The following is a 111,868-nucleotide window of genomic DNA, read 5'->3' on the forward strand; positions in this document are numbered from 1 at the left end:
GGCACTATACCTGTGTTAATATGTTTTGAATTGGTTTCAAAGGTCTCTTTTTTCCACCTGGGAATTCTTTATACTCCACAAGGTCTTTAATGTTGTCATGAGGCACATCCCAGTATGAAAGAACCCTGCAAAAAAGCACTATTGAAATCAGCAATTATTCCTCTGACAACCCTTGTACCTGACTCTGTGAGGTTTATGATTAGTAATATAAAATTATTGTAGCGGCGTCTCACCTATTATCTTGTGTCCTCCCTGATACTCTGAGGTGCAGGCTATCTTGCTGTTCTGCACAATCTTGTTGCACACGTAAACTCAATATGGGGTAGCTGAGGGCGACAGATCTGAGGACCCATCTGAGGCCCTTCAGTATTGCCCAATCATGTTCAGAGCAGAAATCAGCTGCCGCAGAGCAAGGTTCCTTAGGGATAAAAGCCATACAAAATGACACAGACAAATAAACAGAGCTATATGTTAAATGATATGGCAGAACTAAGAGGATAAGGAAAGAGGGTACAGTAATATCATATAATTTGTGGGTTTTGCACATAATGGGTCTTCTACTGTATACCCATGTGCAATTCTGTTGGATAAAAGACAATTTATAATGTTGCTCACATAAGAAACCTGAACATTGAAGTATGACTGGTAATGTATGAAGAAGAAAAAAAGAAAATAGTGGATGACAAATTATTTAGTTTATTCACCTGCCTTATCTCCCCCTGTCTCATAACCCTAAACTTCTCTTCAATGCCTTCAATTCCCTGATTCGCCCTATCATAACTACCCTTCCACTAACCCTACTGCCTCTGACTTTGCCACACACTTTGTGAGAAGAACTTACATGTAAACAAATGATACTGAACAATGATTAAGATACCTAACAATAAACTTAGAACGATAACTAAATGAAATAAGGAGAAATATTTCACTAGCTAGCTTTACTTCAGTAGGATGTATATGTTATTTTACCACAAATTAAAATGTGTGGAGATTGCTTTGATTGGTACAGTGTGCAACTCATTACCTCTTCCCCATTAAATAGATACCACCGTCACCATGGGAATTGCCAATCACACTGGATGAAGCTTAAGGTAAGCCCAGCATGACCAGCAATTGCCTTAATGAGCTGCTGAATTGTTTTATTCTGTTCTGCTCTTTACTTTATTCTCCACCCAGCACAGGGTTTAGTGGGGGATTGCTAATTTGTGTTGTTGGCTTCTAATTTTTGTTATGTGTGGGTGTACAGAATAGTGGTGAAAGAGAAAACAGAACAGATGAGAAAGCAAGAGAGAGTGGGGAGGGTTTATAGAAGAAGGAAACAGAGGGAGAGGAAGACAGGAGAAAAAAGATGGAGAGAATAAAGAAAGGGAATAGGAATAGAGGGGGGTAGAGTGTATGCATGTCAAGAGTTATTGCAACTGAGTTATCTTTAGTCAATTTGAAAGCTGAAGATTTGTCCAAATTGTACAAGCTTGCTGCTTTTAACTTTCACATTCGCTTATGGTTTACTATATAGACACCATTAAATTGTTACCCCTACAATGAAAGGAAGTACTGATCAAATTTCTAACACTTTACTGTTACTTTAGGTGACAAAGACATGGGAAACTGGACTGAAAGACGCTTCCTTTGGGGTATAATTGGAAATTATTCTAGCCTTGGTGCATGAATAATTACAATTTTAATAAAGACAGGAGGCAAGTATTTTGCATATCTTCCTTTACTTCCACCAGTAGCAGCAAAGAAAGAGTTAACAATATAAGTGGAAACAACCAATAGAAAAACAATACATAGGTGGTATATAAACCCCTAAACCATCCTCCTCTTCCTCTTTCGTCGCTGTGAACCGGACTGAAGAAACGTCCTCCAAACCGACTGGCAGCATAGAACCAACAAGAACGCCTCCAGAATCCTCCGTGAGCAGGTAACGCCGCACCGTATTCAGCTAACAGAGCCCAAACAGGTAGCCGAGTCGCTAATACGCGGAGTTAACATCACGCTGAAACAAAGAGAAAAACAAAACAGGACCAGATCCTTCCAAACACGGTAAATGACATCGAAACACAGTAAACGGGTACACCCGTATCAGAGTGAAAAGCGAGTAGACAAGCATTAAGCAAACATATCAGAAGCAAACCCAATCAACTTACCCAAAGATTCGGGAGGGACGGGAGGGAAAATACTCGCCTCCTGTCTTTATTAAAATTATAATTATTCATGCACCAAGGCTAGAAAAATTTCCAATTTTAAGGCAAGACAGGAGGCTTCCTATTTTGCATTTTTAACGCCTGAAATCAATGCCACTGCCGCGGAAGATACAGGGCAAAAATAAAACGCCCGGAAAGTGGAGGCCCGGGACCAATCCGCCGCCTTCAGAATGTCCTCCAAAGCTGCCCCGGCCCGAAGGGCGCACGATGTTGCTGCCCCTCGAACCGAATGGGCCCTAAAACCAGAATCCACACCAGCAAGAGAGAGAAGCCACCGAACCCAACGGGATAACGTAGGGGAAGAGACGGCCTTGAAAGGCTTAACGTAAGAGATGAGAAGATCTTCGGGTCCTCGAGGAAATAAGGGTAGGATATAGATGAAGAGAAAGTCTTAGTCCAGACCAGACCCTCCGGGGAAAAAGAGATGGCGTGAGCATCAAGAGCCTTAACGTCTGACACCTTGCGGAAGGATAAAAGACACAAAAGAAGGGTAAGTTTCGCCGATAATTGACGGAGAGAAAGGGAATCGTTGTCTGGCCAGGACCGCAGGAAATCCAGCACCATAGCAACATCCCACAGAGAACTATAGCGAGGTGCCGGAGGACGGGATAAACGAATGGCGCAGAGAAGGCGGCAGACCAAGGGAGCCCTACCGATTGGTTCACCCGAGACACCAACATGACTGCATGAAATGGCAGACCGGAAAACATTAATCGTGCGGTAAGATTTTCCCGAGGAAAACAAATCTGCCAAAAAATTGAGTACGTAGTCTAGAGGGGCTGAATGGGGATCCACTTGCCGTCCCAAACACCAAGCAGCCCAGACTCGCCAAGCTGGAGCCCAAGATTCGCGCAGCAGGGATTGATCTGCGTCCGATAGGCCCGAGCCTGATTGGAGTCCCCCGAAATCGCCCACGCTACCAGGAGGAGACGTCCTTCCTGAATGAGAGGGTGGACTTGGCCCTCCGGGCCCGACAGCAGAGTAGGAAAGGACGGGAGAGCCAGAGGGTCCCGGACAGATAACTGTAACAGGGCTGGAAACCACGGCTGCGCATGCCAGAGGAGGGTCACCAGAACCAGAGAGCCCCCGCTGCGGCACAGGTGATGGAGAACCCTCGGAATGAGGGCGAAAGGAAGAAACGCGTAAGCGTCCTGGACGTAAACAAGTCCAGTTGAAAAGGGCCTCTCCGATGTTGGAGATCCAGGAAGACCTGACTGTGGAGCCTCCAGTCGCTCGCGTCCCGCCAGTGCCTGGAGAACCAGTCCGCTAGGAGATTCTCGACGCCCGGGAGGTATTCCGCCTGCAGAGTGATATTTCGTGCAAGGCAGAAATCGAAGATGTCCTTCGTTACTTCCGTGAGGCGTTTGGATCGAGTGCCCCCCAAACGGTTGATATATCGCACTGCTGAAATGATGTCCATGTGCAGAAGGAGACAACAATCCGAACGGTCTTTGGCCAGGCTCCTGATCGCGAACGAACCCGCAATCAACTCCAGACAGTTGATATGGAGCGAGCGTTCCTCCGGAGACCAGCGACCTCCGGTCGCCTCTGAGCCAGAGGCTGCGCCCCAACCTAGTAAACTGGCGTTGGATTCGAGGATGAAATCCGGCTGAGAGCCGAAGATCGCTCGTCCGTTCCAAGCCTCCATGTGGCGTAGCCACCAAGAAGCTCCTGACGTACCTCTAGGGTTAGCTGGACCACCTGGTCATAAGAAGGAGTCTTCCTCAAGTGGTGAGCCTTGAGGCGCTGAAGAGCCTGATAGTGGAGAGGAGCGGGGAAGATCGCCTGAATGGAGGACGAGAGGAGACCTACCACCCGAGCTAGGAGACGGAGGGAGCAAGAATCCTGGCGAAGAAGAGCCCGAATTTCTTTCCAAATGGAGACTATTTTGGACCTCGGGAGTCGAAGCATGGCCGTCTGAGAGTCTATTTCGAAGCCCAAGAAGAGGATGCGTTGGCTCGGGACGAGTTCGGATTTGAGAGTATTGACGATGAAACTGAGATGGTGAAGGGTTTGAACTACAAAATCCGTCTGGGTGATCAGGGTCTCTCGGCAGCCTGAAAACCGCAAGATGTCGTCCAGGTAGACTATACACCTGACACCCCTGGATCAGAAAAAAACCATGACCGGCTTCAGGAGCTTTGTAAAGCACCAAGGGGCTGAACTGAGGCCGAAGGGAAGAGCCCTGAACTGCCAAACCTGCCTGCCCCAGCGAAATTGAAGATAACGCCTGTGATCTGGGTGTATCGGGACGGAGAGGTATGCGTCCGTGAAGTCCAACCTGGTGAACCAATCGCCTTCCGACATAAGGTCCCGAAGGAGATGGATGCCCTCCATCTTGAAATGGCGATAAACTACGAAGGCGTTGAGAGCCCGGAGATTGATCATGGGGCGGAAGTCTCCGGTGCGCTTGCGTACTAGGAAAATAGAACTGAGGAAACCAATGGGGCCTGAAGCCCGTTGAATGGCCCCTTTGTTGCGTAAGGCACGAAGCTCTGTTTCTATCAAAGCCTGGTCGGTCGAAGACCTGTTTGAGGGGCGAGGTCTGCGAAGCTGAAAGTGGGGGAGAGATGAGGTCTATCTGGAAACCCTGTACCGTTTGTAGGATCCACAGGTCTGACGAAATCCACACCCAGTTGTGGAAAAAAACAAGATTTACGACCCCCAACCCGTAGAGGGAAAAAAGGATAGGAAGCAATTGGACTTACCAAAACTGAAACGTCCTCTGGGGAATCCTTGAGCGCCTCTGCCTCTACTTCCTCCACGTGGGTTGAAGGTCCTCTGTTGGTATGGTGGTCTGTACGAGGACTGGGTCTGAGGGAAATTCCGGGAGCCTTGGGATGATGAACGGCTGGCGGCCCGGTCCCGCGGTCGTCCAGCCCTCCCAGAAAAACGGAGTATGCACAGTAAATAAAGAAGGTACTGTAGGACGGAAGGTAGCCGAAAGGATGAAAACCGAAAATTGGAGCAAGGAAGGGTACCAGGGACCAGGGAAAGGGCGAAGGGAGGGGGGGTAAAAGGGAGACCCGGGGAACGGGGAGAGACGAGGGAAACCCCCCCCAATGGACCGATAGGGTCCGGGGAGAAAACCCTATACAAACAGTACCAGAAAATATATATATGTATATAATAGAATTAATGCCAAACAATGTACAGTAGGATAAAATATTTTAATAAGAAACCATGAAAAATGAAGAGGACTGACCTGCAGCTACGGTGAGCAGCAAAGAAAGAGGAAGAGGAGGATGGTTTAGGGGTTTATTTACCACCTATGTATTGTTTTTCTATTGGTTGTTTCCACTTATATTGTTAACTCTTTCTTTGCTGCTACTGGTGGGAGTAAAGGAAGATATGCAAAAAAGGAAGCCTCCTGTCTTGCCTTAAAATTTCCTCCGGCAAATAAACCCTTCCTATACCACATGAGGGAAGGACAGAAAAATAGTTTTCATGTTTCCCATTTGGTCTTTCAAGAGCGCCTTAAAGCTTTGTTAAATGAATAACACCAACAAAGGGGTGATAATGAATATATATCTAGAAAAATCCAATTAGATATCCTGATTATGTCTCAAAAAGTGTGGATAATACACATCAGCTAGAAAAATCCAAAATAACAGTGAGAAAGAGAGATGAATATCTAGAGTTTACAAATCCATGCTATAATACAATTATGAAAAACGTAACCCCTTCATGACTAATAAGGTACCAGATACATCATTAGAAGGTGTCCCTATAGGATCAGTGACTTACCTGGTAAATCATGGGTAAAAATGTTCCCACGTCGCTACACTCATCGCAATCGTGGATGCACTGTACTGCTGTTTGTCCAGGAGTCTGGGCAGACCAGCAACAAAAAGACAAGAGTCCCCCAGGCATTGATCGCTCCTAGCGGAGTTATCATGCAGGCTTAACCATACCATAGGCAGGTTCATGGACAAAACCTTAGGTTCTCATAGGGACCAGCCCCAGCTCTCTCCTGTTGCATGATCGCTCGATGCCATAATCGCGTCATAGATGCAACAGAGGCATTTTAGAGGTTAATGCTTGTGTCTTTAGTCCTTACATGCTTTTTAGGACCAAATCACAGTTAATGTTCTCCTGTGGAGCACCACCCTTGAAAGAGCCAGTTCTTTCAGGTCAGTTGCAGTCAGTTAAGTCTCTGCAGCAATTCAAACTGCTGCAGAGCCAGTCAAGATCAGACTGAAGATGATCAGTTTACTCCTAACCAATAGTTGGTTCCCAGACACTAAAAACATATGCCCAAAAACCCAGGGAAGGAACTATGATGTGATATTTAAAAAATTCAATATCCTTAGGTGGGTGAGTGGGGTGTCCTTGAGGTCCTTGGGTGATGTGCTTTTGGGCATTATTTACTTCATGGGCATTATTTTGGTTTTTAAGTTTTTTTATTTTCCATAATTATTTTACTGCTTTGTGCCTTCCTGGTTCAACCGTTAAAACAAAAAGTTAAAACGCCTTTGCACTCTCATAATTTGGAGGTCTCTTGTGACAGTGTACCACTGCCACATCAGGAGATTTATTTCTGTGTTTTATTTCTTATTCCAGGCAGCCCAGTTTGAACCAGGTTGCAGTAAACCACCTACAAAGGTAAATAGGATGCCTTCAAGGAGTGCTTTTAAGGAATATATAGTCTTATGGGGATCCATTAAAATATAGGCCTCAAATGAGACATGGTCCATTTCTGAAAAACATGACTTACCCATGCATTTGGCATATTGCTGTACTCGGGAGGTGTTGCTGAATACAAATAACATAGGCGCTCAGAAAAAAAAAACATTTGAAACTGCAGTTTTGTGGATGTGGGAAATGCTGTCTTTTTATTAAGGTGTTGATATGGAATCAGCTGCTTTGGACACACTAATATGCCCCGAATCAAATGCTTTTTTTAAAAAAATATATAGTTTTGTGTGGTTAAATTGACATAGGCAGCATCTAACGTGCCTTAAAATGAGATATGGGCATAGCAAAATGATCCGTCAAAATTCCAAGTTGGAAACATGTAATGAGTATGTTCTAATTTTGACCCAGCAGCAACCGGAAAAATGCTATACCAATCCATGTGGTGAATTGCAGTGCTCAGGGGGTATTGCTAAATACAAGTTGGTTATGTATGGTTAAAGCAACCTACTGAAATACTTTGGTGCTCAAATGCCACTAGTAAAATACCTTGGATTCTCAACCTTCAAAAAACATAGACTTTTGTTAAGCAGTTTTTATTTTCTACCCCCAACTTCCAGCATTTCTCATTTTTAAAAAATCTACTTTGTAAACAGTGATGCGCATTATTCATATTTAACCATGTCACTTGATGAATGAGGTACAGTCATGTTAAAAACAAAGTACACCCTCTTTGAATTCTATGGTTTTATATATCAGGGCATAATATCAATCATCTGTTCCTTAGCAGGTCTAAAAATCAGGTAAATACAACCCCAGAGTCAACCATGAACTCCTCTGTATACCAAAGTATTCTAGAGTTAAATGCGAGGCCATTTGTCTGACATCTAGAGCTTGGCTGAAATTGGGTCATGCAACCGAACAATGATCCTAAGCACACCAGCAAAACAGAATGGCTGGAAAAGAATCAAGAATCAATGACCCAGTCAAAGTCCAGACCTCAACTTAATTGAAATGCCGTGGCAGACCTTAACAGAGCTGTGCTTAAACAAATGCCTACAAACCTCAATGAACTGAAGCAAAGTTGTAAAAAGGAGTGGGACAAAATTCCTCCACAATGAAGTAGTGATGGGAAGTTCGGATCATTAAAGTGAATGGGATCATTTCGACTCGTTCACTGAAATGATCCGATTCATGATCCGAATCTTCGGATCACTCAGTGTGACTCACAGGAGTTACTGTTTCCCAGTCCCTCTGTGCAGGCACACTAACGATTGGCCCCGCCCCTTTCATTAGTCGATGAACCCTCCTGCCTGCCTACTCGAGTGATGTCAATGAAGGCAGAGAGTAGTTCAAAGATTCGGATCTTACAGGGATCCGAATCCTACAGTGATCCGGATCTTACAGTAATCCGGATCACTGTAAGATCCGAATCTTTGAACGACACACTGCCTTCATTGGGATTCGAAACATTCAGAGAATATCACCATACTTTTATAAATAAATACATTAATAATCACTGCCCCCAGCATTTACATTCCCCTTTACCTCCAACTGCACCTTAAAGTTAACTTTATTAAATTAATTAAATTAACCCTTACCATTAAATTAACCCTTAATACCCCATCAACCATGACTGCCCCTAAAATTAACCCTTAACACCCCGTTAAGCATAACTGCCCCTAAATTAACCCTAAACACCCCGTTTAGCATAACTGCCCCTAAATTAACCCTAAACACCCCATTAAGCATAACTGCCCCTAAATTAACCCTAAACACCCCATCAACCATAATAAAGTTGGCAACAAATATATAAACATAATATAAATGAGAGGTTTTGGTTATATGAATTGGCCAAAGCATAATTAAGCTCACCCGCCACGTCAAGGCACACTCTCAATAGGGTGAGAACCTACTCTCACCTCCTACATAGTGGGCACACAAAGCAGTTTATACTGCTACCAAAACCTTATTAATGTGTTGGGGGAGGTACAATTAAACCTCCTCCCTATTAACCCCTGGACAGCAAGCTGCAACCAGACTAATGAGGAGCCAACAACCTCAAATATGTGCAAACAGGGAAAAGAAAAAAAGTCGGTGCGCTAAGCTAGTCACAGGCTCAAATAATACAAATGTATAATACGAGACCTACCAAACAGGTGTAAGCATGCTGCAAAAACTGTGTATTGGCTGTACAATGTATACAAAAAACAAAAACTGTCTGCTGCAGGTTAGGGAAGATGTGAATTCCTGGTAAATGCCCCTCCTCTGCCTTATTTGTCACCATTATATTATTGCTCTATCCACAAAATGTCTCCCTCATTTTAATTGAGATGCACATTACAATATTTGTGTTATAAATCATTAGGAAATAATCTGTAAGGACGTACCTGCCTCTCCGGCCCCGCTCCATGGCTGCTCCCACGACGCTTCCTCAGGCGGCTTCCCGGGCAGCAAGTACCACCGCTACCCGGTCGGCGTCTTCACCGCATGGCCGACCACGCGGTAAACGGGTACCACAGCGCCACCGTGTGGTCAAAAGTTAATATTGCACGTTACATTTGTAACATGCTTTTATAACCTTGGCTGACCTCTTAATGCAGGACACGCCTCCTCCTCTCCCTATTTAAACCCGGAATTCCTCTTCTGGATCACCCTTGGTTGGTGTATTTTGCTATTTGCTTGTGCATTGCTTGTGACTACTGCTCCGGTTTGACTTGGCTTGTTGACCTCGTTCCTGTCTCCTGATTCGGCTCCTGATTCCTGCTCACCTGGTATTGATTCGGCTTGTTGACCTCGTCTCTGGATTCTGATTTGGCTTATCCTGATTACCTGTCTGACCCGGTTGGTTCTCTGACTTTCTGGTTCCTGTTTGGCCTGGCTACCTCCGCCATCTGGGGTCCTGCCTCATCATACCATTACATAATCCTTCTTTTTTAGTGCTCCCTTCTTTTTAGTCCTTTTTATTTAACGTTTTATTACATTTGTTGTATTTATAGTGTTAATTTTAGTAAGCATAAAGGCTAAAGCTGTGGTTATGTTTTAGAGACATTGGTAGCAACTTAATGTGTATGTATTGAAAATGTCTCCCCTGTTAAGCACAAGATTAGTACCAACATATCCAGAGTACATCAAACATCAGATAATGCATATTAAGGGGGAATTGATACACATGAAATATATAACTGAAGCCAGCACCAAAAACCATCAAGAAGTTAAATGTTTATTTACTATTCCATTTTTAGCTATTCAGATTTCTTGCAAACCTTCCCTTCGATACATATTTTATTGAAATGTTTTTTAATTTTATGTAGGAAATTGGATTGTGTGCCAAGTAGGAAATTGTAATAGTATTTCTATGCTATAGCTGCATTGTGTTAGAAGACTACTTATGCATTCCTAATGCTAGAGATTATTTGCAACCAGGCCTGGACTGACCATTTGGCCTGATGGGCCTGTGGTTTATATAGCTGCATACTTACTCATACTTCTGCTCAATCTGAATATGCAATATGCATGGCTGCATGTTGTGAGAGCGTTATGAAGCCATACGATGACAGTTTTGATATACAGCACAATAGATTTTTTTTTTAATACTAATACTTAAGTGAAAAATCGAAAGAAAACATAACTTATATGTTGCATATTGTAAGGATTAGGATCAGCGGTGGTCTAGAATGTAACAGCCTCCTTTAAATTTAAATAATTTGAATACTTGTCCCTCCCATGTAAACAGACAAAAATATAAGCAGACATACAATTCTGCAGAGAGTCTTGTTCTCATTCACTAGAGGTTCCAGAGACAGCAACTCTATGATCTCACTGGGAACAAGTGAAGATGGTTTATCCTGTTTGTTAGCCAGTCTGAAACACAGAATCACATTAATTAGAATGTCGTATCATCAGAATAAAGAATAATAGTTTTATCATCTATAAAATAGTTCACAGCCAGTTTAAACACAAATGCTTTAGGTCAATCAGCCAAGTGTCACCGCTATATAAAAATGTTGTTTACTGTGTGAAGAAATACTCACTTGCATAATTTATAGCAAATTTCAAGATGCTGTTTTGTTATAACACAATGATATGTTTGCCACCTAGATGGGACAAGGTTCTCTACATATCATTTAATTTATATAATCTCTGTTTCACCTTGTGCACTGCAACTGACGAACAGTTTTATTTTGCAAAAAGGATGCAGAAAGACAAGGAGTGACTTGGTGAGGCATTTAAAGGCTGATAAAATAAAATATAACATAAGCAAGTATTATCAATAGGGTATTTTCTAGACTTGTGCCTTTGGATTTGTACAAATTGCATATTTACCAAAGTTTGGTAAATTCTGCAAATTCAGACAAAGCCCCCAAAACACGCCCAGACCCCTAAAACTCGGACGAAAACAAAGCACAAAGCTCAGAATTTTTGTGGGTCCACATTCACTCGCACTCTCACTCTCTCTCACGTTGTCTAAACATTTCCCTTTCTTTTCTGCTGACCACTTCTGCTTCATCTTCCGCATCTTTTCCCTTTTCTTCTCTATTCTATCTTCAATATTCAATGCTTAATCTGCTTGTTTCCACATCTTCAATCGTCAACGCTTAATCTTTTTTCCACATCTGCATTTCTGTGGACATAACCTGACTGCAACTTCCGCTAAAATGGTGGCCCTGTGGTGACGTCCTCCCCAATGCTCCAGTAAGGGAGCCATATTGCCCTCAGCTCACCTGTAGGCAAAATAAGGGTCCTTGCATTGATGCCCTCTCCCCCTATTGGGGGGACCCCGGGTCATGGGGTCTTGAGAAACTTCGCTCCCTGTCCATTTCCCCTTTAAATGTTTTTTTTTTTCCTGCGGGAATGCTTCCTGAGCAGCCTTGGCCGCATCCCGCAAAGGCAGGCTCCTGTTATGGCCATTCGGCCCATCTAGTCTGTCCATTTTTCCTGATCTAAGGGGTTTAAACCACTTTCAGTCTTTGGTCAGGTCCTATAGTTAGGAAAGCTGTAAGTTTATCCAATGTCTGTTTAAATTCCCTCACTGTTTTAGCCTCCACCATTTCTGCTGGGAGACTGTTCCATTTATCTACTCCCCCCTGGACTTCCTTACGTTACATCTAAGCCTTTGACCCTCTAGTTTTAGTCCATGACCTCTATAACATTGTTCATCCTTTCAAATAAGTTTGCCTCCTGTAACCTATGTTAAATCCCTTTAAGTATTTAAGTGTTTCTATTGCATCCCCCCATTCTCTTCTTAAGGACAAAAGTATTGGGATACCTGACGATTTTACCACCAGGGACCTTTAGAAATTAAATATGTAGTTGGCCCCCTTCTTTGCTGCTATAACAGATTCCATCCTTCTGGAATGGCTTTCCACAAGATTTTGGAGTGTTTCTGTGGGAATTTTTGCCCTTTGATCCAGTAGAGCATTTGTGAGGTCAGACACTGATATTCGACAAGAAGAATTAAGATTTCCCTTCACTGGAAGTAAGGAGCCTAGTCCAATCTCTCAAAAACAGCCATGATCCCTCAACTTTTCAATTGGCACAATGCAGTCAGAACACGTTTCCACTGCTCTAGCGGCGGCATGCTGTACACCACTTAATCTGACGCTTGGCATTGTACTTTGTGATGTAAGGCTTACATACAGCTTCTCGGCCATGGAAACCCATTCCATGAAGCTCCCGCTGCACGATTTTTGTGCTGATATTATTGCCATTAGAAGTTTGGAACTTTTTAGCTATGGAATCAGCAGAGCATTGGTTACACCATCCACCTCAGCACTCTGTGACTCTGTGACTTTATGTGGTCTTCCTCTTCGTGGCTGAGTTGCTGCTGTTCCTAAACACTTCCAGTTTCCAATAATACCACTTATAATTGACTGTGAGTAATCTAGTTTGCAATAAACTAATTGTAAAGGTGGCATCCTATCACGGTACCATGCTTGAATTCACTGTGCTTTTCAGAATGACCCATTTTTTCATACATGTTTGTAAATGCAGAATGCATGGCTAGGTGATTGATTTTATACCCCTATAGCAATGGGTTTGATTGAAACATCTAAATTCAACAATTAATAGGTGTATCCCAATACTTTTGTCCATATTGTGTACCTCAATTCTGTCAGATAATACAAAAAGAAAACGTGTAGTTTTTGGACATATGCAAAGAAAATATACCAGTAATGCAAATTAGAGAGGAGTAGAGGTAGCCAAAAAAGTACACAAAAAAGATGTGTGCAGAGGAAGAAATGTGTTAATAATTACAGTATATGTTAATACTACCATTGGCAGAGAGACATTAAAGAACAGAATGAGATGGATTAAAGTGGGGGTGCTAAAAGTTAGCAGAGTAGGTTGTCAAGGGTGCACATTTATCCAGGGGACATTAAATAACGTGAATTAATGCTAGTCGGGGAACAATGAGTACAGTGTGAGATTTTAATAGTGTAGGATAAATTGATTACAAAGCAAAAAGTTTATAGGTTTCATTCAGGGTCTTACATTAAAAGTGGTTTCCCAGCCACTTGAGGATGTCTTAGGACACTGGCAAGCACACTTTCCACTTCACGCATGTGTACAGTATCACTTGAATCCACCACAAAAACTAGTGCATGGGCCTGAGAGTAATGCAGCCTCCAGTATGCCCTAGTTTTTGGTCCGCCCGGAAGCTCAAGAAGAGTAAGGTTGAAACGATCCAGGCGTAGTTCAGTTCGGAGTGGATTGGTTGAAGAGGAAGAGGAAACTCGGCATGGAGGGACTTAGGAGAGAAGAACAGATTTAATGAAGAATAAAGAGTAAAAATACTGTGCTTTAAAGAAGGAAGAACTGAATACACTTTGGGCCCCATTTGGACATTTCCACTTGTGTTGAGTTATTTTGAGGGGACAGCAAATTTACACTGTTATACAGGCTGTAGACTCATTACTTTACATTGTAGCACATGAAAAGATATAATAAAATATTTACAAAAATGTGAGGGGTGTACTCACTTTTGTGAGATACTGTATGGTATCCTAGGCTGATCTGCTAGACAAACTCTTTATAGCATTATCATGCAGGCTTGTGGCAAACAACAGAAATACTAAATTGTGCCATAATAAGAATTTTAAAAACTAACTGACATCATCATAGCTTTTTACAAACAAACCTTTAAAAAAAAAAATTTCTTTAGTTAAACATCGCATTGCAGGATACACTTTTATATTTAATGCCCTATGGAAAATTCCATGGGAGCTTCCTGTTTATTTTTTTGCCCATTCCCTCATATGACAACACCCCAGTATGTGATTACAAGGTTACGTTTCTATTGAAATAAATGGTTGCAACAAAGGTTGGCACAGTTTCGGTTTGTTGACCATTTAGGAAGGCTGTATGAATACATGTGATCGAGAACTAAGCCCAAAGCAGAGGTTCATAAAATAGCATGTGTTTAGATTTCCGAAATCTTATCTACACTAAGTGATAACTGGGCAATTATAATTATGTGTGCCAACAAAGCAACTTCTTTTCTATTCACCACTACATTATCTGTCAACCATTATTCCAATTCTACATTTTTAAATAATACTTTATGGAAACATGACACAAATTATATTAAATTTGCACTGACTGTATATGTAATTTTAAGTGATGTTGACTTAGTTGCTGAATGTAGGCCTCATCTTAGATGCATCTTTCATCGAAATTAATAGAGTAATTTGTGCCTGTTTATTAAATTTAACATATACAGATCCATCCCAGTCAACTTGTTTTGAAATTGTCTTTTTAAAATAGATATTGTAATTAATCTCATGTTTACCTTTTGGTGCCTCATAAATCTGTAATCACATATTAATGTCCTTACCTCTCTGAATGACTCTAATGACTGAGCTTTTTCCAGTATTCTCCAGCCCTAAGAACAGAATGGTTACCTGCCTACCAGCAAAAGAAAGGTACATTTTAGAAATATTTAAATAAATGTCTGCATGCTCAGTTAGCTAAATAGAAAGACAGCAATAGATAACAGTGTCACATTGTGATATGTATCACACAATTAATTTGTGAAAGAGCAAGAACAACCTAAACCCCCCTAGATGTAAATCATGCAAACATAGAATGTGTTGTCTGATAAGGACCAGTTGGGCCATCTAGTCCAAATTCCGAGTGCTTTCATTAGTCCCTAGCCTTATTTAATCTAGGATATAGATACAGATCAATATGAGTATCATTGCTTATGGTTGAAGGAACTTGGCTGGGTATTTTTATACAGTTTGTAGAAGTTTTGTGTAGAAACAAAATGGAGGAAATGGTAGCACAAGGCAGCACAAAAGGACAGACACTGAGATGCCCTCAGATTGTCCATAGGCAGGGAGGTGAACGGGCCCACCATGTGGGAATTTCTTGCCTCCTGTATGCCAAGTTAGACACCTTAACTGTATCTTTTTCATTGTTACCCTTATCTGCCTCTGTAGCTGCCTGGTCAACTGCACCATCTGCTACCTTTTCTTCGGTCTCCTTATTACTTTTCCCGGCCACCCCATCACCTGTGCAGGGCTTACCTTTACTACTAACTTTTCACTGTGAAGCTGCTGACCTGCAGCTGTCTCAAACTGGTGCTGGCCTTGTCTGTGACCCACTAGGCCCAGCTAATGAAGCTTCACATGTTTGCCATAGCTCATGAAAACTGGCAAACTAAGCAAAAGAAATGTGTATGACTGTAACCCCTACCCCTCTTTACATCCTGTCATGAATGAGCGCTGTTCTGGCGTGTCCTCATGGCATCAGTATTCCCCAGCACATTCCCCTAGCTCACAAATAAGGTGGACTACTGGCATTACCAGTTTGATTTTCACATCGACTTCACACTAATCAGATCAGACTGGCTGCTATATCAAACAGTAGGCGGATTGTTGTAACCATGCACCAGACAAAATGGCAAGCAAAATGCGTAGTGCATGCTGACGACATTGGAGGAGTTAGGATAGCGGAAGTGTACCAGAGAACCGATACAGTGTTTCTTCGTGGTAGCGCTGATGTGAAACAAACAGCCAGGACATAAAAACAAAGGTGTTAGACATTAATGGCTGTGTGTTGAGTTATTTTGAGGGGACAGCAAATTTACACTGTTATACAGGCTGTACACTCACTGCTTTACATTGTAGCAGAGTGACATTTCTTCAGTGTTATCACATGAAAAGATATAATAAAATATTTACAAAAGTGTGAGGGGTGTACTCACTTTTGTTAGATACTGTATATTTATTATTAATTTCTTGGGTACGCAGACATGTTTTTGTTTGTGATTATTTTTATGACATTTGGGGAGTTTGTTCTTGTGTTTTTTGCAGCTCTAATCCACTAGAATATATTGATTATAGAAAATTTTGCTGTACTTATTGTGATTTTGGATTGTTGCATTCCCCTAGCTGCCGATCCCCCTGTGGGGCAGCCTTGGGCATTCTGCCCCGGCTCCTGTGGCTCCCAGCTACTGAGCTCTGGGTAAATGACATCCACTGTGCACCTCATCTTCAGAGCTGATGCAGCCACCATCACTCCTTTTCTCTGCACCACATCTTCCTACAAGTCTCATATCTTCCTCCAGTAATGACGGCCTCTTCTGCGAACCATTTGCTTCTTCTCCATGCACCCGTGTGACCACCTCAGGGCTCAAACAGACTGGCGGCCTGGTCCTCTGTGCTCTGGGTAGTGGCAGGAGGATTATCCACAGTTTGTTGTTAATTATCCACAGTGGCTGTTAATTGCACAATTGATTCCTAATCCATAGGGTTCCATGTTCCATGCCTGAGGCCCTAATCTAGGAGATCAGGCTCTCTAGCCCTTCATCTGCCATGAATGTTAAAAGATGGCCCAAAGCTGTCACCTCACTGCAGTTTTCTGTGAAAAAGGGAGCACAGACAGCCATGCTCTCCTTTTCAATAGCCCTGTTGGACCACCCCTTAAGGTTCATCCCCTCCCTGTCTCCACTACATGGAGTGAACTGTCATGCTGCACCTTCGCTTACTCATGGCCCTTGGGGCTCTCTGCACTGCAATATTTTGATCCTGCAAATGAGGTTACTATAAGACTTGGTTGCCGGCCAACTCTTCATGTTCATCTTCGTGGGGGAAAAAATCCTCGTATTCCATACGAGCAACTCTATCGGTCGCCTGCAGGGGCCACTTCTGCCATCAACCAATGAAATGCACCTGTACTTCACTGGTTTATGGCAGACGAGCCCCCTGCTGGCGACCAATAGAATCGCTCATACAGACTTTTAAAATCCTGGTGCCGCAACTTGCCCACTGGTCTCCCCGCTCCAAGAGTTAAAGGTCTGTACTAACGACCAATAGAGCCACTCGCACAAACCTTTAACTCTTGGAGCGGGGAGACCATGGTCTCCCTAGACCAAGTTCCGCCATCAGGAGTTAAAGGGCCGTGCGAGTGAGTCTATTGGTTGCCTGCAGGGGCCTCCTCTGGCAGCAACCAATCGTATGTTCGGTATTCAGGCTGAACAACGAAAACACACGCTTCGTGTTCCTTTTCATGTTCGCCTGAATATGAATGCACAAGTTTAGTTACTATTCACGTTGATGCTTGTATAAAATGACAAACCTGTTTCATATAGATCCAGGTAAATGACTCCTACACAACACAGGCTATGTCATAGCCTTGTCGTAGGCTATGACAAGTTCCATCAATACATCTTTGGTAGATCTGCAACAATTGAGACAGATCACAATCCACAATAAAAAAGCTGAAACAATATACAGGTTGTTTATGTACCTGGAAAGACATTCCAGTGGCTTTCTAGAACACTCCAATCAGGTCAAAATGGAAAGAAATCAGTAAGTGATGCAAAGGTTTAGTGAAATAAGACCAGCAACAGAAAGGGATACTCCATGCATAAGGCAAGGATGACTATGTAGAAAAAGTAGCACACTCTAGTTATTTGAAGCTATTTTGGAACGTACAAAGAGAGCCATCTCTAATGAATAAAATGTTGTTTATAAAAACATTATAATTGCATTAGAAATCAAAAAAGGATATACTAGGGAAAACAGATATTAGTAATTTTTGGAATAGCTTTGTGTAAGAGGCATGCTTGAGATCGTCTACATTTGCCAGGAATTATTTCTCATGTTGAAGATGTGGTGAACGATTGTGAGCCCTGTTAATAAAATCAAAGGGCAAATCAAAAAAGAGCAGATGAGCACCTTGAAAGGGCATGGCAAAGAATTGCATCAGATTTGTTTAAATGGAATCAACACAGCTTCCTCATAGTTGTTGATCCCTATAGCCAGTATTTTGTAATTGTTCAGCTCAGAGATGCAAAAGTCATTCCTGTATTGAAGTCTATACTAGCCAGTCATGGCATATATGATGAATTTATCTCAAGTGGGCCACAGTGTGGATTAGTGAAATTCAACCATTGTTCAAAAGAGTGGTCTTTGATAGACAAAGTGGGTACTGGGTTGGTGGTAGTGTCTGTGTAGGGATACAAGCTGACACCTTAGGCTGTTCATGGATGACTGCTACAGCCTTAGCTCTGTGCTTGGGCACCTTCTGCCTTAAAGGTTCAACAGATAGACTAGGGCTGGCAAGACAGACAAGGGCAGAATTTGAGATGGGAACTGGAGACTGCATAGAAATCAGGGTCAGGCTAGACCAGCCAAGGCCATACATGGATCACAGCACTGAACAGAATGATAAAGCAAGGGATATTCCAAGTCCATGCCAAGGCTGAATACCAAGTAAACAGGAGCAAAGCAGAGTCAAGGTGCAAGCCGGGGTAAATATCCAAAAGGATGCAATGCGGTACCAAAAGGAACAGGACAAAACACAAAAAGTCAGATCCAAGTAAAGGGTCAAGAACCAGTTAAATAATATGAAAACTGTAACCAGCAATTCAGGGCAAGATCAATGCTTCAGCAAGGGAAACTGGGAGGAAGACGGGTATAAAAAAGGCCCATTGGCTAGAGGTGTGCCCTTAAAAAGGATGACAGAAGACATGGGGAGACAGGAATGACGTGATCACAGAGCCCTCTAGTAGAAACATAGGCAGGAGAATAATCTCCCATGTTCAGGGAAGCTAGTTCTCATCCAGAGGTCCCTGACAGTAGCCCCTATTATTCACAAGCAAATGGTCTTGTATGTACAGATTGCAAAAATACATACTAAAAAGTATATTATTGAGATTTTTAATCTACTATAATACACCAATACATGGAATGGTATCACTAGCACAGGCGTTAATCGGCTGTTATTTGAAATTGGTTTTGGCTTTAATTTATGTACAAATTGCCACCAAAGTGCAGAATTCCATTGTAATGTGTCAGAATATGATTTCTTTTAAAACCAAACAGGAATTCTTCTATGGTCATGAAGCTAAACCAGTAAGGCCACTTGCAGCTGGAGATAATGCAAGGATGCAAAATCCAGATGGAAGTTGGGAAGATGCTGTAGTTGATAAGTGATGCTCAATGCTCCATGCTCAATATCTAGTGCATAAAGTGAATTGCAAAGAAAAATAAACAAACACATGAAACAAATGTCTTGAAAAACAACTATTACCCCCCTGAATCATGCTTAAACGTGTAAAGAAAGATGCCCCTTTTCCTCCCGAGGAAGCCACAAGGTACTTGACAGCTGTTGTCTTCTATGGAACTCAAAATAGGATATATCAAGTTCAGTGACATGAAAAGGTCTGTACACTTAATGATCAAAAGTACTGTATAAGGACACTTGAACATCACAACTATAAGAGACAATGTTGGACATGCCATTCCAAAACCATGAGCAGTAGCAATAAAAGCCTCCCCTCTTCTGGGATGTTTTTTTTGTGTCTGTGGTAATATTTGCTCATTCAGCCAAAAGAGCATTTGTGAGGTCCGGCAATGATGTTGGAAGAGAAGGTTTGGGTCTCAATCCTCATTCCATTTCATCCCAATGTTGTTTAATAGAGTTAAGGTCAGGGCTCTGGGCAGGCCACTTAAGTTCCTTGACATCAAACCATGTCTTTATGAACTTTGCTATGTGTGTAGAGACACAGTCACGCTGGAAAAGGAAAGGGCCTTTTCTTAAACCCGTGCCACAAAGTCGGAAGCATATAATTCTCTAAAATGTGTTTCTATGCTGTAACATTAACAATATATTTTACCAGAACTATGTCGCTTAGCCCCAGACCCCAAACAGCCTCAGACCATTGTCCCTTCTGAAATACATTTTACAGTAGGCATTATGCATTCCTGTTGCTAGTGTTCTCTGGCATCTGCCAAATCCAAGTTCGCCCATCAGACTTCCAGTGTAAAGTGTGATTCATCGCAACAGAAAACACATTTCCACTTCTCCAAATGACGCTTGGCATTGCGCATAGTGATCTTTAGTTTGTGTGCAGCTGCTCAACCATGGAGACACGTTTCATAAAGCTCTTGGCGGACAGTGCTTTTGCAGATGTTGCTTCCTGCGGCAGTTGCAAACTCTGTAGTAAGTGAATTTTACGTCCTACGCTGACATTAATTGAACTGCTTTGTGGCAAAGGTGGCATCCTATGACAGTGCCATGTTTAAAGTCACTGAGCTCTTTACTACAACCCATTCTACTGCCTAAAATTGTCTATTGAGATGGCTATGGCTGCCTTGATATTATACACCACTTAGCAATTGGTGTGGCTGAACCTAAACCCAATATTAGGAGTGTATATGTACTTTTGGTCATATAGTGTATGATTTAGAGCAGAGGCTTTCTAAGGGAGAATTTAGCTCTGGAAACACATGCTTGTGGCACATTGCTGTTAATCCTGTTCCTATTACAGACCATATATGTGTATGAAAACAAATTATATGATTGTTTGTTAACTTAAATAAAAATAAAAATACATGTTTCAACTTGTACAGTTAAAATCACTCTCACCTGATTGTGGGGGTACCTTTGTTGCTAAAAGCTCGATGACCCGAGAGGTCATTCTACAGCCAATTTACCTGATTTCTGTGGATGTGATCACTTTTACAGCCAATCACATGTACAGTTAATGATGAGAAAGGCAATACTTGTAAGCACTGCCTTTGTCTCTGTTCTCTGCCTCTTCTGGCAGCAACTAATCTAACTACATTGCGGGGGTTAAATTCCATTCAAAACAACAACAAAAAAACTATTTACCATATATTAATCTACACATTTAGTTATTTTTTTAAAATAGTTCATATATGTATTGTCTAAAAATAGAAAAATATTGATGATTACAGTTTATATTTTATAAGCTTGTTTACTTGAGTTCAGCCGCTGTGTCTTACCTTATGGGTTCTTGGTTTATCTTTACCCAGCGCCAGCAGTGTGATAAGAGATGGAACATTGCCCTGTATCTGCTGAAAGATGGATTTTTCCTGTAGGTATATCTTTGAGATTGATATTAAAGTAACTACAGAGTTGTGTATTTTTGGGGTTACAGCGCTAAGAGAGAAACAAAATTAAATGTGGAATAGAAGGGGCAAAATTAGAAGTTGTAGACTTGGAGACTAAATAGTGATGTGAGATTACAAAACACACACACACACACACATATATATATATATATATATATACATATATATATATATATATATATATATATATATATATACACACATAAAGTCACAGAATAGGCAAAGAATAGTCCTATTATATTTTGAAGCATGCAGAAAGTACAACACACACACATATATACTGTATGTATTTGTATATAGTAACAAAACATTGATATATATTTAAGGCTAAAATGTACTTTTTACATTTAGTGGTTAACAATTACATGCAAACAGGTAATACATAAACACAAGTAATCATAAAAGATTCTGTCAATCAAATACTGTATCTCATTAAATGGATAGTTTAATATGAAGACAAACATTAAACATATAACTCACAGTGAGTTAGTTCCTGTTGTCGACACTGCTCTCTCCATGGCATCATCTGCTAATCCAAAATCCAGACTAATTGCCTTTGAGAGAAACTAATCCCAGGCAAGGAGGAGGAGAAGGGTCTTTAGTAGATTGGAAGATCTGTTTGTGGCTTTATTACCCAAGAACCTAAAGACTGACCTAATTATCTGAACAGATAAAGTCTAGAATGTCTATAAAGATGCACATTGACATAAAGAAGACACATGTGTGTTCATATATACCAGTTCATATTTAAGTTAATCAGCGATATTAGGAAACTGCTGATACATAGGAAATATCCAAGTAATAGATAGTGAATTCAGCCCAGACAGCTACTTCACCATCCATTCCAGAAATGTGCTGAATGCTATAAAAAACATGGAGCAACCAATGAGCAGGCAAAATCAATATATAAACACATTTAAAAAAATGAACAAAGTGATTAAAATAGCAACACAAAATAAACACACCTTTTATGGTATACATAACTAACCACACTCCTTTACTTCTGGGTGTCTTGAACCAAAAATCACTTTTAAGAGGGCACATTCAAAAGCCAATACATATTAACCCCTTAATGACAAAGCCCGTATATGTACGGGCTCATAATACATTGTTTTCAATGGGTTTAGGGACCGCCCATTGTCCTTAAGGGGTTAAACTAACATACTGTAATACTGTGTATTTACAAAAATGGGTTTAAAGTAATAAATGTACTCACAAACACCAAGAGTAAGAAAGTCAAATGCTCAGTCTTTTTTGCCCACAAAAAAGAGCACAATATGGTATGGCTTTTTTGAGTGCCTTTATCTCTTAATGCAACACCTATTCATTGTTGTTTATACAATAACACACTATGGCATTTTAATATTAAAGTGCTTTTTTTTAACTGGATGCACCCTATTAAAAATGAAAATCAATGTTACTGTTTCTGTGACCCATTCCCAACAGGTGAATGGGAAGCAAGCAAATTGAAAAGAGGATGCCTGGGCCCAAGGACTGCACTCACCCTATGGTTGATCCTCACTAAGGAGTATCATAAGTTTTAGTTTATTTGTACCATTACAGAGAAATAACTCTTCATAAACATATCAGTCTGGCAAATTTACTCTGCACAAAGGAAACAACAACCCCAGATTTACATTTTATGGGCTTTGTCAGTGGGGTACAGATGGTATACCTCTAGGGGCAAGTAAGTACTAGTAAGTACCTTGTGTTTTAAGCTTCTGCTTAGGACACAAAGTTTCAAGGGCTTGCAGCTCTTCTCAACCCTACCCATTATGTGATTGAGCACAAGGTCTATATCTCGTTTAGCAATGATCTTCCTCATCATATGATGATGTTTTGTCCATCATCTGCTTTGTATACCAGAGAATGGCAGTAGTACAGATGATCTGTGGAACCCGGGATGATGAGGCGCTACATGGAACGTCTCAGCAGAAGTCAGTAGTTCAAATCCCAGGGGTTTTTGGTACCTCAAAGCCCGGAGCAATTTTGCCATTTTTGAGGTATGTCGGTTTAGCGATTATTCTCCTTTCCTGTGAATAGTGTACCTGATGACCTTCCGGGTTACGTCAGCAGTGACACAACCCGGAAGGCAATGCCCGATCGCGCGTTTGAAACTGCGCGATCGGGCAGTTTACAGTGTAACAGCTTACCGGCTTTCATGCCGGAAGCTGTTACAGGAGATCGGACAGCAGAAAGCCGGCAATGCCGGCTTCTGCTGTCAGTGGGGAGTCCAGGCTGTCAAGCCTGCACGGGAGAGACAGCCTGGTCTCCCGTGCAGCGGCAGGGATGTGTCCCTGACGCTGCATGAAGGGCTGGACGTACCAGGACGTCCATAGGGGATTCTTAATAGGCGTTTTTTGGACGTCCCGGTACGTCTATAGGGGAATGAAGGGGTTAACCTAATAACCCATAAACAATGTTAATGTCTAGACTTGTGCATTCGTATTCGGGCGAACATGAAAACGAACAAGAAAGGGTGCGTTTTCGTTGTTCAGCCCGAAAACCAATCATACGGACCTTTAACTCTTTGAGCCAAGTAGCGGCACCAGGATTTTAAAAGTCTATTGGTCGCCTGCAGGGGCCTCCTCTGGCATTAACTGCGTTAACCCTGTATTAACCCCTTATACAAAAAATGGCAAAAAAACAAAGAAAAAAAATGAACACGAAGAATGTACGTGAATACCGAACGGGCGAATATTCGTGGAATACGAAGATTTTTTCCCTCACGAACACAAAGACAAACACGAAAAGTTGGCCGGCGCACAAATCTATTGATCTCTCATGTCTTTATTAAACGCGCATTAAACATCTACAGTGCTGCTGGAACAAGTAAGCAAACCCTTATTTTTAATAAATGGAGATAAAACATTTTTTAGATATATAAATGAGAAAATGAAAGTTAAACAAGGATTAGTTAGACTAAAAACAAAAGGCATATATGTAGAAGAGGATAAAGGTTTAGCTGACTGCCTCAACGAATATTTCTGTTCAGTTTTTACAGATGAGAATGATGGAATGGGACCTCAGTTGGGAAAAAAGACTGAATCATTTGAAATATGTGAGTTTATCGAGGCGGAGGTTTTACTTCAGTTGTCTAAGGTAAAGACAAATAAGTCGATGGGGCCTGATGGGATACACCCCAAGTTATTAAAAGAGCTTGGGGGTGTACTAGCAAAACCGTTAACTGATATATTTAACGAATCATTGGTAACGGGAGTTGTCCCTGGGGATTGGAAAGTAGCGAATGTTGTGCCTATACACAAAAAAGGCAGTAGGGAGGAGTCGGGCAACTACAGGCCAGTTAGTCTTACATCTGTAGTGGGAAAATTAATGGAAACAATGTTAAAGGAAAGGATTGTTGAACATCTGAAGTCACATGGCTTTCAAGATCAAAAACAACATGGGTTTTCCTCAGGAAGATCTTGCCAAACAAATCTTATTGATTTTTTTGATTGGGTGACTAAAGTAATTGATCAAGGTGGTGCAGTAGACATTGCGTATCTGGATTTCAGTAAGGCCTTTGACACTGTCCCACATAGAAGACTTATAAATAAACTGCAATCTCTGGGTTTAGATCCCAATGTTGTTGAATGGATTAAGGAGTGGCTGAGTGACAGAAAACAGAGGGTTGTAGTCAATGGCGTATATTCAGAACAAGGTCTTGTTACCAGTGGGATACCTCAGGGATCTGTACTTGGACCCATTCTCTTTAATATTTTCATTAGTGATATTGCAGATGGTGTTGATGGAAAGGTATGTTTATTTGCCGACGACACAAAAATTTGCAACAGGGTTGATGTTCCTGGAGGAAGAAGCCAAATGGCAAACGATCTAGGTAAGCTGGAAAAATGGTCAGAGCTGTGGCAATTGGCATTTAACGTGGATAAATGCAAAGTAATGCACCTGGGGCATAAAAACCCAAGGGCAGAGTATAGACTATTTGGTACTGTCCTAACCTCAACGTGTGAGGAAAGGGATTTAGGGGTAATTATTTCTGAGGATTTAAAGGTAGGTAGACAATGCAGTAGAGCAGCAGGTAATGCTAGCAGAATGCTTGGTTGTATAGCGAGAGGTATTAGCAGTAGAAAGAGGGAAGTGCTCATGCCGCTGTACAGATCACTGGTGAGACCTCACTTGGAGTATTGTGTACAGTACTGGAGACCATATCTCCAGAAGGATATAGATATGTTGGAGAAAGTGCAGAGAAGGGCTACTAAAATGGTTTATGAATTACAAAATAAACCTTACCCGGACAGGTTAAAGGATCTTAACCTATATAGCCTGGAAAAAAGACGGGACAGGGGAGATATGATAGAAACATTTAAATACTTAAAGGGAATCAACAAAGTAAAGGAAGAAAGTTTATTTAAAAGAAGAAATAAAACCACAACAAGAGGACACAAGCATAAACTAGAGGGGCAAAGGTTTAATGGTAACATCAGAAAATATTACTTTACGGAAAGGGTAGTGGACGCATGGAATGGCCTCCCAGTGGAAGTGGTAGATGTTAATACAGTAAAGTCATTTAAGCAAGCATGGGATAGGCATAATGCCAAGCTAGATATAGGATAAGGGCAAGTACTAAAGGAGAGTACTCAGAGGTTGGGCAGACTGGATGGGCCTTCTGGCTCTTATCTGCCGTCACTTTCTATGTTTCTATGTTTCTATGTTTCTAACTGGTCAAACCTCCTTTGGCAGCTATCTAGTAGCTGCAGATCAGACCTGCACAAGAATTTTGTTTCTTTCTTACAGAACTGCTTAAGCTCTGCAGTATTCTTAGGATGTTTGGTTTGAATGGGACAAAGATGGCAGGTAGCATGTTTATGGGACAAAGATGGTATACGCTCGGCTGTTTGGGGACAATGTTGACTTATGCTGGGCTGTTTGGGGAGAAAGATGGCACGTCCTATGTGTAATTTGGGTGCTGGTCAGGTTCTATGTGGGCAGTGTGGACACCAGGGCTGGCTTTGGTGTGAGACCTGTGATCTATGCCTGTAATTTGGGGGTTTTATCTATACCTTTAATGCTGAGTTTTTAATGTGAATTCCAATTGATCTGTACCTGCAAAGCTGGGTTTTTGTGTTATTCTGTAGATCCATATCTGGTATGCTACGTTTTTATACATTATTTATATAAACCTGGGTTTGTATTTTTCAGATGATCAATACTTGGAGTGCTGTTTCCATGTGTTGTTTATTTGATATATACCTTCAGTGCTGAGTTTACATGTGATTTCCAGTTGATCTATACCTGCAATGCTGGGTTTGTGTGTTCTGTTGATCTATACCTGCTATGTTTCCATACATTATTTATGTATACCTGCATGTACAGAGTTTTATGTCTTATTCAATTGCACGTGTTGTTTCCATGTGTTTTTTATTTGATCTTTACCTGAACTACAGGGAGTAAGTAAGAGAAAGGTGTGGTTTAGTGGATGAGGGGACAAATGGACTCTGGAATGTTTACGGGGAGAGGACCTCTCAATGTCATGTTGCAGTCAGAAGGAGGGAAGACTGTACTGACTCTCACAGTCTTCCCCTGCAGTCAGTGTGGCAATTTTTTATTTTGTTTTTCAAGTAAATGCTTGGGTAGGGTCCAATTTTTTCACTATAAAATATATTTGCAGCATGGTCTAATATATATATATATATATATATATATATATATATATATATATATATATATTGGGTGCAGGGGCTAATATTTTATATATATGTATATTGACTGCAGAGGCTAATATTAATATATATTGTCAGCAGGGACTTATATTAAAATACACCAGCTGCAAGGGCTAATATCAATATATATTGGCTGCAGGGGCTAATATCAATATATATTGGCTGGGAACCCCCTCAGAACAATCCTTTGCGAAAAGCCACTTGTCTCGGACACAAGGATCCATGGATCTGTCCCGGGCTGCCCGTGCACCTTCTTGCAAACACTGTAGGCAAGGCTTCAAATTTTGTGGTCGCGGCCATGGGTTTTTATAGCCATTGGGGGAACTTTCCAAAATCTTCCATGGGCGTCATGGTGTTATCTCTAGGTGGCTTCTGTTCTGTGACCCCGGATGGCCCTCTATTCCATGATGCTGGCCAGGCACCTTAAACAGAAGTCGTTCGCCATGTTGTTCTTATGTGCTTGTGAGTTTCCTTATATATTTGACACAGCGATCTATATGTGTTACATGATTTGTAACTTAGGCATCAGACATTAACTATAATTAGCTAATTAAACCTGTCGTGACCGGACCCAGGAGTCATGTAATTAAAATGTATTACACACCTTCTTACCCCAGCGACACACTGTATTTCACTGCAAGGCCATGTAACCTTGCATTATATGACCCTGCTACGTTTCTGCCTCCTCATATTGGTTCAAAATTGTTCATAGCTAGGCTGCCCCTGAGTGTCCTTCTGAGACCGCCCCTGGCACAACCCTTCTGCAGGAAGACCTTGGATGGCCTCCTGCAGGATTTAAACTATGCTCCCTATAATACCAAAATGTATAACTCTCCTCTTACAAGAAAAATCCCTTGACTCTTTGGCAGTTACAATATAGTATTAAGAGTAAAAGACAAAAAGGTAAAGTTTCAAATTACATTTCGCTTGCATACCTGAGTAGTGTCATTACAGGACCACCAACAAACACTGGGTGCTATGGTTGACTATTTACAATTAACCTATTATAAGTACCACCGCACCTGTGTATGGATGGACAGTGGACTAACCAAGCCTACCCCATGCACCCTTTTGGACTCTTGGCATACCCTCAACTCAGCTGGCAGATTACTCTAGCCTTCAGAATTCACACTGGCTGACCTGGCTTTTTACTCAACTCTTTTTGTCCCTTCCATGACATGATCTCTTACTGATGTGCTCTGATGCCACCCATGACAGAACTGCCAAAGATCTTACCTACCACCCAAACTTACTTGCCCGCAGAGGAGTTAGATGTAAACCTGATGCGACTTAGAAGGTACAATGAGTGTATTTTTTTAACTTTAAACATGAGATTAACAGAGGTAAACTTTTGTTGCCAACAAATAGTTGGTAACTATTAATGCCAACAATTATAGAAAACTTGGGTGTTGGTTGGATAGGCTTTATCACTGAACAAACTAATCAAAGTTCAATCATTCTTGGGCTTACTAAACTTCATTTGCAAGGTTATTACCAGTGTATGGTAGGTGCATAAAAAAAAGCATTTCAAGATCCTGTGAACTACTGTACTTAGTTTAAGAAAGATTAACTGGTTGTCAGGGTCCATCCAGGCTGCGGAGCTGCATATCTCTGTTTTTCCCTGCCTTGCCTCAGTTCCCATGTTTTGCTGTGATCCATTCCTGTTCTGTACCTCTGATTCCTTGATTCCAGTCTGCTCTTAGCTTCAGCTCTGTTTCCTTTATAAGGTGTGTCCCACCCATTTGTTCTGTTTGTCTCAGTCTGCAGTCTAAAGGTATGTCCTTCTCGGTTCTGTGTTTGGATTCAATGTTTAGTTTATCAGTACTTTCGTATGCAGGGCTTAGCATTAGGACCCACCATCATTGGAGTACTTTGGCGTAGTGGTGGGCTAAACATACTATGGCCATATGATGTGATGGAATCTCCAATTGTTATCTCATAGTCCTAGGCTAGTTCCTGTATTCATGTTTGTCTGTCTCTTATGTACTTTTGCCCTCCTTCCCTGAATCATCTGAGGATTTCGGTTCCTCTCTCCTCTCCCCATGTCCCAGTTAAGATGTCCTATCCTTGCTTAAAGGAGAAGCACCTGAGGATTCTGGCTCCTCACTCCTTCCCCTGTGTTCCTTGCATTGTTCCCTGTCCTTTGTTGTGCCCTGTATCATGTATTTCTTGTCTGGTTATGTTCCTTGCTTGGTCTCCCTGTTCCATGCTCTGTCCTTGCTTGCTACATTTCTGTTGATACTCTGCTTAGCTTCCTTACTCCCAGCCTGCAGCATCCTGCACATGATTCCAGTGCTATGTCTCATGCCTGTTCCAGGGTGCCTGCAGGATATCTCCAAGTTTTGATGCTTTGTCAGATCCAAGTTTAGTTTGGATTTCCACATCCAGCCAAGTTTGGCTCTGCTCTGTTCTGGACTACATCTGCTGCTATGTCAGGGCGCTGGTATGTGGCTGCACAACCCTAGGTGCTCAACACCCGGGTGAGTGTGGTCGCCCTGCACCAGGTCCTGTCCAACTTCACTACTGCGCAATACCTCCTGAACTCCATCTTTGGGCGCTCTGGGTCTTTACAGTCGTTTGTATTGACCCAGTCTGTGACACTGGTTTGGGATATACCGGTATATACCGTATTGGCCCGAATATAGGCCGCACTTTTTTCCCCCACTTTAAGTCTTTAAAGTGGGGGTGCGGCCTATATTCGGGGTCTAGCGCCCGACGCCCGGGACATGCGGTCCCGGGCGCCGGGCAGGCAGCGGGGTTAGGATACAGGCAGCGGTGCAGGGGACCTGTATCCTACTGTCTGATACGCTCAGACAGCCTCCCGTGCCTGCTCTTCCCACGGGGGGAGTGCCGGCACGGGAGGTTGTCTAAGCGCATCGTCCGAACGTCCGCACGATGCATTTTACACCCCCCCCCAACTTACCAGAGCAGACTCCCAGGTGTCTTGCGGCACCGGGAGTTGTATACACGATGTGCATAGATGTCCCCCTCCGGCCCCGCAAGACACCCGGGAGTCTGCTCTGGTAAGTTGGGGGGGGGGACAGAGTGGCAGCATATCTCGGGGGGGGGGGAGAGGACAGAGTGGCAGCATATCTCGGGGGGGGGGAGGACAGAGTGGCAGCATATCTCGGGGGGGGAGAGGACAGAGTGGCAGCATATCTCGGGGGGGGGGGGAGAGGACAGAGTGGCAGCATATCTCGGGGGGGGGGGGGAGAGGACAGAGTGGCAGCATATCTCGGGGGGGGAGGACAGAGTGGCAGCATATCTCGGGGGGGGGAGAGGACAGACTGGCAGCATGTTTTTTGGTGCTTTTTTAAAGAAAAAAACTTTTTCTTTAAAAAAGCACCAAACCTTTAGGGTGCGGCCTATATACGGGGGCGGCCTATATCCGAGCCAATACGGTATATTTATTTACATTACATTTTGTCCATGGAAGGCATATAAGGGTTACCTCCTTATTGATTCCCATAAGGTTTTCTAGCATAAGATGAGCGCTCCGCTACACACTAGTGAATTTGGATAGATGGTGGCAATGTTTATAATTTTTCCAAAGACAGCTGGTTTGATAATAGATCACTCATTTCTAAATTGGACATTTAAAAGCGAAATGGTCAGGGTAGCAACTCAGGAACTGGGATTGGTAAAACAGGAATAGAAGCAGAAGATCTATAAAGCATATTAGACTTTGCTAAAAAGATATGCGTAAAGGATGGTGATGGGTCTCCGTCAAAGAAGCTGTCAACAGTGTATTGAGTCGTTTCATTTTATTACATAAATAACAGTAGGGCAGTGGTGGGGACTGTCATACACACATACATGTTAGAATGGAGGGAAATTGTATTCACAGATGTGGGAGTCTGAATTCCACTTAATAGTTTTGGTTGTCACTGCTAGTTTAAAATCTCCCTTGATACCAAAGACATAAAGTTGTATTGATATGCTCACTACAGAAATAACATACTGACTTGGGTTCATTCACTACAGAAATAAAGTACATTTTAATGTGCACTACACAAATGTATGTGTATGTGAGTATTTCAATGAACAAGAGAAACCTTAGCACATGTAATCCCATTGGATGTCTGCCAAATGCCTGAAATTGAATTCCCATACCAATGTAATGCAAGGCCTTAAGAAAGAAGCTACAGAAGCCTCGTTTTTATTAGTAAGACAAAACAATGGGTACATTCATTCATAAAATGTATCAAGTATCATCTGCTTCCAATCCTCTTCCATTCATACACTGACTTTAATCATTGAATTAGTCAAATCCATATTTATATATATATATATATATATATATATATATATATATATATAATCCAGGGGATTTCTGGATTATTTCGCAGTAAATTGTGAAAATGTGTGCACACAAACACGGTTACAGTCTGATATACATACAATGTGGCCCCAGGATAATTAAATGGACAACAAACAAGTTCACCTGCCTTATAAAAACACGAATGAATTAATACTACTTGGTCAGAAGGACAAGGATTAAAGTGAGATATAAAACATATTCCTTAATATTAATGATAAGGATATAAACAATGAAGAATAAATACAGTATGGATTCTATAGCTCTGGACAATTGAGTATATTTTTAACATTTACCACATGCCTTATTGTAAGGATATTTATATTATACAATATACCGTAAGCACTCAATTGACCCTATGCGAAATAATAATGAGAACAGAAACGACAAGACAAGTGATAAAATAAAAAAGAGAGTAGTGAGTAAGGACAGGGACTGCAGAAAATGTCTTGTGGCATGTTGTCGCCTATTTATACAAGTCTTACCTTGCAACCGCCTTAATTTGCCTGGGCAGGGTTCTAAATACTTTGCTTTGCTTGCTTTCAAGTCAGCTGTTGCCAGAAGCAAGCAATGCAAACAGGAAGTCAAAGAGTTAACCGACAAGCAATGTCTATAGTCGGTCTGTGGCTATATTAGGCAATGGGTTATGCCTGAAGAGAGGACGGGGTCATGGTTACTCCGCAAAATAATCCCTGGGGGAGAAGAAATATACCTGAAAATTAGAAATAAGCAGAGAGGGATACAGCAGCTAGCTGAAGACGAAAGCGTGAGAGGAACGCAGGTAAGGAGGCGCCGCATCTGTGTACACGAACGCGAGCCATCGCCCTGTTAAAGGAGCCGTGTCACTGCGATCGCTCGTGTGGAAAATACACATATTAATGGTAAATTGCTTTAAATGCACGCGCGCAAGACCAAGGGGTTTTCGCCTTATATTTAATCCCTAATGGGAAACAAAGTGTTTGTACAAGGAGCTGGGAAAGGTTTCTTTTAACTTGCGTCTACTCGGTTAAATACAGAATATGCATGTCCGCGATCGCCCTGATGGCACAAAACACATTTACATAGAAAGTGTTACCAAGTAACTATTTTAATATAATGTTTTCTTCGCTCATACAAATTTCCTAATGCTATTTCACACAGGCGCAGACTAACCAATGGGTGGGATCTGTCACCCAGCAGAGAAGTGCACACACCTGCTGCTAGCGATCAGCCAGACGCCGGCTGCGAAGGGATCCCGGACCGAACTCTAGCACGAAAACTACAGCCCTGGTTTCACTGGTCTCCACCCTAAAGTGCGTAAAAAGGAAATCAAAGACGGTAAAACAAGGCAGTTTATCTGCTTCTTGATGAACATGTCTCTGGAGAAGTTGCTGATTGTGTCAATACAACCAGCTGTTGCTTGAGCTTTTTGCCAATTCCCGCGCCTTCTTTCTGGCCCCGTATACTCTGCATATTTTTTTTGAGGTCCCTTTGCCCCAGCAGGCTCACTTTGACGCGGTGTTAAGTCTGTCGCAGGATGGACGCTGTGTACGAGACTCCACACACCGACAAGTCTGTACAGAACGGAGATTATGTGGCTGTTCGATCCAAGACCCATCCTCCTTTAAGTATCCTGACATCTACGGTCCTGTTTTGTGCGGAAAGTGTGGCTGCTGCAGTAGTAGCTGCGGAGTACAGCCGAACGGAAGATGTGGTTTGGATGTCTTTGACCATTGTCTTCCTGCTGGTTCCTTCAGTCATGGTGCAGCTTACGTTGACATTCATCCACCGGGACCTCGGGAGAGATCGTCCCCTTATTCTGTTTATGCACCTATTGCAACTTGGGCCGCTCGTCAGGTATGTATATATATAATGACATACATGAAGCAATAATGCGTGCAGCTATGTGATGAGTGATATGTCTGTGTTTTTATTGCGGACACATGAATAGATACAACAACAAAAAAATCTCCCCATTCTCCCAAAACACGACTGGTATCACAATACACGATGTACACGCGTGTCTGTCATCGAGAGTACAGTAAACAAATGCAAACGCTTCCCACGTCAGTGTAACGCTGGATGTAAATACGTATGGATTAACCCCCTCATGACCATGTTTATTTTTAAAACTATATATGATGTCAGGAAATATGTGACTGTATGCATATGTCTCAGATATTTTACCAGATACGTTAATAATGCAAGTCCATTCCCTATACTTATTTTTTTTAAACACATTTCTATTGAAGTTCATTTTTAAAACTTACGCAAATTGGTACGTGTTGTTCTGTCTTGTTTTCCTTCTCCCCATGCCTCTCTCTAGCAAAATCATGCAGTGTTCCTATGTTTACTGCCAGTGGCGACTCTAGAAACAATATAAAGGGGGGGCACACAAGATACCACAGTCAAACTGGGGGGGCATTCATAATTTCCAAAAGTAATGCGCTATGGAATTATACTTTTGTTATTGGGCTAAAATAATACTTGATCATGGGAAGCCTGAAGCTGCAATTGAGTGCGACTAATCCTTGAAATAAATATTATAACACCATAAATAACTTTTCCACTAAATGATTTCAGCAATCACACTCCTATCATACCCAGGCAACCAGTAAATGCTGGTACCTAGGCATGATGGGACTGTGCTTGCTGTGATTGCTATTAGCAATCACACTCCTATCATGCCAGTTCAGCCAGTACATGCTGGTACAAGGTGGCTGTAAGTGATGTGTAGACCCCATACTGCTGGCAGCATCAATACACAAGGGGGGCAACTAGCTAGGTTTCAGCATGTACTGGCTGACTTGGCATGATAGGAGTGTGATTGCTAACAGCAATCACAGTCCCATCATGCCTAGGTTCCAGCACTTACACACCCATGCTATCACACACACACACTCATTCATTCATATACTCATTCATTCACAGATTAATTCCCTCAATCACGCATACTCATTCAAACACCCTCCCCACCCCCTTACCTGCACTGCAGCTCCTCGATGCCGCTCACAGACTTCAGCAGAGGGCGCGGCCTCCCTCTGCGTTCTCTGGTACTGCACAGAGGAAGCAAGACTGGAGCAGAGTCATGTGATGTCACGTGAACTCCGCTAGGTTCCGCTTCCTCTATGCAGTACAGAAGAACCTCCCACAGGTAAGTAGCCTGGCCTCGAGGTGCGGCCCACGTAAGATCGGTTGCCCTGGCTGCCGATCCTTCGCGGGCTGCACCCTCTCTCCTCCACATAAAAAATAAAATAAAATAAATAAATAAATAAAAAGACGGGATTTAAAGTCGCATTGCGACTTTATTCCAAATTCGGCAGGGGGGCAACAGAGGGGGCAAGGATTAACCTAGGGGGGGCAATTGCCCCCCTGTAGCTACGCCACTGTTTACTGCACATGAGCTGAAGTGGTTCCTGAGAGAGTGCATGGTTGGTGAATGCCAGACTTAAAACTGCTTCTACACCAATCAGCCATAAAATTATGACCACCTGCCTAATATTGTGTAGGTCCCCCTTTAGCCACCAAAACAGCCCTGACCCGCCAAGGCATGGACCCCACTAGACAACCAAAGGTGTTCTGTAGAATCTGGCACTAAGACGTTAGCAGCAGATCCTTTTTGTTTTGCAAGGTGTGGCCTCCATGGATCGGACTTGTTTGTCCAGCATATCCCACAGATGCTCCAGCTAAGGGACCCACACGCACCCAGCCATCCACGTGATGTAAAAGAAAACGTGATTCATCAGACCTGGCTGGCTTCTTACATTGCGCCGTAGTCCAGTGCTTATGCTCACTGGCCCATTGTAGGTGCTTTCAGCAGTGGACAGGGGTCAGCAACAAACTGTGATGCACTGTTTGTTCTTGCAGCTTTCAATCAGTACCAGCATTAACTTTTTCAGCAATTTGGGCTACAGTAGCTCATCTGTTGAATCTGACCACACGGGCCAGCCTTCGCCGTCAGTCCATCAGTGAGCCTTGGCCGCCCATGACCCTGTCGCCGATTCTAGCAGGAAAAATGGACAAGCGTAAGCATCTGAACTTGTTGGATGCAGCTGTCAGCACTAATCAAAAGTAGCCCAAGGAAGGGTCGAGACCTAAATCCTCTGGGTCGCGGGAGCGAGGTCTTGACGCAACCTGCTACCCACCCATTTTCCCTTTAAATGGGGGTGTTTCCCACTGACGTCAATGGGCAGTCCTGGCCGCGTCCTGCCAGGGAAGGCTCCAGGAAGCCTACTGGTTGCAACATGGAATTGTAGTGGCATTCAACGTATTTACATATATATTGGCATATTTTATGTTTTTATATGTGCAAAAAAAAAAATCCCAGTGGCAACGTCGCCTACTGTTGACTACAGTTATCATCATGCTCTGCGTAAGCATGAAGAGAGCTGTAAGAAGTTTCTTGTATTACAGACCCAAAGTACCATCAATGTCCGTGAGTGCTGACTAGAGATGGTGATAGTTTGTGAAGGAGCATCAGCTTAATTGTTTTGCAAGGTTAACATGTTTTATGTTGCTTAAAATGTACAAACTACAAACACTGTTTGAATGAAAGAGTACATGTGTTGGCTGGCATCTACATATAGTACTAAAATACTCTAATTGCAAGTATAATAACTATTGATGGCCTATAGTAGGCATTAAAAATGCAACTGCTAAATTTCTCCATTTTGTTACTACATTTTAAATGGATGATAAGTCATATCTTCTGTAGAATTAACAAAGAATCATTTGAATTAGGGTTTCCACATGTGCCAACACCTATTCACTCTCTAGCCATACTCTTGATGAATATGTGTAATACTTTTTTATCGCATGATTATATAACCCAAAAGGTCAAAATGATGAAATCACATACAGGCTTGCTCAGTGTTCTATGCATTAAAAAAAGGCCAAGGTCAAAGGGCTTCACTTGCCAGTTTTTTGGGTTTGCCTCTTAGCAAAACACCATTTCTGAAAGTAATTGTGTCCTAATTTTGCCGAACCCGTATCTTTTTTTGTTTTTGTTTTGTTTTTTAATCTAAAGAATGGTTTTATAAAAATATTCTTCTCTTGTCATCTAGATGTGTGGAAGCCTTAGTAGTTTACTTTCAGATGGGTCGTGAGGAGGAGCCCTACGTGAGTATCTCTCGGAAAAAACATTTGCATCGTTCAGGTATAATAGAAGAAGAAGAGCGTGAAGTGGGGCATTCTTTGAGGAGGATGGCTACTCATCGCAATGCCTTCAAACGTACAGCTGTTGTGCAGGCGTTCCTGGGTTCCACTCCACAGCTTACCCTCCAGTTGTATGTCAGTGTGTTGGAGAGGTACATTCCTCCAGCACGAGGTGAGCCATTAACGGGCAGCATGCAAACCTTTAAAAATAAAAGCAAGTGGGGCTTAAAATTATACTATATTGAAAAAAAATAAACGTGTCCAAGTTTGATATAAGTCTTGAGTTGATTTGACCGGTGTACATAACCCCCCACCACCACAAAACTACAGCATAGTGTGCTCTGTTAAGTACTTTGTGACCCTAAGACATATCCTTGGTCATCTATGGCTTGTTTTATAGGACATAATAATATAATAGTGTATCATTCTTCTTGCACCACTGAGGAAACATGGGAGATCAGAGGGTCTTTTGCTAGATTCTTGCTTAGTGATCCCATGGAACAGTGCTTGACACAAGAATACACCAAAATAACTGCAGTGTCAGTCCAGTCCTCACCAGAAACACTGAAAATAAAAAGGTCCCCAGAGGGTCTGTCCGTTTTCATCTTTGAAAAATAAAAATGGTTAAAAAATATAAATTATATTAAAAATACATCTCCAGTAATGTCACAATGACCATCCAGTTCAAAGTGGAAACTCTGAGGTCTTTAAAGACCTCAAAAGGTTTTCAATTTAAAAAAAAAAAAAAAAAACAACGAAAAAAAAAAAAACAGGTTCCCAACAACTAACTTTTACCCCTCCAACTAGATAAATACATTAAAAATAATGACCCAATCCAAAATTCAAATTTAAGTAAAAAGATGTATTATAAAATTAAAAATGAATAAAAATAAAACCATGAGCATTAATCTAAGAATGATACATTGTATTGTAATACTAAATTTTACATTTCTTTTACTTCTCAGCTGTTCTTATGGCCATGTCTCTGGCCTCTACGACGTATGGTGCTTCAGTCCTTAATGTTTTAGCTATCCAGATAAAGTATGATGACTACAAGTTCCATTTGAGTGTGCCAGCCATTCTGTGCGTTTTGCTGTGGAGATGCCTGGAGATAGCCACCCGTGTCACTGTGCTAGTGCTTTTTTGCTCAGCCCTAAAAGCTTGGGTCACTGCTGTGGTACTGACCAATTTAGTAGTGCTCTTCTTTATGCCATGGATACGCTTCTGGAGAACTGGGGCACGTTTACCTGAAAACGTTGAAAAGAACTTTAGCTGGATTGGCACGTTGACCGTACTGGGGACAGTAACCTTGCTCTATTCGGCAATCAATATGTTCTGCTGGTCTGCTGTTCAGCTCAATTTAGCGGAAAGGGACCTTATTGACCAGGCCCAAAATTGGGGGAGATTAAGTCTCCACTATTCCCTACGGTTGATGGAGAATGCAGCCCTCATCTTACTATGGTACTTTTACAAAGAGGATGGGTTTGAATATTTTTGCTCCCCTTTCCTGGTAGTACAACTTGTAGTGGGATATTTGACTGCCATTGCCTTCATGCTCCTCTTCTATCAGTACTTTCACCCCTGTCGCTCGCTTTTCAGCCACAATGTGTCCGATTTCCTTATGTGTGTTTGTTGCAGAAAGAACAGAGGATTTAAATATGGAAAGAATGGCAACAAGGAGAGTATTGTGTAAGCACAAACGTATCATGTGAAAAAGTGCTACTTTTCCAACTCTGTACTCATGGATGCCCCCGCTGTATTTGGTGCCTGAGTTTTGGAATTGTGTTTGTTCACCACATTGTGACATGCACCGATATTTTGGAAATATATTTCAGAAAGATGGATGTGTGGTATGCTCCAAAGCCTAAAATTTGAAACTGTTGCTGAATGCGTTTCAAATTAAGCGTTGGTCCTGAATATCAACTTTGTACGAGGAAGAAGTGACTGCATAGCCTGCCAATTACATTTATGGGACATTCTTTAGGACCCTCCTGCACATCCCACCCGCACCATGCTCTTCCCTCTGCCCTGCTAGGGCAGGGCTCTCAACAGTGGCCTGTGACACATCATGGAAGCCGGGTCCCCCTGCATGCCTAGGCCGCATACGATGGTACCATCTAAATAATTGAAAACATTAATGTAATTCAAATGCAAACTTGAATAGAATGCATAAATAGAAAGTTTGTACTGTTTGTCTAAAAGGCCTAGAAGGAACACTGTTTAAAATTTTCTTAAAATTAACATTTAAATGTTAAATGCATATGGCCCTTTCCGCACTCTCCCACTATTTTCTGTGCAGAAGATCATGCATGTGATATGCTTACTTCCAGTCGGCTCAAGAACTGGCTAGGTGAAAGTTGCGGGCAGAGGTTTGTTCAGACCCAGTGCCCATGTGTAGAAACCCACTGATTGGTAGCTTTAAGGTAAATCTTTGATTTCTATGCTGAGAAACTATTGACAACAGAGACTGTGAAATTGATGTACATAACTACAAGCCACAGGAGCATGCTTCACTGCTGCGGTTAGCCATATCAAGTATGTGTTTTAATGGACACTAACCCCTGCATATGTTATATTTAACAAATGGCTGTTACCCTTGCCAGTATTATCTTGCTTTGGTATTTTCACATGTGATTTTAAAGAGACAATTTAGTAGGGTTTTCTTATTTTTATTACGCAAACTTGATTTTTTTTTTTTTTCGTTAAATTATTGAAGATTTTTTTTCTGTAAAGCTTTGTATAAAAGGTTTTCATTGTGCTTAAAAAATGTTAAAATGCCTGTTCATAATAATTTGAATAGCGGTATCAGATTGATTAATTACAATTTTAAATAAAAGCACAAATGATGAATTTGGATGGTTTTACACAGTGAGGAGCCTGATGTGATATTGTGGTATGCTTAAACACAGGCTTAGATATCACTGCTCATGGGCACCAAACGTGATTTTCCCATATTGGTCAAACATTCTAGCCAGTCTTCTATTTTTTTTTTGGTTTAATCATGCTTTATATCCAGTTGTACATATTGCAAAATACAGAAATCATTTAACCTACAATAATATACAGGCAGATACATTGTACTATAGAAAATATACAATAAATCACTGTTTGAAGAAAGGTACATCAACGTGGTTGATATTGATTGGAGGAATGGAGAAAAGGCTGTCCACACTTGTTGCTCTGCCCTTTGGTGGAAGTACTCTGGGGGGGGTCTGGCCAACAGAGCTGAAACCAGTGACAAGCGGACTAAGAATCCAGAAGAAGCAGTACTGTGGGAATGGAGAGAGGGAAGAGGTCAGAAGACCTAGAGTTCTTTTTTTTTTTTTTTTTTTTTTTTTTTTTTTTTTTAAATAAAAAAAAACAACTTTTCTTGTCCTGAGAAAGAACTATAAAACTAAATGGGAGAGATGAAAATTGCAGCTGAACACTAGCACCACAAATGTGTTACAACTTGGTCACAAAAGGGGAAAAAAATGCTTATTTGAAGACTAGACATTTACTAGGTATTGCAAATGCTGGTATTTTAACCCTTTCCATGCACTCATTTTACAACCAGCCTTTGTCAAAAATGTATTTTTTTTTTCTTCAGGTATAAATTTACCACTCCTGGTATATGTCCCTGTCAAACAGCCCGATATGTGTTCAGCAACATCTCTTGAGTACAGCAGTACCATTATGGTGTTCGTTAAAATGCTTTATGAGGGGCTATTTTATTAAAAAGGGAACTTAAATAAATAAATAAATAAAATAGAGGTAAATCATTAAATGACCTATGTTTGGCTTTGGCCAAATTAGGAAATCAAAACAAAATAAACCCCTCTAATACCTTAAGTGAGGAAATAAAAATAATACAAAAAGATATAAAATTGAAATTAGATGACGAAACAAAAAGTCTTTAAAAAGACTACAATATAGACAGTTCTATAGCAACAATCAGGTAGGTAGAGATGTTTCAAATAATGTAAAACTTAGAAATAAAATGAATATCATATACCAGGGGTGTCCAAGTTTTTTCTGCAGTGGGCCACTTCATCAGAATTGTATACGTGTGTGGGCCGCACTGTGTGAAAATATGGCCTTTAATAAAATATGCAGATTAAAGTAAATTACACAAAACCTTTACTTTTCCTCTCACTGATTTCTGGGCCTAGAAAGTTTTGTGACTACAAATTCAGGATTCTGGATAAGTTAAAAATTGAAAATGACCCCCCACATACTTTTAATAAAAGTAAGTTGCACACCAAAATTGTACAAAAAAATGATATATTATGATTGTTAACAGCAATATCAGGCATACCCAAATTCCAGCATGTACTGGTTGGCTGGGCATTGTACCAGTAATTTTTGTCCAATTTTAGTGTGTAACCATGCTTTTATTAAAAGTAACACACCACAATTGGACAAAAAAAATCAACAATATGACTTGGCATGATAGGAGTGTGATTGCTAACAGCAAACACACTCTTTTTATACCCAGGCAACCAATAAATGCTGGAACCTGATGATGGGACTGTGATTGCTGTTAGCAGATTGCTGTTAGCAATCACACTCCTATCATGCCAAGTCAGCCAGTACATGCTGGTACAGGGTGGCTGTAAGTGCAGACCCCATACTGCTGGCAGCATCAATACACAAGGGGGCAGCTAGCCAGGTTTCAGCATGTACTGGCTGACTTAGCATGATAGGAGTGTGATTGCTAACAGCAATCACAGTCCCATCATGCCTAGGTTCCAGCACTTACGCATCCATGCTATCACACACACATTCATTCATTAATATACTCATTCATTCACACATCCATTCCCTCACAGGCACACTCATTCAAACAACCTCCACCACCCCCTTACCTACTACAGCTCTCGATGCCGCTCACAGACTTCAGCAGGGGGCGCGGCCTCCCTCGTTCTCCCCACAGAGGAGACAGGACTGGAGCAGAGAATAGACCCTCCCACAAGTAAGCGGCATAGCTTGTGATCCTGGCTGCCGATCTCACGCGGGCCGCACCTCGGGGGTCACGCGGGCCGCATTTGGCCCGCGGGCCCCATGTTGGATGCCCCTGTCATATACAATGGATGAATTTATTTGTCTACACAGGAAATGCTTCTTATTTTAAAGTATTATAGAATTTACCCAAAACTAAACCTATCTGCTGAAGAATATAGGAATTTTTTTTACTAAGCTAAATTTGCTATCTATGTCCTCAGACACGTTGGAAATACTAAATGCGCTGTTCACACGAGATTGGCAAAGTTATAAGCGTAATGAAAAAAAGATAAAGCTCCCGGCCCGACGGATTTTCAGCTTTGTTTTTTTAAAATTGCAGCACCTCTAATTACACCTATATTGGAAAGAATCTTTAATGAAATGAGAAGGGAATGCGATAATATACTTTTCTAAAAATTTGGCAATGAGATTAAAAAAATGATGGATAACTTCACCCAGATCAAACAGGTTTTATACTACGGAGATCTGGAGAAGATAACGTTAGAAAACGTATTAATATTATAGAAATTATTAACCAACATTTTGTTGGGAAGATCCGTGACTCACAAACGGCAGTTGGCAAGAAACATAGATCATTCATTCTATAGTTTCTAAATGCCCTTGAGTGCCTGGAGCCTTTTTCTATAGTTTCTAAATGCGTCATGATCACCTGTAAGAGATGGTTCGCTTTCATTCTCTGACTGTTCCAGTTTTACTGGTTCTAAAACATACAGAATTGGGTATTCCAGTGTAACGTAATTTTGCTTGCAGTACTACACAAACAAATGGGGAATTCATTAGGAGTGACTGTTCATGAAACTGGAACATGCCAGCTACTTAATATTAGTGTGCATTACCGCAGACCGACCCTAGTGAGCCCTAGTGTCCTTTATGATGTATAGGTAAATCAGTGTTTTGGATCAAGTTGTCTTCTGTATTTATATCATTGTTAATTTTATATTCTCCTCTCTTGAATAGCGATACAGAATCTGCTGACACTCAATAAAATGTAATAATGATAAAGTGAGAATTAACTCAGCCCAGCTGGGCACAAGCCAATATCTGGATGGCTAGAAGGTACCTCTTTATTTTACTATTTTGTACACCTTTTCCCCATAATTGGCTTTAAATTGTCATTTAGTTGGAAATTCTAAAAGAAAACAAACTGCTTTTGCAAGTTTGTGTTTGTGTTTGCGTAATGTATACTGTGTTTATTCAATCTGTGCTGTTAAATAAGATAATATTATAGTTTATGCAAGTTCTGACATTTGAATTTCCCAAAATGAAGTCATGCCGTGGAATATGTGCTATATCTGTTCTCTAGTTGTTAAACCAGTCCCAGTAGATTAAGTGGATGTGTCACATCTCAGACTTTGATATAACAAGTTCAGAGGAAGTACACTGGAATAAAATGTTCAGGTTATTTCCTCATAGAGAAGTGAAGGGAATTTACCAGGGAGCGACCTTAAATGCAGGTAATGACGGAATACAGGGAGTTACACAGAAAGCAACTCGTACACATCAAGTGACGCTGGAAATTAGAAGAGACAAGGCACATATATTGTGTGTGTGTGTGTATATATATATATATATATATATACATTTTTATATATAAACAAGAAATCAATATATTAATTAAGAAAAGGAGAATATTTAACAAGGAGCAGAATGGGAAACTGGATTGCTAATCATTGGTTTTCTGTTGTGGTTCTGGTAAGACATTTTATATTACTATATGAATATATGAATGAATATATATATATATTATATCTATATTGACATTGAGTACTTCAGTATATTAAGAATGAATCTTAATTAGATCTGTAGTTTTATTGTATCCTGAAAAAAGTTTAATCACATGAAACTTTAAACACACCACCAAACTTTCAGGTAACACTTGTTCATAGGGCAACAACTCGCCAGTGCCCTTTACTTTTTGTTTTTATCGTTTCTGGCGTAGATTATGCATTGACTGATAAATAATGAATGAATGGGCTAAGATTGGAAGCCAGATCATTACATTTGAGCAGTTTCTACCTGTTTTTGTTTAACCCTAATTTCACCCTTTCTGATTTGGTGTATCTGCACAAATTATATTGTGGAGGTTTTTTTGCGTGACACATGACACTCAGTGCTTCTGTTTTTAACCACGTTGTTACACACAATATTTAGAAATATTACCATACATATTTCTAAATATTGTGTGTAACAACCATACATTTTTTCTAAGGTTCATAAATCTTATTCGCGTATAGATTTTTTTTTATGTTAAGTCATGATTTAGATTCTTGTATTAGCTCATCTATTGGAAATATTGTACGGTCTGATCACGCCACAGTTTATATCTCTTTAAAAAATAATCCCCACTATAAGTTGAGAAATAAATGGATTCTTAATGAAGCTCTTTTACAAAGCGAGGTTGATAAGACTGATTTGCTAGAACAGACAAAATCTTTTTTAGATCATAACGATAATAAAGAAACTTCAGACTTGAATTTGTGGTGTACCCTTAAATGCGTTCTGAGAGGCTACTTAATAAAGAAAGGGGCCTGGGTACAAAACAAAAGAGGCAAGAAACTGGAAGATCTTTATATAGAACTTGCTTTACTTGAGAGACAAAATAAATATAATCCTTCCATAGAACTCTATAGGCAGATTGAGAATATCCAGAAACTAATAATTATTAAACTGAAATACAAATCTGAATCAACGATGGAGAAATTGAAAGCACGTTGGTATATTAATAACAACAGAGTGTGTAAAGACCTTTCTAACAGACTTAAAGTGCAAAATCAGCAATTTAGAATAGATTTATAAATTTATAAAGGGGTACCTTGTATATCTCCTAGACAGATAGGTAATGCCTTTAAGGATTATTACGATACATTATATAATATACCTGAACCTACGATTTCTACTTTGGATATGACCCGTTTTTTGGAGTCACTTTCTCTTCCAAGAATTACAGAACAAAAAAGGTTAGAGCTGAATCAACCGTTTACGTTACAAGAGATCTCTAAAGTAATTCAAGAGCTTAAACAGGGGAAAGCTCCGGGCCCTGATGGCTTCTCAGCCTTATTTTACCAGATTTTGGACCCGGAGATCTCCCCTATACTAACGAGATCATTTAACGCAATTGCATCAGGCAAAGAATTTCCTAGAGAAATGTTAGAAGCCAGTATTTCACCCATTCCTAAGCCAGGCAAGGACCCTACAATGGTCACCAATTATAGACCAATTTCTCTTATTAATATTGATGTCAAGATTTATTCTAAAATATTAGCCCTAAGACTAGCTCGAGTGATCAGAGATCTTATTCACACTGATCAAGCAGGTTTTATGCCAGGTAGGGCTGGGGATGAAAATACCCATAGAATCTTTAATATAATTGAATGGATTCATCAAAATAAAATCCCATCAGTGATAATGGCTTTAGATGCCCAAAAAGCTTTTGATAGGGTAAATTGGAGATTCATGGCTGAGACCCTTCGTGTCTTTGGTATCTACGGGTCCTTTTACCACCTAACGATGGCTTTATATACAAGTCCAACGGCCAAAATAAAGGGCCCTGCGTTAGATTCTGACTATTTTTCTATTAAGAACGGCACGCGGCAAGGTTGCCCACTGGCTCCCTTGCTTTATGCCTTGTCAATTGAACCCCTCGCACAGTATATTAGACAATCTATGAGTATTCAAGGTATTAGAATTGGTGACTTTGATTACCGGATTACTCTATACGCTGACGATATTCTTTTAACTCTGTCTAATCCGTTGGTCTCTGTCCCTGCTCTGCTAAAGGGAGTGAGAGTATTTGGCTCTTACTCTAACTATAAGTTAAACCTTTCTAAGACTCAACTGGTCTCATTTTATTTGTCAGATGTTCAAAAAGACTCAATTCAAACACAAGTTCAAATTGATTCTTGTTTGACGCAGTTCGACTACTTAGGGATTAAAATTGGTTCAGTTTTAGAAGATACACCTTCTATTAATCATAATATACTTTATTCCGATGTAAAATCTTCGTTACAGAATTGGGGAAAATTAGAGACTTCATGGATGGGGCGCATAAACATCCTTAAGGCCTATATTGTCCCTAAAATTTTATATCTTTTTAGATTAATTCCATACCAAGTTCCTAAGCAAATAATAACAGACTGGGACAACTTATTTTCGCGATTCGTGTGGGCGGCTAAGATGACTAGAATCCCAACTGTTCTTCTTAAAAGAAATATAGATTTTGGTGGCCTTGGTTACCCGGACATAAATGCGTTATATGAAGCCTCTCAAATATCTTTTATGCTGGCTTGGAATTTGACAGTTGAGAAAAATTTGCCAGGCTGGTATAATATAGAGTATCATAGGTGTAAAAATGTTGATCCTTTTCTTTTCTTTTGGATGCCCAAAACCCAATTTATAAAGAAAAAAATTTCTAGTCTTCTTATTAATAATATAATTTCTACTTTCTTTAAAATGAAAAAACGTATGGAAGATGGGATCAAATTTACTAAATGCTGTCCGATAGACGTCCTGTCATTTTTTATTCCTGAACTTCTCTATAGCCCCACACACTTGGAATAGAGCCTGGTTGATTACCCGGAAGGCATCTCATTGTTTAAACCTCCACGAACAATTCTATAAACTCATATATAGGTGGCATATGGTTCCGGCTCGTATTGTTAAATTCCAACCAGTTAAAGGAGCTTTATGTTGGAGATGCTATATGGAAATAGGCACCCACAAACATATATGGTGGGATTGTATGTGTCTAGATCAGATTAAAATTTTATTATCTAATCTTTTTCGTAAGTTATTTGGATTTAATATATTATTTAATATAACTCTTTCCCCTCAGGCAGTTCTTCTTCATTTAGAACTACCTGATATTAATAATAATGACCTGATCCTCTGGTTAAACATCTTACTCCCATTTAAAATCTGCCTAGCCAGGAACTGGAGAAACACGACTCTTCCTACATGGCCTGAGATTAAAACTCAGATCAATCAGCAATGCTCTGCTGAAAAATATTTTTATACGAGGGTCAACGCAGTAGAGAAATATAAGTCAATTTGGCATAAGTGGCTTATACTTACATGACTCTTGTGCATTGAAATCGTCTATTAATTTTGTGATCTCCGTGGTCCCTACTCCATAAAGAAAAATCTCTACTCTGCTCTCTCTTCCTTTTAGAAATCTCCTCTCAGAAGTCTGTATGGTTGTGACTGATAAGATTGAATGGAATGAGTTGGGTATTTTTTTTTTTTTTCTCTTATGTTATTATCATTATGTGATACTTGGCCTACTTATTTTATACCCACTCCTGAATGTTATATATATACATTTGTTTATGTTTACTTTTTGCTTATACTATTTATAAAATAATAAAGAAAGATATATTAAAAAAGAAATATTACCATACAGTAGCAGGCATTTTAAGGCCACTGTTAATCAACACCAACAATATATACTAATCAAACGGTAAACTGTAAATAACCACATGATTTTTTTTATTTATATGGTTGATTTTTGGAAACTTTCTATACTTAGAAAACAATATTTTTTTTTATTACACTTTTCTTTTTTTTCTACTTTAGTGTTTTGTGTTGCTCTTTATCAAACACTTTGTAATAGTCATAGTGAGTGACATAACTGGGGTCCATGTTTACACTACTAGGGGTGCTCTTTGTCCATAATGGATGATCTAGCTGGGATTGCACATTCTATTCTTGCTTCTATTGTGGTTAAAATGACTAAAATGAGTGAATCTCACAAACAAGGTTGGCTCAATGATTACAGAAAAATATATATTTAGATTTCACATAATTTTATTTCCCTTTCTACACTCCATAGCAGCACCACTAATAGGTAGCACTTACCATGCACCTAAACATAAACACCCTTAGCACTAATCCTTAGCTCTCCTATAATACAAGTACAAGAGACTGAACCCAATTCTGCCATAGAATATAGCCAGGACAAGGAAATTGTGTTAAATATAATTTCCTTATCCCTGTCTACTTTATGGCAGTGTAATTAATGGAGAAATGAAAATACCAACAAGTAATCATTTTTATTTTTTGGAGAGTGTGTAGAAGAAGCACACAGACAACGCTAACGTAGTTTATAACATGGAAATTAATGTTACTGTAAATTAGTATTCTACCAACAATACCCTAATAATAATAGACAGAAAAACAACTTAGTGCGTAGTGTCGGGCTAAGCAACATATGGCCATATAGTGTGACGGAATCCCCAATATTTATGCCTTAGGTGTTTTTTTTGTTGGTATTCACTGGGTATGTGCTAAAGTCTTGCTTTGTTTTATGATTCTAGCAGCTACCTGGGAATCTAAATGTGTATGCCTTTTATGCTTTTATGCTCCCCTATTTTGTATATAAAAACAACCACACTACTGATACATTAAAAACATATATTTATTGCACATTTAAAGTAAAAACATTATATTTATACTTATTGTCTGTTGGTATCTAGTTGTTGGTTGCCCAATTTAGTAGTAATTTTGAATACTAGTTAAACTTCCACTGCCTATCTCCAGTAAGCAGGGGCTGGGCCAGGGGCAGGGGGGCCACCCTGAATCTAAATGAAACGGCTGCGCAGCTGGCCACTGCTGTGGCCGATTCGACCGCACCAGGGCCGTCTTTAATGCGGGCCAAAAGCCCGCAGCACCCACGGTGGGCCAGCCAGTCCGTGGGGCGGCACACCGAGATGCCATTGCAGCCGATGTGGCTGCAAGTTTTAAAGCAGCCGTAAGACCGCCTCCTCCGGCCGATTAATTATTTTAAAGCGGCCTGCATGCCTGCACTTGCTCGATAATTATCTGGCATAGACTGGAAATCTAAGTAATGTTGTCTTGAATAAGTGATAAAACCCAAAACTACAATCATATTTTACAATGTTTATAATTTGAGTGCATCATTAAACTGCATAGTGAATGGTTTTAATAGATTGAAAATATGGAGGAATCTTATAATACATTTTTTAGTGGATTAATAGCATTTTGTAATGATAAGATTTCCGGAGTCTTCCCTTTATCAAGTCAAAAGCATTTCTGATCAGCAAAGTAAAACCCACAGTGTATAGCCTGTGGCAGTGCACATCCAGCTACTGCACCCAATCTGCTGCTCCATTTTTTGGGGTAAAGTTGGCCAGCGGCCCACCAGGCATTTGTCTGATGTGCCAAATGGTCCACCTCTGGCTCCAGTACACTGTGAGTGCTGTTACTGGGAAGTGGATGTATTTAGGTGTCAAAATAGCTCAGCCACAAAGCAGTAGACCATGCATGCTCACAGATTGGGACCATCGAGTGCTGAAGTACGTAGTGTGAAAGTGTGGAAGTCTGATGGATAAATTCTGGTTTGGCAGATGCCAGGAGAACACTACCTTCTGAAATGTATAATGCCAACTGTAGAGTTTGGTCGAGGAGAGTTAATGTTCTGGGTTGTTTTTTCCAGTGAAGGATAATGTTAATGTTACAGCATACAAAGACATTTTAAACAATTGTATGCTCCCAAGTTTGAGGAAGGCCCTCTCTTCTTCCAGCATGAGTGTGCCCCTCTGCACAAAGCAATGTCCATAAAAACATTGTTTGATGAGTTTGTTGGGGAGCAGCTCGAGTGGTCTGGACAGAGCCCTGACCTTAACTGTGAGATGAATTGGATAATTGAATGACTTGGACAATAATAACAGTATAAACTATTCAGTATTATAATAACATGCATTTACCTAAAATAAATGTTACTCTATATAAACTTTATATATTCATTGCATTAGCACGCCAAAAAGTAAAAAATGAGCAAGGATTGACTTTAGGTACTTATTGTGAAATAAAATTAAGTAGACAAACTTTAAATTTTTAAAAATATTTCCAAACTCCATCAATGCATCAAGTATTTTTTGTTTTGTTTTGTTTTTTACATACTTTGATCTGTCTTTACCTTGACTCCAGGGGCGTAACTAGAAACCTCAGGGCCCCGGGGCGAGAATCTGTTAAGGGCCCCCCCACCCCCAACCCATCTATCCCTTTCTCACGATCTACCCTCTCCCTCCCCCCTTCTCATGATCTACCCTCTCCCTCCCTACCCCCTTCTCACGATCTACCCTCTCCCTCCCTCCCTACCCCCCCTTCTCACGATCTACCCACTCCCTCCCTACCCCCCTTCTCACGATCTACCCACTCCCTCCCTACCCCCCTTCTCACGATCTACCCACTACCTCCCTACCCCCCCTTCTCACGATCTACCCACTCCCTCCCTACCCCCCCTTCTCACGATCTACCCACTCCCTCCCTATCCCCCCTTCTCACGATCCACCCAGTACCTCCCTACCCCCCCTTTGTAGGTCACTTACCGTCAACTCCTGTGTTGGGAGCGTGAGGCGTTTGTCTCGGGTGCCGGTGCTTCACAGCTGAGCGCCGGCATATGACGTCATATGCCGGCGCTCAGCGTGAAGCGCCGGCACCCGAGACAAACGCCTCACGCTCCCAAAACTGCACTCTGGGCAGCGCTGAGGCAGCAGCAGCGGGGAGCGGAGGCATCCTGGATTTCTGTCAGTCAGGGGGGCCCAAGAGTTGCCGAGCGGTCGTTTTCAGCAACCACTCGGCACCCCTTGGGCCCCCCTGACTGGCAGAACTCCAGGGCCCGGTCGCAGTCGCGACCCCTGAGACCCCGGTAGTTCCGCCACTGCTTGACTCCCATTTGCTACAGTTTCAACTGCTCTTACAATGCAATGCATTTCTTCTCCCTAATTCCTAACTGTACATTTTCTGCAGGGTGCCTGGTTGGGACTGAATATCTTCTTATTTGTTTATTTCTTCATGATATATGAAAAGGGGCAACAGTATGCCTATACAAGAGAACTTCTTGGGGTAAGTATCAAAACAACAAAAATAAAATATGGGCACATTATAAATTACATAAAACATATGAAAAGGGTTTCTTGACCATTAAACATTATGCAACCTTGTTTGTTATTTAGCTCTGTCTACACAAAGACATTACACCAAAACATTACCAATCGTTCTTTGTATTTTTATTTCCTCAGTCGGCTCTTGCCTGGGCTCGTGGCTCTGCTGCTTGCCTCAACTTCAACTGTCTATTAATTCTGTTACCTGTTTGCCGAAACCTTCTTTCATTTTTACGAGGGACATGCTCGGTGAGTAAGACACAGATTTCGGGACCCAATGACAGGTGACCACTCTGTATCATGAAGCGACACTGATACCTAACTTTGAATCCCAAAGGTTTGCAGGTCTATTATCTAATCATAAAAGAAGAGTGCAAAGATGTTCTGAAAGTCTTAGAGCGAGTGGTTACCATATAAGCTGTAAAATGGACTTTGGTTCCCAGGGTAGTAGGAAGTTAAGGGGAAAAGATGATTACCTGGACAAATAGGAAAATAGCCATAGGGAGAAAGAATGACAGCTTTGTCTTCATGGATCTGTCAGTGTGTTGTGATACTTTGTGCTGTTTTCACCATTTGTTACAATATACAACCTACAGTCAATGTAGTACTAACACATAGAGGCCATGTAGGCAATTGGCACAGAGGTTACAGGGTGGCACAACAACAGGGGCCTAGATTAGTCCTCTGTGACCTGTAGGGTATTGGCACTTGAGTGCAGTATTTCTTTGACAACCCTCCCCTGTAAGTCCACACATTCTAACTCCATATATTAACACACATACACACTGTAATGCATCAAAAACACACTTTATTAAAGTATTGGAAAAACCTTTATAATCCCAAAATTAGTTTGTGTTTTTTTGTTTTCTTTCAGTGTTGCAGGCGCTCCATGAAGAAACAACTTGATAATAATTTGGCCTTCCATAAACTCCTTGGATATACAATTGCTTTAATGACAGGTATGTTGGACAGTCTGTATTAAGGTTGTTGCATAACTGATATGTTTAAACTGTAAAAATTAGAGTGAGATTGATGTACTCCAGTGATTTGGTTGGCTCGACTATAAATCAAAACAAAACAGCCGCCTTTGGATGGGTTCCCTTTAATGAGGGGCAACTGCGGCAACTACCCTAGAGCCCCGGTTTACCTTAGGGCCCATAGCAGGTGGCACTTTAATAGTTGGTTACATACATTAACACACATACATAAATTTTACTTAAACCTTAATCACTTAACATGTAACATACAGTTTAGGTGTTTGTCAATAAGTGTGATTTTGGAAGGTATATTTCGCTGAGATCTGTCAGCATTAAATCAGCTTATTGTCCTGAAGCAACCTCCTTCTCCTCACCATCTCTTACATAGGCAGACTGAACAATCAATAACAATCAGCAACTTAGCAATAGAAATGAAATAGGTTAATGGGGGGGGGGTCAATCATGCAGGCCGAGAGAGCAGAAACTAAAGGGACCTTTCCCTATGGTATACACATAATATTGGTTCTTAATGCATAGTTATACCGAATTGGCCCGATTATAGGCTGCACCCCCCACTTTAAGTCTTTAAAGTGGGGCTGTTGCCTATTTGTGAGGTTTAGCACAGGGATGCACAATTTGTATCGTCCGAAGCCCAGACCAAAAGCCCCGGCAGAAGTACAGGCCAGCAGCAGCGGAGGTTGTCTGAGCACATCGTGCAGACGTTCAGCGTCTGCCAGAGAGGAGGATCCGCCGCAGGGGACCTGTATCCTCCTCTCTTGCAGCTGGTGAACATCTGTGTCATGCGTGCAGACAACCTCTGCTGCTGCCAGCACTTCCGCCGGCACCTTCCGGTGCTCTGTCAAGGAAGCCCAGGCGGAGACTGAGGATGCATTGGTAACTCTGGGGGGTCAGTGGCATATCTATAAGTAAAGTGCATTATGAATTAAGGGGAGGGGGCTTAAAATGGGTATTGGTTTTCCAAATTTCTGTTTGTATATAACTGACTAACTGCATATGCTAACTAACTGCATAACAGATACCAAAAATGTTAAAATACCTGTATTCCTGTTTATTAGGTAAAATACTGTTTTTCCATTCCACTAATTGAATTTTTATCTTTAAAATATCACCAAACTTTAAGGGTGCGGCCTATAATCGGGTGCGGCCTATAGTCGGGCCAATACGGTATATGGCTCTTTGTAAACTTTAAACATTATGGCATATTTGGTTAGAGCTTACAATATGAGTAAGATACAGTGTAAGTTGGAGAATGATTAGGAAGAATATAAGTATCAGACAGTTTGATATATTAAAGAAAGGTCAGCCTGTTGCATTGTGGAGAAAACCTAGGCGATGATAAACCTAGGTATATCGGGTCTCTGGTGGAATGACACAACGTTTTAGGAGGGCTGGATTAGAGGGGTTTAAATATATTTCCAGCCCCTGCCACAAATTCGAGACTTACATCGAGGTCCCTGTGGCGCCTTCCAGCATCGGGCCATCCCGACGTGGATCCCCACTGTCTGTTCTCTCTACTCGTGCCTGGTTGTCGAACACGCATTTCCCGACCACAAGATGATGGCAGGTGTCTTGCCAGCTTGTCGAGGGGGGACTCCATTACAGCTGTGGGCTCGAGGAAGCCATCAGGACAGCTGGCGCTCATGCACACCCCCTGACCAACCACTTGTCGTGAAGGTGCAGGGAGATATTGTAATGCTATTCGGGGGTGTGAAACAGGTGTTAGGAGGGCAGGGTTATCTCACCTTGCCCCCTGGGCTAATCTGCTAGTGCTCTGTTGTTCTGGTCCTCTCACAGTGCTACTGGGCTTTCTGGATATTTTCACCAAGTTTAGTTATATGATCTCCCAGTCCTTACTTTGCTTTGCTCTTTTCAACATACCTGTCTGGCACTTGCCCACTGACCTCTGGCTTGTATCATCTATGTTGTTTGCTGCTGCCAGTCCTGACCTCTGGACTATTATCGATCACTGTTTACCTGAGCTCCCGTCCCATCATTCCTATTGAATTTTCTGCATTTCCGCTTATCTCATTTGGGCCAGTGGTGTTTGCAAGTTGGCCATACTAGCTTTATGTACTGTATATACCTTATGTTTATTTAGTGTTCAGAATTATAAAATGTAGGATCTGTAAAAAATGACATGGCAACTTAATGATACTGTTTTAAGATTTAATATTGAAACACCCTACACCATTATGTCTTTAAATTCATTTTCTTCTACTTTTAGCTATTCACACAATCGCACACTTATTTAATATTGAACGATACTACAACGGGGCACAGGATGGCAAAGCTACACTGAAAGGAATGTTATCAAGCATAGGTGATGAAGAGGATGACTGGTTGAACCCTATTCGTTCTAAGGAACAGGTAATACTAGTTGTTTGAGTATTTCTGATTCTAATTGAATACCCTTATCATTCTAAATGCATTGCTGTGGTTGAATGGACGTACACTTCTTGCTCTAGAGATTGGAACTGTTTTGTTCATCTGTAAATCTATATAATGGGGAGGCACCAGTTTAAAAAATGTAATGCAATATTTTGGCCTCAACTACAACCCGTGTCCCAATTATACATTCTGTTTTGCACAAATGCAAGCAATATGTTTAAAAAAAAACACCTTTGAGTATTTGGTAATAAATAATCATTAGTGTCAGTGTCAAAGGGCAGCTTTGTGCACCAATGAAGCTGTATTTCTGTGTTAGGATATGAGAATGTGAATTTAAAGAAATTCTTTATTGGATATATCCATACCTGGAAACTCTGAAGGTCTTTGCTGTGATTACTGATTCATACTTCACATTAACCTGATGATATCTAAGACTCCCACTTGCTGCCTTGCTACTAACATGTCATGGTTTACATCAGGGCCGGCCCAAGACTTAATGCCGCCTGGGGCGAAGTTTAAAATGCCGCCCTCCCCCCCCCGGTACTTACCTTTAAACAGTCCTGCGGCGAGTCTCCTTGCTCTGCCACGGTGCCGGCTTGTAATGCTGAGCGCCGTAAATTGACGTCACTTCCGGCGCTCCTCATTACAAGCCGGCACCGTGGCAGAGCACGGAGACTCGCCGCAGAGGAGAGAGAGAGGGGCGCCGAGCGGGTAAGCGAAAACCACTCGGCGCCCCTCTCTCTCCCCCGCTTAAAAAAAAAAGCGCTTGGGGCAGCAAAGTGCCGCCCCTTCAAAAGTGCCGCCTGGGGCAATTGCCCCAGTTGGCTCCATTGTAGGGCAGGCCCTGGTTTACATTGTTGTTTGATTGTATATCACTGAATTAAGTGTATATTTAAATTTAAAAAAGAAATGAGTATTGCAATATACAATAATACCTTTTTATTAGACTAACTTTCCAATTTAAGGACAACCTTTCAAGAACATAAACCTTCTCTTTGTTAAAGTCAAAAGCAATACTCGCCACAGCCATCTAAGTGAGACATGGGCAGATAGCATGTGACAATGTAGATGTCACTATTAAGCTTGCTTTCCGTTGTGGTCATTTTGATGATTTGCTTTTTTATTCAGCCAAATGCATTATCTTCCATAGTTATTTAGATGGAGATGACCGTGTTAGCCCAGTAGTGTAAATTTAAAAAAAGAAACAAGTATAAAATACTATCTTTTTCTTGGACTAACATTCCATTTTACAGACTGGCTTTCAAGGGTATAAACCTCCCTGTCTCATGTCTTTAAATAGTGACACGTCAAGGTTTCCATAAGGACACATATTAAAGTAATTTGGGTAACACATTTGATGAAGCGCTGCATAGACTCTGCATGATGGGCCACTAAAGGGTTAATATTTAAAGGGTCTCATGGTCAGCTCATTTGTATCAATATAAAGAGAGTATGGCTATGCATGGGTGTAGATAGATACATTAAGAAGCAAAAAAAATTATATCCATATTAATCATGATGTAATGAAAGTGTTGTACGTATATATTATATACATGGAAATATATACTAGTTGCCATAATTATATAACACATTTCCTCTCACAGACACCATCTTATGTGGCTTTTACAACAATTGCGGGTGTAACTGGAGTGGTGATCACCTTGGCTCTAATCATTATGATCACTTCATCCACTGAGTTCATTCGAAGATGCTACTTTGAGGTTTTCTGGTATACACACCACTTGTTCATCATCTTTTTTGCGGGTCTTCTGATTCATGGAGTTGGGTAGGTACTGACATTTACTGTAATATGCTGTGCACATTAACTTACCTTTCTATCAGATGTTAGTAGTGTTTTTCATCAGCCACATAGTCCATTATTTTATTTAGACTTGGCCTTCCTCTGTTTCAGTCGGATTGTGCGGGGCCAGACGCTTGACAGTATGGAGCACCATAATTATTCTGATTGTTACAACAAATTTTCTGAATGGAAGAAAGTTGCTGGTGATGATGACGATGACGATGACGATAGTGATACGAACAAATGTCCAATGCCAGCTTTCCAAGGCAATGAGCCTATGGTAAGAAACCTAATTAGTGTTTTTCCTTAATTTATTGATTTATCTAGTGTTCATTTATTCTACAGAGCTTCACAATGGGTAAAGAAGATATAAATAGGAAAAACATAAGAAAATAAAAAAAAAGTGTTGTATATTAGCATGAGTGGTAGAAATTACAGCAGTAGATGGGCAAAGATCATCAAATGAGTGGAGGGACCAGGTAGGGAGAAGATGTAGGTAGGGAAACCATAATAAAGATCTTTACCAAATTTGCTTAATTAAACTTGTTTAATGAACAATAAATTCATCATTTTCTTCAGCCTCAAGCTACAGCTCCTGTGAATAATCTAAATGAAATATTATCATTAAAATATCTAACCAATATGTTTCACAGAATTCCCATCAAACACTTATGTTACAGAAATATAAAGATTCTGGTCTATGCAAGATTTTATTTTTGCTTTTCTAAAATATCAAATGTTCTGAAATTCCTTCAACATCAGGAGTTTTTTTTGAATGAACTTTATCTTTCTAGACTTGGAAATGGATTCTAGCACCAATCATTCTATATATTTTTGAAAGGATCCTGAGGTTCTATCGTTCACAGCAAAGAGTTGTTGTGATAAAGGTGAGTGGAACATGAACATTGAGTAACGGTACAAGGTAGAACATCCTGCTTATTGTGGTCTGTTTAAGGGATAAATGGGAACTTCTGAATTCACTTAATGGGAATCTTTGCTTCTGTGCTGCAAAGAACTAGATTTTTTTTTCACCAAACATCAGACAATACCAAATAGTGTCTACACACCCACAAATAATAATAACATTTTAAAAAATGGTAAGAGAAAAATATAAAAATCGATACCTCTCTCAAATGGATTAGACTATATACAGTATGTCAGGGACCCAAAAATCTCATAAAGGAAACTACATGAGCAATTTTTTTACCCAGATCCTGGTTATGTTGATTTTAGATAGTGTTAACTAGAAGACAGCTACATATTACAACACATCAGTATTATAAGATAACAAAATTTTACAAAGTGTTCATTAACCCAACATTTTCTATGCCATGCAGGCTGTTAGCCATCCCTCCAAAGTCCTTGAAATCCAGATGCAAAAACGAGGATTCAAAATGGAGGTAGGGCAATACATATTCATTAACTGCCCATCCATTTCTGCTCTGGAGTGGCATCCCTTCACACTCACCTCTGCACCAGAAGAAGATTTTTTTTCAGTGCATGTCCGCTCTGCAGGTGACTGGACTGAAAAACTCATCCAGGTCTTTCAGGAGCAAGCAAATCACCCACCACGGTGAGATATGGTCATTGAGTCATTAAAGATTTATTAACTATATAACAACTATATAAGATATATACACTATATGACCAAGCGTGTATGTGGAAACTTGACCATCATACCTATATGAGTTTGCTGTCCACATACTTTTGGTGATATAGTGCACGTGTGTGTATATATATATATATATATATATATAGATATATATATATCTATATCTATATATATATATATATATATATATATATATAGATATACCGTATTGGCTCGAATATAGGCCGCACTTTTTTCCCCCACTTTAAGTTTTTAAAGTGGGGGTGCGGCCTATATTCGGGGTCTAGCGCCCGACGCCCGGGACATGCAGTCCCGGGCGCCGGGCAGGCAGCGGGGTTAAGATACAGATCCCCCGCAGCGGTGCAGGGGACCTGCATCCTCCCCGATACGCTCAGACAGCCTCCCCTGCCAGCACTTCCCACGGGGGGGGGGTGCCGGCACGGGAGGTTATCTAAGCGTTTTACCTCTGCCCACCCCCGACTTACCGGAGCAGACTCCCGGGTGTCTTGCGGGGCCGGCGGGAGACATCTACGCAATGCGCGCATGCAACTTCCGGTACCGGAAGTTGCATACGCGTATTGCGTAGATGTCCCTCGCCGGCCCCGCAAGACACCCGGGAGTCTGCTCCGGTAAGTCGAGGAGGGGGGGCGCAGAGGAGGACAGCGGCAGCGTATCGCGGGGAGGGAGGACAGCGGCAGCGTATCGCGGGGAGGGAGGACAGCGGCAGCGTATCGCGGGGAGGGAGGACAGCGGCAGCGTATCTCGGGGAGGGAGGACAGCGGCAGCGTATCTCGGGGAGGGAGGACAGTGGCAGCATATCTCGGGGGGGGGGGACAGAGTGGCAGCATGTTTTTTTGGTGCTTTTTTAAAGAAAAAAAACTTTTTCTTTAAAAAAGCACCAAACTTTTAGGGTGCGGCCTATATACGGGGGCGGCCTATATCCGAGCCAATACGGTATATATATATATATAGATATAGATATAGATATATATATATATATATATATATATATATTATATAAGTCGTTAGGCTTGGCTACAGTTTAATACATTAAAGGGGAACTACTACCATTATTACGATGTTTTAATGCAGCTGCATATTAGCTGAATGTATGTATTCTAGCTCTGTTGTCTTAACCTCATCTACTAGACAAACACTTCTTATCATAATGCCTGTGGTAAATAGCTTATTATCAGTAACCCAGCTAGACACTGAGTAAAGAATGTCTGTTGAGGAATGGATTTCTTCAGAATTGCCATAAAGAATCAGCTCAGTGTCCTGTTACAGCAGGAATATAATGACTGACAACAATCGATACCTTTAGGTCGACAGATAAATAGCATTTATTGGAATATTTATTTTTTTTGTGAATGCCAACCTACATTACAGTATATATCACCAGACTTCATGTTCCTGAAGAAAATTTTTTCCATGGGACTTCCAAATCCCATACTGTACATTGTTTATATTTAATAATATGTTGTAAAGTCCTTCACTATTTATTTATTTGTTTGTTTGTTTGTTTATTTGTTTATTTATTAACTCTACTTGAATCAGGCTTGAAGTGGATGGTCCTTTTGGAACAGCAAGTGAGGATGTCTTTCAGTATGAGGTCAGCATGCTGGTTGGAGCTGGAATTGGAGTCACTCCCTTTGCATCAATCTTGAAATCCATTTGGTACAAATTTCAAAATGAGGATCAGCGCTTAAAAACAAAGAAGGTATTGTTTCCAGCATGTACATTGCACTAAATCTCGTTTTGCTATGTGATAATTATTCTCAAGCCAAAAACATATCATAATAGCACAGAGGGGGAGAAAGGTGGATATAGGACAAGAAAACCAATTGGCTAATTCTGCCAACTTTTGCTCAGCATAAAATAGTCCCTTTCTATTAAAGCTAATATATTCAAAACAATTACACTAGTTAACACAAATTACGCGTTCTAGTTAGCTTTATTATTACCGTATTTGCTCGATTATAAGACGACCCTGATTATAAGACGACCCCCCAAAATCTAAATATTAATTTAGGAAAAAAACAAAAAGCCTGAATATAAGACTACCCTATAGGAAAAAAAAAGTTTTACTAGTAAATATTAATTCATGTAAACAATATTTTCATATTTAATAAAAGCTATGATTGAGAAAAATATATATTTTTTTATTTCCTTTTATTTGCCAACCTGCCCCCCCAGTTATGCACATCTGCCCCCAGGGTTGCCACTCTGCCCCCAGAAATGCCTTATACCCCCTATTTGCCACTCTGCCCCATGATGTGCCTTTTAACCCTCTATATGCCACTCTGCCTCCAGAAATGTCTTATACCCTCCTATATGCCACTCTGCCCCATGATATGCCTTTTAATCCCCTATATGCCAGAGGGGGTTAAAAGGCATTTCTGGAGGTATATCTATATATATCTGCTAACAGCAATCACACTCCTATCAAGCCAAGGCAGCCAGTACATGCTGGAACCTGAGGATGATAGGGGTGTGAGTACAGCCTCCCTATGCCATGCTACCACCACCACCACCCTTACACATCCATACTAACACACACTCATTCACAAACATTTAAATACTCATTCATTCCATTTATCACACATACTTCACACATTAATCACAAAAACCCTCCCCCACCCCCTTACCTGAACTGCAGATCTCCCACTCGAAGACTTCTGCAGGGGCCCGGCTGTGCATGCAACTTCTCTGGCCCCGCCCCCAGAGGAAGGAGGGGGAGGCAGAGTTATGTGACACGCTGCTAGCTTCTTGTTCTCCTGCTGCTCGCGATCAAAGCCCCGTAAGTAGCCTGGCCCCAGCATACATTTTGAGGTCTGATTAGAAGACGACCTCGATTATAAAACGAGGGGTATTTTTCAGAGCATTTGCTCTGAAAAAAACCTCGTCTTATAATCGAGCAAATACGGTACTATTATCATTTTTTTAAGCATGCTAGTAGATTCTCAGACACTATTACAATATGGGTGAAAACAAAATTAACAAAAAAAACATTGACATAAGATGTACTGGTAAAGGAGAAGAATCATCTTTCTGTTACGTATGTTCACATAAAAAAAATGAACAAGATATATATACTTCAATTTGTAAAAGACTACTAAATGAATGTAATTGTATAGTTCTGACCTCACTTTATTACTTTGCAGATTTATTTCTATTGGATCTGTAGGGAGACAGGAGCCTTTGCCTGGTTTGCTGATCTTCTGCGTTCTCTTGAACAAGAGATGGTTTCCTCCGGAAAGGACGGATTTCTTAACTACCGACTCTTCCTCACCAGCTGGGATAGTAACATTGTAAGTTTGAAGATTGCCATAAAGTAAATTGTATCTAATGTGATTCTGAGAGGTAGAATACCAAAAAGGGAAAAATACAATAAAAAAAAATAAAGTAAAAATTGATGTACAAGTTTGCCGAGTTGATCGAAAAAATGAAAATGGGCTACTTGTAGCAAGAAACAATGACACCTAGGAAAAGTCTGCCTTAAGAGAAAAATGTTTCTAAATACAAACTAATATATACGTTATCACATAACTATGAAATATGTTTTACTTAATACCAAATATGTCTATATAATGTAAATATAATTAATATGAACATTTTCCATCAGGCTGGACATGCTATCATTAATTTTGATCGGCCAACAGATGCAGTGACAGGATTGAAACAGAAAACAAGTTATGGACGACCAGTGTGGGACAACGAATTTTCCAACGTTTCAGAAGCCCACCCAAGGTTAGTCTACCCAATGGACAGAGTTCAAGATAGAAATTATGTTAGCTATGGATTCTATCTCTATTTGCCAAACTATGAAGCAACATATACTATAGGAACATATTGGACATTGTCACTTAATCTATGGTGTGTGGCAGGATGGCCCGATCTAAACAAGAAACTTTTTATAAAGTCTGAGGGCCTCTGGCTTGACTGCCTCTCTCCCTGTTTCCAGACAACTAATGCCTCTAACGGCCGCCCTTTAAACACCTGAGTGCAGGTTAATTGGCTCCACCTTGCTGGCCTCCAGCAATTAACCCCCTCATCTCCAGCACATGTACTTTATACCTTTACACTTTAAAATGTACAGTGCAACAAAGGGGAGGTACAATAAGAAACACTATAGTGATTATACAACAAAAGGATTGAAGTAGGTTATATAAACATTAGGATAGGGGAGGTTCGTATGTATGGAAGACACACAGATACAATCAGGATGTGGCAGAGCAGGCACAATTTGTTGCAGTTAAAGTGCAAGTTATATTGGTTTGTTTTGTTAGTTTGGTTCTGATGTTGTAGAGGGTTTGTAGCTTGGTGAACGTTGAGTTGGGAGAAAGCCTTTAGTCATGGCGGAGCAGCATACTTTAAGCTGAATGGCATCTGCTATACATCGAATAACGCAAGTGTAAAGTGGTGTGACAAAATATCATAGCTGAAATATGTGATGGAAAGCAGGGTTGAAGAGTCTTGAAGGTCCAAATAAGGATTTTAAAGGTTCTAAACTGCTTTAAAAAGAGCAGGAATAGAGATTATAATAGTGAGTTTTTGCAGAACACCAAAGGGTGATAAAAAAACATAAAAAACAATAAAAAAATAATTTCCATTCTTGCAGCATAATGATTTAATTTTAGTTGTAATGTATTTATTTATTCATTTATTTTTAATGCAGATCCACAGTAGGGGTGTTCCTTTGTGGCCCTCAAGCACTGGCAACGAATCTGCAACAATGTTGTCACCAGTTCTCTAGCTTGGACCCAAGAAAAGTACAATTCTATTTTAATAAGGAAAACTTCTGAGCTGCAATGATATTACAAATGGACAAATAAAGGACTACTGTGCCACAGGAGCTTGAAACATGGAAACATACGTACCATATGTGAAACTTTAGATGGGGTCTAATACATTAAAACCATTGTTTAACCAGAATACGACATTAGATAAACAACCTACAATATGATAAATGACTCATCATAACGCTGCCAGACCCCTTGCTTTGCATGCCAAACGTTGCACAGGCTAAGTTGGACTCACTTGTCAGGACTCACCCTGTGCCCCCAGGAACTGACTTGTGGAACTGATTACTGGTGCTCTCAATTCTGCCTCTTCCCTTTTGATGAAGAGGGTTAAACACAGTATTGGGTTGGAGACTGGATTAAGCCAATTCAGGAAACAGAGGAATGCAAATACAAAAAAATGATTGTGTAGAAATGTTTATGTGGATAATCCAATTTCCTTTCCTTCAACCCCATTGAACCCATTGTTATTGGATGTTATTTTTAATTCGCTAGATGAGATTTAAAAAAAAATCATTGCATGAATACATTGATTTTTAAATGAGACTAACTTCCATGAACATGGTCAGTTCCACTGATTATTATATAATGCATTAGGAGGTCAGTCACATTTACATTTTTTTGTGCACACGTAAACACTTGTGGGTAGTATATTGATAACACTGTAGACTCTAACAAGATTACTTGCATACTTTTGTTTGGTAAAGCAAATTATTAAATGGTTACCAGGTAATATCTGTACTGCAACACATCAAGAAATAGAATATTAAATTTATTATAATTTATAAATAAATATGTATTTTGTCCCACTGTTTTTATAAATGTTAATAAAGTGATGTATTGCACCTACCCTGTGTGCAGTACATAATCAGAATGCTTAAAAAAAACTGACCCTTTAACATATATGGAATTTTTTTAATAGATACAGTTACAAAGGTTATATAATTCTATATATTATTATAATTTGTTGATTTAAATAGTACCACCATATTATCAAAGCTGTACAATGGATCAACAGGATATAACAAGTAGTGCTTGGCATAACAATATTAACTTATAGAACCAAAGGATGAGGATGGCCCTGCTGAAAAAGCTTACAATCCAGAGGGGGGTTACCTTGCACAATGGGGTAAAGCGCAAATGTTTGTCTTTTGAACTTCCTTCATCTGGTTTTTTACTCATTTGTTCAAATATCATTACACTAGATTATGTGTAGCTTTACTGTTCTATTTACCTTGTACATTGTTAAGCTTGGTTGTAATGTATTAAGCGTTTACCATGATCATTTTACTATGATCATTTCCTCCTACAAAGCATTCTTTGTAATGGCACGCATGGATATTCCTGTTTATCTTTCAATATAGCACAATGTACTTATTGTCAAAGGGTTAGGCATGGCCATGTTTTTTGCGAACTATATATTTCAGGTTTTTCTTGCCCTAGGAACACCATTTTTATTTTACTAAGGCAGGGATACTGTATAAGAGCATGCTGCCAAATTATGTTATCGCCCTCAGAACCTACTTCTCCGGTCTCTGCACTGTCAAGGTAATGGGATAGAGTTAGGTCTTGAGCAATCTTAGTCTGATAATGAGAGGATTATTACCGTGTCCCCAATCCAAATGTACAAAGGCCATGGGTAGTTGGTACACTATGCCACCTGCAATATGAACATTGACCACACGTCCTGTTTGCCTGTTAGCGAGTTCCTCAGTTGGGTGGCAGTTCAGGCATTAGGTGATCTCTCTGACGACACCCGAAACTTTGGGAGTAGGCGTTATCTTAATTCTCAGGTTCAGTGTGCGCATCATAAGTATTTCCGTGCGTCGCCCTCCATGCCTCATACCCATTCTTGCAATACACTGTTTGCCTCGCAAGTATAATCTGTCTGTTGTTAGTTGCACCTTTTTCTGATGATGTATAGTATTTCTCAGTATATTTATTGTAAATTTGATTTGATTAGCTGCCCACTTTCTCAGGAGGATTTGTGAAAAATGGATAAAGGGAAGCAGTGATTATAAACAATAAACAGTCTGTCAAGACTGTTAGAAACCAGAAGAAAATGCACAGTTGCTTTTATGATTAACTATAAAATGTCCAGATATTACATATACCATTCTGCAAATTATTAATTAAGTTAAAATATAGATCTAGGTGTTGCAGTAGTTCTGATCTATTTGGACTGTGCTAAGGGAATTGATAAAGTTCAACACAAAAGGTTGCTGTACAAATTGTCATAAATAAGCTTAGGGGCAAATGTATGTCAGGACTCGGGTAAGCAGTACGGGTAGGAGCCCAGTTGCAGGGGATACCTGGGGCTCTGTCTGCACCCCGATGCATGATACTGGACAGGAAGGTACAGACAGGCTAAGAGAAAAAACACACACAGCTGGATGTTTAGGAAACCGTCAGACACTGATGTGGTTGGCAGAAAAGGTAGGGAAACATTTAGAGAGCATGAAAGAGAGTGAATGAGGATATGAGGACGTGAGCGAGATTGCGAGTGAAAGTGAATGTGGGCACCGAATAAAAAAAAATGCCTCCGAATTGTTGGCCGAACCGAATGAGCAGGGAACGACATGTGGTGCCCGGAAACGAATGGGCCAAAAACTAACTTAAAAATGTATCTGAATTCCCTGTCGCCTTGGGCAGAAATTCTGGAGAAAGAGAAAAGGAAACTCTGTCTTCTGAGATCCTCAAAAACAAAAAAGGCTCTCTAATAGATAAGGCTTGCAGTTCATTCACCCTTCTTGCCAGTGTGATGGCCGCCAAGAAAACCATTTAAAGAATTAGGAATTTGGCAGCGACCTTTTGCAAAGGCATGAAAGGGGGGCCTGTTAAACCTCTAAGGACCAGGTTTATATCCCATGTGAAAACTTGAGACGTCTTTCTAGGATGAATTCGGCGGACAGCCTTAAGAAAACAAACGACACATGGATGTATTGCAAGTCTTCTATTTAAAAACAGTGGAGGAACAACAATCTTCCTGTAAGAAAGGGTGTATACAACCTTTTTTAGATAAGCCTTGTTGAATTAGCAAGTCCCTTTCAGACGCCATTAGTTTTAAACTCTGGATTAGATACTGGGCCTTGGGTTATGAGATTTGGGCACACCGGCAAAGGTGGTGGTTGAATCTGACCAGTTCCGAGTACCAGATTCTCCTCGGCGAATCTGGGGCACTCAAGATCACCAAAGCTCTGTCCATCTGTGTCTTCTGAGAAAGTCAGGTGACCCCCAACTGGAGTGAACCTGGTGTCAGAACTTATGAAAAGTGGTCTTGTCACTACCTCTCCCTCGAGCCTCACATCCCCTAAAAGTGTAGTTCTTCCCTCTTGAAGACCTTGAACAATGCTGATGCTCTTGTCTGAAACCATGAAAGGAGATTTTTTGGAAATCTTCTTCTATGGGATAGCCAGACTTTGTCTCCAGTAGTCCTCTTCAGCAAGGATTCCGGTTCGGATTCAAAGAGGTCTTTGCCAAAGAAGGGCATGGACCATAATTTACTCTTAGTGGCCAGTATGGTTAGAGCAGAAGACCCGGCTGTCATAATTTCCTTTCGATCATTTGCTACTTCCTTAGCCATTGTACACAAGGAACAGAGAGATCTCTTTAGATCACATGGGGTACTTTTACACAATGAAGAGTAGCTGCATGCTTTGTCTTAGCAGAAGTCCTTTTTAGGTATGTCCTCCGAAGCAACCTCCAGGGTCTTCCGGTCAGTGGACATGACGAAAGTATACACTTAATGTGCATTTTAGGGAAGGTATGAGGGCAAACGAAATGTTTTACAGACCCAGAGCAATTAAGTAGTTCCTACTGCCAATATCCCAAGAGGACAAAATAGCAAACTTACTTGGGGTGCAGCGTAAAGCAGCAGAATAGGATCCAACTTCAGAAAGCAGAAAACAAATGCTAAATCAATGCTAAAAGGATAGCAAACCACCCCAAAGAACCTTACCAGCGTTCTGAAATTTAAAGTTGGTGCCAAAATCCCAGAATTGGCATGCTCAGCATCACCATGGCAACGCTAGATGCATCTTCAATGAGAAACAACGGCTGTTGCCGCTGCAATATTGGATAGCAGGTAAGCCCTTACTCTTCTCTACCCCACCTGGGGTATAGTGAGCAAGAGCGCACAGCCCGCACCCTTCCGAGAGTACTCTAGGGCTGGAATACAGTCCTCACCCGAGGGCCGGAAAAATAAAAAACAGGGTAAAGAGAACCTGCTCCCAACCTGGTAGGGGAGGAAAAACACATGGGAAGTAGAGGAATGGGGTAATTTATGGCTTTCCCCTATGTAGCAGAATTAGAATAATAGCTTGAGTTTGTTTTTTCCTCTTTTTGACCAAAAGCAGTAAAGATAGCTAAGGGTTGAACTTGGTTTATTTTCAACCTCAATTACCAGGTAGTATCATAGCCTAGAATTTCCTGGGGCATGCCCTCACTAATCTGAGGTGGTGGTTTGACTAGCTGAACCACAACAATGTTAGTCCCAACTAGACTTTTGTAAGCAAGCAGCAGGGGGATCAAATATCACTCCCCTGCCCAAAGATTAAAGAAGCAGGCTCAGTATGCCAGGTAGCAGTGTTTCACCAGGAGACCCCAGGCCAAATGCGACAAGTTTCTGGGTATGTATAGGACCACTTCTGGGTGTACAAGATGCGTACTTGGGAACTCTCTGGGTTTGGCCTGCAGTAAGCCGGGAGAAGCACAGAATCCTCCTAGACGAGGGAGGGGGATCCTGACACGCCCCACTCACTCATTTCCCCCTTAAAAAGGGGTGTTTCCCACAACGTCAAGAACACTCACTGACATCAGCGGGAAGGCCCACCAACGTCAGCAGGACGGCTCACTAGTCCTGGCCGCGACCCGCAAGGGTAGGCGCCGGATAGCTGTAGCCCAAAAGTTCCCAGGTATGTCAATATGTAGAAACTGATCTTGTTGAGGCCATTAGTCACAAAGGTCTAGGAAGAAAATGAGGCATTTTCTCATTTATTTTTTGCTGTATACGTACTAGGATTCCTAACATTATTATATAAATAAATACTGTAATTAGTTGCAGCCTTAGATAAAACAAAATAAATACTTGTCCTCAAACTGCTTCTGGATGCAACATCAGCACAAGCACTGTCAGGCGCTTCATGAAATGGGTTTTCGTGACTGAGCAGCTACACACATACTGAAGATCACCGTGCCAAATGCCAAGTGTTCGCTTGGGTGGTGTAAAACAGAATGGAGATGTGTTTTCAGGAATAATGAACAACACTCCACTATCTGGAAGTCTGATGTACAAACAAGATAGCAAAATTGTTATAAACCCTACAGTGCTGTGTAAAATGGACAATCCCTTTAGCCCCTAAGGTGTTAAATAGAGCCTGTCTCTTTTCAAACACTAAATTGTAATTCTGTACACTAAATAAAGCCATAGTATGTACTATTTTAATCATATACTGTGGGGCCAGTCATCTTAACTGCCATTTCTGAAGATCTGCAAGGTTATTTATCCTCACTAAATTATATCTTCCTACAGTTAAACTGCGGATTGTTCTCCTTTACAGGAATAGCCATGTACTACAGTTCAGAGTTTCTACTAGAAATATCAAGTTTAGTGGCTAAACCTCTCAATATGTGCAGAGCATGACCTTGATTTCATTATTAAAAGGGAAATAGAGTAGGAGTATAAATAGCTTGCTGCATTTTCTACAGGATACCCTGACATCAAAATGTAGCTGCTGAAAACAACAGGCAGTGTTCTCTACTGAATCAATCTGGACAGAAATGGTAAACAGAATATATATAAAAAACCTTACACAAAGAAATCATGAAGTTTATTTAGAACATTGAACTTTGCCAAATACAACACATAACAGTAGGATTTTTCTTGTTTGATATCAATTTGCAAATCAGGGGAAACTGGAGGAATGGCTCCTGCGTGGCACTGACCTGCAGACACAAAACAAAATTAAACATAAAAAAACAAAAATTCACAATTACCAGAAAACATTAAATGGTTCTTTTTTTTGAATAATGGAATGTGTATATTTAACAAGGACCAGAACATTGCTGTATCTATACACATTCCATTATTCCAAAAAAAATAATCATTTAATGTTTAATTCTGAAACGGTACATGTTATACATGTAGGTTAATTGTTGCAATTTCTGTTTGATCGATACAGTAATTGATAAGACATTATTTAACAAGGACCAGAACATTGCTGTATCTAATGTCTTATCAATTACTGTATCGATCAAACAGAAATTGCAACAATTAACCTACATGTATAACATGTACCGTTTCAGAATTATGCAAGATGTTTCCCATGAGTTTACGAAAAGACCAAAAGGTAAAACCTTAATAAAAATGGTACCCATAAAATAATTACATTACATTTATTTATATAGCACCAGCTGATTCCGCAGCACTGTAAGAGAATATAGGGTACATCTATTATCAGCACTTGCATAAAAAAAAATGCAAATACATGTAATAATTTAATTATTACACTTACACATTGAAAAGCACATACTCATGAGTAAACAGAAAATTACTATGTTCAAAAAAGAACAAGTAGTCAACTTGCACACCAAATAAGTAACTCTAATACTGCGCCAATTCAAGTTGGTGTGAAGGCTTAAGGGGTTTAACTCTTTGTGGTCCAATATATTTTTCACTAAGTGCACCAAGCAGGTCCAATTTAATTTTCGAAAAAAAAAAACCCACGCTTTTAATTTTACAGAACATACTTTTACAAAACAGTTATATTTTCTTATACAAAGCAATTAATACTATTTTAAAACCATTATGTTAGTCTAAATTATTTTTTTTATATAATCATCATCACTAAAATCACATTTAGAATTACTATGTACTAATACCGTTTTGGCTCGAATATAAGACAAGGTTTTATATTAGTCTTATTTGCAAGGTCGTCTTATAATCAGACATCAACTAGATGTCTGACTATAAGACTAAGATCCAGATCTCCCACAGCCCTGCAGGGGACCTGGATCCTCCTGTCTGGCAGCCGGGGAATGTCTGCACGATGCGTTACTGCCCGGCATTTCTGCCGGGGCTTCTATGATGGTGTACCGGGCCTGACATGACCTTCCGAGGTTCCGCCATAGAAGCCCCTGCGGAAGTTTGGGGCCGCTGCAGAGGTTGTCTGCCCGCATCACGCAGACATTCACCAGCTGCCGGAGAGGAGGATCCCCCTCCTGTCTGCAGGCATCGCATAGACGTTCACAAGCTGCCAAACAACCTCAACTGCCGCCCGGGCTTTTATGACGGCGTGCCGGTGTCACATGACCTTCCAGTGCTTAGTCATACTAGCCCTGGCAGAAGCAGAGGTGGTCTACGCGCATCGTGCAGACGTCCACCGGCTGCCCCCACTAGACACCAGGGAGTCTGAAACACGGGGGACAAGTCTGAGGATGCATTGCTAAGTCGGGGGGTGCAGAGTGGCATATAAGGAAGGCAGAATGGCATATAGGGCGATATAAGGCATATGTGGGAGGCAGAGTGGCAAATAAATGGAAACAAAAAATGCAATTTTTCTTAATCATAGTTTTTATTAAACATAAAAAAAGTTTAATGTGTTTACATTAATCTTTACTAGTAAAACTTTTTTCCTACAATTTTCAAATTTTGGGGGGTCGTCTTATAACCAGAGTCGTCTTATATGGCTAATTCTTCCTTATAATAGCGTCACCTAGCAGTCAACTAGTAAATCCGACAGCGGACCACAAGCGCTAAAATGTTTTGTTGGATATATTCCGACATAGGACTGCAAACGGTTAAAACATTTGCAAGCAGAGTGAAACAAATAAAGTCAACCAATGATGCATACTGGTTCTAAATGAATGACCATCAATGCATTTGCAGACATGTCTCATGTTCGCTAGTATGGAATCCCAGACCTCACAACCTCATGGAAGGACCTCCAAAAGCAAACTTACCATTACGGAGCACCAGTAGACTTCTGGATCTGTTCTTTTAAAATAAGAATGCTCTGTCTTTGCTCTGGTGGTAGCATTGCAATTTGATCTGGAGTTAGTTGCAGAACCTGCATTATAAGTGCAGCCTAGATGGGAAGGAAAAAAAAAAGTCAAATCATAGATGTTTGTAGTTAATTGGAATATGATGGCGATATATAAAAAGAAAACAATAATAATATTAACCCCTTAAGGACCGGGCTCATTTTTCGTTTTGTACCCTGTGGGACCGAGGCTGTTTTGACACTTTTGTGGTGCTTGTGTTCAGCTGTAATTTTCTCCTCACCCATTTAGTGAACCCACATAAATTATATATTGTTTTTTTCAGGACAAGATGGGCTTTCAGATACCATTATTTTGATCGTATCATCTTATTTACTATAAAAAAAAATAAAAAAAACATGGTGAAAAATTGAAAAAAAAACAAATTTTATGACTTTTATTTGAAAAATCTTTTACTCACCTAAAAAAGCAAGTAAAAAAACTAGCTAAGTAGATTCTACTACTTGTCCTGAGTTTAGAGATACCCAATGTTTTTATGTTTTTTTGCTGTTTTTTGTAAGTTATAGGGCAATAAGTACAAGCAGCGTTTTATGATTTCCAAATCTTTTGTAACAAATCTGGTCAGTCTGCCTCCATCTCCTCTTTGGAACATCTTTGAAGCTGGTTAACTCAATTTAACCCATTCAAACTATATATTTTTGAAAACTAGACACCCCAGGGTATTCCAAATGCTGTTATTTTAACCCTTTCCATGCACCAATTATAGAACTACACTTTGTCAAACTTTGTAATAGTATTTTTTTTTTTTTTTTCCACACAAATTGTACTTTAGTTATAGATATACAGGTCCTGGTATATGTCACTGTCAAACAACACCCCAATGTGTGTTCAGGAACATCTCCTGAGTGCAGTGATACCCCACATGCATGGGTTTGTCGGGTTGTTTCAGATTTAAAATGCCACATTTGGGAAGTGCGCTTTTTTTCTCCATTTTGGTCAGTCTGTACCTATGCCCTATCTTTGAGCTAGGCCACTCCAATTTACCCCATCAGCCATTTTTTTTTTTATATTAGACACCCCTTGGGTATTTGAAGTGCTTTTATTTTAACTCTTTGTTGAGATTTTTGAGAAATTTTAGCTTGCTCAAAATAATAAACTTTATTTTTTTATTTTATTTTTTTAATACTTTTTTTATATTTTTTTTTACACATTTTGCTGGTACTGGATGGTTCATCTAGTGACATCACTGCATAATTATTTTTAAATGTTAGCACATAATCCTGATTTTCCACCTGGGGTGGGTGCCACCCTCTTCCCCTCGTCCCCTCCTGCGCGGAGGTCTGACATGCGCTTTTTTGTGACTGCAGGGGGTCTTAAGCCGTTGGGTCAGCTTGCTACCCGCTCGCCTCCCTCTTTCACTGATGTCTTCCACTATGCACAGCTGCACAGCTTCTTTCGCTCCTTGACTCCTCAGCACAATGTGTTGCGTGCCCTCACGCGGTTTGAGGACCTTTGCGCAGCGCCCTCACTTCCTGCTCACGGTATCTCGCGTCTCTATGGCCTGCTCCTTGAGGCCTCCTACCCTGACCACCCCCCGTTTATGGGGCGGTGGGAGTCTGAGCTTCAGATTGTTCTCTCTTCTGAGCAATGGGGGAAGATCTGTGACCTTACCCGCCACTGCTCCAGGAGTAACAGGGATCAAGAGATGGCTTATAAATTGCTTGCCCGTTGGTACCGGCCCCCCTCTGTCACATCCAGATATCATCCTGACATTCCGAACAAGTGCTGGAGGTGTGATGCCGCCCCGGGCTCTCTTCTGCACTTGTGGTGGCACTGTCCCCGCATCGTTCCTTTCTGGGAATCTATTCATCGCCAGCTGGCTCATTTTACTGATAGAGAGATCCCATTTACGCCTGAATTTTTTCTTCTCCATCACATTCCGTACTCGGCGTCCTGGTTCCGGAAGTCGGTTGTCCGTCACCTCCTCACGGCTGCTAAGGCGTTGGTCCCCCTGCACTGGGGTGATCCTGCTCCCCCTACTACCAAGGAGTGGATCCTTCGGGTGGAACAGATACGGGTGTTGGAGGAGTTGTCCCTTTTGGCCACGGGGGCTGCTGAGAGGTATCAGAAAATGTGGTTCTATTGGCTGGACTTTATGTCTGGCCCCCTGGTTCGCTCTCTGCTTACCTGAATCCGCTATGTTTGCTGTCTCGCCACTTCTCCTGGATTCCCCCTCCTTTTCTTTCCTCTTTCTTTCTCTCCCCTTTTCCTACCCCCTCCTTTTTTTTTTTTTTTTTTTTTTTTTTTCCCTCCTTCCCACTCCTTATCCTTCCTACCCCTCCCCTCTGTGTCACTGTTGCTCCGTGATCAGGTTTCCCGGTCTCGTGGTGCCACGACAATTGCTCTCCTCTTCTGAGTCCTTTCCTATGTGCTAATGGGCTCCTTCTTTCTCACGCGCTTGACCCGCTGGTCCTGGACCTTGTCTCATGGTCCGCTTGTTTTGTTTCCGCGACCCTGCGGATGCTGCCTTCATTTTCCTAATTTCGCCCATCTGCCTCACACACGTTACACTACTACATGGTGTCCACCTGCTCTGCTGTTCTGGAACCTGTGTTAACGTTCGCCTGTGTGCTTTTGGATTCATTCATGCTGTGCCCTCTTTTTGAGGGACGTGTGCCTGGTCCCTTGTTTTGTTAGTTTTACATATGTCATTCTGTGTGATATTGCTCTTGCATTTCATCATGGCCCGTCTTTTGTTCTGTGACGGCATGCTGGGTACCACTCCTGTAACCTACTGTGATGCTACCTGTGTCCCCCCCCCTCCCCTTTTTTCCTTTCTGTATCCCTCCCTCGACTGTTTGAAAAACAATAAAATTTGATTTACCCTAAATGTTAGCACATTTTTTTTAATTTTTTTTTATTATTTTTTTTTTTGAATATTTTACTAATCACATCGTGATTAGAAAGCTGGGCTCCATTGACTTGCATGGTTGAATGCAGTACCTGTATTCAACCAGCAAGTGGAGCCAGAGTTCTCTAGAGGGTCTGGAGACCATCTTGCTAACTCTTTCATCTTTATTGTTTATTTTCCCGGGCCGCCGCCATCTTGCTGATGGCGAAGAACACCGGCAGCTGCGGCTGTGACCGCTCTCCGGAGCGGTCACAGCCCACCCAGAGGTAAGTGTTTGGTGTCGCTGGATGCCTCCTGATCGAGGCATTCCAGCGACACCATTTAAGTTTAGGAGGCGATCGTTGATCGCCTCCTAAACGCTTTTAAAACGGGCGTCCGCTGCCATACAATGTATGGCGGCTGTTGACGCCCCAGGGAGGGGCCAGACATGGCCCCCGATGCCGATCTCGGCCTTGCTGAATGCCTCGACATCGAGGCATTGCAGAAAGGCCGTTTAAGCGAAGAAAGTGATCCTTGATCACTTTCTAAGCTTATTTAGTTTTTTGACGGTTCAGGACCGTCAAAGGTCATTTAGTGACCTTCTTGTCATGACGGTCCTGAACCGGCAAAGGTCGCGAAGGGGTTAAAAGGGCTCATTTTTTAGTAACATAAGCAATACTGCAAAAATGTTTTATGTTTTTCCAACTTGGCATCTGGTAGGATATATACCACTTGTCCTCGTTACCATGTTAACTGTGCAGATTAACCATCTACCAGACACAAACTCACCTTCTCATGGTCCTGGGGTGTGACTTGGTTCTGTCCAGGGCTGAATCCCCCTTGGGTTGGTGCTTGAATACCAGGAACCTGGAAAAAAAAGCAAAAAACAATTTCTTACTTATTTAGAATAAAGGCCTAATCCAAGACAAAGCAGGAAAAGGAATGGCGAATTATCAAGCTTGAGACTAGCACTTGGGGGGAAAATGCTATTTCATATACTGCAATAACCGACTGAACTGTCACTAAGAAGAATTATTTTCACAATAACAGAATATAAAAATAAATGTTTAGAATAATTATAATAGAAAATGTATATCTGCCTCTTTAACTCAATATAATCACACACATCTATTTCTAATGCACAAGGGGGGGGATCTAGTGTTTAAAGCAGATTTTTGTGGCTCTAAGGGCCTATCTATCAGTACTCCAGTGTGTTGTGTGAACTACATTCTAAAGTCACATCTTGGTGACTTGCATGACTTAGCAGCTCACGAGAGTACTGATAACTCGATAGCCCTTACAAACTAGCCATGCCTCTTGATACCTGGAGATTTAACAACTTAAACCCACCAAGTAATGCACAGAAGCATCACTAGTGGGCATACTTTACAAATATATTGTTGTTGGCTCAAATTAATTTACAATCTAGAAGGTGGTGGTACACTTAACAGGTACTGCATCAGATAACTTTGCAGCTTATATATATATATATATATATATATATATATATATATATATATATATATATATATATATATATATATATATATATATATATATATATATATATATATATACACACATATATATATATATATATATATATATATATATATATACACACACACACACACACACACACACACAAACCAAAGGGAGCGGCTGCACACTCAGAGAATTTATTAATATACACAGGCTTTTATTTGCCCAGGTGCTCCAAAAATAGCCAGATATATGAAACCAAAGAAAAAATGGGCACTCACGGGTCTTTGCAGTAATGCATTAAGCACAATTTTATTTCAACCAGCACAGCCAACGTTTCGGACCGAAACGTTGGCTGTGCTGGTTGAAATAAAATTGTGCTTAATGCACTTTACTGCAAAGACCCGTGAGTGCCCATTTTTTCTTTGGTTTCATATATATGAATATAGCCTTTTTTGTGTTTCATCTACCATTTAGAACCAAGAGAAAATTGCATATGTGTTTCCAGACCTGTCTTGGTGGCTGAGGTCCTACAGATCCTGGGCCTTGCATCCCAGGCATAGGACCTCTGGGAGCTGGGCCAGGAACAGGCCCTCTGGCTTCCATCGGTCGAGGCTCCATTCCTCTGGGATCTCTACCACCTAAAGAATTAAATAATGGGTTTAACATTTCATGTATTACAGAAAAAGTATAAAATCATTTGTTATTGTGTTAAAGTGTGTCGCATATTTATGACAAAATAGAAAACGTAACCGTCAACGTTCACCTGGCCTTAGATGTCGAATGCAAAACAAGTAGCAATAATAGAGGTGGTCAGCAGCACCAAAAAAATAAACAGGTGCACGTGCCGGGCTCCCCCAGGGCCCTTAATGACAAAGATACAGACAAAGGCTCAGTACTTCAAGTTGTGAGGTGTTTTAATGCCCACACACAAACAGAAAAAGTATATTTATCAAGGTCTTTATCAAGATCATGCTACTGAATAATTTGCAATATCAAAGGTTACTTCAGTGTGCAAAAAACAAAACAAAAAAAGGCCATGTAAATGCCCATAGTGCAGCATACAGGGATGCAGAAGACCAAGAAAATTACTAGAGAGAGCATGGTGCATGCACCCTGTAGAGGACTACTTGCATGGTCTGGTGAAAACTAGGACCTGTGATTATTAAGTATGTGCACTAGGCCCCTCTAAGCCACTGCTCTTCAAGAGGCAAGGTGAATTTTACCAGCTGGAATACAGAATTCTAAATAGAACTGCAAGTTATTGATAGAAACAACAACAATTTAATGGCGACAGTTCATGCTTCCACTAATATAATGTTCTTTAACCCAAAGATAACGATATAGTTCACTTAGGTAAATGCTGCCATGTTGATATTGGTATATCTTTACGGTGGTGGTTGAGAAAAAAAGATCCTGTATCTGGGTCCTGTACCTAATATTCCTTGGGACAGAGACATAGAGCTTGTCTCAAACAACAATGGTTAAATAAGCATCCACAGTAAGATGATGCCACTTATATACGCTTTTGTTGAAACCTGCTTAAGAAATAGCAGAGCACCTCTGTGAGAACGGCTCACCTCGTGCATCCATGGGGGGCCCTCTGGGATCTATTATAGGTCCAACTCTGGCATCTCCAATCATGGACCGTGGTGGTTCTCCCATTGGTCCTCTAATATCATGGGGTGGCGGGCCTCGCTCATGGTGTAGATGAGGACCACTCTGAATAGGGGGTACCATGTATCCACGACTGATGGAGAAATAAGATCAGTGACAAATTATTTCGAGACCTCCAAAACATAGAATAGAGCCGCATTCATACAGTAATGTTGTTTTATAGCCCACACTGTTTTCTCCAAATATTCCCCGATATCAACAATGCCGTTCATGTTTCTCTCATAGAATATGTGCTACAGGTAAAGTTTTAACACATTTACAGTGCTGGGGAACCCTTATTGTCCCACAGCTACATTTCTCATATAGTACTTACATTGATCTTCTTGATATTAGATTAGTAAGCACTGTGGAGAAAAAGGAAAACTAAATCATGGGCTTTTTAGTACTACAGCGCTACCTTGGAGGCTGTTCATCACTTGTTACTGTGAGAAGAGTTCCTCCACGTGGGTCATTGGGGCCATCTCCAAGAAGCCCACGTGGTGGGACATTGGGTGCTGGAGGGCCTCGTTGAACCGGGCCTCGGGGGTCAGAAATTGGAACTGCAACAAATGTGAAACACGCATTTTTATTAACACAGCAAAAAAAAAATAAAAAAAAACCTAGCAGATTAGATCACTCTCAAGCCAGTAACAAATATCATGTAGTAAAAACGTTACTTACCTTAGCAATACCATTTTAGTAAGAGCATACCCTAAATTATGGGCACATATGTTTAAGGTGTGTATAGAAATTCCAATGAAAAATGAATCATACATCTCATTCTATACAGAGAAATGCTTAGTTTTCATTGCACTAAATTAGCATTATGAATGGTCAACTTATTTAAGTGAAACTTTCTACACCACAAGCATCTTTTAAGCTTTAACCACTTCAGGACCAGGGGAATTTTTTTTGTTTTTGCTATGTCTCTCAAACACAATTTCTATACTGGTTTTTCCCCCAGCATGGGTATCATATTCATACATGGTAAACGTGTTGTATGAATAAAAATGTATATATTAAAAAAAATCATATATACACAGTTTTATAGGTATATAACTTACACACAGCTAGTGCAAATAGGACAAAATATCAAATTCATTTAACTTGTCTGATCCGGACAAATCGTATATGAATTCTATTTATTATAATTAATGACTCGCCACGCTAACTAAAAATAGAAAGTCAAATAAAAATGCATAAACCCCTGACTTGGGACACAGGCAAACACTGTGCCCCAAGTCACTATTATTACAATCCCATCCATCTCCAACTCACAATCAGAGCAGGTTGAGGGACGCAGAGCAGGGCCGGTCTTAGTACTCTGTATGCACTTGGGCACTGCAGGGCCCCTCTGATCCAGCTGCCCCAAACAGTCACCAGGCTCCCGAGTATAATATATATTACAACATCCTGTTCTGTATCCAGGTGCCCCTTAATCCATCTGAATTGATCACAAAACCGGCTCGCTGTGTTCAGGTCATGTAATATTGCATTACATGACAGTAGAAGTGCAGCAGCTTGTAAGACCTGCTCTGAAGAAAGGCTACACACATAGTAGGCAGCTGTGTGTAGCAGGGGAAACGTGTGTGCACAGGGTTGTCTGCTTATGCGTGTGTATCAGTGTTAGAATGAGTGAGTATGTGAAGCGAGTGTACATTGTAAGAATGAGTGTGTGAAGTGTCAGTGTACAGTTCTAGACTGTGTGTTTGTTAGCATTTGGTGTGAGCCAAGAATGTGGTGCGCAAAGTGATATGGAGGGAGTAAAGCACTGACAAAGCTGTACAGAATAGAGGCAGATCCATGTGCTGTCTGTGTACCAGGCACAGCTGTCCCTGCACAGGAACTCATTTGCTCTGTTGGGTACAGCTTCTTCACTGTTCAATCCTGCTAGGCTTTAAAAATATATACGCTATGCAAACAAATGAGGGAGGCACAAGATTCTATTCTTGCCTGGGGTACCACTTTGTCTGGGACTATCCTGAGGCAGAGAAGGAATCACACGTACCAAAATGTAAGCGGTCGACTGTAAGCAGACCACGTAAAGCTGTCAGCAATGATGCCCTCGAGATTGCATGGATCGTGGAAAAGTGGGAGTGAGTTTAACCCTTGACATACCATGTAAACATACCGTTCCATCTACTACCTGAATTTTTTTTTTTTTTTTACTGTGTACAGCATTACAAACACCGCCCCCCCCCATACTGCGAAAAGGCTGATGGGATGTAATGCTTGTCATATGACATAAAAGGCGACACTGGTAGAAGCTGAAAAGGGTTAAAATTTCTGTTTGATAATGTATTCAGAGCACAGAAAAAAAAAAAAGATACAGATTTGTTAAGGTTTGTTTGCTTAACATGCCAAGGAGCTCAACATATTGTCTAACTGGAACAACACCTTAAACCCCTGAGTCAGCTATAGTGATTTTGGTATATGACCTGAACCATTTATTTGGGCAATGCCCCAATATGATAATGCTTTAATTATATTTATGGGTCTAATTTGGTATCCAGTAAATGTTTGCAAACATAGAGCAATCAGCAGAAGCATTCCAATAGTTTCCAATGGCAATTGGTCCTCTGTCTCACTATATTCTATACCTCACGCTATATCCACTCTATTCCAAATCAGGGGCATTCGGGTACTTAGCATGCAATAAGGCTAAAGAGCAGACAAAAGGACACCAAAAAAATATGGCATGCACATGAATCAGAAACTTCCGCTACAATATATAAAAGGTATTTAAAAATGGTTAATGGGACTAAAGTAGTATGGTACCCATTTAAGTGGTTTTGCAAAAGGGGTACCTGGTACTCGCTCTATTGGAGCAGGCACTGGAGTGGGCACAGGAGAGTGTTGTAGGCTCCCTTCAACAGGCAGCATGGAAGAAAAACAAAAATAAAAGAGGAAAAAAAGGTTGAAAGAAAAAAAAAAAGACTAGTCAGTAATATTTCATGTCATATTAGTCAGAAAACACAAGAGGTAATAGATTATGAGAAGCGTTAAACATTTAAAAAAAAAAAAAGCAGCAAAAGACAATCACTAACTACTTAGCTATTACTTCAGTATAAACAAATACATGCACTTTTGTCTCATTCTGGCATCTACATTATGTTCCGGCACTATGTATCACAACAAAGGCTCTGTCAGACAGGATTTATTGCACTGGGCCCTGAACGTGAATTTATTTCCGCTTAAGATAAAGATCAGATTAATTTTCTTACAAATATACAAAGACAGATGTATATCACAGCAACACTCATATGTACGAAGTACATCACACTTCATACACAAAGTATTTAAACTTTTATATTGTATCTCATAGTAGCACCCTCACAGAAACAACCCTAGTAAAACTAGTGATTTCGCCACATTACATCCTCTCTGATCTGGTTAATGGGGGAAAAGTACACCGTACCCGTTTAACCAAGTCCAACGTCTTTGATTTAGTCTAATTAGGAAAGTACATCAGACACCAGGACTTCAGTAGCACTGCCATAAACCATCACCTCAGTCTGGCAAATTCCACTCACATCAAATGACTACCTATACAACATATTAATGCTGAAAAGATAACTTCTATTTCCATGGACCTCCCCTTAAACCATCAACAAATTATATTTGTGTTACTAAAACTGTTAAATGGAGACACTTCATTCCATACAATGATATTGGTGAAACTCAAAGGAGAAGAATTAAGAAGGAATCCTCCTGTATATACACACACTATTCAAAAAAATAAATAAAAGTCAATGTCACTTTATGTATCATACTTTTAAAAGCTCAGCCCACCAAGCCTACATAATGTAGGTTAAAGATGTATATGTGTAGTAAACTCACATTGTGTGTGTATACGTGCATTTAGGTTTCTGTTCTTTGGATCTAAATAGTTTTTTCTTGTCCATTAAGTTAATAAATTCTTTCATGTACCGCTTATTACATCTGCTATTATACTTCAGAGTAATCTCTCCGAGTCCCTTCATATTTACATTACTATGGATTGTATTTTATCATATACCAAAAAGACAGCTATAAATATTGCAGTAGTTTTGATACAATGGGGGGGGGGACTTTACTTTCTGCATCATAGAAGCTAGAATGGTAACATTTTTTGAAATGTACTCCAAATATAGTCCAATTATGTCAAGAACATAAGTGTTAAGTGATATTCTGGAAACATTATCCACATATGGTATTACCTTGAGATCTCTCCAAAGGCATGGCTCCTCCTGGTGGCATTCCAACCTGTGGCTGTAAAACTGAAGAACATAAGACAGGTGTTAGATCTTAGCATTCTCCCAAAACTGTAATAATTCCATATGTAGTCTACAGATATTGGAGCACCAGCAGCAAACACATATTTAGCAAGGGATTTTGGTGTGTATTTAATAAAGAGGACGTTGCGCAGTTGCAGTTTCATCTCACTGGCATTACCAAGGGCTGAACACAGCGAGCTTCTGCCCCAAGCATATTTAAATCAGCAAGATTTCTTAAGCGGACACTGCACCGACTATGCATTATGCATTGCGTGCTCAGCTATTCTTGCAGAAAATTTACATACTCACACATATATTTATGTATTTTATACGTATGTTATTTTGGTGTAGAATTTGAACGCAAAAAAAAAAAAGTTTTTTTTTATATTAAAAGAAAACATGATGCACTTGCAGTTACTACGAACATTTGTTTAGGCTGAAGACCTCAGTTCAGATAGCATTACGATAAGAGTTTAAGGACCATCAATACTCTAAGTTACACACCTCCTTGTAGGACAGATCCTTGTCCGGGATTCCCCATGGGTGTAGGAACACCACCCTGCATAGGCATTGACTGCATCATAGGGGGAGCTCCATTCACGTGCATTGCACCCTAACAACAAGTCATGCAAAAAAGATCAGTAGGTGTTAATCATTTACAAACAAAAATTGTAATACACAGGATGTGTACAGCTTTAGTGCTGCAACAACTAATCAATAATGAAAATCGTTGTCAACGAATTTCACTATCGATAAGTTGAATCGATTTTATCAAATATAAGATCAGGGTTTTTTCAGAGAAAATGCTCTGAAAAATAGCCCTCATTTTATAATCCGGCCTCAAATAGAGGTCGGACTATAACACTAAGATGCAGATCCCCGCAGGGCTGCAGAGGACCTGGATCCTCCACTCTGACAGCTGTGCGATGCACGCAGACATCCTCCGCTAGTGTCCTCCGCTTCCGCGGGGCTTACGTGACAGAGCACCAGCATGACATGTCCTTCCGGTGCTCCACCATAGAAGCCCCGGCAGAAGTACCAGAGAGCAGGGGCCGAGGTTGTGTCTGCGCATTGTGCAACGTCCGCCAGCTGCCAGAAAGGAGGATCCGCCGCAGCTCTGCAGGGGACCTGGGCTCAGATGTGCATAACTGGGGGGGGGGGGTTGGAAATGAAAACAAGAAATGCTTTTTTTCTCAGTAATTTATTCTGCTGCTTGTTTTTAACATCCATTTGGGTATGAATATGGCATTGTTTAATGATTTATAAGAGTGTATGGTAACAGAATTTGCCCAAAGGCTCTGGACTTACCACTGGTTGCGGTGGGCCACCGGGGACATTCTGTGGATTATGGGGTACATTAGGTCCTTGAACTTGTTGACTACCAGGCACCAAAGGGGGGACAATTGTGGGACGGTGCAATATTTTCTGAATACAGAAGTAAAGTATATTTCAACATTCATTTCTTATTTTTACTCACAAATTTAGGAAAACACAAGTAACACATTGTAGTCCAATGCTCATTTTTTTGAGGCAGAGCCCTATTCTTAAGTATGGCACCTTGCAAAGACTAAAAGAAAAGGTAATTGACAAATCTTTTCTCCAGGCAACAAACTGGAGGTATAAAAAAAAACCAAAAAAAAAACAAAAAAACAAAAAAAAAAACCAGTATCTTTTAATGCCACATTTTCCACATGAGGTTTTTTAGATGATGCTAAAAAGATTAATTGCATAGCTACCTAAAACATAATAAGCACAAGAGAATCTATTTTAATAGATAACATTAAAGTACTGATTAGTTGCTTTTCTGGCCTGCGTCCATCTATGCAAGGGGCTCCTGTATTGTTTTTTTAAAGGAATGCACAGCAAGGGACCAGAGTGGGAAAGCTTTAAAATGGTCACCAAGTAAAGTGGGACATTATGGCATAAGAGACTTAAAGAAATATTTATCCAACCAAATATCAGAAATCAAATTAATGAACATGTCACAGTACACGCTGTGGTCACATAAAAAAAACAAACAAACAAAAAAAAAAAAAACGAACTCATGTTAGAAAAACACATCAACTAAAACTAAACACCAAGGAAGTGTTACAACATAATAGTTTTTACTTGATTGAAATTGATGAACTTAACCTTGTTTCACTGCACCAAATGAAAAATTCCATAGTAGTATGCTTGAAAAACAAAAAAGCCTCAGCTACTGAATGTCAAAAATAAAATACACTAGTTTATTAATGGTCAAATATGTTTTTTTTTTTATATAGTGGATCTGGGACACACTCTTAATACTGCTCTTATTTTTGTCACTTTAATAAATTGAGCACTTACCACAGCAATTTCTGGATCTACAATCCTCATAACTACTTGAGCCTGTAGCAGGGCATAGGCTAACTGAGGATTCTGCAATAACATATTTCGAGCCTCCTGAGGACTGTTCTGCACACACAGCTGGATGGAGCAAAATATACATTATTCATTTCAGTGCTACAGATCAAAGGCAAAGAGAAGCAAACTCAGCAATAAATGGCAGATTATAGCAGCAATGACAAACAAAACTTCATCTAAGAGATTATAAAACTTTAGTAACTGAAACATGCAAGACAAGCCATGTTGGGCATTAAGGGTCTCCTGAACATAAGAGAAGGTTCGAGTAAAGGTTTGAGAGATCTAATAAAAGAGGAAAGGGGTACAGCTTATAGACTAGATGAGCCAACGGACATTTAATCTTCATGAGGGTAATGAAATAAAATGTTACTAATGCAAAATAGATATCTTCAATAATATGGTAAACCAAATAGTCAAAATAAGGAAAAATAGGTAACTTTTTTTCTTAAAAAGGTCTGACTCTTTCATTAGAAGTGAATTCATCAAACATGTATTGTTTTAAAAACGCATGCAGAACAAGTTTAGGTTACAGCTTAGAGGACACCCATTCTGGCTGAGGATCATGGTAGTTGTAATCCACAAGAGCTCACGTATTTTTATTTATTGTTTTATATAGCGCCATCAAATTCCGTAGCGCTGTACAATGGGTAGACAGGACATAACAAGTAACATGTAATATAACAAATTGACTTACAGAGACAACAGGTGAGGAAAGCCCTGCTCAAACAAGCTTACAGTCCACACTATACTACGATAATATATTAATGTAAACTTGTGTATGGGTGTTATACACCAATCAGCCAGAACATTCTGACCACTGACAGGTGAAGTGAATAGCACTGATAATCTTGTTATGTCACCTGTCATGTGGTGGGATATATTACGCAGCAAATTAACAATTTTGTCATCAAAAACTAGGCAAGTGCAAAAATCTGAGCGACTTTCACAAAGGCCAAATTGTGATGGCCAGATGACTGGGTCAAAGCATATCCAAAACTGGAGCTCTTGCGAGGTATCCCCGCTCAAAAGTAGCCAGTGGCCACCAAAAGTGGTTCAAGAAAAAAAAAAAAAGGGGCGAACCGGTGACAGGGTCATGGGTGACAGAGGTGCATTGATGTAGGTGGGGGGTGAAGGCTGGCCTGTGTGGTCAATTCCAACAGACAAGCTACAAGTGTCAGAACACACAGTGCATCATAATTTGTTGCGTAATTTGTTGCGTATGGGGCTGCCCATGCTGATCCCTGTCCACTGCCGAAAGTGCCAACAATGGGAACCTGAGCATACCAACTGGACGAAGTTGGCCTGACCTGATAAATCATGTTTTCTTTACATTATGTGGATGGCCGGGTGCGTTGCTTAATTTGCCACCAGGATGCATCCATGGAGGCCCCACCTTGCAATTTACAGGACTGAAGGGATCTGCTGCAAACGTCTTGGCACAGATAACACAGTAGACTCCATGCCTCAATGGGTCAGGGCTGTTTTGGCAGCAAAAGGGGGACCTACACAATATTAGGCAGGTGGTAATGTTATGTCTGATTTGTGAGTTTATTCATTTAATGCATTGTGGTGGACATTCTGTTTTTCTCCCAACATGCTGAAAAGTTGATAGAGATACAGAACATTTACCAAAATGCAGTACAGATGCGAAGCCGTCTCTTACCATTTCAGTACTAACTAATTGTTTCCAGGTTTGGCAATACATTGTGTGTGCCCTGAAATGTGGCTGGCTCGCCGAGTCACTGAGCCCTACTGCATGATTCTATTGCTCCACAGATGATAAAAAATCATGAGAAGACAAATGGTGGCACCATATCACAAAGATAAATAATAATGTCTGAATCTGATAAGTCAAATGCAACCGTCAACCTGAAGGGATTGTTCCTCATGCTTATCAGGAAACAAGGAAAGTGCCCTGTGCAAGCCAATACCTTCATCTGTTTCATAAGCTCAAACATCTGTTCTGGAGGTAGACTGGCCACAGCTCTGCTGATAGATTCTGGTGCATCCTCAGGGGACACTGGATCACCATATGGGGACTCTATAATTGGGGCACCTGTTCCCAGACCTGTAATGAAGAAAAATAAATAAAAACACACCAAAAAAATTGTTACCTCCATTTGGACAACGTTAGCAGTATATCAGACTTAACTAATAATGCAGTGTCATCCATAAAGTACACATTTACCCTCTAACGCTGCTTCGGAATAGAAGATCAGTTTATATAAACAAGTAAAATTCTTACTTTTTAGTTCTTCCTTGTTTTTCTCGCTTGCTGCATTGTCCACCCTTAGAGCTCTTCCACTAAATTCCCGGCCATTTAGGTTGCGCATGGCACTCAGCGCAGTTTCCTGGTCCTGGTACTCACAGAAGCCATAGCCCTTAGGTTTCCCAGTCTCTCTATCATACACAAGCCTAATGAGAGAGACACATGCATACTAAAAACCAGTAGCACTCAAAACATTTGTGCAGCTATACAGGAAGGGGAAAAAATACACGAAATAAAAGTGCACAGCATGTTAATGTGCAAAAATAAATCCAATGACTTCTAATGCACATATAGTGTTTGTGAGCACGTAACACTGGGCCCCTACGTAGGCATCTCTATTCCAGCCTATTTTCTTGCATGCTTTTTCCTTTCTAATCAACAGAGGGTGTAACAGGCCATCATTCAACAGCCATTCTTTTACAATCCCAGACAGCCAGCTAAAACCTGGTGGCACACGAGTATAGGCAAGGCATCTGAAACCATAGTGTTCATATATAAAACTAAGTAACTCCTAAATCAGCGACGTATAATTTACCATAAGACTAGAGGGGTGGCTTTATGGTTGGTGGTTTGCTGATTTACATTGATAGGGTTACATGGCTACTGGTATACTGAAGCAATTCAGTGCATACCCAGTGAAAACCATTCAAAAACACCAATCTAAGCCAAAAACATTGATACTGGTCAGATTCTGTGTGTGTGCGTGTATGTGTTTATGTGTATATATATATACACACGCGTGTGTGTTTTACCAGGGGGTCATACAAGAAAATAAAAACATGAATTGGGAAGAGAAAAGTAAGCTAGTCTTACCTAAAACTGACAACAGGCCCCACTTCAGAGAAGATATCCTTTAGCTGTTCCTCTGTGGCTTCATATGGTATGTTTCCCACTAAAGATACAGCATACAAGTCAAGAAATCAGAATACAGAATATATAAATTGCTTTAGAATAGATATGTTATACAATAGGTATTGGATTCTTGGTTAACCACATCAGATGGGACACATATAAACATTGGTATGAAACATTATTACGGAACCAGTACATGGTTCTTGACGTCTACCAGTACATGGTTCTTGACGTCTACCTTTATATCACCCGCGCTGTAAGTACCGTAGGTTCATAACAATATAGAAAGAAACATGCAAGCATGTCATTGATTTATCAACTTAATGTTGTTGGTTAATATTATCATTTATAAACACAACGCATCGGCTGGCATTCTGAAAATAAAAAGTAACTGACAGCAAACAAACTATTCACCCCATCTAGTCTGCTAAATCCTGCTGTAAAAACCTTTAACTTTATTTGATCCGTGTCTATTCTGGAATACAGATTCAGTACAACCTCATGCCCACCCTTAAATACGCTCACTATACTAACCTCTGCTGGAAGGCTGCTCCACATATCAATAACCACAAAATTAATATTAGTATGCATACGGCACACACGCTAATCCGATCACAAGATTTAAAAGGCACATTCGGTTTTACCAAGACTCGTACTATCTTGCCTCATCTTCGAAATTATTTATTGCGGTTATCTTATCTCATAGAAATAAAGAGGTGTAATTTTCTGTGACCAAAACATCTCACTGAATTTCATACCGAATACAGATCGCAGGGATCTATCCACCGCCGGATCTCGCACACCAAGACCCGCCATCACAACAGAGAAACACTCATGCCCGTTTTACAAATCCTTCCCTTCAAACTCTCTTTCCGGTCCAGCTGCGTTATAATTCCCCGATAGACATCCTTTTGAGTTCCTTTTGGTGGACTTCCGGTCGGGTTAAAAAAAGGCTTTCTTAGTAGCGAAGTGTTTGTTTTATACGTTTAATTTCGGAGAGTTGTTATTTCTTTTTCTTTGACATTTATCTTAGCTCCTTCTCCTCTTTAGGCGGGTATGTTATTTTCCCCATTTGTAGACAACCCCTTTGTTTTTACATCGGCAGGAAATAAATGCTTGAATTATGAAAGGCGAGTAGGCATCAAAAAGGTTATATGAAGCTTACAAGACAAAATGGGAAATATTACAGAAATCAACATCAATCACACAAGAAACTATGCGCAGTGCAGTCCAACCATGTAGGAATTAATAGGAAGTCACACGATGTAGGCATTGTTAAAACATTCGTGTGATTGCTGATGAGAATGCAAACTAAAACACGTGACTCCTGAGTTTTGATTACTGATATATGTGATCGCATAACTCCAATTATGTGCCATTCATATATTTGTGATTTGTTCTCCATGTAATGCCAGGTGGGTCATGGAGGCGGAAGAAAACCGAGAGTCAGAGATCCCAGCTCTCCTCACAGAAGCTGCCTTTTCACAGAGATACAGGTAAAATACCAGATTCAATTCTTTTGGAATATCTAAATATAAAACTGCAGTCTAGGCTGTAAGCAGGACTTTCCTCAAACATGCCAATGGGGTTGCAGAAACTGTAGATCATTGCTTATGACTGTAAAATGTACTGAACAATATACTAGTGTTGTTAAATATGAAATTACCTTTTTGCTATTAAGTGTGTGGCTGGATTATAGAACACCTCTTAGTGGTAAATGAATGCTATTTAATGTGACTAAAATACAGAAAAAATACCCTATCTTGTTTTTCTAAGAGAGCATCTAGAAAAGACGGGAATTCTGGATGGACGCTACAGAGCGCAAAAACTCACAGAGGGTACCGTGGCCCTTCCAGTAATCAAAGAGAAACTCAGCACATCTATACAGGAAGAGCTTATGACCGTTGTAGCTCCTGGGAGTTCATGCAAGGAAACACTGATAAAAGTAAGAATACTCTGCTTATTTTGTAGTAGAGATTAAGCAGTGGAAGCCAACACAGTTTCACTCACATTTTTATGTGAGAAACAGTATAACTTGTACATGGAATATCATTTCAGATGCAGATGCTGATATTTAACCCCTTAAAGACAAAGCCCGTACATGTTTAAAAAGCATTGTTTTCAATGGGTTTAGGAACTGCCCATTAGGCTTTAAGTGAATTTTTTTGGTAAGAAAAGCTTAGATGCCCTCACAGCAACTCCTGTAGTGTAGACAAGCACCGGCTGGGCTAGCATCAAATTGAACTAAACTTTTATTCAGATTCATAAATACCGTATTGGCCCGAATATAGGCCGCACTCCCCCCCCCACACTTTAAGTCTTTAAAGTGGGGGTGCGGCCTATATTCGGGGTCTAGCAGTCCCTGGCGCCAGGCAGGCAGCGGGGTTAGTATACAGATCCCCCGCAGCGGTGCAGGGGACCTGCATCCTACTCTCTGATACGCTCAGACAGCCTCCTCTGCCAGCACTTCCCACGGGGGGAGTGCCGGCACGGGAGATTGTCTAAGCGCATCGCGCAGACGTGCAGCAGCGATGAGCGTGAACGACCTCCACTGCCGGCACGTCTGGTCGATGTGCTTTAACAATCTCCCTTGCCGGGAATTCCCACGGGGGGAGTCCCGGCAAGGGAGATTGTTAAAGCACATTGTGCGGATGTGCCAGCACCGGAAGTTTACGCGTATTGCGTAGGTGTCCCCTGCCGGCCCCGCAAGACACACGGGAGTCTGCTTTGGTAAGTCGTGGGGGGGGCACATCTTGGGGGCAGAGTGGCAGCGTATCTCGGGGGGGGGCAGAGTGGCAGTATATATCGGCTGGAGGGCAAAGTGGCTGTATATATCGGGTGGAGGGCAAAGTGGCACCATATCTCGGGGGGGGCAGAGTGGCAGCATATCTATTCTACATTTTTTTTTCCCTTAAAAAAGCACCTAACTTTAAGCGTGCGGCCTATATTTGGGTGCAGCCTATATCCGAGCCAATACGGTACATGTTAAAAGTCCCACACACAAGAGTTACAACATCTGCTGACGTGACACATTGTGTCCACAGATGGAATTAATCACATGGGTGCATAGGAAGCACTGAAACCAGTTTAAATACCACCCACCAAATAATAAGTCACATATGCACCAAAACATGCATAGACTCAAGGGATCTCTTGTGCAAGTAGATGGGGCTCTTGATGATGTTATGAGTACTTCATTGGGGCCCTATTATATATAAATTACATTTGTCTATTTCTGATAACCGTGCCTAAACGGCAGCTATTCCCCCATGTGATTGGTAAGCATACTTCATGAGAACATTGTTATATTTAAAAGAATAAAGAATGTCCATCAAAAAGAAATGATGATGAGGATTTTCAGGATGAGATTTACACCGTAACGGCATTTCCCTGTTTAACGAAGTCAGCAGTGTTTATTTTTTATTTTTTGACTATGACTTTCAGAATCCGGTGCTATCGAAGCGGGCCCGGATTAAGTCACCAGGCCAGAAGTTGCGTAAGGACTTGTACGAGCTTGTAGAAAGCCATGGTTTTGCCTGGGGACGAGAGCTTGAGCGGGACCTACCTCACGCATGGCAGGTGCATGGGGATCTGGTTGTTCTCAATGAAGACTGCTTCACCGACCCTTTTTGGAAACAACTTGGTGTGTATGTTATGATCTAAGAATTGTGTATTATGCACAATGCAGTTGTGTATTGCTGATTTTAACAAGAAGTAAGCAACCTCTTACTTTTTGTATATTTTGTTTGCGATCAACTCCAGGCTCTGAGCTTTGGATGAATGTGGCATCCTCAATGGGCGTTAGACGCTTAGCAAAAGAAGGCCGCATTCTGAACGATGGTGTGAGATCTCCCAATGTAACCTTGCTACTTGGTGATAGTGAATGGGTGGAGCATATTGACAATGGAATTAGGTGAGTTGTGTGAGTTATAAGCAGGCATTAACTATTTCCTCTATGTCCATCACTTACCCACCTATTTAATGTTTGTCTATTATCTGGAACTGTACCATCTGCCTTCAAGCATGCGCTTATCACACCCATTCTAAAGAATCCTTCCTCAGATCCCACCTGTTTGACTAACTACCGCCCTATCTCTCTGCTTCCTTTTACCTCTAAGCTGCTTGAACGGATTGTGTACAATCGCCTCACAAACTTCCTCTCCTCTAATTCCCTCCTTGACCCTCTACAGTCTGGTTTCAAACCCCTTCACTCTACTGAAACAGCTCTAACAAAAGTCTCCAATGACTTGCTCTCTGCCAAAGTAAAAGGTCACTTCTCTATTTTGATACTACTGGATCTCTCTGCTGCTTTCGATACTGTTGATCACCACCTTCTTCTAGACTCACTTGCTTCTATAGGCATTCTAGAGACAGCTCTCTCCTGGATCTCCTCATATCTGTCTAACCATTCCTTCTCTGTCAACTTCTCTGGCAAGACATCATCGCCCCTTCCACTTTCGGTTGGTGTCCTCCAAGGTTCAGTCCTTGGCCCTCTGCTGTTCTCTCTTTATACTTCCTCTCTTGGCAAACTAATCAACTAATTTGGCCTCCAGTATCATCTATATGCAGATGATACCCAAATCTACCTGTCTTCTCCTGATCTCTCTTCATCTTTCATGTCCCGTATTACCAATTGCTTGTCTGCTATTTCTTCATGGATGTCACAACGCTACCTGAAACTGAACTCATTATCTTCCCTCCCTCCATCTCCACTACCTGAATTCTCTATCACCATTAACAACACGACTATCTCTCCTACTAACCAAGCCCGATGCCTTGGGGTCATCCTGCCGCTTGCACCTAAAAAAAACATCTCTTGTATCCGCCCATTCCTCACCCAAGAATCCACAAAAACTCTGGTTCATTCACTTATAATTTCCCATCTTGACTACTGCAACATTCTTCTGGTTGGCACTCCACTGTCTCGACTCTCTCCTCTACAGTCTGTCCTAAATGCCGCTGCTAGGCTCATCTTCCTTGCACGTCGCTCCTCTTCTGCTTCCCCCTCTGTGAAACCCTCCACTGGCTCCCAATTACCTTTAGAATTAAATTTAAAATCCTGGTACTGACATATAAGGCCATCCATAATACTGTTCCTCCATACATTTCTGACCTCATTAGCAAATACTCTTCTACTCGATCCCTACGTTCTTCCCATGGGTTAAGGCTTTCCTCCTCACTTATCACCTCTTCCTTTTCCCGTCTACAAGATTTCACTCGAGCTGCCCCATATCTCTGGAATCTACCCCCAAGGAACCTCTAGCATTCACCCTCCCTCCCCGACATTCAAGAAACATCTAAAAACTCACTTCTTCAGAGAAGCATACCATCTCAGCTGCTAGAACTTCCTTGTCATCGATACAACCACCACACTACCTCTCACCCTTTCTCTATGCCTTATGTTTGTCACCCCATTTCCCTCTAGATTGTAAGCTTGCGAGCAGGGCTCTCTCCACCTAATGTATCGGTTTGTCTTAGTCTGTCAATTCTTATCTTGTCACGTCCCTTGAATTTATGTATTGTATTAAGCGCTGCGTAAACTGTTGGCGCTATATAAATAAAAGATAATAATAATATTTCCTCCAATGGCATATGTCACTATTAACAGGTATACATTTGATGTCACCAAGTGCATGTTTTCTGCGGGCAACATAGTAGAGAAGCAGAGGATTTCGTCTTTTTATTGCTCTGGTGAAGTAGTGGTGGATCTCTATGCAGGTGAGGTATGTTCTCTATTAGAAAACTGAGACAGCAGAAATATTGAATTAAGTTTTTATGGAAAACACAAAAAGTCTGAATGGAGCCATGTCAAACTAAATAGAAGCATCATCACATCTTGGTCACAACTACCGTGATTCAGGACTGCTGACAGCAGAAGTTCTTCACCCTGACGCACCTAGCAAAGGGTTGAGTCCTAAAATAAGCAGACTTGAACTTAGATTATCCCAACAGGGAGGAGGCTTATGTATAGGCAGGTGTAAATAGTCTGATTGTAGGTAGCACTACAAGAGTAGCCAGCTACATGTACAAGTAATCTGCAGGTGAATGCCAGGACAGGTGCGCAGAGCTGGTAGTTAGCCAATGCTGATTTTGGCACACTAAACGAGGTAATCAGACAAAGCCATGTAATCAGACAGAGCGGGTAGTCAGGATAGTCAGGTCTGGTACACAAATCAGCACAAGTCAGCAAGGTACAAATTCGTAAGGCAGGGAGTAGTAAGACAAGCCTGGAATCAAATTTCAGGAACGGATATAGAAATTACGATAAGCAGGACCACACAAGGGTGTTTTTTTTTTTGTTTTTTTTTTTTAAACCTGGCGCCTAGCCTGCCCTGCCCCTTGCTGTGCGTCACAAGTGCGCCCCATGAACAGACTGGAGAGAAGTGATATTAATACTTGAGTTTTAAAATACTAGTTATATTAAGCATACATCTTTTGTCTACCCTCTTTTTAGGTATTGGATATTTTACCCTGCCTTATCTAGTTCATGCTGGTGCCTCTTTTGTCCATGCTTGTGAGTGGAATCCACACGCTGTAAAAGCTTTAAAGCAAAATCTGGTGCTTAATGGGGTGGCTGAGAAATGCCAGATCCACGAGGGTGATAACAGACAGGTAACAATTACAGCCAGACTTGTTAGCTAAAGATGTGTTCTTAGACACTTAAAAGTTTCTCTGGTACACACCCTTGCCACTTTATTTTTTAGGTTATGTTACTGTCTCATGTTGAAATACCAATTTCCTTAGCCTCTATGTGGCACCCTTACAAGTTAGGTGTCTGTGATTAATCAATAATGACTTACAATAAAAGAGGACTCCTTCCCTTTACTCACTGAAGGACAGGCCTTGTCTCCACAAACTTGGTTTATTGTCGGGACCGGGATCTATATTTTCAATTTTTTTTCTTTTTTTTTTTTTGCTGTTCAGTAAACATATGGAGCAGAGGAGGTTATTTTTAGGATATGAAGTGATATACTTCACCTTTACTTGATTCTGGGCTGCCTCTTTTAAATCCACCAGGGGAAATGGTCATGATGTGGCTCTGCATTTCAGGGCACTGTGCAAAAAGCCTTTCAGGATAGCAAGCTGATATCATATGCCCCCCTTGCCCCATGAAGCAAAAAGTCTCTAGAATTATGGAAGTCTCATCTGCTTCTGATATTGGTGAGGATGAATATGTTGTTTTGGATTATACTAAATCCCCAAAGGATGAACATCCTTAGGATGCATTGGCTGTGTTCCATGATGAGGAAGTGACCAAGCTAATCAAAGCTGTCAGTTGATTCAACTTCCAAGAGCAGCCCTTGTAACATTCCTTTTGTAGAAAGAGCATTGTGCTGATCACATTTACGGTAGATATCTTACTGAAAAAGATAATGAAATAGCACCGCCACAGAACAATTTTATTTTGGTGGCACCGGTCCAGGATAAAACAAGATGTTTCTGATGCCAGATATTTACAACCGGTAGGAGGAAGATTGTCGTCTTCTTTTCAGAATGGAAAACTACAACAACAGACAATTTGGTGATTGAATCAATAAGAGATAGTTATACGATAAAATTGCTAAAGCCTTCAGTCCCAAGATTTATCATTTCAAGCCTAGACCTCCAAAATAGAGCGTTGCTCCAAACAGTACAACAAACTATCAAAAAAGTTGTTGGGGAAACCTGTTTCACTGATAGAACACTGTCAAGGAAAGTTTTCCAGGAAAAGTTCCAGTTCGAAAATCAAATGGCAGCGTCAGACCAATTTTGGAGCTATGATTTGTTTGTAACAGTTTTCTCAAGTATAGAGTCTATTCTGCGCACAGCCCTTCTATCAACAAGAGATATTGGATGGTCTTCTGGATCTAAATGATGCATATTTACATGTTCAGGAAAATGACATAAAGTTCCTTCGCTTCACCTATTGGATAAACGAAAAACTACATCTTCAGTTCATGGTATTACCATTTTGACTCACCGCACTCCATCCGTGATGGAAACACCGTTTAAGACAGAGGACCAGAAGATTGCTTATTTGTGTGGAACACTTTGAAAATTTCCTCCTGAAGAAGCGGGCCAATTTAGGGAAATGCTTTCAGGGATGGAAAACTGCCATTTCTGAATGGTGGACTCTTATTTGTTCCAGCTGTACAGATGTTCTGCTGCTATTTTGCGTATTTTGCACTTTTTAGAGTGCGATATATATTGTAAGCGTCTCGTCTTAATATCATTGTGTATATTCAGTGATACAGCGCCAATGGGTTTTTATTGTTTATTTTTAGAATCATAGAGTTAAATAAACTTTTTTGATAACCCTGTTTGATCCTGGAAACTTGTGAATGCATAAATATCACTCCCCCTTGATATATTTTGCTGTCACGATATTACACTATTGTTATTTATATTTTTCTCTTTATGTAATTGGTTCCCAATTTTGTTTATGATAGGAGTGCTGCATGAGCTCCCAGCAGAGTGCTGGATTTACTATTTAGGAGGTTATTAGATTCTAGGTATCCATCACCTGTGGTGTTTGTGTGTGTTTCTGATCATTGTATTAGCAGCAAAGCTGAAAAGGCAAAGGTATGCATGTATACCTTGACAACTGGCTCATAAAAGCACCATTAAGAGACATTCAATTTCTCCATGGTTAGCTAAGAAATTGGGAAAATCAAATCTTTAGTCTGTAAGAGAGACTCGAATTTTAGGCATGATTTTAAATTGTATCTCAAAGAAAACTCATATGTCTCAAAGAAGAATAAGATTTATATAAATTGGAAGTCCGGAAGTTATGGCAGTCTTACGTTTGCAGAATCTGACATGCCATGAAAAGTTTAGGCTACCTCACAGCAGCAATTCCTGCAGTTAATGGGCAAAAACACCCTTAAGGTAAATACAGAAGGAAAAAGTAACTCAATGTGACAGGCCTCCAGATACACAGGGTGCCAACATATGCATCTCAAGAGAAGTTCATTCCTCCCTAAAGCGATGGGAGCTTGATCAAGCTCTTAAAAAAAGGCCTGAGATGAATGATACTCATGACAAACAGTTCTGCCATCGTAAACTAAATGTATAGTCCTTCACAATTTGATGTCATCTGCATCAATGGTCTGGTTACCAAGGGGTCATTTCTCTTGTTCACCAATGACAGAACCTTCATAGTTGAGCTGTGGTCTAGAAAAAGTGTGTCCCTATTGCTATTTTGTTATCTTTTTATGGCAAAACTGTCCAAAAATGTACTCCATGCAATATTTACTAAAACCTGTTCTATTGGAATATCTTAATTTAAAAACATACTTGTGTGAGTAAAGTCAGTAAGAAAAAACAAAACATCTTTATTTCTCTTTAGTTGTCGTTGCAAGGTGTGGCTGACAGAGTAAACCTGGGCCTTATCCCCTCCTCAGAAGCAGGATATCCGGTGGCTTGCAGAGTTTTGAAGGATAGTGGAGGAATACTACATATTCACCACAATGTGGAGAGCTTCACTAAACATATGGCAGAGAATAGATGTGATACCGAAGAGGATTCCAGAAAGCAAAGAAGAATGGCTTGGATTCAATGGGCAGAGGCCGTTGAGGCTCAGGTCCGTGCCTTGCTAGTAGAGATCAAGGGGAGCCTATGGCAAACAAATATTTTACGTGTAGACAAAGTTAAGTCTTATGCCCCTCATATAGACCATGTTGTTTTGGACTTAGAATGTAGACCCTTGGTTTAACCATGAAGCCAAATTTTCATAGAGGCTAAAAAAAGTTTCTTGCATGTATATAGATCCACAGAAACCTACTGTATTTTTTGTGCGTAGTTTTTCAGCAACATTTTAGTTGGCCACAAGAAAAATATGTTGGAAATATTACCCATTTTTTGGAAATCTTGATATAGACCATAATATAACCTTAGATACAGAGTTGTTTTAGCAGTCATGTTCCAGCAGATTTATAGATTGCTACTGCTCTATTTAGCAAATACCCATAATAATACTACAGATTAAAATGACCTGGGTGCATACTATTATGTCCTGATGCTAATTCTACTGTTTCAGTTGTTGTCTGTATTTATTTGTGCATTCTCATGTCTTGTGCTTCTTATATGTTACTTTCATTCTCATTTTCTCAAATAGAAAAAAATAAAAAATATCATCTCAGTAACTTCCAAAAAAAATTCTCTCCCCTTTAGAGGAATTTATTCTAGATTGATGGGAATTCCTAATTTTATCAGATTTTCAGACGGATCAATAACAATTAGGGATTAATCTAGCCTTGGTGCTGTATTAATCTAAATTTTATGAAAGACAGGAGGCGAGTATTTTGGCATTATCCTTCTTTACTGAAACCTCCAGCAGCAAAGGAGTTAACAACAATAATAATGACAACCAATCAGAAAGAACAGGACCCTATAACAGTCCAGGCGTCCAGCAACTCCTCCTCTTTCTTTGCAGTGGCGCCAAACAGGTGTGCCAAGCGACATGAACCGATGGCAGGAACAGCAGCCTCAGAACAGGCAGAAAATCCATAGACAACCAGGAAATGGAAACCGGAACCACTCACAGGGCAGCAGAGCGACCTGAAAAAACAGAGATAACATGACAATACCAGGCGAACGAACTTGTCACCTGGAAGAAACAGCCTGAAAAAAGGTACATCAAACGGCACCCACAAGGACCCCCCAATACACAGGGAGGGAAAAGAAAGGGAGGGTAAATACTCGCCTCCTGTCTTTCATAAAATTTAGATTAATACAGCACCAAGGCTAGGTTAATCCCTAATTTTACCACAAGACAGGAGGCTTCGTATTTTGCAATTTTAACGCTGCAACAGCGCACAGGAGGCATGCGGCAGAGGACGAAAATAAAAAGTGCGAAACGTAGACTCGCGTGACCAGTCTGCTGCGGACAAGACATCCGAGAGGGAGCTCCCAAGGGACAAGGCCGCCGAAGCAGCGGCGCCCCACACCGAGTGAGCCCCAAACGAAGCCTCAATGCCAGCCAGGCCAAGGATCCAACGGATCCATCTGGCCAACGTGGGAGAGGAGACCAGCCGAAACGGACGCACATAGGAAATGAAGTGGGGACCCAAAGCAGAAACACAAAACTGACGAGAGGCCGCAAGGTAAGCTTGAACACACTGCGCTACGCAGAGCTTAGGCCTATCCGGGAAATAAGGGTAGGAAACAGAAACTGAGATTTTGTCCTCAGAGAGACGGAGACCGACACCCCTACAGGAGAAAAGGAAAAGGAGTCCACATCGAACGCCAGAACGTCAGCCACCCGCCGAAAGGACACCAAACACAACAACAAAGCAGTTTTGGCAGAAAGCTGGCGAAAGGAAAGGCGGACATTATCCGGTCAAGCCTTGATGAAATCTAGGACCCGCGAGGCGTCCCAGAAAGAAGAGTACCGAGCTGCAGGGGGACGCGCTTGCCGAATCCCGCGGAGGAGACGGCACACCGACGGGTCCTTGCCGACACCCAGGCCCGCCACAGGGACATGGGCGGCGGAGATAGCCGATCGGAACAAATTGATAGTCCGATATGACTTACCCAGGGAATAAAGGTGCGCGAAGAAGTTCAACACGGCAACAATAGGGGCTGTAGTGGGATCGCAACAGTGTTCCACACACCAGCGACACCACACATTCCAGGCCTGCAGATAGGACTTACGCGTTCCCAGGGCCCAAGAGCCCCAGAGAAGGTCTCTAGCCCCCGACGATAGTTCCGACACATCCCAGGATCCCCGGAAACCAGCTAGGCCACCAACGACAGGTGATCCTGAAGAATGAGAGGATGGGAGTTCCCCTCCGGGTCCAGAAACAGATCCGGAGAGAAGGGGATCGTCGCAAGACAACTCCAACAGCAGCGGGAACCACGGTTGCGTCCTCCACAAGGGGGTGACCACCAGAACTGTAGCCCCCTATCTGCTGAGGCAGTGGAGAGTGCGCAGGATCATAGAGAATGGCGGGAATGCGTAGGCGCCCCGACGGGGCCAGACCTGCAGAAAGGCATCCGCCGCCTGAGAGAGCGGATCCAGCAACCAGCTGAAAAAGGTCTGGCGATTTAACCTGGACGCGAAGAGGTCCAGATGAAAAGGACCCCGGGACCGATCCAGAGCCAGAAACACCTCCCGATGGAGGCGCCAGTCGCTGGCGTCCCTCCAGTGGCGCGAGAACCAATCCGCCACCAGATTCTCCTTTCCAGTTGATTGTCCAGACAGTACTGGTAGAGGTCCTTGGTGAGTTCCGTAAGGAGCTTCGACCTCGTACCCCCTAACCGGTTGATATACCGGACCGCGGACACGTTGTCCATGCGCAGGACAAGGGAGCAGTGGGTAACATGTTTGGTAAAACTGCGGACGGCGAAGGAACCCGTAATTAGTTCCAAACAGTTGATGTGGAGTCCACGCTCCTCGCCGGGCCAGAGACCCCCCCCCGTCGCCATCTCCCCGCACGCTGCGCCCCAGCCAAGTAGGCTGGCGTCCGACTTCAGGACGAAATCCGGAACCGAGCCGAAGATGGCCCGACCGTTCCAGGCGTTCGTGTGCGAGAGCCACCAACGAAGTTCCAAACGTGCTTCGTCGGACAAAGGGACGAAATGGTCGTAAGAGCCCACCGCGCGAAGATGACGAGTCTTCAAACGCTGGAGAGCCCGATAGTGGAGAAGTCCAGGAAAAATGGCCTGAATAGAGGCCGAGAGAAGACCTATCACGCGAGCGAGAGCCCTGAGGGAAACCATCGGAGATCGGAGCAGTCTCCGAATCTCCTTCTTGATGGCCAAAACCTTGTCCCGTGGCAACCGGAGCACCGCCGACACAGAGTCCACGGTGAAACCCAGGAACTGAATCGACTGGGTAGGGACTAGGACCGACTTTGCCTCGTTGATGATAAAGCCGAGGTCCTGGAACAAGCGGACTGCTAAGACCATGTCGCGGATCAGGGAATCCCTGTCGGAGGCCATGAGGAGTACATCGTCCAGATAGACGATGCACCGCACGCCGCGAGCGCGAAGATACTCTAACACCGGCTTCAGCAGCTTCGTGAAGCACCAGGGCGCAGAGCTGAGACCGAACGAGAGGCACGTGAACTGCCACAGACCCCCTCGCCAACGAAATTGGAGATATCTCCGATCCCCCGGACGGACTGGAACCGTCAAATAGGCGTCCATCAAATCCAGCCGCGTGAACCAGTCGTTCTCGCCGAGGAGATCCCTCAGAAGGTGGATACCTTCCATTTTGAAGTGGCGATAAACCACTAGCGAATTCAGGGAGCGGAGATTGATAACCGGGCGGAATTCTCCCGATTTCTTGCGCACGAGGAAGATGTTGCTTAGAAAACAGGGAGGACCGGGGACCCGCTCGATGGCGCCCTTCACGAGTAGAGAGGACAGCTCGGAATCTACCAGGGCCCACGAGCTGCGGGCCAGGTGGGGGGAAAAGGGAGGGGAAACAAACTCTAGACGAAAACCCGACACGGTCTCGAGAACCCAGGGGTCGGAGGTGAGGGTGGACCAGGCATGGGAGAAATGAGCCAACCGACCCGCAACCGGAATAAGGGGAAGGAGAGGACAAACTCTTACCCGCAGGCGTCTTCCCTCGGTAGGTGGAGGAGCCACTGCCTCTAGCGTAGCCACGGCCGAACGGGGCGCGGTCTTGGGCCTGGTAGGTCGTCGAGGCGTGGGGAAAACGGGGTCTGGAGCCGAAGGCGACTCTGCTGGCGGCACGACCCCTCTGCCGGCCAGCCCTGGAGGAAAAACGCTCCCCGGAGCGAAAGGAGAGCCTTCAGTTAGGGCCCCGTCGGCCGTCTGGAACACCTGAGCTAGCGGCCCGGTAGCGTCCAGAAGTTTATCCTGCGTTGCCCGAAGCCCCAATTCAATACCCTTCCTAGGGTCTCTTCCTGTGCCAGAAAGGAAGGTAACAAATGACTGATCGAATTCTGGTGTATTCGACACTTTGGCAGGCAGGGTAGGTCTAGGACACTCAGACCGCAAACGCTGACGAACCTCCTTGTCCAGGGGACGTCGCAGCTAGAATTTCATGAATTCTGCGATGTGAGCGGACGGCGTCCGCTCTGCTGATCGTGGGTGATGGAGAGCCCGAGGATCGAAAAGTGGGAAGCCGAGGGCGTCCGTGACTTCAAAGGGCTGGTCGGGCCCCGAGGATGTAGGCTTGGGGAAATCAGGTGTCGCATTGCGCCCGAAGTCAGTGGGAGGTGGCGAGCCAGAAGAACCAGCTCGATACTCATCCAAAACTTCGTATTCTTCGACCAGTTCCCCGGACAGAGAAGCGTCGGGATCAGACCCCGCAGGGGGAAGGGTGACACAGTGTCTCTTGAGAGGGGCTTTGTCTTTGCCCGATGTCGAGGGGGCTTCGCTCCAAGGACGCTTGCGAGGGTTCTCTTGCTCAGTCAGGGGAGGAGAGCTACCAGCCTCCGAATCTTCAGCCCCAGGTAGAGATGACACGGTCAGTGTCGGACGGGCTGGTTGGGTCTCAGCCAAAGCGGTAGGAATAGCAGCTGCGATGGCCAAGCGAAGCCAGGCCTGTAGGGCCGCAGGAAGAGGTGTTTCACATTCGTCAGCCATACCGCCAGTACTGTGTTTCTGAAAAACACAAATAGATAGAAATGAGCGGATGTTTACTGAAAAAGGAGAGGTTCACCCAAGCCCAACAGTAACACAAAATCCGCAGGGGTTTTCGCCCCCGAGGCCCAGGCAGGTACGATACAATAAAGGTGGAGAGGGAACCCCCTCAGTAACCACCAACCAATGGGCCCTAGAAAGGGCACAATCAGGGTAGAGGGGGGTACCCTCAATCTCAAGGTAGAGGGGGATACCCTCAATCTCAAGGTAGAGGGGGATACCCTCAATATAAGTAAGGGGTTCACCCAGGGTTCAGAGTGGGGCCAGTGCAGAACATAAACACCTATGCATGGTGTATCCAGAACCCAGAAAAGCAGCTGACATATCAATGAGGAGGGGTTCACCCCCATACAAAGCATGTGTGTCTTTTGTTTTTTTTTTATATTATTATTATAAGCTTGCTTAAACAATCCCCAGCAGAAACGGAGGTAAACCTGAATGGAGCCGGCAAAAAACAATCTGACCGGCCAGAGACTGAGAAACACGTGGTGCAGAGGGGAAGAAATCCCCTCGCGCCACAAACATCCAAGGAATTTCTCGGCCGGTGAACTGCACCGCGCCGAGATGATGGAGACGCGTACGCAGCCGGCTTTCAAAGAAAACCGCCGCATAACGTCCAACAGACGAGACGCGCGGCGAACCGCCGCTCACAAACCCCAGAGCGGTACACGCGAGCAGGAGAGAAACCAACCCGCCCCGCGAAAAGAGACACGCACTCAGACGGCCTCAAAGGCGAGCCGCCGCGTGGCGCAGAGGAAAGGAAAAGGAGAGCCGCGAGGTCCGCCGGACCCGTGGCACGCAGGGAAAAACCAGCGGGGGGGGGCGAGCAGGAGAAAAAGGCAGCCAGACAGCGCCAGAAGGGACCCGCGTGGAAGGCAGGGAGAAGAGCAAAGACAAAAACCAGGTAGGAGATAGAATAATACAGGCCTAACAAGGCAAAAGGCACAGTCAAAGAGACAGGAAAAATAAATTGAAAATGACAGTGACGAATAGGGATGAATGAAAATAAACACCAATGAATAAAATAAGAGAAAACTCCTAAATCATATAAATAAAACGAAATAGACCAAATACAAATAATAAGAGTTATGATTCATAATTGGAAGGTGCTCACCTGGAGGTCAAGCAGCAAAGAAAGAGGAGGAGTTGCTGGACGCCTGGACTGTTATAGGGTCCTGTTCTTTCTGATTGGTTGTCATTATTATTGTTGTTAACTCCTTTGCTGCTGGAGGTTTCAGTATAGAAGGATAATGCCAAAATAAGAAGCCTCTTGTCTTGTGGTAAAATGACTGTTTTCCTTTTGTAAAACACTTAGCAGTTTGGTTGGAAATCCCCATCTATAGGGGATTTCATTTTTCTTACGGTCTGAATAGACTGTGATTCCGTGAAAGTTAGCTTCTTTAGGTTTGTTATATCTGACTTTTTGAGTCAAAGCATCTCTAACAAACTATCACATCCTGAGGTTCGGAGTCTGTAACGTGTTTCGGCTTTTAGAGCGTATGCCAGCTTTCAAATGGTGTCAGGCCTATTTGTTGTTGGTTCAGAAATAGTAATAAATAATTTGTCAGGTATGTTTCAATCTTATCCGTAGTAGCCTCTTCCAAGATCCCTTTAAGTTGAAGTTTTCTTCTTCTTGACCTGTCTTCTATTTCTGTTATTTTAATTTCGAAATGTTGTAGTTGATTTTTAAGGGTAGTATTTTGTGATGGAGTAATTTTATCTTGTCCTTGATCTCCGAAACGTCATTTTTCAATTCTGAAGGAATTCAATTCCAGTATAGGAGGTTCTTTTCCCCTCGGATATTCTGGAACGGAGTGTTTCTTGTGTTGTTGTTGAAAGGGAAGTTCTCTGCGATTTAGTTAAAGCTTTCGGGGAGTAAATATATATTTATTGCTTTGTTTTTTTCTTGCTTCTCTCCTTCATTCTTTCTATTGCTCTTCGGAGTCTGTTTTCCAAAAAAACTTATCTCCAGGTAGTTATTCCAAACCTTAATTTTCTCCCCTTATTTTGCAGCCTCTCTTTGTGTAATTAGTGGGCCGGCAGAGCCAATAAGTAAGTCTCTTTCCAACATTCAGCTGTTCATGTAGTTTTTATATATACTGTATATCCAAGGTTTTTTAGGAGGCGATCAACAGTCACAACTGTCCCTGTGAGATTTTGCCACTTGCAAGATGGCGCGTACTTTAAAAATTAAGAAGTTATGAGGACTCTCTTACAGGTTGAATATAGGTACTGCACTCAACCATGCAAGTCAGTGGATACCAGCTTTCTAATCACAATGTGATTAGTAAAATAAATAATAAGAAAAAAAATAGAAAAATGGTAACGTGTATATATACTGTATTTGCTCGATTATAAGACAACCCCAAAAATCTGAATATTAATTTAGGATTTTTTTTTTATTTCCTTTTATTAGCCAACCTGCCCCCAGGCTTGCCCACGCTGCCCCCAGAAATGCCTTATACCCCCTATATGCTACTCTGCCTCCCTGATATGGCTTTTACCCTCCTATATGCCACTCTGCCCCATGATATGCCTTTTAACCCCCTATATGCCACTCTGCCTCTAATATACACACTTACCTACCCACTCTTACACCTACCCAGATATTAACATACCCACTCGGGGTCCGGGGTCCCTTGGTCTTGCTTCTGGAGCAGATCCTGTCACAGAGAGATCAATGATCTCCCCAACCGACTCTGCTTCCCCAGCAGTGGGCCAGCTATCCCGCCACAGAGGAGGCACCCCCATGCTGAGGGCACACTAGGCCGGGAAAGGTACGCGCGTAAACAACCTCCGCTGCTGCCCACACTTTCACCGATCTTAGTCTCATAGTCAGACCTCTATTTGAGATCTGACTAGAAGATGACCTAGATTATGAAACCTTGTCTTAAATCGGGCAAATACGGTATATATTTTTTTATGAGCAAGTCCTAAAATTAGCGCTATATCTTCAAACAATTCTTGCATGGAAAGAGTTAAATGCTCATGGGGTTTCTACTTTTAAAAAATGTATGATTTCATGTGGTAAATTGAATTGGCTGTGTTCAACATTCTCCTAATTAACACAGGGGGGGAAGGATGACCACATGTCAAGTTTCCAATTTAAAAAATATACATTTCCCAAATATGGTCTTTTAGCCCCCAAACAACCTGGCAAACCCATGCATGTGGGGTATCACTGATGTTGCTGAACACATATTGGGGTGTGGTGTGACAGTGACATATATCAGGACCTGTAAATTCATACCTGAAGTAAATGTGTGTGGAAAAAAATAACACAAAAGAATTACTACCACAAGGTTTGACAAAGAGTGGTGGTAGAATTAGTGCATGGGAAGAGTAAAAATATCCTGGGGTGTCTAGTTTTCAAAAACATGGTTTTATTGGGCGCATTGAATTGGCCAGGCTCAAAGATGTACCAAATAGAGCACGGGCACATGATCACCAAATGTCAAACTTTAACATTGAAAAATGTGCATGCCCCAAATGTGGCCCTTTTTGCCCTCAAACAGCTCGGCAAACCGATGCATGGGAGGTATCCTTGTGATCGGGAGATGTTACTAAACGCATATTGGAACAACATATACCAGGACCTGTAAATTCATACCGGAAGTAAAATGTGTGTGGAAAAAAACGCAAAAAAATGACTACCACTAAATTTGACAAAGACTGGTGGTAGAATTAGTGCATGGAACGTTAAAATACTAGCATTTAAAACACCCTGGGGTGTCTAGTCTTCAAAAATATATGGTTTGATAAGGTAAATTGCAAACTAGCACAAGGGGGCAGAATTACCAGATGTGGAAAAAATGGTTTTGAAATACCAAAACGTTATTGTACTTATTGCCCCATAACATGCAAAAAAAAAAACAGAAAAGCATTGGATATTTCTAAAGTCAGGACAAATAGTAGAATTAAAAAAAAATACAGAAGTAGGTGATGCGCAGTGAAACCAATATAAACACAAATGATATAAAGTGCATAAAAAACACAGACAAACTTCACAATTGTCTTAAAACAAAACCATAACGTGGCTGTGCCTCTTATAAGTGAATTAGAATAAACCAAGGTAATATGACCTTATATGGGTGCTCTAGTAAATGCAGATGTAGGGAGTCCCAAATATCATCATATATGTTGTGACGGAACCCTCCATCACTGGGGTCACTGGAGAGGCCTGACCGCTTATGTGTCAACCCTTAGATGTATATCATCTCATCATTATCTTTGGCAGACAGCCAGGATATGCAACCAGGGAGTGACCGCCATTGTTTTAGTTTGTGCACTACTATGTTGTATAAGTCAGCCCCCCACCCAGTTCTACCACTACAGACATTTTTGCCCGGCCAAACCTTGGAACTGATTTTGGCCAGTTATAGATAGTGGAGGTTGTGACCCAGATTAGGGGGGCGGTTACATGTGTGTAAAAATTTTGTTTATACCCTACACTGAATCTCGGCTAGAGACTGGGAAACTGTGGAAAGAGTGTGTTGTCCCAGGCTAAGGGAGCACAAGTCAGTGGAGGTAGTCGGTCGGACTATCCAGCTCTGTGACATACCGTACTGGCTCGAGTATAGGTGCTTTTTTAAAGGAAAAAATGTAATTTAAAGTGTAATAGATATGCTGCCACTCTGCCCCCCCCCCGAGACATGCTGCCACTCTGTGTGCCCCAACGAGACATGCTGCCACTCTGTGTCCCCCCCCGAGATATGCTGCCACTCTGCCCCCCCGAGATGTGCCCCCCTCCCCTAGACTTACCAGTGCAGACTCCCGGAGTCCCCGGTGTCTTGCGGGGCCGGCGGGGGACATCTATTCTACGCAGAACGGTATACAACTTCCGTTGCCGGAAGTGCCAGCACCGGAAGTTGTATACCGTTCTGCCTTGAATAGATGTCCCCCGCAAGACACCCGGGACTCCGGGAGTCTGCACTGGTAAGGAGGATTGTTAAAGCTTACCGCGCAGGCGTTCACCGGCGAGCGTAAACAACCTCCACTGCCGGCACGTTATAGCTTCACCATAAGAGCATCCCTCCAGACAGTCTCTATGTTGTGTGCATCTATGCAGCTTCCTCCCATCTCGCAAAATTGCTTCCACACACCTTTTTGGTTATATATGCAGGGAGTCCCAATATCATATATATATATATATATGATATTGGGACTCCCTGCATCTGAACTTACTGGAGCATCCATATAACCTTATTACCTTGGTTTATTGTAATATACTTATAAGGGCCACAGGCACTATTCTGGTATTAAATAGTAGAATCTATTCAGCAGTTTTTATAAATGAGTAAAATATTTTTCAAGTAAAATTCAGAAAAGGTCCCTGATACTTATCCCCTTCTCTCTTTTCTGCTGCGTTAGGTAGTCTCAGCATTCATCCGCGTCATGATGGAGTCACATCTCCGCTAAACACCACCACTCGCACGCTACGCCCACTGGTGCGTCTTACGTCATTGCTCTGCCCCAGGTGTTGCTGAGCTTACTGCATGCAGCAATGATTGAAACACAATAGAATTTCTATGTTCAGAAAATTACTTTTTCCTTACAGGAGAGAATATCCATATATATATATATATATATATATATATATATATATATATATATATATATATGGCTCGGTGAGGCTCTTCGTCCCGTCCCTTTGAAGACGGGATGTGCTTCATGTAGATTACCCCTGTTTGTGTGGCAGAGCCTGTCCTGGTGTGTGTTTGGGTGTGGCAGAGCCTGCCCTGGTGTGTGTGTTTGGGTGTTGGTGTGGCAGAGCCTGTCCTGTCGTGTGTGTTCTGGTGTCATTGTGGCAGAGCCTGTCCTGGTGTGTGTGTTTGGGTGTCGTGTGGCGGGGCCTGTCCTAGTGTGTATATGGCCATCTGTTTCCTGGCACTTTAATTTCTGTAGGAATAAATTGGACAAATACATTTTTTAGTTATCCAGAGATAAAACGCCCTCCTGAATTTGTAGTCACTTCAGAGGACAAACTTTCCAGGCCCAGAAATCAGTAAGAGGAAAAGTAAAGGTTTTGTGTTATTTACTCTATTTCGATCTGCATATTTTATTCAAAAGGATTAGTGGCACTAAATTGTGGCTTCAGGCATCCCATGTATGATCACCGTGTATGCCAGCCCTCCCCTGCTAGCATGTGTTTACTTACTAACTTGTCTAAAACCCCTTTCCCCCACTCTGACAACCATATCCTGTGTGTCACGTACCTATACCCCGAAACTTGAAGAACCGCAACTTCACCCTGGGAGATACCGAATGGGAAGACCCAAAGGGAACACCCAGGGCCGAAGAGATATTGAGCAGCCAGAGGACAGGGTATAGGCAAAATAATTAAGGCAGTCTCTGGGGAGTAGATGGCAGTAGCATGGACAGAGAAGGTAGCACCGGAACTGCAAAACGGAGTGAAGAAATCAAGCCAGGATTCGGTACACGGAGGAGTTACTCAGACAAGCCAGGATTCGGTACACGGAGGAGTTACTCAGACAAGCCAGGATTCGGTACACGGAGGAGTTAGTCAGACAAGCCAGGATTCAATACACGGAGGAGTTACTCAGACAAGCCAGGATTCGGTACACAGAGGAGTAAGTCAGACAAGCCAGGATTCGGTACACGGAGTAGTAAACAAAGTAGGCGCAGCTAGCAGCACGTCAGACTCAAAGACCACACAAGGGTAAAGTGCAGCAGACCAGCAGGCTTTTTAAATTAGGAGCCACGCCAAGCCACGCCCCCGGAACTGCACAGGCAATTGCTCAGGCAGCAACACCCCCAGTCATCTCCCAGCCTGGGCACGCCCCCTCCTATGACTCACACGCAGGTTGCTAGGAGACATGTGGCTAGAAGCAGCTACACTAGTTTTGCTGCTATGCCGCAAATGTGAGGAACGGCGCCCTGACATGGATTCTCCGGAGAGGTAAGTTGTGACACTGTGCTGCTCTCTATCCTTGCCTGTTACCCTTCCCTCCAAACAACCTTACCTGACCAGAAATCTTAGCTCCCTGTCCTCTCTCATGTTATAACCTAGCTACGTCTCTCTATAACTCCACCCTCACATCTGCTCTTGAGTGTGACGCATACCCGTACTTCGACTGAGTAGCCCCACCGTAGACATCTTCCTTGCTGCTAAAAGCTCAGTTGCTCAAGGGATTAACCCTTTGTGTTCACACAAGCACTAGTCAAGACTTAGTGTAGGGTACAAACAGATCTGAGTTTATTGGGAACAGCACAGACATTTATACACTGTGGACCACTGGTCTCCCCACTCCAAGAGTTAAAGGTGCGTACGAACGACCAATAGAGTCGCTCGTGTGGAGCTTTAACTCCTGGAGCCCGGGAGGCCATGGTCTCCCACGGCCAAGTTGTAGCACCAGGATTTTAAAAGTCTATACGAGCGACTCTATTGGCGCCAGCAGGGGGCTCGGCAGCAGGCTATGCCAGAGGAGGCCCCTGCTTGTGACCAATAGAGTCTCTCTCCTGGCCCTTTAACTCCTGATGGGGAACTGGTCCTGTCTCCCTACTCCAAAAGTTAAAGGTCTTTAACTCCTGACGCGAACCTTCTGATTTTCACTCCCATTAACCCCTGCAATGCTATGTAGATAAGGTAGGCTAGATGGAGAAGGGACCAGAGAGATTAGTAAACGAAGACGAAGATTCTTCGTGTCGTGTGTCTTTGTTAGCATTTTGCCACCACCATGTTCGTGGTTTGTTTTCATGTTCGCCTGTGGGCCAACCTCTTTTCCTTCAAATTCTTCATGATCTTGGTCTTCGTGACACCGCTCTCTCATGGTTCATGTCCTTATGAATGCACCTTCTGCATCTTACTTTCCAGTAACACTTCCTCTGCCTTTCCACTCTCAGATGGTGTACCCCAAGGATTACTTCTAGGACCTCTTTTGTTCTCACTGTACACTACGCCACTTGGCAAACTGTCAACTTTTGGCTTGTGCCCTCTCCCAGTCATCACCCACAGAGTCCCTTTGTCCCCCCCCCTTCACTGTGCCATGTCTCTCTCTTTCATCCACTATGTAGTTCAGGTATACATTACATAAACAACACAGAATTTCATGTATAGATGAATTGAATAAGACATGAAAACCCTGTATTTGCCCCAGCACCGAAATTGCATCCAGAGGACTTACCCAACAACCATATTACATACATAGGATTTGCCTTAGCACCCAGATTGCATGATTCTCATTATCTCTCCTCTTTTTTGTCTTTATGTCTCCTTTCTATATCTCCCCATTCTTTTTTTGTTCTCTTTATCTCCCTACCATTTCTTTTTTTTCCTTCCTCTTTATCTCTTTATTTTCTCTTGTCCTTTTTTATCTCTCCTCCTCTTTCTCTTTACCTTACCCATTCTCTATCTTTTCCCTTTCTTTTTATCTCCCCTCCTCTTTTTTATTATCTCTTTCTCCTCATCTCTCCTTTTTTATCTCACTTCTCCATTTTCTCTTTATAGCTCCTCCTCTTTATCACTATCTCCCTGCTTTCTCTTTATCTCATTACCTCTCCCCTTTCACCCCTTTCTTGTTTATCTTTATCTCTCTTCTTTTTATATATCTCCTGCTCTTTATTCTTTTGCACTCACTGGCCACTTTATTACGTACACCTTGTTAGTACCGAGTTTTTGCTTTCAGAACAGCCTTCATTCTTCCTGACATACTTCCTACAAGGTGCTGGAAACATTCAGAGATTCTGTCCATGTGGACATGATGGCATCACGCAGTTGCTGCAGATTTGTCGGCTGCACATCCACAAGATCTGGTGACTGTGGAGGCCATAGGAGTACAATGAACTCATAGTCGTGTTCAAGAAACCAGTTTGAGATGATGTGAGCTTTGTGACATGGTGCATTATCCTGCTGGAAGTAGCCATCAGGAGATGGGTATACTGTGGTCATAAAGGGATTGACATGGTCAGCAACAATACTCAGGTAGGCTTTCATGTTTAAATGATGCTCAGCTGGTACTAAGGGGCCCAATAGTGTGCCAAGAAAATGTCCCCCACACCATTATACCACCACCAGCCTGAACCCTTGACACAAGGCAGGATTTGTCAGGGGCTGCTTCATCCTCTGAAAAGCCGTGGCCTATGTTTTCCCTGTCTTTAGTCCTTAAAAATAGATCCTTCAACTTTATGTTTGCCCACTATAGTTTGGTACTATTGTGAGGTCATTCTGCCCCCGCCCCAGCGGTGTGCTTCCCTGCCACCTGCACCGCCCCTACTCTACTGCTCGCCTTTTGGCGGCTTCGCCCACTGCTGCTTGGGGTATCTGCCCACGTGACTCCTCCATCCGGGGGCATATGGCCCCTTTGCGCTTATGTTGCTGGTTTTGTATCAGTCACCTATTGATTCCATATGCTTTGTACAACATTTACGTCTCCGTTGCAAAAACGAAAAATGACGTCCGGACACGGCTCTTGTTTCACTATGCTTTATTTCCATATGTGTTGGTATATGCTGTGTCTGGCTGTCAATAAAAATCTTTTGAATCGAAAAAAATATTAACATTCTATAACACAGTAGGACAAAATAAGAGGAATAGTTAATGCTTACTATGTTAGCCATATACTAACTGAGGTAGTCAATTACACCTGAACATAATTCCCTTAATTATAAGTGGCACACTAAGCAATATATGGCCATTTAGTGTGACGGAATCCCCAATGCTTATATAGATTAGATTGAATTTGTTTGCTTTTTCTGTATATTTCATTGCAGGGTGCCGTGATATGATGTTATTTCCAGGAGCTACATGATGTTCTAAGGGGCATTACTTACAATTTAACCCTCCCATCCAACTGGGAACAGGATGGGCAGTGATGGGAGGCACAGATGTGCCTTCCATAGTGTTTTTTTTTAGATTTTGACCGGACATATACACCCCCAAGAATTATTTACTTACCCATCACTCGAATCCTCACAGGGATAGAGAAGACTAGGGGCAACCATAACCCCCTATTGGTTAATAGGCGTCCTGGTTCACCCATTTCAATTTTGTTTACCATAGCAGGGGTTATTTTGTGGGATACAGACATCGAAAAGCAAGTTCACATTGAACTCACATGCCCTTATCTGTAACTTGCAAAATGTAAAGTCACAGGCACTCACATGCCCTTGCAAACATCTCACAGATTAGTGAGTCGACTGGCCAGTTGACTTAACCCTTAACTTGACTGACAATTTAGTTTAATAGTGAATAGACCTATATATATATGTAAGTAATTCTGATTTTTTTTTTTTGCAAATGTAGGACATTTGAATTGTGTTTTTTTCAAAAATTTGTATGATAAGCCAACAAGGGGTCACCAGAAATCAGCAGATTCTGGATTGATCCTCTTAAAGCGTTTTCAGTGTTTCTGGTAATGTCTGCATTATTGTGTATTAAAGTGTAAACATTGCTTTCAAAAAAAAATAAAAAAAAAAAAAAAAAAAATAGATCCTTCAAGGCTCACTTCTTTAGGGACCCGTACGTACTTACGCATTAATGCCATCTTTAGCTTACTTTACCTGGTTCCTGCGTTTGAACAATACTAGTGTGGTACTAGCTGTCCATCTCTAAATGTGGCACTTTTACTACTGTGTGATATACCATAACTTCTTCTTGATTCGCTCTATTTAAAATAATAATAATAATAACCAGTTTTGCTTACCAGTCATATTTAATACTCAGTGTTGAACCAGACCACATTTTTACATCAGATTAAATCAGCTATGTGATCTGGTGACGTGCTCTCAGTACTAATACACGTTCTGCTCATAAAACCAGACGCTTTCCCATGCTCTCATCTTGTTATGTGACTTTAAATTTTGTGAGTTATGGGTGTGGTCCACTAGACCTCTGAAGGTGTGCTGTGGTATCTGGTACCAAGACGTTAGCAGCAGATCTTTCTGTAAGTTACGAGATGGGACCTCCATGGATACATCCTGGTGCCCTGTGTTCTCCAGGTTAGAGAAGCATACACACCTGGGCATCCTTCTTCAATTGCTCTGTGGTCCGGTTCTTATGCTCACATTCCCATGGTAGGTGCTTTCGGTAGTGGGCAGGGGTCCGCATGGGCACCCTGACTGGTCTGTGGCTACGCACCCCCACTCTGCAACAAACTGCAATGCACTGTGTGTTCTGGCACCTTTTGTATCAGAAGCAGTGTGACGGGACCGAGCTGTACCCCGACTGGGTACTCCCGCCAAATGTTGCTTCCGCCTGACGGGACACCAACAAGTAACCCCTTCAGCATTGGGCAGAACCAGCGTTGTAGATAGAAGAGGGGACGTCGCTGCACCGAAGCTGCATTGGCACTGTGGCTATCCGAAGCTTAGCTACACAGCGTGGCTACAGCCCACCCCAAACATCAGGCAAGACTCATGTTGAGGTGAAAACAGGACTCATTTATTAAAGCCAAATACAGAGTTATATATACACAAGTAGAAAAGGGGCAAGACAAATATCACATGATCTAATTACCATGTCAGGAAGGAAGTAATTATTTCAAATCCTGCAACACAATATCCAGGGGAAGGACAGGATGACACGAGACATAAATAATTACATTAACTGGGGACGTAGACGTGGAATGACGATAGACATATAATTGGCTTGAC

General features: G+C 41.7%; 5 protein-coding genes across 7 annotated transcripts in view; 3 read left to right on the forward strand and 2 right to left on the reverse strand.

Annotated features, from left to right (window-relative positions):
• ARL13A (ADP ribosylation factor like GTPase 13A) overlaps nt 1-22,130 on the reverse strand; it is a 26,938-nt gene extending 4,808 nt beyond the window's left edge. The window contains exons 1-7 of the mRNA XM_053474196.1: nt 21,713-22,130; nt 21,104-21,205; nt 14,680-14,750; nt 13,338-13,593; nt 10,601-10,706; nt 234-418; nt 11-125 (exon numbers count right to left, since the gene is read on the reverse strand). Of these exons, the coding sequence (XP_053330171.1) occupies nt 11-125; nt 234-418; nt 10,601-10,706; nt 13,338-13,593; nt 14,680-14,750; nt 21,104-21,205; nt 21,713-21,750 (873 nt within the window). The 5' untranslated portion in view covers nt 21,751-22,130. The remainder of the gene's footprint in view (nt 1-10; nt 126-233; nt 419-10,600; nt 10,707-13,337; nt 13,594-14,679; nt 14,751-21,103; nt 21,206-21,712) is intronic.
• Nucleotides 22,131-32,555: 10,425 nt separating this feature from the next.
• On the forward strand, nt 32,556-38,206 carry XKRX (XK related X-linked). The gene is made up of 3 exons (XM_053474195.1): nt 32,556-33,067; nt 36,274-36,536; nt 37,330-38,206. The coding sequence occupies exons 1-3, from the start codon at nt 32,748-32,750 to the stop codon at nt 38,055-38,057; spliced, it is 1,311 nt and encodes a 436-aa protein (XP_053330170.1). The 5' UTR covers nt 32,556-32,747; the 3' UTR covers nt 38,058-38,206.
• Nucleotides 38,207-42,805: 4,599 nt separating this feature from the next.
• Nucleotides 42,806-62,584, forward strand: NOX1 (NADPH oxidase 1). The gene is made up of 13 exons (XM_053474191.1): nt 42,806-43,060; nt 50,135-50,230; nt 50,407-50,517; nt 51,143-51,227; nt 53,491-53,633; nt 55,259-55,440; nt 55,567-55,735; nt 56,250-56,342; nt 56,793-57,028; nt 58,625-58,787; nt 60,232-60,378; nt 60,693-60,817; nt 61,746-62,584. The coding sequence occupies exons 1-13, from the start codon at nt 43,016-43,018 to the stop codon at nt 61,870-61,872; spliced, it is 1,722 nt and encodes a 573-aa protein (XP_053330166.1). The 5' UTR covers nt 42,806-43,015; the 3' UTR covers nt 61,873-62,584.
• Nucleotides 62,585-67,685: 5,101 nt separating this feature from the next.
• CSTF2 (cleavage stimulation factor subunit 2) lies at nt 67,686-86,537 on the reverse strand. 3 transcript variants are annotated; one of them, XM_053474192.1, is made up of 15 exons: nt 86,416-86,537; nt 85,619-85,697; nt 84,782-84,951; nt 84,468-84,604; nt 82,480-82,599; nt 81,460-81,576; nt 80,656-80,764; nt 80,095-80,154; nt 78,703-78,762; nt 76,314-76,455; nt 75,820-75,989; nt 74,750-74,880; nt 73,547-73,624; nt 69,829-69,953; nt 67,686-67,812 (listed from the first exon to the last, which is right to left on the reverse strand). In XM_053474192.1, exons 1-14 carry the CDS (start codon nt 86,471-86,473, stop codon nt 69,831-69,833), a joined length of 1,554 nt encoding a protein of 517 aa, XP_053330167.1. In that variant the 5' UTR covers nt 86,474-86,537; the 3' UTR covers nt 67,686-67,812; nt 69,829-69,830. The 3 variants fall into 3 exon arrangements, with proteins under 3 accessions (XP_053330167.1, XP_053330169.1, XP_053330168.1); XM_053474194.1 differs by lacking the exons at nt 76,314-76,455; nt 78,703-78,762 and adding an exon at nt 76,230-76,260; XM_053474193.1 differs by lacking the exon at nt 78,703-78,762.
• Nucleotides 86,538-86,584: 47 nt separating this feature from the next.
• TRMT12 (tRNA methyltransferase 12 homolog) lies at nt 86,585-95,352 on the forward strand. Its single transcript, XM_053474197.1, has 8 exons — nt 86,585-86,711; nt 87,073-87,153; nt 87,434-87,602; nt 89,102-89,300; nt 89,420-89,570; nt 91,266-91,375; nt 92,112-92,269; nt 94,986-95,352. Exons 2-8 carry the CDS (start codon nt 87,080-87,082, stop codon nt 95,349-95,351), a joined length of 1,227 nt encoding a protein of 408 aa, XP_053330172.1. The 5' UTR covers nt 86,585-86,711; nt 87,073-87,079; the 3' UTR covers nt 95,352.
• The last annotated feature ends 16,516 nt before the right edge of the window (nt 95,353-111,868 follow it).

This window comes from Spea bombifrons, chromosome 8 (genome assembly GCF_027358695.1).
Source record: "Spea bombifrons isolate aSpeBom1 chromosome 8, aSpeBom1.2.pri, whole genome shotgun sequence".
Lineage (NCBI taxonomy): Eukaryota > Metazoa > Chordata > Amphibia > Anura > Pelobatidae > Spea > Spea bombifrons.

Bases quoted from the DNA above. Each gene is read 5' to 3' on its own strand.
- XKRX (XM_053474195.1), top strand. From the start codon at position 32,748: ATGGACGCTGTGTACGAGACTCCACACACCGACAAGTCTGTACAGAAC. The intron at 33,068-36,273 runs GTATGTATATAT...CTTGTCATCTAG, and splicing joins CAACTTGGGCCGCTCGTCAG to ATGTGTGGAAGCCTTAGTAG. The intron at 36,537-37,329 runs GTGAGCCATTAA...TTTACTTCTCAG, and splicing joins GTACATTCCTCCAGCACGAG to CTGTTCTTATGGCCATGTCT.
- NOX1 (XM_053474191.1), top strand. From the start codon at position 43,016: ATGGGAAACTGGATTGCTAATCATTGGTTTTCTGTTGTGGTTCTG. The intron at 51,228-53,490 runs GTATGTTGGACA...TTCTACTTTTAG, and splicing joins TACAATTGCTTTAATGACAG to CTATTCACACAATCGCACAC. The intron at 60,379-60,692 runs GTAAGTTTGAAG...ATTTTCCATCAG, and splicing joins CCAGCTGGGATAGTAACATT to GCTGGACATGCTATCATTAA.
- CSTF2 (XM_053474192.1), bottom strand. From the start codon at position 86,473: ATGGCGGGTCTTGGTGTGCGAGATCCGGCGGTGGATAGATCCCTGCGA. The intron at 82,600-84,467 runs GTATTGGCTTGC...TGCTCCATCCAG, and splicing joins AGCTTATGAAACAGATGAAG to CTGTGTGTGCAGAACAGTCC. The intron at 80,765-81,459 runs GTAAGTCCAGAG...ACTTGTTGTTAG, and splicing joins GTGGCCCACCGCAACCAGTG to GGTGCAATGCACGTGAATGG.
- TRMT12 (XM_053474197.1), top strand. From the start codon at position 87,080: ATGGAGGCGGAAGAAAACCGAGAGTCAGAGATCCCAGCTCTCCTCACA. The intron at 87,154-87,433 runs GTAAAATACCAG...TGTTTTTCTAAG, and splicing joins GCCTTTTCACAGAGATACAG to AGAGCATCTAGAAAAGACGG. The intron at 87,603-89,101 runs GTAAGAATACTC...TATGACTTTCAG, and splicing joins GCAAGGAAACACTGATAAAA to AATCCGGTGCTATCGAAGCG.